The 134,696-nt window shown below is 47.7% G+C and overlaps 2 protein-coding genes, 2 non-coding genes and 2 pseudogenes across 12 annotated transcripts; 3 read left to right on the plus strand and 3 right to left on the minus strand.

Annotated features, from left to right (window-relative positions):
• Window positions 1-506: 506 nt before the first annotated feature.
• Window positions 507-45,418, minus strand: PAK4 (p21 (RAC1) activated kinase 4). Of its 6 annotated transcripts, none has more exons than XM_019751473.3 (10): window positions 45,255-45,418; window positions 11,587-11,660; window positions 10,022-10,279; window positions 6,608-7,066; window positions 5,970-6,407; window positions 4,659-4,792; window positions 4,270-4,396; window positions 3,465-3,590; window positions 2,030-2,164; window positions 507-1,491 (listed from the first exon to the last, which is right to left on the minus strand). In XM_019751473.3, the coding sequence occupies exons 3-10, from the start codon at window positions 10,223-10,225 to the stop codon at window positions 1,336-1,338; spliced, it is 1,779 nt and encodes a 592-aa protein (XP_019607032.1). In that variant the 5' UTR covers window positions 10,226-10,279; window positions 11,587-11,660; window positions 45,255-45,418; the 3' UTR covers window positions 507-1,335. The 6 variants fall into 6 exon arrangements, with proteins under 6 accessions (XP_019607032.1, XP_019607035.1, XP_074170453.1 ...); XM_019751476.3 differs by lacking the exon at window positions 45,255-45,418 and adding an exon at window positions 39,214-39,424; XM_074314352.2 differs by lacking the exon at window positions 45,255-45,418 and adding an exon at window positions 37,265-37,415.
• Window positions 45,419-48,372: 2,954 nt separating this feature from the next.
• LOC109458009 (large ribosomal subunit protein bL35m pseudogene) lies at window positions 48,373-49,111 on the plus strand (annotated as a pseudogene).
• Window positions 49,112-52,052: 2,941 nt separating this feature from the next.
• Window positions 52,053-52,159, minus strand: LOC141567760 (U6 spliceosomal RNA). Its single transcript, XR_012490590.2, has one exon. It is a non-coding gene; the product is annotated as a U6 spliceosomal RNA (small nuclear RNA).
• Window positions 52,160-54,393: 2,234 nt separating this feature from the next.
• ACP7 (acid phosphatase 7, tartrate resistant (putative)) lies at window positions 54,394-71,139 on the minus strand. 3 transcript variants are annotated; one of them, XM_074314354.2, is made up of 13 exons: window positions 70,982-71,139; window positions 69,301-69,521; window positions 64,258-64,458; window positions 63,792-63,974; window positions 62,757-62,880; window positions 62,468-62,530; window positions 62,258-62,372; window positions 62,059-62,166; window positions 61,913-61,970; window positions 61,757-61,824; window positions 61,574-61,645; window positions 58,206-58,343; window positions 54,394-56,913 (listed from the first exon to the last, which is right to left on the minus strand). In XM_074314354.2, exons 2-13 carry the CDS (start codon window positions 69,419-69,421, stop codon window positions 56,848-56,850), a joined length of 1,317 nt encoding a protein of 438 aa, XP_074170455.1. In that variant the 5' UTR covers window positions 69,422-69,521; window positions 70,982-71,139; the 3' UTR covers window positions 54,394-56,847. The 3 variants fall into 3 exon arrangements, with proteins under 3 accessions (XP_074170455.1, XP_019606869.2, XP_019606871.2); XM_019751310.3 differs by lacking the exon at window positions 70,982-71,139 and adding an exon at window positions 70,690-70,847; XM_019751312.3 differs by lacking the exon at window positions 70,982-71,139 and adding an exon at window positions 70,300-70,597.
• An 11,849-nt stretch (window positions 71,140-82,988) lies between these two features.
• LOC141567777 (small nucleolar RNA SNORA44) lies at window positions 82,989-83,095 on the plus strand. Its single transcript, XR_012490606.2, has one exon. It is a non-coding gene; the product is annotated as a small nucleolar RNA SNORA44 (small nucleolar RNA).
• A 15,872-nt stretch (window positions 83,096-98,967) lies between these two features.
• LOC109458010 (F-box only protein 27-like) lies at window positions 98,968-111,703 on the plus strand (annotated as a pseudogene). Its single transcript, XR_016022240.1, has 5 exons — window positions 98,968-99,072; window positions 99,312-99,920; window positions 100,003-100,118; window positions 109,842-109,972; window positions 110,595-111,703. The product of XR_016022240.1 is annotated as an F-box only protein 27-like (transcript).
• The last annotated feature ends 22,993 nt before the right edge of the window (window positions 111,704-134,696 follow it).

Genomic DNA, 134,696 nt, shown 5'->3' on the forward strand with positions numbered 1-134,696 from the left:
TCGTCACCTCCGTCAGCTGGATTCCTTTCTCCCCTGCTTGGGACCCAGGACTGGAGGGGACTTGACTGATGGAATCTCTCTGAAGCTGGCAGCTCCTGGTCCATCCATCCGCCTTAGCTGATCCCCCAAAAGCCCATCTGCTCATTGAACGATTTACTACCATCAACTCAGCACGGATCAGTTCCCAGCCACTGAACATGCTCAAGACAGACAACCTTTAAAACAGGTTCCCAGAAGTCAGATTTGGAAATTGGTCACCGCACATGGACTTATAAACTCACTCCTTCCAGGCCTGGGAGGGGAGACGGGGTCAATCCTGCGCACGTGCGTTGTGTGTGTGTGTGCGTGTTTAGCAGTACTGGCTGCTTTGACCTGGAACTCCCCACCCAACAGCCTCGGCCACTGCCCCAAGCTGGCCTGGAATCCTGGGGTTAGCCAGGCTGCCCTTTCCCCAAATTCGTACCCCTGGACAGCCTGAGCAGGGAAGGACCTCTACACACACCACACACAAAACAAAATGTTTTAATTGTAAAACTAAGTTGAGGGAGGGGAGGGGAGAGCTGCACCAAGGGGACAGGAACCTGATTCTTCAAGCAGTGGTTCTGTCCCCGGTGTCAACCCACAGGGCAGGGACCATCTGTCCCCAGGTGAGGGCAGGGCTAGTGTTATAAAATGACAATATAAATAGACTTCTAGAAAAGAGGCTGTCCGGGTGCAGTAGTCACTTTCTGCAGAGGCCGGGGGTGAGAGGGATGCCCTGACCCGTCTCCCTGTCCAACCACAGAAAGGGGGTGCAGGGCTAAGGGAAAAGGCCACTCTTCAGACATTCATGATCAACCCCCGCCATGGCTCAGGGGGAGAGGGGGCTGTATATTAGGCAAAGTCTCAGAGACACGCGCTCGCCGGCTGGAGGACAGGAGCTGGATCTTCCAACATGCGCGCGTACACACACACACACACACACACACACACTCACTCTCACTCACACACACCCCTCTTTTGTAGTGTTCTCTCCACCCCCAGTGGCCCCCACTGCAGATTTCCAGTGATGGGAGGGCCACCTGTCCTTCTTGGAGACAGGGCAACACAGGGAAGGCCTGTCCCGGAGGGTGGGTCGTCCTGGGAACCTCACTTGCTCCCGTAAGTCCCTGTGTTTTTAGTCACAAAATCAAAACCGGAGTTCAGTAGTAGGGTCCCACACACCGCCCCTGGCAAGGGTGGTGCCACACGGAGTGTCTCCCAGGCCGGGAGGAGCAGGGGCCAGCCCCCTACTGGCCTCCGGCAGAGCAGGAGTGACCCAAGGGGCTCTTTGGTTCAGGGACGGGGCACTGGGCCTCATCTGGTGCGATTCTGCCGCATGAGGGGCACGATGCTGGCGGGGGGGCCCGCTTTGGCCAGGAACGGGTGCTTCAGCAGCTCAGCCGCTGTGGCCCGCTGTGCAGGGTCCCGCACCAGCAGGCGGTCCAGGAAGCCCTTCAGGGACGGGGATACCTGCAGGGGAGGCAGGTGGAGGGTGAGTGGGGAAGGTGAGGGGGGAAGGTGCTGGCTTGGCTCTGAGTGCCAGCGCCACTGCTCACTTGCCATGGGGCCCCGGCCTCTTCCACATGGGCTGACATCTACTGCTCAGGGCAGGAGCAAAGAGGTGCCACATGTCTAGAACTTGGCCCCAGGGGCTCATTTTGTCCCCGTTTTTGAAGTGTGGCTAGGAGCTGGCAGCAGCTGAGCCCTGGAGGCGGCCTTTCTCACCCGACAATCCCTCCACCAGGAAGGCCCCTCTCCCGGACCTGGCTGCCGGGCACCTTCAGCCCGGCCGGCCAGCCTCAGCACAACCTCTATGGGACGGCAGGGTACAGGGGCCCCACCTTTGGGATACGTGAGGCCTGGGGATAAAAGGGGGTGAGCCCAGCACCCAGCAAGTGCCAGCCCAGGAACTAGAAATGCCCCAGTCCTGTCTGCACCCAGTGCTCTGATGGGGTGGAGGTCGGGTGGCACCCAAACTCACACCACCCGCCTGCTGGGAGGGGCCCACCTTGTGTAGGTTCTTCAGTCGGGGTGGCAGGTTGTCCCGAATCATCTTCATGGCTTTGAGGGGTGGCTCATTGAAGTAGGGGGGCTCCCCATCCACCATCTCAATCACCATCACCCCCAGTGACCAGATGTCCACCTGCAGCAGGGGAAGGGAGCTGTGAAGGACGGGCCAGGGTTCGGGGGAAGCCTGGGGAGGGACGGCCCCCAGTTCTGCCTTGGCCTCTGCTCCCCGAGTCTCCGGACCCAGAACACCCTCCCTGATGCCCTGCCTGCCAATCCCACATTCCTCACCCAGGGAGCCCTCTGAAGGCTTCTGCCCACCCAGCCTCTGCCCCCTGTTTTTTGCTAACCACCGCGCTTTCCTCTGGTGGAATTCCCCCTCTAATCTCGGTCAGGGGTGGGAAGTCTGTGACAAGGTTACCTAATCAACATAGTCGAGACACAGTAATTGGGTCAGGAATGGAGACATGACTCAAGCTGAACCAATCAGAATCAACCCGAGACTATGGCCCAAATATCCTGGAAAATGGCAATGCCCATAGGCAGGGAGATGTGTCCCAGAGTTGCTGGGGTCACCTCTGCTGCCACAAGTGGAGTGCCTGCCTGAGTGAAGACTACACTGAAAAAATCAGGGCCTGAAGGGACAGAGAATGTTGCCGGCCAAGCCTGAAGCCTGTTACCTCCCTAACTTCAGTTCTGGGAACCCACAGCTCTCATGTTTTGCTAAATCCATTTGAGCTGGGTTTGTCCCTCAGAGGCAGTCCTAACTGAGAGGGTCCCTCAGAATCTTCCAGTGTGACCCCAGTCTAGTCTGAGGTTCCCGTGATGTGCTTCCCAGGGTGCCTGTCTCATGGCCAGGCACTGGGTCAAGTCTTGCTGACTGAGGAGTCCTCAGGGCCACAGGTACCTGCTCAGAGGCCTCAGGGCCAGACAGGCGATGGCAGTGAGTAAAGTAGGGCAGTGTAGGCAATAGGGATGGGTGGGGACTATAGCCAAGACCAAGGTGCCTGCCCTTTTGAAAGCAGAGCAGCACTTCAGGGCTTCCATGTGGCCAGACCTCTTGGTTTTCTGACGGAGAATGGAAATTTGGACTTGTACATGAGACTTCCCTTTTTTAAATGCTTACAAAAGCATCTTCAGGCAACACCAGCCAGGAGCTGGCCAGTTTGTGGCCTTTGCACCAGGCTGTCAGGCAGGGTCATGACCACTTCTGCTCAGCATTCTGTTCCATTGCCAAGCACTGGGCCTGGCTCAGAACTAGTACCCAACCAGGAATGCATGCATGCATGCATGCGTGCCTACCTCTTCTCCCACCAAATCATCACTGCTGACCCATTCTCCAGAATGAGGCCCATCTCATGCCAGCACTCCAGCTGTTTCAGACTCACAACATAAACTAGTGCTGACAGCGGGACAACTGGCTGCCTCTGGCTTACCTCTGGCCCGTAGGGAAGGCGGGAGATGAGCTCCGGGGCCATCCAGTAGGGCGTGCCGACCAGTGATTTCCTCCGTGGCACCTCCTTGCTCACCTGGGCACAGAACCCGAAGTCTGACAGCTTCACCTGGGGCAGGGCGCAGGCAGCAGGGTCAGAGGTGCTGGCGGGGGGAGGGTGAGCAGAGGCGTCCACCTATTTAATTCCTTGGCCTCGGACATGCTGGGTCTCCACCATGCAGCCCAGCGGCTAGAGCCAGATCATGGGTAGCTCCGCCACCACCTGGCAGGGACTCCTCAGGCGTGTCACCGCCCCAAGATCATGGCACCTGCCTTCCTGACAAGGTCTCCCCTGGGGCTGGTTGGGAAGTAGCCTGAGTCCTGCAGGTACGAAAGCTATGTGGGGGCTGAGACCAGGGCTGTCTGCACAGCCCACACTTGGGTACTATGAGTTTCAGCCACGGACCTCAGATTTAGAACTTTAGTCCAGAAGACGGGAGATAGGGCCGGGATCCAGAGCACACCCCCGGTGCTTCACTGGGAATGCTTCTCAGTAGAGGGAGAAGCATGTGAACGAGCTGCGGCGGCCCCCAAATGTGTTCTCCCCGATCTGGGCTCAGGACAAGACTACAGTTCCCAGCATTCTGTGCTGATGCCAGAGCCCCTCACCGACCTGGACCCCTGACTCTGGAATGTTGCATGAGGACAAATAAGCTGACTGCTCAAGCCACTGAACTGGGGGTCAGAGCCTACCCTGGCAGCAGAGGGGGAGCTGGGTAGGGGTGTGGGAAGCCCACCCCAATCCTTACCCTGCCGTCATGGGTCAGCAGGATGGAGTCACTCTTGATGTCCCGGTGGATGACACCCTGGGCGTGGAGCACAGACAAGGCCTGCAGCACGGCCAGGCACACGGTGGCAATCTGCTCCTCATTCATCCTGCGGGGAGATGGCTGAGCAACTGGGGCAGACAGGCCCTGCCCTGACCCCCTCGAACCCCTGGAGATGGTCTCAGGGGGACCCAGCCCCAAACCCCTCCAGGGGCCTCTGGTGGAGATGGCCCTGCTGGCTCTGAGACACGGCTCTATCCCAAAGGACCTGGAGGGGACTCAGTCCTGGCACAGGAGAGGTTTGAGGGGACCCAGGCCCACCCAGGGGAGCCCGGGGAGACAGCTGGCTGGGTGCTGCCGCCCGCTAGTACCTGGTGTGGGTGACGATGTCGGTGAGGGCGCCTCCCTCCAGGAACTCCATCACCACCCAGAGCTCGTCCCCCACCAGGTAGCTGTTGTACATCTCCACCACGTTCTCGTGCTGGTAGTCCCGCATGATGACCACCTGGCGGGGCGGGGCCAGCGCAGTTGGGGAGGCGCCGCCACCAGCCGCCCTCCTCCCACCTCACCCCCACCCCCCAAAGCCAACAGACCTCAAAGGCAGCTTGAGGCCCGAAGCCTCCATTCTGGAGGTGCCCTCTACCCCATGCACACACATTTCTGATCCCAATCTGTGACCAGTCCTGAGCTGGTCTCTGAATGGCCCCGCTGACCGGGCTGGTATTGGTAGAGGAAGGTGGGAAGAGTGTCCAAGCACAGGGACAAGCAGGGATCGGCCGAGGTTAGAACAAAAGAAGGTGGGGTGAGTGGGGAGGATTTCAGGGTAAGAGGCCTAGCCAGGCAAAGCCTGGGGGAGGCGGGGAGCACAGTGCTTACAGGGCCATGTGCAGCAGAAGCTCAAGGTGCAGCTGGAACACTGTGATATTGGGGGGCTGAGGGATGGGTTATGGGGCACAGTTAAGTGTTGAGTGACTCCTACGTCAGAGTCTGGGGGCTACTCCTACACAGAGTCCTCAGGAAGCAGTCAGGCATTTGCCTCTGTAACAAGCTCCCCGGAGGCCACAAAGAGCCACAGTCCAAGGCTAGACAGAACCAAGGACCTAGATGGGGGCAGATCTTAAATATCTGGCAAGGCAGTCAGGGCACCAAGGATGCTGCAAGCGTCAGTGAAGAGGGGTCATGACAGGCCTGCACGGCAGGAAGAGCCTTTTGGCTGCTATGTGGGGAATGCCCAGGGGTGGCCCAAGAGGGAGGCAAGGGCAGGGCCCAGGCTTGGGGACAGGGTTGTTGAGGATACAACTGAGACAGGGAACGGGTGGAGGGGTTACTTAGGGGAGACACTTTGGGGACAGTTTGGGACTTGGCGGGAATGAGGGGCCTGGGAGACATGCAGACGAGGTGTGGGGGGGTTCAGCAGGCCCAGGGAGTCTGGAGCTGGGGCTCAGGGACAGGCCAGCAACGAACGGGACAGAGACATGGCTGTGGGTATCATGGGGACAGAGGGGACAGCCTGGGAGGTGTGAGGAGGACAGGAGAAGCCAGCCGTGGGGAAGCCTCACCTTGAGGCCCATTCTCCCGTCCCCACCCCTACAGGGTGGGAGGAGCACCGGGAGGAGGGCGAGGGCAGGGCGGGAGCAGCAGCAGGAGGAGGGTGAGGGCAGGGCGGGAGCCCGGGCACCCACCTCGTTGAAGAGTAGCTCTCGCCTCTGCTGCTTGCGCAGGTCCATCTTCTTGACAGCCACCAGCCGGCCAGAGCTCCGGACGGTGGCGATGCACACGACACCTGTGGAGCCCTCGCCAATCTTAATGAAGTTGTCCAGGTAGGAGCGGGGATCACCAGGGTCTACCACCAGCTGCAGGGCTGCCCGGAACTGCTCATGGGACACGCGCTGGGGTTCTCGCTGTGGTGAGCGGGGGCCGGGAGGCCCAGGGGCAGGGGGGCCGGCAGGGGCAGCGAGGGTGCGGGCTGGAGGGGCCAGCTGCGGCTCAGAGGCGTGGGGGCCCAGTACTCCAGGGCTGGGAGGGCCGCGGGCTCGGGCAGGAGGCCGGGAGGAAGAGGACTGGGGGACAGCCAGGCCCCCCACTGATGGCCCATTTGGGGCCATGTTGTGAGGCTCTCCCTGAAACAGAAAAGACAGGAAGCTGTCAGCAGAGGGGCCATCTGCTCCTGAGCAGGAGGGGCCCAGCTGTGGCACACACACATGGTGGTCAGGATGGAGATGGACAGTGCGCTGGGCACCGGTTGGAGTTGGTGGGTGGGGATAGGGAAAGCTTTGGGCAAGGGGACAGTGTGGGGTCCTGGGGCAGGCATATTGGTTACCTGGACGCCCCTGGATGGGTGGTCCGTATCGGCCCGCGGGTATGTGTTAAAGGGCCGGCCAGCTGCCACTTTCGCCCCACTGGCCATACCAGCAGGCTGGGGGGTGCCGACGTCAGGCCCCGAGAGGGGGCGCTTGTCCCGGGAGGACTCCTGGGGTCCCCCTGAGCCCTCCCTGGAAGATTTCGGCCTCTTCTCCGGCCCCACCCGCCGCCGGTCACCACTGCTGCCACCCCCCTCATTGCGACTGGCGACCCGGCCTTGGCCGCCCGCCTTCTCTGGGCCCCCTCTGGCCATGGTGGCCTGCTCCTCGGGCATCCCATTCTCCTGGCGGGCACGGGCAGGTGGTGGCGGGCTGTCTCTCCGCAGGGAGTTGGAGCGTGTCACCGACATGTTCTCAAACTCGTCCAGCAGCAGAGTGAGGGCCCCATCCTTGGCGCCTTTGCTGCCCCGCACGATGGTCTGGGGTCCGGGATCCAGGGCAATGGCAGGGTGGGGGCCGTGCAAGAAGGAGGGGACACAGGACGTGCATCCGATACACAAGGACAGGACAACACAACACACACAGAGACAAGACAGAGACGAATGAAGAAATGCCATGGCGTGATGATGGGGCTGGGTAGGTGGGGGCCGGACCAGAGAGGCCCTGCAGCCCCTCCCCCAGCACCAAGAAGTCAGTGGCGAGAGGGGAGCTGAAGAAGTCACCTCCCCTCGGTCAGGCTGGCACCCCCCACCCCCCCGAGGCTGGCTGCCCCACTGAGAGGCGTCCTGCTGTCCTTCTCCTGCTCTCTTGGCTGGGGGCGGGGCTTCCTGCGCTGTGAGGCAGAGGGGAAGGAGGGCAGAGGGCATGCCACCCTATAATCAGCCCTGGAGAGCTCCAAATTACAGGATGCTGGGGCCAGGGCATGGCTTGGCACTTCCTCCCCTGCAGCCTGCCAGGGCTGTCAACCCCCAAACCGCATTGTTCCTCTGAAGGCCGAGAGTGGGACACAGGGAGAGTGAGAAAGGACTGGGCCCAACGTAGGGCAAGAGTGCCCCAGGAGCGGGGGTGGCAGTGAGAATGCCCATGGAGGCCTGGCCGAGTGTAAAGTGCGTCCCGAATCCACCCAGTGCTCACCCTCCATGCCCCCACCCCAATCCAGGTCACGGCCACCTCTTCCCTTGAGTATTGAGTCACAGCTTCCAGGCTTCCTCTGCCCCCCACTTATCTCCAGGCACATGGGCCTCCTCACTGCTCCTCAAACACACAGGCAGTTGCCACCTCAGGGCCTTTGCACTGGCTGTTTGCTCTGCCTGAAACATCTTCCCCCAAGTATGCCATGGCTCCCTCCCTTCCCTCCTTCAGGTCTTTTCTGGAAGCTCGGCCTCTCAGAGGGAGGTTCTGCTGGCCAGTCATCTCAAATGCCAGCCCCTCACACTCCTTATCCCCCTTCCTCACTTTGTTTGTCTTTACAGCACTTAAAACCAGTGGACAGAAAGCATACGTAGAGCTGTCCATCGCCTGTTCCCTTAGTGCAATGTGCATTGTCAGCAGAGATTGGGTCTTCCTGTCTGTTTCTGCTCTTGCTAAATCTTAGCACCTAGAACAGTGTCTGGTATGCAGAAGGTGCTCAATAAACATTTGCTGAACCAGTGAGTTAGTGAGGGGGCCTGGGTGGAGGCTGTGGGAAGCAGAGACTATGGCCCCCACCCGTATGCTATCAATCAGGGGCACACGGGGACATGGGCCCAGAGCTGCCAGACACCCTGAAGCCAGAACTGCCTCTACTGGGCAGAAAATACTGATCCCACAAAACCCATTTACTGGCCATAGTGCCCTATGGGACCTGCCCCTGCCTCTCCTGGATCTTGGCTGCCATCTTGGAAGCCGGGCCCTACTCAGGGGTCCGGAGTAGCACCTGGTCAGACTCTGGCATTAGAAGTCCCTGGGGGTTGGGGGAGGGCCTGGGATGACTGGGCAGCAAACACAAGTGCCCACAGGGGCCCCAGGACAGTGTTCACCCATGTGGCACCTTTGTGTGAATTAAGACAAGGTATCCCTTCCTCCTGGCAGACACAGACCCAAGCAGGGCCCACGCTGGCAGGCGAAGCAGGGACTAGGTTTCAGGAGGCGCCCTAGTGAGTGTGTAACGAGCATGCAAGCTGCCACAGGACCGGGAAGGGGATGGAACTGAGGTGGCCCGGGTGGGGCCTGTGGCTTGGAGGAGCGAGTGCCCCACCTGCGGAGGCAGCTGCCACTTAGCTCCAGACAATCAGTCATGAGAAGCCAGAAAACAAATTTGGATGGGAAGTCTCTTGCTTTTTTAAGCCGTGGCAAAGAATTCAAGATATTCAGAAGCACCCTGCATGGGACACAGGAATACCTCAGTGGGCCGCCAGATCGAGACCCTGATGAGAGGTCTGCACTTGTGTCTACACCCACTTCCCTGCGCCCCAGGGCCTCCTCCCACCAGGCTGAGCTGGGCACCGGGAGAGGATGAGTCAACTGCGGGCCTGCCCCCGGGCGCCCAGCCTGCTGACCGGCACACCCACCTCCACCCTGCGGAACAACTTTGGCTGCATTCCCCTGGCCTGCGGCCCTTCCTGTTCCCACTGCCCTTAGGATAAAGTCCTCGCTCCCAGGCTGGCTTCACAGGCTGGGAGTGGCCTCACCCGCCACCAGGCCAATCTCACTGCAGGCCACGCCTGGGCACCTGGACCACCAGACTGGAAAGCGGCTACGAGCATGGGCTTTGGAAACAGACCTGGGTCCAAATCCCAGCTCCCCCTTTTGCTCAAGATGACAAAAACAAACAAACAAACAAAAAAAAACCCACCCCAAACCCAAATCCTCAAGGCTTCCCATAGGCAGCTTCTTCACTCAAAGCCCTGCCGCCTCACCATCTGCCTCAGCACCCCTCCTGCTCCGCACCTCTCCTCCTCGGCTCAGGTGTCCCCTCCCCGAAGAAGTGGGCCTGGAGCCCAGGCCTGGGTCAGGCACCTCCTCTGGGCTTCCCCAGCCCAGCCCTGAGCACTCGGGGTGGTTACCACCTGGGAGTAGGTCTATCCCCCACAGCGGCCATGGGAGCTCTGTGAAGCCCAAGGATGAGTTTGTGGCACTGGGGACAGGAGCACAGAGCGCGAGGTGTGAGGCTCCAGGAGAGCGCAACTTAGAGGCCGGCGCAGGGAGACTGCTGGAGGTTTTCAGGGACAGGAGCCAGTGTTGTGAAGCAAGGTGAGGGATCAGTGAGGGAGGGGTGAGTGAAAGGCCAGTGTTGGGGGCGACGATGAGCGTGGAGGGCTGGGGTGTGTGTTCAGAGGTCATAGGGAGGGGAGGTCAGTGAGGGGGTGTTGGCAACAGGGTCAAGTGTGGGGTGAAGGGCTGTGGTCCCTCTGTGGGGGTCGGTGTGGGTAAAGAGGTGGTGGGTGCCAGCCTACCTTGGGGGCCCCTGGCTGGATGGAGGTGATGCAGGCGGGGTCGACGAGGGGCTTGGGCCGGCGAGCTGACTCCTCGATCAGGCTCTGCCACTGCCGGGGCAGCCCTGTGAACTTCTGCTCATGCTGGTCAAAGCCCGTGTGCACGCGGTGCTCGAAGTTGGATGGTGCCGAGATCTCTACCCGCTTCTTCTTCTTCCCAAACATGGCGCCGAGGCTCTCAGCACCAGGAGGGCGCAGACGTGGGCTCCTATGGCAGGCCTGTGGGAGGGGGCCGCTCACCAGAACCCGCCTATTTCCTCCCGCTCTTCTAGCCCTGCTCTGGTCCTGTCCATCCTTGTTCCCTCCCTGGTGTCCGCCCCCATCCCCTCCACAGTCTGTCCCTCATATGTAGCCCGAGGGACCCCATGAACACCTGAGTCAGGCCATGTTCCTCCCCTGCCGAGAATCGTCCTGTGGCTCCATCTCACTCAAGGGAAGAGCCAAGTCCTCCATATGGCTCACCCCAGGACCTGCCCCCTTCACCTCTCTGCTCATCTCCCCCTCGCTCACACTGGGTTTCCAACCTCAGGGCCTTTGCACCGGCTGTTCCCTCCATGGAACATTCTTCCCCAGGATCCATTCATGGCTCTTTCCCTGCCCTCCTTCAGGTCTCAAGAGTCCTCGGTGAACCCTTTCTGGACGCCCCCAAGTAAAAGAGCCCCCATGCCTCACTATCCTTCATCCACATCATTTCATAGCACATTTAACTTCTGGAAATTCTGCTGTTCATTCTCGTGTTTACTAGGTTAGCATCTACAGCGCTCACCACTAGAATATCAATGCCACAGGCCAGGTCTCATCTGCCCGGTTTCCCTGTGTCCTATCCCGTGCCCAGCACAGGGCCTGGCACACAGTGACCGGTTACTAATGGCCTGGCCACAACCATCTGCTTTCCCAGCCCAGGCTCTGGGCCAGGAATACCACAGCCCTTTGGTTACTTGTTCAAGAAATGGTTACTGAGCCCCCATCCTACGCATGATGCCTCGGCAGCCTCACTGCGACACTCCCACTTTACAGAGGAGCAGACTGAGGCTCAGAGGAGGGGCGTTCCTCGCCAAGGTCACACAGTGGGGAAAGACCCACTTTATAATGGATACTAACAGACAAAAGCCCGTCTTTAGGGTCTGGAGTCTCCAGTCAGGGACTCTGAACAGTACCAGGCACAGCGTAAATGCTCAATGAAAGCTGGCTGAAAAATCAAAGAGGCCGAAGGGGAGACACGCTGATGGTGGCGTCCTAAAGGGAGACCCGAGAAACAATGGGAAAGGGAGCCAGACGACCAGAGTGCAGGGTGACTTTGGACAAGTGACTTAACCTCTCTGTGCTTTGGATCACCTCCCAGAGGGCTGCTGTGAGGAGTAAACGAGTTCATAGAAGCAGAGCTGAGCACAGGACTGGGCGCAGAGGGCGGGGCCTGCCTGAGTTTGCTATTCTGATGATTAGGGTTACTCCTGGCGGTGTCTGAGGGGGCGGGGGCCCAGGTCCTGCTCCCCTGTCCCACATCATGGGCTCTGATGTCCACAGACCTGGTTTGATGCTGGCTGTGCTAGAAGTACCCTTGGTCAGGTGACGTCTCCTCTTGGGGCTTCGGGTTATTCATCTGTAAAATGGGGAAAAAACAGCCTTCACCAACTCATTCATTCATTCACTCAAACTCACTCCTTTGTGTCCAGCCCTGTGCTGGCTGGTATTAGAGACACAGCGGTGACGGAGATAGCCTCTGACGGGCCCGAGTGGTGGGGGCGGGAGTCAGGGAGCACCATCCCCGACCCGGAGGATGGCAGAGTGGAAATGAGGGGAGGCTTCCCAGAAGAGGGGCCATGTGAGCTGAGCCCCAAAGGATGAGGGGCAATACCGTGGGTGGGGATCTGCCTAGTTCATGGCTGGCTTCCCAGCACCTGGCACAGTGCCCAGCACAGGGCTGGCCCCCAGCTCAGTAAGTCTTGTGACCTATGAGGATGCTCCCAGGCAGGTCTGGGATGTAGCCCCTCCAGGTCCCAGTTCTCCCCCCATGGGAGAGCTGCTCCTTTCCTGTGGGAGCAGCTCTGTGAGATGAGGCCAAATAGGATACTATCCCTTCTCAGAGGAAGAGCCATCGGTGGCCAGCCATCCAGGAGAACCGGTCTGGCAGCGGGAGCACAGTGGGAGGTGGGTGGGGACCGCACAGCCAGCCTGTCTCAACTGGTCCGCGCCTCTTGGCCAGTAGGTGGCCAGAGCCAGGTCTGGCAAGGGCTCCGAGGGGTCCCCGTCTCCCTGCAGCTCCAGGGCCCCCAGCTGCCTGGATGTGGGGTGGGACAGCCCTGGCCAGGAAGGGGGCCCCTTTGTCTCTGTTTCAGCCCCTTCTCTAACCCTAACCAAGCCAGGAGCCCCTTCCACCCCCTGAACACAGTCCATCCGTCCCTCCAAATTTCCATCGGTGTCCCTGACCCACCCTGTTCTCCCCCCACCTCTGCCACCTCTCAGCTTCTCTGCCCTCAGCTGTCTTTCTAGTTCCTGCTTCTTGCTTTGTCCCTACACCCTGCCCTCCCTCATCTTCCCTGCTGTCATCCAGCTCTTCACCCCGTGTCCTAGCACCTCTTCACTGTGTTCCCAGATGTGCCCCACTTTGGCCCAGGCAGGCCTCACTCCTCACCTTGGCCTCTCTCACCCCCTACCCGGCCCATCCTCCGCCCTCCAGCCAGAGGCCTCTGCAAGATGGGCTCATGCCCAGGACCCCAAGAGAGGGAGGAGCTCAGGATCCACGTGGGATGGGCCAGAGGCAGCCTGGAAGACGGGGTAGCCAAGCTAGAACCCCCACCCATAAACCCCCAAGCCACCTCTGTACACTGCAGCCAGCCCCACCCCCAGCCGAGTGTGACCCCACAGGGGAAGGGGGTGGAGAGGCAAACCTCCGGATATTTGCCGGGGGCCACCCCTTCCCTCTGGGCACTGCATGGAGGGCAGGACAAACAGAGGAACTCACCATGTTTATAATGATCAGGCGGGAGCCCCACCCTGGGGCAGCTCCAAGTACAGCAGTCTCCCACACCAGGCCCCCGCTTTCCGCCGAGTCCCCGAACTACTGATCTTATGGGGGCCTCAGAAGGGAAGGGAAAGGAGCTGCTATGCAAAGGCAGGGGCCTGTGCCAGGAATGGGGGAAGAGTGGGCGCTGGGGTTCCCAGGCAAGCTCGGAACTTAGGAGTCAGACAACCTATGTCCCAAACCCTGGCTCTACTACTACACACTGTGCCGTCTCACTTTCTGTACCTGTGACGTGGTCGATGAGCCAGCCCAACTTTGAGCTCACTGTGGGGCCCTGGGCCAGCAGGTCAGCTGCTCTGTGCCTCAGTTTCCTCCTCTGTTAAAATAGGGCTATGGCAGCACCAGCTTCCCAGAGTTCTTATGAGTCACAAACAGCACCGGCCCTGATGGCTGGCCCCTACGCAATCTACACAGTAAGGAAGTGTGTTACCATTAGAGCAGCAGCCAATACTTACTGAGCACCTACTGGGAGCCAGCCCCTCTCTAAGCACTCGACCCGGAGTCCCCCATTTAATCTGCACACTTGACTCACAAATAAGGGGTCATTATGAGGCCTATGCTACGGACAAAAGCAAAAACAAAAAAAACCAAGGCACAGAGAGGGCACTCTACTTGCCCAGGTCACACAGCTCGGTAGCAGCATGGACATGAGACTCCAGGCCTGTCTAGCCCAGAGCCGGGCCCCCCAGTTCTCAGTCAGCAGCAGCTGCCTCTTCGAGATTCAGGTGTGCGCCCTGCTCCGTGTTCTGGGCCTAATCCCATCCCATCCTCAAAATAACATGTGAGATAGGTACTCTCACCATCCCCAATTCACAGATGGGGACCCTGAGGCCTTGCCCAGGGCATCCAGGATGTGAACCCGGAAGCTGGGCACCAAAGTCCAGGCTCTTCCCTGCCTGCCCTCCGCTGAGGGTTGCAGCGATACTATTGTTTTTGTCAACATCATCTCTAAGGCTAGTCCTGGCCCCACCCACCCACCCACTGTCCCGACCTTGCCCTTCCTCTCCTGCCCTGAATCCTTCTGGGGGAGAGTCCCCTCTTCCTATCTGACCTGTCCCAGGCCCCCAGGATTAGCGGGAGACAGCACAAGTGGGGCTCCTGCCCCCTCTCTTCCCCTGCCCCTTGGTTCTTTATCCACCTTTCCACAGGCCTTTGGCATGACAGTCTGCAGTGGAAAAGACATGCAAAAGCCAGTCCCGGCCACCAAACGTGGCTCAATGAGACTCAACCCCAGTACTTACACTGCCACCATGAGGGGACCCCCATGAACCTGCGCAGATGCCAACGCTGAGCTCACTGACTCCCTACGACCTTGGTGGAGTGGCTGTTCTCATCCCCATTTTGCAGAAGCAGAAACTGAGGCTCACAAAGGTGAAATCCCTCTCTCAGGTCACCAAGCAGAGCTGGGCCTAGAAGACAGTCCAATCCACTCCAGAGCCTACATCCTTACACCCTGTGCTGGCCCATAACACTCCTCCCCATGGCCCACAAGGCCCATCACCTCTCCGTTCTCTCCTCCCACATAGCCCCCCTCGCTCACTCTGTCCTGGCCACACAGGCCTCCTTGATATTCTTCAAACCCTACAAATGTCCCCACCTCAGGCCTTTGCACTGGCGGCTGCCCCACCTGCTGGAACTCTCCTCACTGATTTGCTCAGGGCTCGCTCCCTCTACCCACATCTGTGCTCAAATGTCCCTGTTCCTGTCCTGTCACTCTCTATGCCCCTTTCTCTGTTTTATTTTTCTTTATTTCACTCACCACATACATTGTGTGTGTGTGTGTGTGTGTGTGTGTGTGTGTGTGTGTGTGTGTGAGATTCTTCAGTGTCTGCCTCGCCCACGAGAATATCAGCTCCACCAGAGTGGGCCTGTCATCCATCTTGTTTCCCATTGTACCCCAGTGCTTGCAACATGGCCAGGGCCACAGTTGGCACTCAAGGACATTTGGTAAATGAACTGATTCATGTGTACCTGCCATGCTACTCTCATGCTCACATGCCTCAGACTCTGCTGCCCAGGCAATCTTGTGAAACTGGCAGAGAAAGCCCTGGGACCCAGAGGCAGAGAGAGTGAACCAGTGACCCCAGAGACAGAACCAAGGCAGACAGTGTGCAGCCACCAGCCAGGACACAGGCGCCTCTGAAATCCAGTGCCTGATCCCAAGAATGCAGGCCCACTTTGCATCCTACTCTAAAATGTTTGTTTCAATTAAAAAATATATATATTTTGTATTTAGCATGTGGGACAGGCAGTTTCCGACTTGTCTTAGCAAAAGCTTCACGTTTTCCAGTCACCTTGCACTGACTCGTTCTACCCTCTGACCTTTCATGAAAAGGAAATGATACCCCCTCCACCACCAAGAAAATTAGTCCAGGAGGAAGAGCAAGAGCCACTGTGACAAAGCTGTGTGAGTGTGTGTGTATGTGTGTAAAACTCCTGCCCCCCCAAGGCCTCCCCCCAAGGCTCTAAATAAAGCTGCGCCCCTGGCAGTGGAGGGAACTGACCCAGCTAGAACGTAAGGGCCCAGGGGCAGAGCAGGGGATGTGGCTGGGGTCACGGCCATCCTTTCATATTCACCGATATGGAACCCTAAACCAGGAAGGGGACCGCAAAGCATGCACTGTCCCCAGCCTGCACTCAGGGCTTCTACTACTGGCTCCTGTTCACCCCTCTGCCATGATCGTTACCTACCAGCTCCAGGAAACCCCCCCCGCCTCAGTTTACCCTCCCTGAGCTGTGTTCTGACGATGGATGGGGAGTCCGGCTCACTTTCCTGGCCCAGCAGGCTCCTCACTGCCCCCCTTTACATCCCACGCCATTCCCAGCTCCACACCTTTGCTCAGCTCTTACTACCCACCTGCACCCCCCCCATCCAAATCCCTCTTCAGCCCTCCCGCCCTGAGCCTAGTCTCCCCAGGGAATCCTCACACATCTGGTTCCCAGACCCCGCCTCAAGCTTTGGGACTGCCATATACCCAAGACTCCTCAACAAACACCTACTCTACCCACAAATGACCCCATGACACTCAAACACCACCCAACATCCAACCATCAGTGTCTACTGAGGGCTGATCTCTGCAGGCCCGGGGCAGGGCCGACAGCAGTGGCTGGACCAGGCAGAAACACCCCTGGCCTTCTAGAGCTCAGTTCTAGGGGGAAGCAGACTGTCAATAATGAGATACACCAGCAAAATGGCTAGTTCAGTCAGGTGGTAAGTGCCGAGGAGAAAAGCAAAGCGGGGATCAGGAGGCAAAGCGGAAGCTGGAATTTTCAATGATGTGGTCAGGGAGAGCCTCGCTGAGAACGTGACACTTGAGCAGGGACCTGAGGGGTGAGGGAGCCATGTGGGTACCTGGAAGCAGAGCTCTGGGCAGCGGGAACAGCCAGGGAAAACGTCCTGAGGCAGGAACATGCTGGAAGCGGTCAAGGAGCAGACAGGAGGCCAAGAGTCTGGGGCCGGGGGAGTGGGGGCGAGAGGGGAGAGAGCAGGGCAGGCAGGTGTCGGGGGGCAGATTGCCAAGGGACTTGTGGGCTTTTACCTGCATGAGATGGAGCCACAGGAAGGTTCTGAGCGGGGAGGGATGGAGCCTGACACAGGTGTTTACAGGCTCCGTCTGGCAGGGTGGGGCATGGACGCTGGAGGTGGGACAGGACTGGGAGGAAGAGGAGCTGAGGGTCCAGGGGCAGAGAGGGCAGACGGGGCTGTACAGGTGGCAGGTGGCGGAAGGGGAAGAAGTGTGCAGGCTCCAGGCTGCTAGAAAGGTGGAGATGGCAGGGCCTGCTAAGGACGGCCACCACTGTTAGTAACAGCTGGAATGTGAGCTCCCTGGGGACGGGGGCCTGGTCTGGTCTTGCCCATCACTGCGTGTCCCAGTGCCTGGCACACTCTGGCACACGGTCCACTCCCTCTGGGTCCTTACATCACCTAACATGTTCTATGGTTACGAGTGTGTCTATTGTCTGCCAGCTAAGTCGGTGGCTCAATGCTGGCAGGACCCATGTTGCAGTGGGTTACAGCCGGATCCCGGCACCTAGAGCAGGTCACCCTTTCGTGGTAGCTGGGTGCATGGAGGGGACACACACATGCTTCTGTGCTGACTCTGGCCTGGCCTGCGCCAGGCATGCAGACCAGGCCACCCTGAACCCTCTGAATAGTGCTTGGGTGAGTAGGTGGCTGGGTGCGGAGTCCTCTTCCTTCCTGTTTTCCAAACCAGGAAACAGGCCCAGAGGGGAGAAGTCACTGCCCAGGGCGGCCCAGCACCAGGTCACAGAAGCCCCCACGCTGACCCACAGCGAAGGCCTTGTTGACGCCACCTCAGCCTCCTGCTTCAGCAGCCCTGGCTCCAGCCAAGGCCTCCACTCCAGACGACAGACCCCAGAGGTATATGAGACAAAAACCAGGACGGAGACAACTCCACTAGCAATGGCCAGAACCAGGATCACAAAGGCTGTCTCGGGTAGGAGGGAATCTGAAGACATGTTAAATGACCAAAACTCTCCAAAGGCTCCCCCTTGGCTCAAACTCCCTACTGTTACTTAATGAAACACTGCCCAGTGGGCCCTGCCAAACTCGGGATCTCCTCTCTCCCCCCGCACTTCACCCCAACCACACTTTTCACCTCCTCTTTAAGCTTGTTGCAGCCTCAGGGCCTTTGCACCTACTGTTCCCCCTGCCCAGAGCTACATGGCTTTCCCTTTCTTGATATTCATGTCTTAGTGCAGATAAAACCTCCTCAGAGAGGGCTTCCCTGACCTCCCGACAAAATTTGTACCCCCTTTTTATATTTCTCCGTGGCATTTATTACCACCTGGCATCCTATACCTGTTGACTGTGGGTCCCCCCTTCCACCCCTCCCCCGAGTAGAATTCTGGCTCCTGGAAATCAGGTGCCTTTGTCTTGTTCTTGCTGTATCCCTGGCATCCAGAGCAAGGCCTGGGCACACAGTAGGCACTCAGTAAGTACGTGTGGAACAAAGGAGTGATGCCCTTGCCGAGTGATGCGTCTGGGCCCTGAGGAGGAACAGCAGGGAAGGGTGTTGGAGGCAGAGGGCAGACAGGAGTCCCCTGGGCCCATGCCACACTGCCTACAGTCTGACCTTGATGTCTGGGAAGGAACTGGGGCCCACATCTTTACAGTGAACCTAGTTATTTAGTAATAACCAGCTGTGAGTCCCAAACACAAGAGGCACCCCATTGGGAGCCCATTCCCCAAGCCCTCCCCACCACAGGGAGACCCACCCCAGCCATGCGGCCTAGGGTGGGACTCTGAGGAAGGGGCAGCATGTCTGGGTTACAGGCAAGAGGCAAATCATAGAGTGGGGGATCCGCTGGATATCTCTGAGTCCCCCCAGTTGGTGAAATCCCATAGAAACACAGGTCCTGGTTCAGCCTGGCCTTGGGAAGCAGGGCCTGGAACTGGCATCTGGGGAGGGAGCAGTAGCCCTGCTGTCCGAGTTCTGGTTACATGCAGTGCCATCCTACCCTAGCCCACCGGGCCTTCGCACAGACTGTGCTAGTACAGGGACTCGGTAGGCAGTTGGTGGCTAAGGGCAGACTGCCCAGGCTAAGGCACCAGCTCCACCACTGCCATGCTGTGTGCCCCTGAGCAAGTGACTCAACTTCTCTGGGCCTCAGTGTCCTTGTCTGCAAACTGGGGGGAATCATAGTCCCTATCTTCCAGGAATGTCTGGACAATCGAATGAGATGACACATGCAAAGCATTTACAACAGTGCGTGGTGCCCGTGGGTCCTCACTACAGGTTAGCTGTTGTTATTATTACTGCCATTGTTGTTGCTGCTGCTGCTGAATGAATAAAAGACCAAATAAATAAAAGAGAATGCTGGGCATAGTTCTCTCCCGGCCAGAGCAAACGTGCCGGTCTTACAGTCCATGTTAAGTCTTCCTTTCTCCAGGGCTGGGACAGAGGGTGTAATGGGCTGCTACTCGCCGAGGGCAGGTCTGCTTCTCCTGCTGGGCTGGGAGCCTCCGAGAGGACAGGGCCTGGGCCACCTCAGTCACCCTGTGTTCCCAGCCCTGCCCAGCATGGGGGAGGGGGACACAGCTCAAAGTGTGGCGAAGTGAAGAGACGCTGCTGCCTTTACTCAGCTGGGCCCCGCCAGTGCTCAGAGCCCCCAGGGAGACCAGGCGGCTCCTGTGGCAGCCCCCGGCTCAGGTGTCTCCTCCCCTCCTGGCCAGGCACAACAGGGCACAGACACAAAGGGCACTGTTGGTACCCCTCACCCCCCAGAGACACCCAGGGTGGGGATGAATGCCACAACAAACCTGAGTGTGGGGGAGCCCACAGGGACTCGGGCAATCAGATTAGACTTCATTCATTCCTCCCTGAGGCAGGGCAGGAAGGAGGCAGTGGGTACAGGCAGAAAAGAGGCTCTGGAGGCCTCCCAGGTCTCCGGAACCCAAACCCTCTCCTGCCATGCAACTCCTTGCTACACACACATGCATGCACACACATGCACACACGCACATGCACATACATGCACGCGCACACGCATGCACACATACACACACACACGCATGCACGCTCCCTAGACATAGAAACACATGAAGATGCTCCACGGCGACAGGCTGTCTGCAGAGACCATGACACAGACATGCAGCGTGGACATCCAGCCACACAACCAGATACACAGGAACACACAGTGGTCGCACAGAAACTGCCTGAGCAGCCAGACAGTGGCAGCCACCCCAACCACACACCAGCAGGGTCTATACAGGAGCCTGGGTGTGGGGACATCCCACCCTGAGCCTCAGAGCCCACCTCTGGGATATGGGCCCCCAGAGCAAGCTGGAGGGAACAGGGAGGCATCAGTAGGAGAACATGGGGTAAGCAGTTTTAAAGAAGTGGCCTGGCTCAGAGGAAGCTCTTAGCATGGAAGGGCCAGGACACTGGGGCAGCCCACGGCTGGGTCCCCGAAGAAACCACAGATACAGGACCCCTCCACAAATACTGTAAAGACCCACACACACCCCAGAGATGGAGACTCTCCCAAAAGAGACCCACAGACATATACCAATGACACACACAACACAGACTTGGGCCACCACCTAGAAACATAGGCACACGCGTACACAATTCCACGGACGCTCCATAACTGCCAGACTTCCTACAAAGGTGGGCCCAGGACCCCAAACACACACCGCGGAACACTTCCCAAGACACAGACCACACAGCCTACACACCCTAGACCCACAGACAGTAGGTAAGGTAATGAGACCCCACGACAGACCCAGGCACACCCACGGCCAACTCCAGGGTCACCAGAGTGACCCAGGGAGGCACAGCCCCCAAGAACTACCCCCATGCAAACCAGACCCCAGGAATTCACTGCCATTGAGACGCTCAGGGACCTGCACTGAGACATACGATAAGCCCAGCACAGGCACCTGCCACCATGAAAATATGTTGGAAACACAGCGACCCTGCCTCTGGCCCCAAGAAAGGTGTGGCCCCTCGCACACATGCTCAAGCTGGCTCAGGTGGCAAGGTGGCAGGACTGCCCTCCCCACACCCAGTGCAGCTCTCCTGCCTGAGGCCAGGGCCAGCTCACCTCTACCATCCTCTTCCCTTGGTCCTGGGCCACCCTCAGTGAGACAGAGAGACCTTCCAGCTGGGAGAGCAGGGAGCAGGCATCAAGGGGCTCCCCTGGCCCTCGACACGGGTGCCCACTAAGGAGACTTGGCTGGGTTCTGCACCCCAACCTCCCTGGCAGCGAGTGGTGACGCAGCCCTGCCCTGGCAGGAGTTCTGGCAGAAGTTGAGCTGGCTGTGGCTCCAGCCCACGGGAGGGGGGAGGGGAAAGGGAAAGAGAGAAAGAGGCGGGGCAGAGCCTGGGTCACATGACCACAACTGCCCCAGCAGAGGGAGGGGCTAGGCAGGGCCAGAGGAACAGGGGACCCCAACCACAGCCCTTGCTTTAGCCAGTCCCCACTAGCACACACACACCCCTACCTTGCTCCTCATGCCAGGCTATGGAGCCATCAGGTTTGAAACCACCACCCAGGCTGAGGGGGAGGACAGAGGAGGGTGGCTGGAGATGGGGGGCTTGCTGTACCCCTCACTCCTCCCACTCCCAGGCTGTGAGTCTAAGAGCTTGGGGAGGCCGCAGCAAAAGGGACCTCTCCCCCTCTGGCCCCTCACTCACCCATGAGGACGAACCCGAGACTTGCAGCCTAACCAGGAGGGGAAGATCAAGATCACGGTCACCCCCCATCGCCATCTCTAGGTGTGAGACTAGGACTAGGATGGCGGGAATGGGGAGAAAGGGTGGGGAGCGCTGGGACTTCTGTGTGCCATGCTCTTCTGTCATGCCAAGATGCAACTGAGTCTTCTGACAATTAAGTGTCCTGTGTTTACAGAGAACTTACTTTGGGCCAGGCCCTTCTCTTAGTATCGACGGGCATTAAGTCATTTTACCTTATTGCTGTCCTAAATGGACAGGCACTTCATCAGGCCCATTTACAACAAAGGAAACTGAGGCTCAGAGAGGTTGAGTGACTTGTCCAAGGCCCCTGGCAGGGAGGTCAGGTGCCAACCTTCCAAGGCAGGCCATCTGTCCCAGTGCCTGTGCCCTGAACCAACTTCTCTGAGCAGCAGGCTGGCTGCTCAGAACCCCCATTCCTAAACAGGAGAAAAAGAGCTCCGAGAGGGGGGAATTGAGAAGGGGCTGTGCTAGCCCTGCCTCACACCGCCTCCCCACTTCAGATCTCACTTCCTCTGAGGGTCCTTCCCTATCCCAGGTCAGAGTTCCTGGTGTGAAGTTAGTTTCTTTCTGCCATAGAGGACTCAGTGGGCAGGGGTTAGGCTGCCTGATTCATCCCTATGCACCCTCCGGGCCCTACCTCAGGCACCTACTCCTGCAGGAAGCCTTCCCTGACACCCCAAGCTGACCCTCCAGGCTGTCACTGTCTCTGATCTGTTGCCTCCACTGGTTCACACATGTGCTGAGCTCCTAGCACACCAGGCAGGCCTGTTGGAGGTCCTGAGAACTCAGTAACAAACTAGAAAAAGTTCCCTGCCTGGGGACTGACACTGAGTGGGCCCGCTCCGCCACTGGAGGGTCCTTTGAGTGGCAGGGACTGGGTTAGCGCAGGTGGCAGTGAGCCCAGTGAGAGCAGTGATTAAGTGGCCCAGGCGGGGAGAAGGACAGACACCTGTGTCCTTCCCATTCCCCCACCTTGACTGTTCCTGCAGCAGCCAACTCCCCCAGGACTTTCCCACTCAGACCAGGAGGGCTGTACTGGCTCTGAGGGCCTGGAAACCCCTCTACACGTCTCCTGTCTCTCACCTGCCCACCAGGCCGGGGGCTTCGAGCAGGGCCTGCACTGGGCCCAGGGCCACAGCAGGGCAGGTAGGGGACGCCAGAAGTCCCAGATCCCAGGCCACCCCTCCCCCACTAGGGTGGAGCACCTGTCAGGCACCCGCCCAGAGAGCAGCCAAGTGGGGCGGGCTCCCCTAACCTCCCCAAACCGGACAGGCTGGTTTGTGCTCTGGTGGGGGAGGCGGTCAGGGATCGGGCAGTTCTGGACAGCCAAGGAAAACGAGGTCCCAAGGGAAGGAGTGGGGGAGGGGGCACCCTGCCCCCAGAAGTCTCTTTGGGAACGGGGTTCTCCTGGAGATAGGCTTCAGGGGCCGGGAGAGGTCGTCCAAGAGCCTCTCACACCGGAATAGATCTTTATTATAAAACTTTTAAACACAGCCCCAAATAGAGACTAAACCAGCGAACTCCCCTGAAATCCACCACTCAGATTCTCGACTATTAACATCCGGCCACATTTGGGCTTCCTCTCTCCCTTCTTTCCTTGCCTTCTCCCTGTCTCAGTGTGTCTCATCAGAGGGGGAAGTGTCGGGATGGCCGTTCCTGCCCTGCCCAGCTCGGCCCTGGAGGAGGACACTGTCTCCTAGAGTTTCCTTTTTTTCCTTTCCAAGAGAGCCTACCCATGCACATGTGTGTGGGTGCACACACATGCTTACGCGCGTTTTCAAAACCCCTAAATGACAGTGCACGACACAGACGACTCTGCACCTTGCTTTTCCCAAGAACATTTCTTGGCCCTCCTGTGCTGCTGGCACCCGGAGGAGTTTGGCAGCATCCAGCACAGGTAAAGACGCACACCTGGGACCTGGCAAGCACTCCCCTGGGTACCTACCGAGCAAAATGCGGCCCTTGGGCCCTGGGGACACGTGTGGGAAGGTTCATGCAGCACAGTTTGAATTGGCCAGAGACTGGAAACAAAACAAATGCTCATCGATGGGAAACGGATAATAAATTATGATCTATTGGCTCCATGGAACAATACACAACAGTGACAATGAACGACCACAGCTACCGTGTTAAACAAAAGAAGTGAAATATAACGCGTCCTAGGAGATTTTTCTGAAAAAGTTCAAAACCAGACAAACCTAAGTATGCTGTGTAGGGGTGCATACGGATGTAAAACCAGAGAGAAAAGCAAGGCAGTGACTGCTTCAAAGGCCAAGGGAGGGAGGGTCTGGAGGGGGCTTCTATGCGGCTGGCACCAGCTGATTCTTCATTGGGGGGCTGCTCCGTGGACCTTCCCTTTGTAGTAATTAGTTACGCTACACATTTACGTTTGGTGTGCTTTCCAGCATGTACACTAACAATTTATATTATTTTAAAATTTCATTACATTTATGTATTTACACATATATATTATTTATGGTCAACTATTTTATTTATATTTATTTTTATATTTATTAATAATTTCAATAAATATAATTTATAATTTATATTACAAATATAATTAATACAATTAATATAATTTTAAAGACCAATATAGACAGTATATGTCTTAGTGATCTTTCCATGCCTTGATCTCTGCAAAGTGCAGCCCTGCGTGGAAGGGCTGAGGTGCCTTGAGCCAGGCCCCAGGGGGCCAGGGTGGTGGTTTTCAGCCTCTGGCTCTGACAAGCAGCGCAGCAATCATAACCATGTGCAGACGTCATTTCACAGGTGTGCCAGCGTGCCTGTGGGCCAAATGCCTAGCAGTGGAACTGTCAGGCAAAGCTCAGCACCCCCAAGCTTCCCGGTGTGAGGGCCCACAGCCAGGGGGCTATCAAACTCTCTGACCCTTGCCAGTCCGACGGGTGAAGCCCGGCCCCTGTCGGCCTAGTTTTCCTCTGCATCGTTCTGCTTAGTAGGAGGCACATCCTTTCATCGTTGTAAAAGCCACCAGAATTCCTTTTCTGCTAAGTGTCTCTTCAGTCATAGGCTATTTTCCTGTGGGGTCAGGGAGACCATTGCAAACCCAATGTCCCTTACCTGCTCAAAGCTTACTAGGGCCTCCACAGCGAAAGCCACCTCCTCCCCAGGGCCCCCAGGCTCTTGCCACTTCTCGGCCTCATTCCCTCACACTCCCGTCCCCTAGTCCTTGGCTCCAGGAGCACGCAATTTCCTTGCCACATTCATGGATTCCATCAAAAGAAATCCAATGAGTATTCACCATGTGCCACCCAGGCTGGGGGTGAGGGTGAGGGTGAGGGTGGGTACAGCATGGTCCTTGCCCTGCGGGGCTTAGAGTGAAGGATTACACAAATGAAAAGTGAAATTCAGCCAAGACGCGCTGGCTGGAAGGAGAAGGATGTGGTGGAGCCAGGCCACAGGCAAGCGGGGCGGGTGGGGGGGTACCATGGTTCCCCCAAAATAAGACCCAGCCAGACCATCAGCTCTAACGCGTCTTTTGGAGCAAAAATTAATATAAGACCCGGTCTTATTTTACTATAAGACCCGGTCTTGTATACTATACTATACTATAAATATAATACCAGATCTTATATTAATTTTTGCTCCAAAAGACGCATTAGAGCTGATGGTCCACCTAGGTCTTATTTTCGGGGAAACAAGGTAGGTGCCAAGGACAGGTCTGCATTTGAAAAATGAAACTCTGGCTGCCTTGTCTGTGGAGGATGGGACCAAAGGGGCCTGAGTGGGTGTGGGGACAAGTGACAAGACTGCAGTACTGCTCCAGGCAACTGACGAAGGCAGCCGGAAACACTGGACATGGAGAGTGGGGGACAGACCAGAGCTATGTCTGCCAAGAAAAACAACACTTATTGATGAGTCAGATATGGGGGCTGAGGACGAGGCAGGTGCCAAAGGGTAACTTTGAAACTGGGTAAATCACAGCGCCATTTTCCACACAAGGGAGCCGGAGCGGAGCTCCAAAAACGCCAGGTCCCAGGCCCTAGAGTAGCTGAAATTTGAAAAAGATGAATAAAGTGGGAGGGCTCACTGTCTCCAACACTAAGTCCTACTAGATAACTGCAGTCGTCAGGACAGTGTGGATAAACACACCCATCAGTGACCGGAAGACAAAACCCAGAAACACACCCACACAAATATACCCAACTGGTTTCTAAAACATCGATTTTTTAAAACTAGTCATAGGGATGTCAAGTAAAGCATAGGGAATATAATCAATAATATGGGGATAACTATGTATCGTGCCAGGTGGGTACTAGACTAGTCAGGGGGATCACTAGGAAAAAAATAAACGAAATTGATTTTTTTTTCATTGTGGTAAAATATACATAATATTTATCACTCTAACCATTTGTAAAGTGTATACCTCAGTGGCATTACGTACATTCACAATGTTGTGTAACCGTCCTCGCTGTCTATATCCAAAACTTTTTCATCATCTCCAATAAAAATCCTATACCCACTGAGCAGTAGCTCCCCATTTCCCCTACCCTCAGCCCCTGGTAACTTCTAGTCCACTTTCTGTCTCCATGAATGTGTCTATCCTAGGGACCTCATATAAGTAGAATCTTACAATCCTTCTCTTGTGTTTGGCTCATTTCACTAAGCATAATGTTTTCAAGGTCCATCTGTATGGTAGCATATATCAAAATTTCCTTCCTTTTTATGGCTGAATAATATCCCAGTGTGTGTATATATCACCTTTTGTTTATCCACTTATCTTTATTAATAGACACTAGGGTTGTTTCTGCCTTTTAGCTACTGTAAATAATGCAGCTATGAACACTGGTGTACAAATAAGTGTCCAAGTTTCTGCTTTCAATCCTTTTGGATACACACCTCGGCATGGACCTGTTGGGTCGTATGGTAGGTCCATATTTAAACTTCTGAGAAACGACTACACTGTTTTCCACAGCAGTGCACCATTTTACATTCCCACCAGCAATGCACGAGGGTTCCAATCTCCCCACATCGTCACCAATTACTTATTTTCCAATTTTTGTGCTAATAGCCATCCTGGTAGGTGTGAAGTAGTATCTCATTATGGTAACTTACTTTTGACAAACAAGCATAAACAATTCAATGAAGACAGCATTTTTAACAAACGGTGCTAGAACTGGAGATCCATATGGAAAAAAAACAACCACCTTGATCCAAACTCACACTTTGTACAAACATTAACTCATTATGGATTATAGACTTAAACGTAAAATGTAAAACTATAAAACTTTTAGAAAACACATTTTCGGGATCTAGGGCTAGATCCCGAAGCACGAAGTTCTTAGAGTTGATACCAAAAACATGATCCATAAAAGGAAAGATTAATAAAGTACACCTAATCAAAAATAAAAACTTTTGTTCTGAAAAAGCCCATGTAAGGAGGATAAAAAGCTACAGACTAGGAGAAAATATTTACACACTGCATATCTGACAAGGGACTAGTATCTAGAAGAGATAAAGAACTCTCAAAACTTAACAGTAAAAAAACCAAACAATCCAATTAGAAAATGGACAGAAGACACCAAGAGACATTTCACCAAAGAGGATGCACAGATGGCAGATAAGCACCTGAAAACATGCTCAACATCATTAGCCATTAGAGGAATGCAAATTAAAGCCATAATGAGTTATCATTACACACCTAGTAGAGCAACCAAAGTAAAAAACAGTGACAATGCCAAATGCTGGTGAGGATGCCGAGAAACTAGATCACTCACATATTGCTGGTGGGAATGTAAGATGGTACAGCCACTCTGGAAAACAGTGTGACAGTTTCTTTAAACATGCAACTACTGCACTGCCCAGCAACTGCACTTCTGCGTAACTGAGAAAAACAAAAATTTATGTTCACACAAAAACCTGTGCGTGGCTGTTTATGGCCGCTTTATTTGGAGCAGCCCCAAACTGGTAACAACCCAGAAGTCCTTCAATAGGTGAAGGGTTAAACAAACCACGGTACACCCACACCATGGCATACTGCTCAGCGATAAAAAGGAATAAACTATTGATACACCCAACAAGCTTGATGACTCTCCAGAGAATATGCTGAGTGAAAAAAAGTCAATCCCAAAAGGTTACACACAGTATATTTCCATTTATATAACATTCTTGAAATAACAGAATTATAAAAATGGGGAACAGACAGATGAGTGGTTGCCAGGAGTTAGGGAAGGGGAGGGAATATGGTTATAAAAAGGCATTATGAGGGAGAGTTGTGATGGAATGTTCTGTATCTTGATTGTATCAATGTTAACTTCCTGCTTGTGGTCCTGTACTAACTATAATTTTGCGAGATGTTTCCACTGGGGAAACTGGATATAGGGTACAGGGGCTCTCTCTGAATTATTTCTTAAAACTGCATGTCAATCTGTAATTATCTCAAACATTTTAATTAAAAATAGTAATTTATTTAAAATGCCAGACCCTTTCCCACCTTTTAGCCTTTGAATATGCTGTTCGCTCTCCTTGGAACACCCTTCCACACACTAACTTCTGCTCCTTTTACAGCCCGTAGCTCAGATGTGTCTTCCTCCAGGAAGCCCTCCCTGATTTCCAAGGGTAGAGCTGGAGCCTCCCACAAACCTCTGGACTTCCAACCTCTGGACCACCATAGCCGTGACGCTCTGGCCTGTGCTTTCCCCAAGGTCACTCTGGGTTGTCACTGCCTGGTGCTGTGTCAGTCTCGTTCACTGAACTGCCAAGTTCCATGAGGGCAAGGCTTTGGGCTATCAGGTCACCAGCCTGTGCCAGGCATCAGCTAGCACAGGACTGGACTCAGAGGAGGCACACAGTGAATATCTACAAAATGAATGCGTGAATGACAATAATGCAATAATACTGACAGCTAGCACTCAGGAAGAGGTTTCTATGCGCCAGCTCTCTTTTGCACCCTAGAGGGCATCTCTACGAAAGGCTAGATGAGATCACTAAACAGGGCCCTTACGGGAAGCAGAGGGGCAGAGGGGGGCAGGGGAAAAGAAGAGACTCTCTCACCTGCAGCCCCAAATCCATTCCCACGTGGAGGGGTGTCTCGCCTCTCTCCAGGGAAGGCCCCTCCATGGTACAGACGGACCCCAGATGGTAACTCGAGCCCCTTCCCTACCTTACAGGTGCTTAGGGAAGGCCCCTTACATGTCGAGAGCCTGTAACTGAGTCCCATTTGGTGACCTGCGAGGCCAGCAGTACCCTCCATGGACAGGAAATGCCCACTTTCCTTTGAGGCAGTGGTTTCCAAACGCAGCTGGGGCAGGGGCTTCGGGCCTGGGGCAGAAGAGCCCCAGAGCACCCTCCTGAGGCACGGGCAGGGCAGGCTGTTTTCACCTGGAGGGTGGGGGCGGGGGATGCCCCGGCCCCCACTGGGAGCACCCTATGGGCATGGGACTTCATTTATCCACCTGGAGAAACCTCAAGAGCAAAATATTGAGAGCAAGCCAAGTGCTGGCAGCCTGGGACCATTTACATACAGTGTAAAAGCCTGTAGGGGAGCCAAGGAGGGACCACAGTGGGGCCCCTGGGTACCTGGGCATTTTAAACATGGCAGGAGTGTTTTCTCTGAGCTGGGCAGTGGGCCCAAGGGGGCTCATCAGGTGAGTCTCTATTCTCTTGGGCCACCTGACACCTTTTGTAATGCACAAAAAAGGGGCAATAATTAACCAAAGAAAACAGGGTTGAATTGATTTACTAATGTTAGAAAGAGCACGTGAAGGAGGTAGCTTTTGGGGTGCTGGTGATGTTTGTCTTGATCTGGTGCTTGTTAGAGGGGTGTCTGCTTTATCCTCATTGATTACACTAAACACGGAGGTCTGAAACACTTTTCTATGCACGTCATATTTCACACTCCTGTGCAGGAAACACCAGTGATAGCAATTCTGACAGCTGGAAGCTTCATCTACACATGCATGTGTTCTCGCTCTCGCTCTCTCTCTCTCTCTCTCTCTCTCTCTCTCTCACACACACACACACACACACACACACACACACACACACACACACACACACACACCCCAAGGCTGTAACGGCTACTGTAATCAGAGCAGCAGTCCTCCTTGGACCTTGTAGCTCTTGGCCTGCTTCCTGCAGGGAAGACAAAGGCCTGGACACAGCTGGCCCCAGAGCCCTCCGCCTCGGTTACAACCCAGGTCTCCCCACACCCCAGCGCTCTCAGGGCGTGCATGAATCCCATTCCCCAGGGGCCCATTTGGGCCACGGAACACACCCATCTATAGCCCCTGCCCCGGCCTGCCCTGGGGCACCACAGCTGGTTACACAGAGTGGAAGGAGTTACTTAGGATTTAGTAAAGCGTCCCCATGGCAGGGACAGCCCCTCGCTGGCTCCTGTGTACCCTGTGCTGGAGACACAGGATGGCAGTGAGGCCAGCGATGAAGCGTTGTGTGCGGGCAGCAGGCTTAGTGCAGGACAAGGCCGTGAGCAGGGGCTCTAACGCCCCCACACTGCAGAGAGGAAGGTGAGGCTCAGAGACGGGAGGTGCTGGCCCGAGGTCACGAGGGGAATCAGTGCCAGGATTCCACGGCAGGGCTAGCCCGGGACAAAGTCCACTCACTTAACCATGTTCATTCTCGCATTCATTCACACACTCGACAGTTCTTTATTATGCACTCAATGTGTGCCAGGCACCGTGTTAGACACTGGGGACATGGGAGTGAAGAAGACAGTCCCTACTTGGAGCTGACATTCCAGTGGGGGAGATAAGACGATAAACAAGTAAACAAAAAAGTACCAGTAGGAGAGGGGACAGAGAGTACAGTCAGGGAGGTCTGAGGCGGTGGCACGTGAGCAATCGCAGAGGGAAGTGAGGGAGCCATGTGGGGGATCGAGGGAAGAGCGCTGAGGGTAGAGGAAACAGCCACTGCAAAAGCCGGAGGACTGGAGCCCTCCTGGTTCATTCCAGGATACGCACAGAAGCCAGCGTGGCAGGGAGGGAAGGGGCAGGAGCACAGCTGAGGTCAGAGAGACCTACACTGAGTGCAGACCAGCCGCTCTGGAGCACACATCCCGCTCCATGCCCTGTACTGCAGGGCCGGTCGCTAAGAACTGACCACAGCCCTCCCAGGGAGGTACAGTCCTATCACGTTATGGAGGAGGAAGCCGGCAGGGGATGGGAAAGCTTCCCAGGGTGGCCCAGCTGGCCAAGGGCAGGGCCAGGGCAGGAGTCCAACTCTGGCCCTAAAGCTTAACCACCAGGCCAGGCTGAAGGGAGCAGAGTTGAAGGTGGGGGTGGGGGTGGGGTGGGGTCAGGAATGGCTCTCAGCGGGGGCCCTACAATCCTAGCAAAGCGAGGCTCACAAAGCTGTGCGTTTATGGCAATGGCTCACTGGAAGCTGGGGGCGAACGCTCAGCCCTCTGCTCCCAGTAGTTCCTGAACTTCAGTCTTTCAGGTCCCCCCTGCCCCACTCTGCTGTATCCGGGTACCAGCCCTACTCGGAGCAACTGAAGAATTGTTTTTAATCTACTCACTTTTGTTAAAACATAATTAAATGTATTTCCAAAGTCAGCCCAACACTACCGTTGACCTGGTGCTCATAGACAGCGCCACCAACAAAAGAAAGAGAACCAACAGCACTGAGCCACCAGACCTAAGCCCCAACTTCCAGGAAGTACAGGGGACAGAGGAACACATTAGACGACACCACTAGATATACCAGCCAGATCTAGACTGGAAAACTCTAGAGGACAAAACCCCGGGTCTCTGATAGAGAAACAACCCAGACCACAAACACACGGTAGACCCAAAGGAGGAAAGCTCATGGACTAGGGAAGATGTCAGGGGCCTGCAACCAAATGCGAAACGCAGACCTGACTGCACTGCACATCCAAGAGCCCAACTGGAAAACGGATGACAGGCAACTGGGGAACTGTGAGGATAGGAAGGCATTACTGTGTCTTTCTTCCTGTGACAATGGTATTACAGCTATTTGTTTTTAAAGATTCCTTCTCTCTTATAGAAGGAAAATCTGAAATATTTATAGCTAAAGTATGTGACATTTTTGAATTGCTTCAAAATAATCTGGGAGGTGGAGGTGGGGTGCAGATGAAAAAGCTTGGTCACGACAGGTAACTACTGAAGCCAGCAGTGGGAAGGCGGGGAGGGCGTTACACCATCCTTCTGAGTATATGTGAATATTTCCGTAATACAAAGGTTTTAAACATTTTGCACAAGGAAATTGTGACTTAGTCATCATAGCAAAGAATTATGGATCGGTGTCCTGCCTGAATCTTAACTACGAAATCCCAACATGTCCCCTGCCTCCAGTAACTGTGCAGTAATCAGCAACAGTCACCACAAGGACAGTCGTGGCAGCCCTCCGCTGCGCCTCACACACACAGCTGCCTCCCTCACCCACCCAGCTACCCTGGGGGGCAGCAAGACGCCTCCTACTCCAGGCGGAACCAACGCAGAGCTCTCTGGGGCTCCGGGCCTGGCCAGAGGGTCCCAGAGGAAGCTCTGCTGGAACCAGGAGGGGCCCAGGGAGAAGCTGGGGGCCCGAGCCCTTGGCTGGGCATGGGAGCACTGGGCTCTCCCTCATTCCCATCAGGTAAGACTCCTGCAATGCAATGACCACATCTTCGCATAAACCTTTGCTGAAATTAAACCATTGGCCACTCCTGAAATGGTAATGGCAACAGATGACAATACCAGATTTTTGGACCCACGGAGGGGGCGTGGGGTTCACAGGATGTGTCAGGGTCCACCCACCTGAACAGTCATCCCGCAAGGTTGCAAGGCCGGCCCCAGGACTCCTGACCTCAGTGGGACGGGGGCCCTCCCCCCACTGCAGGTGGCAGGAGCTGTGAGGGAGGCTGGTTGGCAGTGACATCAGCATCCTTCCTGTCCTTGTCCTGGGCCTGTAGAAACCATCTCCTTTCTGTGCCTTCAGCAGGATCCTGGCTCTAAACAGGGAAGTCTGGGAAGCTTTTGTGGGGGGGTGGGGAGAAGGGAAGCAGAAAAGAGGCGGGAAAGGTGGCAAGGGTGTGTATGTGGTAAAACGGGGGAGAGATGCTGCTGCCCAGAAAGGGGAAGGCAGGACAATGACAGCACGCACGCACGCGCGGCCAGGCACGGAGGCGCGCTCTCTGGGCCTCAGGTGCTCGTCTGTAACATGGGCGGAATAGTCGTATCTTCCCATAGTGTGGCTGAGGGTGACATGACTTCATCACACCATGTCAGAAGCCTTATAAAGGGCCCCAAACATCGCAAAAGCGAATACATGTTTGCTGTCCTTTCTGCAGGCCAGTGGCTCTCATCCCAGCTCAGTCACACTACAGTCACCCAGGAAGCTTTAAAACAAAACCCAATGCTCACGTCCCACAGCCAGAGATTCGGATTCAAAACGGTCTGGACTTGTGCCCCCGTATCAACATCCCACCAGATTACTTTAAGGTGCAGCCAGGGGTCAGCATGGGATTGGGGGTCGGGGGAGGCTGGACACAGTCCCAGGCCTGAGCCCCTGGAGCGGGGGTGGGTGTAAAACAAAACAGACTAATGAAGCATGCAGCCCAGGGGGAGGGGAGGGGAGGAGGGCAGGGTTAGTGCCCAGGAGGCCCCTCTCTGCCGCCCACCCTCCCCCACCTTGGGACATAGGGAGTCTGGGGCCTGTTACGGAATGCAAGGAATGAAGCCAGGCCTGGCACGGCCATCTCCGGGTCCCCTCCCCCTTCACAATCTTCCAGGCGCCCATCCTCAGTCAGGTCTAGTCCAGCCAGCCCCCTTCCCTGGGAAGAACTCGGCCACCGCACGCACCGTCCTCCCAGCCTGAACGCTTACTCCCAGCCTCACCGGGGAGCGCCAGTCCTGAACCACTTCTCTTGGTTCCCCTGCAATTCAAAAGGTGGACCACAGGGCCCAGCCCAGGCACCCCCTTCAGGATGCACTTATCAGCGGTGGAATGAGTTACCCTGACAGCGGGCAAGGGGCGGGCAGAGCTTATCACCTGCTCTGGACCTGCTCCCGCTGGGGGGGCAGCCTGAGAAGGCTTCCCAGAGGTGGTGACCTTCAGGCCAAGACCCAAAGAACAAATGAAGTGAGAGCACTAAACAAAGGCCAGCCAGACTGAAGTGCAGCCAGCAAGCAGAAAGGGGCAGGGCCTTGGGGACCCAGGGAGGGCCTGGATCCTGGCCTCCACCTGGGCAGCAGGAGCCATGGGAGGATTAGAAGCGGGAAGGGACCCGCTCTAAGCTCAACTGCACCTGCTGCCTCCAGCTCCTCTCTCACAGGCTCTGAGAAGCCCAGCTGGCCCACTGCAGGGTGCCAGGGTATCCTCAGCCCTGCCACCCCCGCGGGGTAGAGCTGGGCCCTGAATCCTTCCGCCACGCTGTGAGGAGACCCCAGCAGAGCTGTTTCCCGCATCCCTGAGCCTATTCCCCAATAATTAAACCGTAAGCTGATTAGTCAAGGAAAACCTTTAATTAGCCCTTGAAATCATTCAGGAAAATTACAACCTCCTCTGTGGGCGCCCTGCCCGCCCTCTGCCAGGGCCCAGGGGTGGTGCCAGGGGAAGCAGGGGAGGGAGAGGTGGACGCAGCTGATGCTGTGGGAGCCTTGTCTAGCGCAGCCCAACCTAGGAAGCGAGGCGCCCCCTCCCATGTCACAAAGCACCTCGGAATAAGTCCAACAAGAGGTGGGCAAGGACTGCACTGGAAAACTATGACACTTTTCTGACATCAGAAAAGACATAAATCTGAGAGACAGACTACGCTCATGGACTGGAAGACTTGATGTCATGTCTGTGTATGTGACAGATGTTTGTCTAGTATTTAAACAAAATTACAAAAAGCCAAGAATGGCCAAGATTCTCTAGAAGAAGAACAAGTGGGAGAGCTCGGTCTCCCAAGATCAAGACTTATATTATAACTATAGAAATGAGGCCAGTGCAGTATCGCTGCGGGAATCGACAAACAGCAAGGGAAAGGAAGAGAGCTTCCAGAAACAGACCCATTTACGCAGAGACGTGATTTATGATCAGGACGGCAGTGGAGAAAAGGTGATCTGTTTTTAATAAACAGGGATCCAGGTGGAAAATGTAAAGCTGGAGGCCTACCACCCCGACACACACACCCTAATTCCAGAATGCAGACAGAATAAATGTGAAAAGCAGAACCATAAAACTATAAAGGAATGAGTGACACATGTGACTACATGAAAATTAAGCACTTTTGTTGATCAAACGACAATTAAAAAAAGTAAAAAGGCAAGCTGCAGACTGGGAAAAGATAGTGTAACATCTTAGAAACAAAGGTTCTCCTCTAGAATCTAGGAGTTAACTCAAAGAAATAAAAAGAAACACGCAGACAGCCCAAGGGAAAAACAGGCCCGACGTGAGTGGACACTTCACAGAAGAGGAGCTGCAGATGCCTGAGGAGCGCGTGGAGAGCCGCTCCACCTGACTGAACACCAGGGAAATGCAAATTAGCACCAGGAAGAGATGCCACCACATCTGCTCAGCACCAGCTGGCAGGACGGGCCAGGCACACATCACTGGTGTCACCCTCACCCTCCTCCTCTGGGAACTGGGTCAGATGGTCGTAGCCACCTCCTGGGATTCCAGGAAGGATCGGGCAGAAGCATGGCAGTGCCGTGCGGGGCACTGGGCCTGGCATGCACAGACCCTCAGTTAGTTTTTCCTGTTAATCAGCCTAAGGAATAGGACTCCCCAGGCCCAAGGTTGTTTCAGGCCTTCTCCAGGACACCCAGAGTAGCCTCAGTTCTAGAGGAAGAAACTGAGCCATGGAGAGGCCGCGTGGCTGTCAAGACTCAGATCCAACCACCAGGAGAACGGGCACTGATGCCAGTCTTTCAACTCCGCCAGTGGCCCCGCCGCTCCCGCCTGGACCTCTCAAGGCAGCTCCCTCGGCCTGGGTGTCCGTACTCTCCTCCTCCCTGAGCTAACTCTGGTTCATTCTGCAAGTGCCATTTCCTCCCCGGGAAGCCTGCCCTGTACTCCTCACCCAGGGTGGATCCCCCATCCTATGTTCTGGCAATAACACTCACCACTTACTACAGCTCATTCATTCATTCATTCATTCATTCAGTCAGTCAGTCAGTCACTCAATCCACCAGTGTTTACTGAGCAACTACTACACATCACACTCCAATGACACAACGAAGGGACACAGTAAGCAACCTCCCACGAAGCTAAGTTGGGGGAAGGTGGGGACAAGTAACTAACAGACCCACAAATCATAATGTGACATAAGTAGCGATGATGAGTGCTACAAAGAAAGTCAAGCAGGGGAAGGTGGGGAGAGAGAGGGCCAGGTTACAGCGGGAGCAGCATGAACAAAGGACCTGAGGCAGGACCCAGCCTGGACTTTTCTAGGAATGGTAGGGCAAGAGAGGCAAGAAAGCGAGCAGGACAGCTGGGCCAAGATCTCATGGGGCTTTGGAGGCTTTTCCAGAGAGAGGTGAAGCCACAGGAAGGTCCCCAGCAGGAAGGGTGGTGATCTGACCCAGGCTCCCTCTGGCTTCGTGTGGGGGCCGTGCTGGAGGGGGAGTGGGAGGCCACGGCAGTAGTACAGGCTGGAGATGAGGGTGGTTTGAACTGAGGGTGATGATGAAAAGGGGTGAAAGGCACCAGGTTCTATTCTGAAGATAGAGCAACAGGCTGTCCTGACCGCGTGGAAGAGGACGAGAGGAGTCAGGATGACACCAGGTCCTTGGCTCAGTCAGGAGGATGGATGGGATGTCCACTGATGAGACAGGGTCACTGGGGGATGACGGGGGCGAAAACACCTGCCTCTGTGCCACTCTCTGGTCAAGGTCTGTGTCCCCTGCTCAGTGAGGGAGCCTGCTGTGCTCACCTCTGGGTCCTGTGGCCCCAGCACAGGGTTTATCAAGGAATAAGCACTTGACTCCTATTGGGAGGATGGATAAGAGCTGGCATGGATGGAACACGGGGAGGAGAAACTAACGCGAGGGACTCATCTCAATGGTAACCAGCACGTCCATGTGACTTTTGCAGAAGAACAGAACACCGTTAAACAGGGCAATGAAAAAGTTTGACAGACCAAGTGTTGGTGAGCAGGTGGTGCAGCTGCTGGGCGTGTACACAGGGGCAACCACTCTGGAAAGCTGCATGGTGGGGCCACTACAGGTGACGAGACCCCACCCTCTGACCCGAGGAATGCAATGCCCCCTGCACACATTCCCTGCAGAAATGCGTGCACACACGCCCAGGGGGCATGTCCAAAGAGGACGTCCACACCTGCACAGCAGGAGACAAAAGTAAGTTATGGTCTGTTCACCCCCTAGCACACTACACAGCAGTGCGGGTGAGTGAATGGCTGAGCACGCACGACATGCGGGCGGACCTCACAGACGGAGGATAAAAGAAAGCAGACGCAAACGAGGCCATCGGAGGATCCCATTTATGGGAAGCTCAAAACGGGCAAGGTGGCATTTTAAGGGCTGCACTCCTGGTAAGAACTACCAGGAAAAGCAGGGACATGGTGACCTTCAAGTTCAGGGGCGTGATCACTATTGGGGTTGTGAACAACAGGGTGATGGGGGCTTCCAGGACGCTGCGTTCTGTCTTCACCTTGGTGTAGTGACGTGTCTGTTCACCTTCTCATTGTCTGTCAAACTGATATGTGCGTTTACGTATCTCTCTCTCTCTCTATGTATGTATATATATACATATATATATATATATATATATGGTCTGACAATTAAGTTTGCAAACTTGTTGGAACGATGTTGCTAACCTTTTTTGATATCAGAGGGGTTATTTGTACCAACTGAACAGTTAACCAAGTGTACTATTTGGAAGTGCTGAAAAGGCTGCGTGAAAAAGTTAGACGACCTTAACTTTTTGCCAACAATTCATGGCTCTTGCATCACAACAATGCACCAGCTCACACGGCACTGTCTGTGAGGGAGTTTTAAGCCAGTAAACAAATAACTGTATCGGAACACCCTCCCTACTCACCTGATCTGGCCCCCAATGACTTCTTTCTTTACCCAAAGATAAAGGAAATATTGAAAGGAAGACATTTTGATGACATTCAGGACAGCAAAGGTAATACGACGACAGCTCTGATGGCCATTCCAGAAAAAGAGTTCCAAAATCGCTTTGAAGGGTGGATTAGGTGCTGGTATCATTCATAGCTTCCCAAGGGGAGTACCTGGAAGGTGACCGTAATGATATTCCGCAATGACATATGTAGTACTTTTTCTAGTATGAGGTTGCAAACCTATTAATAATTGTCCGACCTCGTGTGTGTGTGTATGTATATGTATATGTGTGTATATATGTATATATATATGTGTGTGTGTATATATATATGTATATATACATACACAGTGTATCAGAATCAAGTAACCTGGGCCAGACTGCTGTGGAAGTGTGTGGGGAAAGTGTGGGGGACAGTGTGGGGGAAGGGAGGATGGGGCTGAGGCCCCTGGGGGCAGCAGAGGAGTGGTTCCTAGGGAGAGAGGGGGCAGAGCTCCCTCGGGGGCCTCACCTTAGAGACATATACAGAAGAGCCCTGCCCTCCCACAATGTCCTACTTTCTCCCCATTCCCAGCACTGCCGCAAAGGGGAGGACAGAGGGGAGAGGAGGGTGGGGAGGAGGCCCAGGACAGCAGGCCACTTCCCGTCGTCTGGGAGTGGCTGAAACCAGACTGGGGAAGCCAGCCGAAACCTCAGCACAATGCTGCTTTATCAGGAGTTTCCAGGCTGGGGCACCTGGGGGGAAGCAGGGAGGGCACCGGAGGGAGGCCCTATGTGGTGACCCTGCCTGGTGCTCCCGTCAAGGTGTTCCCCTCCAAAGCTCCGCTGCAGCCTGCCTGCAATGAGGACATGATAGAGGGGGAGACGAGAGCAAGCCTCCTAATCCCTCTGGCTTAGTGAAGGGGGTGGCAGAGGTGGCGTGCCATAGTGCTTGGAGCCAGACCGACAGAGAGCAGCCTGGGGCCAAATCCCAGTCCTGCTGGCTCTGTGATTGCAGGCAAGTCTCCCAGGTTCTCAATTTCCTCCCCTGTGAAAAGGGGAATAATAGCAACACATCTTGGGGGTGCTGAGAACATCCAACAAGTTAATTCACAGAAAGCACTCAGAACACTGCCCGTTAATACTAATCAAACAGAGTAATACTCTAAGTACTAATACTACAGCTAACAGTCTTTGAGCACTTACTATACAATTTGCATGATTATGTTTTTATAACCTCAAGACAAGCCTATGAAGAAGTACCATTAACACCCCCATTTCACAGATGAGGATACCAAGACACAGAGAGATGAAGTGACTTGTCTGGGATCACACAGCCAGTGGCAAAGCTGGCTTCAGAGTCCGTGCCCTCCACCTCCGCTGTGTTAGACAGGATAAGAGCTCCAGATTGGAGCCAGGCAGGCCTGGGCTTCGTTCCTGGATCTTCTACTTACTTGCTGTGGGGCTGCCAACCTGTGCCTCAGTTTCCCTTTGTCAGGGAAAGTAAAAATATCACGAATGGACAGCTCCCAGAAAAGGAAGCTCAGAGAGCTTTCAACACAAACATGTTCTACTTTACTCATATTAACACGAGAGCCGGGGCCGGCCCGGTGGCGCAGGCGGTTACAGCTCCGTGCTCCTAACTCTGAAGGCTGCTGGTTCGATTCCCACATGGGCCAGTGGGCTCTCAACCACAAGGTTGCCAGTTCAGTTCCTCGAGTCCTACAAGGGACGGTGGGCTGCGCCCCCTACAACTATAAACGGCAACTGGACCAGGAGCTGAGCTGCGCCCTTCACAGCTAAGACTGAAAGGACAACAACTTGACTTGGAAAAAAGCCCTGGAAGTACACACTGTTCCCCAATAAAGTCCTGTTCCCCTCCCGCCCCCCCCCAAAAAAAAAAGAAACAGAGCCACAGTGATGACCATTTGGCACCTGGCACCTACCTGACTGGCAAAGGTGAAAGTGTCAGATGACACGTCCACACGGCCAGCATGTGAGGAAACCCTGGTGCCATCGGACAGTGGGATTGGGGGGTGTAAGTGGGCACACGTCCTCAGGCAGGCTGGAACAGCACCGGCAGAGCTACGGGGGCACATAGCTCAGACCCCCACCCACCTCCAGAGGTGAATCCACAGCTGTGCTCACAGGTGTGTGCAGCCCTGTTCTGAGGGAGAGAGCGGAAGGGCCTGCACAGTCATCTGCGAGGATGTGAGGGTGTGTGCTGCTACGGAACATGACACAGCCACAGCGAACACGAGGAAGCACTCTGTGTCCTGACACAGAACTTAAGAATGAAAAATGCAAGGGGGCAGAACAGAATACAAACATGGGAAGTCGGCTCGATTTAAAGTAAAAACAAAGGGGGGAGAACATGTGCAGGAACAAACATCACAAGAAAAAGAAGAAACTGGAAGGGGACCGCCAGCTGGAGGGGGAAAGACATGTCCTTGTCATCGTATACCCCTTTGTGCTGTGTGCAGTGACTGTTTAGGAGAATAGGTAACACATGCACACGGAGCAAAAATGGGCAAGTAAAAGGCAGGAAAAGAGAAATGAGGCTAATAGCACGTCCTCCTCAGGGTCTGTGGGAGGTGCCACCATGATGACGGCCACAAAGCACACATCAGGTGCCCGGTATGCCAGGAGCTGGGGTTAGTGCACCATCACTAGAGGCTGGAGCAGGCGAAGAGGAGGCTGTAGCCCAGAGGGGGACACTTACCACCCAGAGGGGGACACTTACCACGTAAGCACTTTACAGCCTGATCTCCTCCAATCCTCCCAAAAGCCCATTTAACAGGTGACCAACAACATTCTCTTCCCAAGGGGCCCCCAGTTGGGGTGGGGGAGTGGGGAGGCGGTTAGGCTGAGGAACGTGTGTGGCTTGTATGGCCCTGGCAGGTAAGTTGCCATTGCCCAAGGTCGGCAGCAGATCACCTCACACCCTGGCGAAGGTCAGGGCAGAACCAAAGGGCCCGCCCCAGGAGACAGGCTGTAGTGAATGGTGGTTTCGGTCACATCCGCCACAGCTGGCTCCTCTGAGACTTGGGAAAACTCCCTTTCTGACCCTCCTTCCCCCTACCCCCACCGCCAACCTTCCTGTGGGCCAAGGCAGCTAGCACACAATAAGCCCTAGCCCTACATGGGTGGCTGCGTCGGGAAGGTCCCATTTCCCTGGCTGACTTGGAAGGAGACTGCTTCCTGCTGGCAGCTTCTGTGGCCGCCCGGCTCCCGGGTCAGGTAATGGGAGAAACAGCTGCTGGGGACACCCCGAGAGGCGTCTGGCCAGGAAGTCTGCTTCACAGTGAGCCAGCAGGACAAGGAGCGGTGAGGCGGGGGACAAAAACGGGAAGGGGGTTGTGGGGGGCCTGAGGGAGGTAGGGACCCAGTGCCCAGAAACTACCCAGGTTGAACAGGCCCCCAAGGAGCTTCTATATATAGAGCGGCCTGGGTAAGAACCAACTGGACAGGAAATGGCCTTGTCTTATCAAAACCAATTCCAAATCACTGGAGGGCAACTGCAACAAACAGTGATTCTGGAGCCCAAAGCATGGTGTTCAAGTCCCGCCTCTGCCTCCTGTATGCTGTGTGACCTTAGGCAAGTCATGTACTTCTCTGGGTCTCGGTTTCCTCTTCTCTAAAATGGGGATAACAGTTACGTACCTTGTATTATAGGCTGTGAAGATCAAATGAGTTAATGTGAGTGAAGTACGCACTCGTAATCTTGGTCAGCACACAGGACCCCCATCACTGCTACCCTCGTCCTACCACCCTCTGTGGACAATCACAGCCATCTCCCCTCGGGTCCCCCTGCAGCTGCCCCTGATTTGTTCCCCACCTGGCAGCCTGAGCAATCTTTATGAAAGAAAACCAGACACTGCCTACACATAAAGTGAAATCTGCTCCTCCCCCCGCAGCCTAAAACCCTCTGCTGCATCTGCCACATCTCTCCGCTCCCTGACCTCATTTCCTACTCTGCCACACTGGCCTCCTTGATGGCACCCGACCATCCCAAACTCATTCGGCCCTCAGGGCCTTTGTACTTTCTGTACCCACTACCTGTCCCATTCTTTCTGGCTCCTTATTAGGCCTGGCTCACTCTCATCGAGCAGTTGTCTCCTTCTCCAGAAAGTCCTCACTGACTCCCCAGGGGGGACTGGCACCCTGTCTGGATTCCTACCATCCCTGTGCCTCCCCTCCCCCACCCTGATCACTCTGGGCTGTTGGTAACCCCTGGGACCAATGGTCAGACACACAAGAGGGCAACAGGCTTTGCCCATCCCTTTCTAAGCATCACCTCCTTCTTCCCCGCCTCCTCCCGGAGGAGGTTCCATCAGTAGAGTTTCCTTTTCCAACTTTCAGCCCTGGGCGAAGTCCCCCAAGGAGAGTTGAGTCAAAGTTGCAGTCACTGTCCTGGATGCCCTAGAGGGCAAAGGTGTAAGCCCTCTGGTGCTTGGCAAGGGTCAGGCCCAACTAAGCCTGTCATGTGAACCATCTTCCCAACTGTCCCCCATCAGCATGGGGGGCCATGAAACCTACCATCTCATGGCTGAGTCAATCGTTTCATTAAAGGCCACAAACTTGCCCAAAGTAGATGTGGAAAGAAAGGAACCCTCAAGCCCTGTTGGGGAGCACATTGGTACAAGTGTTTAGGAGAGCAACTTGGAAGGTCCAGTCCAAGAAAGACTGGCCATAGTATACAAGGAAACATCTTCTGGAAGGTTCACTGAAATGCTGTTTGTTACAGTCCCAATAGGAAACCACCTGAAGAGTCACCAAAAGGTAAACAGACATCTCCTGTGTGGCACAATCACAAACAAATACACACTCAATAGCAAGGAAAACGAATGACCTGCCCTAGACTGACACCCATCCACACGGAAACATATTCAAAGCCTAATGCTGAGCGGACGCAGCAGGCTGTTTACCATGATTCCAGTTACATGATCTATAAAACTGTAACACAGGGGTGGTCAAGCCGGGCCAGCATGACAACCTCGTACTGATGCTGCCCCCCCAGGCCAAGTGAATCCGAGTCAGACTCTCCCTGGTGGGCCTGGGCAACAGCGCCTGTGCCAGCTCTCCAGGTGACTGCACTGTGCAGCAACGTGCGCTGGGACTGAGCTATTGCTCTAGCGTTTGTGAACAGTCAGGGACAGCAAAAGTATGGAAGCCCGCAGAGGGACGCTGGACGCCAAATCCAGTAGAGAGGCTACCACTGGCAGGGGGGCTGGGAGGAGTGGGCCGAGGAGTGGGGCCTTTAACTGTATCCACCATGACTTCTGTCACAGGCCTGATGCTGGAGGCGTAGGTGTTTTATTACATTGAAGCTCAACTTCTTTCCCTAGTCTAAAATGTATCATAAGGAACAAGTTGGCAAGTAAGAAATCTCTTGCCCAAGGTCCCCTGGCTGGTAACTGACAGGGCAGGGACCTGAATGTGGGTCTTCAATGCCAAAGCCTCACCCTTCCTTCTCTGTGCCGAGTCCTGAGATGCTAAATGAGCTGGCACCGCAAGGGCCCGCGCCTCCCAAGGCTGCCTGGTGGGTGTGCTCACTCAGCAGCCCTGCCAGAGCCAGGGAGTGGGATGGCTGCCAGAGAAAGCCAGGAGGCAGGTGGAAAGCGGTCCCTCCACCATCTCTGAGGCCCTCCCCAGATAGCAGGAGAAGCATCAAGACTAGTGCATACACAGTATCTTCTGCGTGTCAGGCCTCGGGCCAAGCGCTTTACACTGTGTATCGTCAAAGCGATTCTATGAGGTAGCCACTATCATTATGCCCATTTTGCAGAAGAGGAAACTAAGGCCCAGAAAAGTTAAGCCACCTGCCCAGTCACACAGCCTGTGAGTGATGGAGCAGGGTGTGAACCAGGCATCCTTGCTCCAACATCTGCTCTCTGTACTACTCACAGCTCCACAGACATAGGCCAGTACTTGTCTGCCTCTGCTCCACTGCCCTGCCCAGGCCAAGCACCCTAGGGATCTCACATAGGCGACACATGGCCTACAAGCCCCCAACTCTGCACCTGTCCCCTGACGTCCACTCACACGCAGGCCTTTCCTTCTGCCTGGTGAGCCCTTTCCCATCCCTCCTACTCATCCTTTAGAGCTTGCCCACGGACACAGTTGCCAGCCCAGGTTGTGGGCCCAGGGTCTGGGCAGTCTTCTGGCTCTGAGAACATGTCCTTGCAGGCTACGTCCCCGCTGGTAGAGATGCAGCTATGTGTCACCAGTCTGGGTCCCGTATGCTCCCACCAAGGGGCCCTGAGAGCCCCCAGAGGCCAGGGGCTCTGTGTGTCTTGTCCACTGCTGCAGTCCCAGCACCCGGCGCAGTGCCCAACATACAACCCACCAGCCAGGCAGTGTGGGGACTCAGGGGGGGGAACAACATGGAGAAATTACTGCTCCAACGAGGGGCCCACATTCTCATGGGGGAAGCAGGCAACAGCAATAAAAGGACAAAGTGAGGGCTGTGGAGAAAACAACTGTGAGAGAAAGAGTGTCTGAGGGCAGGGAGAGCTGGGTGGTCCAGGCTGGGCTGTGAGTGACACTGAGTGGGAGGGGGCAGGGTGGGGAAAGGATTCCAGGCACAGTGAACAGCAAGGTCAAAGACCTGGAGGGAAGCATAAGCTTACAGAGTTGAAGAGCAGCAAAGAGGCCCGTATGGTTGGACGGAGGCAAAGGGATGAGGAGAGCAGAAGGAAATGCGGTGCGAGCTATTGAGGACCGTGATGAGAGCCTGGGGTTTTACGTCCAGAGAACACCCAACTTTGTACAGGGCACCACCCAAGGCCTCCCTCCTCAGCCAGAAGCGCAGCAGACTCACTTGGACTCATCCACACACAAACATGGGATGGCCCATGGGAACCTCTCCTCCCAGATCACACCCTTCCATGGGGGCCAAACAGACAATCTGTTCCCGGTCAGGGAGTGGCCCGGCCTTGCCCAGCCCCTGCTTCCAGAAGCAGACCTTCACACGACGAGGGCTAGGAGCTCTGGAGTTGAGATGCAGTTTGGAATCTGCCTCTGTCACTTAGCAGAAGCTCTGTGAGCCTTACTTTGTTGTCTGAAAGGGGGTCTGTGTAGTCCCCACTTCACAAGATTGTAGTATAAGAAGACACACAGGGCAATGAGCACAGTATTTGCTCTCGTTAACTGTTAACCGATTCTGTCATTATCGGAGAGGCAGTAGAGTACAGACCTCTGGGCCCAACTCCAGAGTTCGAATCCCAGCTAGACAACTCCCTCATCAGATGACCCCCAAGTCCCTTAACCTCTTAATAATGGCAGCAACCACACAAGGTTGTAGTAAAAATTCAACATGTAAAGCGTTTAGAACAGGGCATGACACAGTAGTAAGTGGTTTATCAGTGTTTGCTATTATTTTCATTATTTGTGGGAGGGGAGCGCCCCTTCCCCCACCGGGTAGCACTTTTGACCTCTCTCTTGAATGTCCTGCCCCTCCTCCCAGCAATATGTCCCAGTTGGGTTTTAACTTTTGACCCTTTGGAACATCATCTGTCCCTCCGTCAGATTCTGATCTTTGCGCCCTTTGGCCACGTCCCACCTTGGATCCCACAAGAGGCCCCCCCAACCTAAATCTCATTCATCTGCTCCGCTGGCTGCTGCCTTAACCGTCCAACCCACCACGTCCCTGATTGTGACCTCTGACCATGGGAGGTGCACCCTTCCCTCAAATTATTAATTTTGATTCCCCTTTTCGGACACTCTCTTCGACCACCCCCACCCCCGAAAGCGCCCCCACTTCAAATTTCGAACTTGGCGCTCCCCTTGGCCACGCCCCCTTTGCCAATTTGACCTCTGACCTCTAAACCTACCTTCCCCTCAGCGTTGACCCCCACCCCCGACGCGACCCTTCCCACCAAAATGAACTTTGACCTCCAGCGGCCCCGCCCCCTACTTGCGTAAACGCTTTCCCACCGCCATCGCCTGGCCCACCCCAATCCCCCGGCCAGACCGCTTATCATACCGGCTTGGCGCCGCAGTCGCTCGCGGCCTAGCTGCTTGGCCCGAAACTCTGCACCCTCACGCCGCCCTCAGTTCTCTTGCGCTGCCGCCACCGCGGCCACTGCCGCCGCCATGTTGAAACCCCAACGAACATCCGGGGCTTTCCCCCTTCGCCGCCCACCAGTCCCCATAGCAACGGGGCTGACCGGGCTGGGGGCAGGGCCCGTTCAGGGGAGGAGCTGGACGCCTGGCAGCGTCCGCTCCAGCCTCTGATTGGTGCAGATTGTCCAATCGAGTCCTTCGGGCAGAAAATGCCAAGCGGGGATTGGGAAATTTGGAAAGGTAAGGGGGAGACTGGCTCCCATCCCATTCAGGTCCTTAAAGGGGAAACAACTATTCTCCTGTAACAGTTTTTCCCACCTTCTCCCGAAAGGAATTACGGGGTGGAAGGTGGTAGTGGGCAATAATGGCCAGAAACAGTTCTTAAGCACTGTCCAAGTGTCAGACGCACGTCCAACTGCTTACTCACTATAACTCAATTGTACACCCTTTTTACAGGAAAAAAAACTGAGGCTCAGAAAGGCGAACTAGCTGGTTTGGGATCACAGCACAAATAGTGTTTTGGACGATGGTCTGTCAGCCTGTTTGAATCCGGCAACTTAACCTCGAACCAAGACACTATTTGATCGTAATCGTTTTTGTAAGATTTTTAAAAAGCAATTTGTAAAATATATATATGGGGGCGAAAAAAACCCCAACACATCGAAAACGATAAACTAAACTCGAATAACCTCTTCTATGATTTCATTCACAGGGCTCCAGCCACCTTGCTCTTCCAGATAAATATCAGGTGCTCTCCCACTTCAAGGTCTTTGCACTGACTGTTCGCTCTGTCCCCTAAGTATCTTATGGCTCCTTCCCTCCCCTCCTTTAGGATTTTACTAAAATGTCACCTTATCAGTAGGACTGTTCCTGCCCACCCTAACTAAAGCAGCAAACATCATTCTTGCATGTTACTAAACCCCTCACCTTGTCTGCTTTTCCTTATTTTCTGTTCAAATCACTCCTAACATCCTAGATAATTAGCGATTTGTAGTTACTGTTTTTTGGTTGTCTCCCCTGTTGGAATGTTAGCTCTATGACAGCATGGATTTTTGTGTTTTGTTCTTGTACATGTCCAGTCGCCCTGGCACCATTGGCATAAAGATGCTTAATTTTTTGAATGGATGGTTGGATGGGTCGCAGTTCCACCTCCTCAGAGATATTCTTATGTTTAGTGCGTTTCCTCTGCCCCAGCACAGTGCCTAGCACATAGTAGGCATTTAATTAATGTGTGCAGAAATAGTGAATGATTGCATTATGAGTCATTTTTTCTGTACATTTACCTTTTTTTTCTTTATTGGGGTTACAATTGTTAGTAAAATTACATAGATTTCGGGTGTAAAATTCTGTATTACATCATCTATAAATCCCATTGTGTGTTCACCACCCAGAGTTAGTTCTCCTTCCATCACCATATTATTTGGTACATTTACCTTTCTAAAACAGAATTGGAAACTCATTTATAAAGAAATTGGTGTATTTTAAAAACAAGATTATAAATATCACCGGTATATTTCCATGTCATTAAGTATTCTTCAAGACCATTAGTTCTAATGGCTTCATAAGATGCCATTCTGTCAATGAACTCTAATTTGTTTAACCACTCTTTCTTGTTGAACATCTAAGCTGTGATAAATATTTTGCTATTATAAATAATCTCCCCCCCCCAAAAAAAAAAGTCTAAGGAGCTAAATATTTGTGCACATCACTAATTGTTTCCTTTGACTAGATTACCACAAAAGGAACTGCTGAGTCAAAGGAAATGTACGTTTTTTAAGATTTAACAACAGTAGCAGTTCCGATGTGCCCAGCATTTCTATGCACCATGCATGGTGCTAAGCCGCGTAATTTTAACAACAGGGACTATAATTACCCCTGTTTCGCAGAGGAGGAAACTGAGGCTTAGAGAAGTTAATTTCACTGACCCAAAGTCACACACACTAAATGAGGCAGACCAGGGCTCTTCCCCACTTTGGCTCCCAGGCACTCGCTAACTGCCCTCTGCTGCCTCCCCACGGCCTGCGACACACATTGCCAAATTGTGCTACAGGCATCCAGTTCACACTCCCACTCACCAGCGTTCAGGGGGAATATGCCCTTTGAAGTATCCTTGTCAGCATTAAACATTCTTAGTTTTGCACTGTTTTGAAATCTTTACGCCTTACAGAGTCTCGGTTTTTAAAAAAAGCAAGGCTAGTAACTGACATGATGGTACTTTATTCAGGTCACAGTGAAGGGAAGCGGGCCAGGTGTAGCCTTTGCCTCTTCAATGCCCTGCACAAATTACAGGGTATTAGGCTCTAGAACCCATGTTAAAAGAAGCGCCCTTGTAACTTAGTTGGGATCTCAGTCAGAGAATAGACCCCTGAACAAGCCTGGTGACAGACCTGCTGCAACGGCTTCCTTAGGATAGGGGATCAGGCCCTCCTACTTTGGGGCCCTGGGAGACAAAAATCAGCCCCCAAAGAGCCTCCTACAAAGGGCTTCCTGGAGATGGTGGTGAGGCGATGACCCCCAAAGGATGGAAACGAGCAAGGAGGGTGAGAAGGATTGGCCTCATAAAAGTGATACATTTCAGTACATCAAAGGAAAAGATAAGTGGCAGGCTGCTGTAAGACGGAGTGGCAAGATGGCAGCAGTGGCAAGCCGGCAGCCCCTGCTTTTGCTGCTGCTTTTGCTTTGCCGCTGCTTTTGTTGGTGTGGTGAGAGCAACATCAGGTATTGCATTTTTAGAAAATATTGACCATAAATCTTTTTTCTTTAATTTTATTGGAGAATATAGGAGGACAGTGTGTTTCTCCAGGGCCCATCAGCTCCCAGTAGTTGTCCTTCAATCTAGTTGTGGAGGGTGCAGCTCAGCTCCAAGTCCAGTTGCCGTTTTCAATGTTAGTTGCAGGGGGCGCAGCCCACCATCCCATGCGGGAATTGAACTGATGACTTTGTTGTTGAGAGTTCGCACTCTAACCAGTTGAGCCACTGGCTGCCTCGGTATTGCTTTTTTTTTTTTTTTACAAATTAAAGGTTTGTGGTAATCCTGCATGGAGCAAGTCTATCAGCGCCATTTTTCCAATAAGCTCGGATTGTGGAAAATCTTACGGCCCCTGAATATTTTGGCTTCTTCAGCCTATCGAAACTGTGCCAAGAATACCTGTCTTAGTTTTCTGTACTGTAACTGTCCACTTCACATTTTAGTCATATTCAAACTTCACTTGTTTCCTCTGCTTCCAGACTTATCACACCTGTCAGAAACCTGACATGTGGTCATACTGTAACTATCAGTAGAGTGATCTCCTTGCTTCCAAATGTCCGGAAGCTACCAGTCAGAACTGTACCGTACTTCAGTTCATTCAAAGGCAAGAGAAAGACTGTGAAAGCTATCATCTGTATGTTTCTTCTGTTTCATTCTGGCCTCTGGATAAGGAGGAGGCTGGTTATAAGAAAAAAATTACGAAAAATGAAGACTGCAAGAAAAAGACACGAGGAAATTTGTGTTCTGCAATAAAACCCATAGTAAACCCTTGGATAAAATGACGTCTTTCTGGAAGAGGCAAAACTGGTATGCTGATGAGCTTTATCAGAAGTATCACGATAGAACAAACCTGAAAGTATAGATCAGAAGTTTTATGATTTCCCAGTTATTGAATATGTATCTTTGTGTATATCATGTCTGCAAAAATGAGTAAGTGTAAAACTTGATGTAAGTTGTACCAACTGATATGGAAACATACAGTACCAACATTAAACTTACCAGAGTTTTAAAATTAAAGAAAAAAAATGAACGGCAAGCAAACTTTCTGTCCACCATATGTAAAGAACATTTACAAATCAATATAAAAGAAAAATAGGCAAAGGACATGAACAAAAATTAAAAATGCAAACAATGGATAAGAAAAATGGAGTTGGTAAAAATAAATTAATGAAATAGCCATTATTTTAGAAAGAAAGAAAGAAAGAAAGAAAGAAAGAAAGAAAGAAAGAAAGAAAGAAAGAAAGAAAGACAAAATGGAGTCATTTTGCTAAGCCAAGTCACCAAACGATAACTTAATAACTAACCTAATTGCAGTTTCAGCCTCTCCCAGGAGTGGAATTTTAAACCAATCAGTCTGGAATTTCCTGATCCACACTAGTGAGGTAATTTGCCTGATAAGACCCCCCTGCCTTTCCCTAAGGAATGTGTCCTTGCCTGAAATAATCCACTCTTTCAACTTCTTAGTCCCACCCTCTTTCTACCCATAAAAATCGTCCATTGTGTACAACTCATTCGAGTGCCCTTCTGTTGCTAGATGGGATGCTGCCCAATTCATGAATTACTTAATAAAGCCAATTAGATCCTCAAATTTACTCGGTTGAATTTTGTTCTTGAACACTATTAAACAGATTTCCTTTTTTTTATTTTATCTCTTACAAAAATATTTGTTAAGCATTATAATCAGTGCTGATAAAAATACAAGATAACAGCCACTCTCATACCTCACTTGTAGAACTGTGATCTGGGGCAGGCAGGCTTTTGGCAACATCCATCGAAAGACTTAACAATGCTGTCTACCCTTTGATAAATCTACTTCTAGGAATTGTTCTTAAAGGAAGAGAAAGACATAGGCAAAGGTGTAAATGTGCAGCTATTCATCATTAGTGTTATTTTAGTAAGCATTTTTTTATCACCATTGTTTTTTAATTTTGGTGTATCACACCGTACTTAACAATTCCCCTATCCTTGCACATTTAGGTTCCTCCTCAGTTTTTTCATTGCTCTCTATGCCAGACGCTCTCTAAACAATTTACTCACATGATCTTGTCTAATCCGCATCACTCATCTATAAGATGGGCTCCTTAGCCCCATTTAACAGATGAGGAAACAGGCATGGGAGTGGGGGAAGTGGAGCAAAGTTCCACCACTTCTAAGGAGGAGGTTGCTGAACTTTTAACCAGGAAGTCTGACTTCAAAGCTGATGCTCTTAAAGACTGCTCAAATTCATTCAACAAGTATATTCATTGAATGCCATCTGTGTGCCAAGCATGGTGAATAATGATAACTACAAACATTTATTTTCTATGTAACAGTATATTCTATATAGTATAAGTATTTTCTTTTTTTTTAAAGACTGCTCCGTCATTTTTTTTTTTTTTTTAAGATTTTATTGGGGAAGGGGAACAGGACTTTATTGGGGAACACTGTGTACTTCCAGGCCTTTTTTCCAAGTTAAGTTGTTGTCCTTTCAGTCTTAGTTGTGGAGGGCGCAGCTCAGCTCCAGGTCCAGTTGCCATTGTTAGTTGCAGGGGGCACAGCCCACCATGCCTTGCGGGAGTCGAGGAATCCAACTGGCAACTTTGTGGTTGAGAGCCCACTGGCCCATGTGGGAATTGAACCGGCAGCCTTTAGAGTTAGGACTATGGAGCTCTAAACGCCAGAGCTACCGGGCCAGCCCTAGTATAAGTATTTTCTATATAGCAGGCCCTGTGATAAACACTTTCGTATTCTACCTCATTTAATCCCACAACAACCCTGTGCACTGTTATCCCTGTTCTACATATGTGTGAACTGAAGCACAGAGAGGTTAAGTAATTTCTCCAAAGTCACACAGGCACCCTGGCTTCAGGGTCTAGGCTCCTTGCCATTTTTCTTATTTTTCAGAGAACAAATGCTTGAGAGATAGATGATAAATACATGAACAAATAAATAATATGACATAAAATAAGGTGATGAGCAGAGCTCAAAATATGTCACAGAATACATCCATGAATCTACAAAAAGAATGTGAAGGCACAGGACCCAGCAATCCCACTCCTAGATATTTACTAAAGAGAAAGGAAAACATGCACACAAAGACTTGTACAGGAATGTTCATAGCAGTTGTTTTCATAATTGCCCCAAACTGGAAACAACCCCAAATGTCCATCTACTGGTGACCAGATAAACATATTGCAGTAGATCCATTCCTTGGAACAACTACCTAGAAATAAAAAGGAAGGAACTATTTATAAGCAGGACACATGGATGAATTACAAATGTATTAGGCTGGGTGAAAGCAGCCAATCCCAAAGGGCTGCATATTATCTGATTCCACTCACAGCATTCTGGAAAAGGTAAATCTGCAGTGACAGACAACAGATTGGTTATTGCCTGAGGCTGAGGGACAGAGAGAAAGATTAACTGCAAAGGGACAGGAGGGAAATTGGGAGGAATCCAGATGGAAATATTCTGAATCTTGATTGTAGTGGTGGTTTCATAGGAATACACATCTGTCAAAACTCTTCAAATTGTACACTTTCAAAGGGTGAAGTTAATTGTACTAATTATAGTTTAATGAAGTTATATTTAAACATTTTTAAATGCAGTAGAATAAAGTGTGGACTTCAGTTAATAATGATATATCAATAGTGGTTCCTTAATTATAACAAATGTAAGGTTAACATTTTAATAATAGAGGAAACTGGGTGTGGGGTTTCTGGGAACTCTGTACTATCTTCGAAATTTTTCTGTAAATCTAAAACTGTTTCAAAAATAAAGTTTATGTTTAAAAAATGAAAAAAAAATACCACCAGCATAGAGGTGACATAATGCCCATGTTAATTTATGTGGGAAAGAAAAACAATTTACAAACCTGCCCATATCATATGACAGTATTTTCTTTCCTTTTTTTTAAAATTGATATATAACATTATATTAGTTTCAGGTGTACAACATAATGATTCGATATTTGTATATATTGCCAAATGAAAAAATATGGAATGTTTCACGAATTTATGTGTCATCCTCACTCAGAGACCATGCTAATCTTCTCTGTATCACTCCAATTTTAGTACATTGGCTGCCAAAGTGAGCACGATAGTATTTACATTTTTTTTAAATCAAAGGTTATAAGGAAAAATATTAAAACGTTCAAAGGTAGACGCTGTTAGGAATGGGACAGCGGGGAAATTTCTGGTTCTACATTATTTCTTTATTTTGCATCGTTTGAATTTGTTTGTTTGCTTTAATAATGAGTTGTGTTACTTTCTCCCCTGAAGAAAAATAAGGATATTATCATTTTTAAAATTTGCTAAAAAAAAAAAAAGCAGCTAAGATCTGGAGGGATGTCTTGGAAGGGAGGAAGGGGCTGGGAAGAGGGGACACTGCCTAGGGAGTGGGGACCCCATATAATAGGGACCCCCACAAGGAGCATCCTGTCTCCTTGTGCATATGTGCAGGCTCCAGAAAGGAACTTTTTGCCTCTCCTTGTCCTCTGGCCTCTGCTCCTGCTACTTTCTCCCTTGCTCACTCCTAGGGTTGCAATAAAAATGTAGCAAGTAAAAATACAGCATGGCCAATTGAATTTCAGGCAAACCCAAATCATTTTTTAGTATAAGTATATCCCATGCAATATTTGGGACATACCTATACTAAAAATGTATTGATTGTTGATCTGAAATTCAAATTTAACTGAGCATTCCATATTTGACCTGGCAATTCTACTTACTCCATACCAGCCACCTGGGCCTCGTGGCTGTTTCTCAAACACGCAGGCTCAATCCCGCCTCAGGACCTTTGCACTTGCTGGTGCCTCCGGTTGGATCACTTTTCTAGGTCTTTGCTTTGACCAACTCGCTATCTTTTGATTCAAACGTCACTTCAGAGAGGCCTTCCCTGGACAGTATGTCTAAAAGAACTTTACTATCCCGCATCAATTCCAGTGTGTTTTCTTCACAGTGTTGATCATGCCCTGCAATGACCGTGTGATAGTTTGTATGTTTTCAGGGTTTCTTTTCTACTTTCCCCAGTTGAATTTAAGCATCACAAGGGGCAAAATATCATCTGGGCCACCACAGTATTTCCAGCACTTGCATCATAGCAGGTGCATAGGCCTTTCATGGTTCTTAGTTACAATCAACAGAAACCATTTCTGGCTGCTCAGAACAATGAAGGACTTTAATAAATAAACATTCATTAATGAATGAAACCAGAGACCCGAAGTGTCCCCCTTTTTGTCTCTGCACAGATCCCCAGCCACCCCATGTGCTCTCCCTGGGGCCCTGCTGCCCCTTCTAGGAGCACTCGCCCCCATTCTGCTAGACAGATACCTGTGTAGCCTCCAAAAGCCTTGCTAAACTTTGCTTCCCAGAAGCCTCAGGGTCTCGGGTCCTGCAACCTGTCACTTCCTGTGCATGTCACATATCATAGGTGTGGCAACCAGCTATACGTGCCTGTCTCCTGCGTACCCAGCAGTGGGAGCCCCAAGGGTTGGGCCTTTATCTGATTCACCTAAATCACCGTCATCCTTACTATTTGTTACATGCTCCCTCAGTGCCAGGTACTGTGTTAAGCATTTACACCTGTATTTCTCCTTCCTCCCTTCATTCAACCAATGTTTGTTGAGCAACTACTATGTATCAGGTACTGGGCTGAAGGTATGAACAAAACCTGCAGAAACCCATGCACCCCAGGAGCTCACATTCTGATGGAGGAAATAAAGAATAAATAATTAAACATGTGTCTATATAGTAGGTCATGAAGCCTAAATGGCCTGAAGCAAAATCAGGGAAAGGAGATGGGAGGTGAGGGTGGGTGGGGAGCTGGGGGGTGGGATGCTGTTTAAAACAGGTGGGCAGGGAAGTTCTTGTCTTTCCATGAGATTTGAGCAGAGGCATGAAGGAGGTGGGGAGGGAGCCATGTCAGTACCTGGGGACAAGTCCCAGGCCGTGGAAACAGCCAGTGCAAACCTGGAGGGTAACATGATAGATCTGAGGCCAGTGTGGCTGGAAAAAAGAGGGCCAGGGCGATGATGGGAGATGAGGGCAGCTTGTGTAGGGTGGGCCACAAGGAGGACTCTGGTTACCCTCCACCCCCGCCCCAGTGAGATGGAGCCACGAGCAGGCTCAGGCCAGGGAGGGACATGATCTGATGCAGGTGTCCACAGGTCCCTTTGGCTGCATGTGGGGAACAGACTGTAGAGGCAGGAACAGGAGCAGGGGGCGACCAGGCAGGAGCTGAGAGATAAGGTGGACAGGACCAGGACGGGGGCCTTGTGGTGGGCAAAGGGACATATTCTAGATAGATTTCAAAGACAAAACCAGCAGAATCTACTAGCTAATTGAATGCGGGACATGAAAAAAGAGGAGTCAAGGACAATACCTGGGCTTTCAACCTCATTTAATCCCAAGGTAACTCCACAAAGTATGATCACTCTTTGTTACAGATGAAGAAACAGAGCTTCAGAGAGGGCTGGTGACTCCACATCCCACAGAAGTGGTAGAGCTGACATTTGAACCCGGTTTCTGTCTGACTTTTGCCACACTTTGCTCTCTGTGGACCCCATTGCCTGGGCGTGCTCACAGTCTCACTTGGCCCAGACAGAACGGGCTAGGCCCACGTGGGTACTTGCTCGGTCTGGCTGCACCGTGCAGTGAATGGCTCCCCAGCGGGTGACTTCACAGGTTTGGGGCACCCCTCCGCTACATTCCCTCACTGCTTGTCACCCGTGTTGAGTATCTGTTTCTGTGCCTGCCTGCAAGCTCCCACAGGGTCTGACTGACACTGATTCATCGTCGTCCCCGGCATTGCCTGGAGCCTGGCATGTGATGGCCTTCATTAAGGCAACAAATATTTATTAAGCATCTATCTTGTGTTGGGCTGGGCTGGACCAAGCCCTGGACGACGCCCTTCTGGGCTGACAGTGCAGTGGTGGAGACAGACACACCCCCAGACAGTGATGGCCCAGGATGGGCAGGGCTGGAATGGGGCGGGGGGGCCAGGGTCCCAGCCCAGCCTGAGAAGGGGGTCTGGGAGGGGTTGGTGGAGGTGATAGACCCAGCAATGAACAAGACGGCCTTGGTCTCCACTCTCAGAGACACCCCCCTGCCCCCCGCCCCAGCCCATCAGAGCAGATTGACAACAAACAGTTAACAAATCAATGAGAGAACTGTAGAATGCTGAGCTAGAAATGAAGTAAACAGGACAGGACAGAGAGTGATTGCGGTTCTTTCATCTGGAGTTGTCAGGGAAGGCTGAGACCTGAGGCTGAGAAGGTGCCAGCCTGAGACGAGCTGGGGAGAGGGCACTCAGAGGACGAAGAGCCAATGCACAGGCCCTACAGTGAGAAATATCTTGGTATGCTCAAGAAACTGCCAGGAGCCGGTGTGCCTTGGGCGGGGAGGGTGGGAATCAGATGTGAGGAGGCTGATGCTGACGCTGCACAGCACGAGGGAAGAATAGATATGAGGTCAGCCTGCAGAACTGGAACTCGTGGGCTTCCCTGGGGGGAAGCCCTCAGCCTTTGCCTAGGACTCCTGGAGTCAGAGCATGTCTGTCATCACCTCAGAGCCCTCCTGTGGCTGTCTCACTCAGGATAAAGGACAAAGCCCTCCCATGGCACACAAGGCCCCCACTTAATCTGCCCCCATCACTGCCTTGCCTCCATCTCACCCTCACTATCTCTGTTCCAGCTGCACTGGCTTCTCCATTGAGCCTCTGACACGGCAGGCACATTTCTGTCTCAGGGCCTTTACACTGGCTGTTTTTCTGCCTGGAACACTGCCCACGTGGCTCCTCCCTCAGACTCCTTCAGGTCAAATGTCAGCCTCTCAGTGAGGCGTCCCTGACCATCCTTGTAAAAAGTGCAACTGCCTTCCCTCCCCTCCATCCCCCTTTGCTGCTTTTTCTGAGCACTTATCACTAAACAGTGACACCCTGTTATACATTTTACTTATTTATTGTGTTCGTTGGCTGACATGCTGGATAGAATGTCAGCTCCACAAGGGGAGAGGTCTCCGTCCTCTTCATGGCTGTCTCCCCATTACTAAGAACAGAGCCTGGCACATTGTAAGTGCTCAATAAATAATGGTTGAATAAATGAAAGGAAGAGGAGAAACAGGAAAGAGGGACATGGGAGGAAAACAGCAGGTCTGCGAGCACCTAAGTCTCATCAGCTGCTCTAGCTGAGAGGCAGGAGTGTTAACACTTCCCTTCCAGGATTAGTCAGTGGAAGGTTGGGAAACTGAGGCACAAAGGGAGATCTGTTATCACTCTTCGGGCCATTGGCACATGGAAGGACGGCCAATGAGGAGAAAGTCACCAACGCCGCCTGCTGAAGGATTGTGTCATGAAAGCCATGACCACCATGCTGACTTGGGGCTGGCGATGCCTCTTGCCCCTGCAGGCAGTAGAGGGGTGCTCCAGTGGGCATCCCCAGCAGAAGTGCAGAGTCGATGGAGCCACAGCCATAAGCCTCTTTATTCCCGAGGCCCCATGGGTGCCGCCCCCCCAGTCATTGCTGTGCAGGAGGGCAGGGCTGTGCCACCCACCTGTGTCTATGTCTGTGTCTGTGTCCACACCTGCCCTCCAACACAGCCAACCGGGACCTCCACCTCTCCTGGAAGGGAGAGCTGCCCCAGTCCTCAAGCTGCATCCAGCTACATGGGGCCTCAGGAGAACAGAGGAGTCAAGGCCCGCCCTGACTTCCCAGGTAGGCCTGGGCAGTGACTGGTCACACCAGCCAAGGCAGCAAGGCCCAGGGTTCCTGATGAAAGCTGCCCCATCCCTAGAGGTACATCATCCGGTTGAGCAGAGGTCTCACCAACCAGACATCATCCACAATCTTCCCATCCTGCAAGGAACAAAAACGAGACAGTATAAGGGCTGAAGCCCAGACTCTGGAGCCAGGTGGCCTGGGTTGAAATCCCAGCTTTGCCCTGATGGGCTGTGTGACCTTGGGCAAGTTGCTAGAGCTCTCTGAGCCTCCGTTTTCCTCATCTGCAAAGTGGGGATGATACTAATAGTACCTACCTCATAGATGTTGTGGGGATTAAATGAGATATTTGGCAAAGGCTTATGGTAAGGACCGTGTAAGTGTTATTAGATCACAAATCCTGGAGTCAAACTTTGCTTTAATTCCACTGCAGCCACTCTATGTGGCCTTAAGCACATGACCCGACTCTGATCCTAACTTCCATGTTCTATAAACTGGGGAGAACGGAATGAGATTATACACACAAACACCTGCTCCTGGTGCATGAATGGTTTCAACAAATGGTAGTTATTTGTGATAAAAAGAACATGATCTTTGGGGTCAGATCTCATCTCTGCCACCCTCCAACTGCATGACCCTGGGAAAATGATTTCCCCTCTCTCAGCCTCACTTCTCTCATCTGTAAAATGGAAAGAAAATCCTCCCCATGGGGTTGTTGTGGTGATTAAAGTGCTACTAAATACAATGCATCTAGGGCCGGCCAGTAAGCTCAGTTGGTTAGAGAGGGGTGCTCTTAACAACAACGTGTCCGGTCCATTCCCAGATGGGCCACTGTGAGCTGCACCTTCCACAACTAGATTGAAACAACTACTTGACTTGGAGCTGGAAAAACACAACTAAAAAAAAAAGAACAAGAAAAGGAAAAGCCCAGCGTCTAGAATACAATAGGTGCTCAACAAATCATACTTATTACCATTATTTTAAAACTACAATGACAAAATAAACAAAGCTGAGTCATGATTACCTGGGTCCACCTAACCTAACCTTAAGCCACAAGGACCACACGCATGTTATTGGCTTCTCTCTACCCACCTCCCACCACCTATCTTTTTCTTTCACTACTTCATGTTAACAAGTTCCTATATAATGTATGGTGTTTTAGAAGCTTTTCTAAGCATTTTATATATCATAAGTCATTCAAACCTTTTATAATCATGTGAGGTAGAAACTATTAAATGTCTCCCTTTTACAGATGGGAAAACTGTGGCTCAAAGTTAAGTAAGTTGCTTGAGGTCATCCAGCTGGCAAGTAGCAGAGGCAGGATTTGAACCTGGATTTCTGGCCCTGGGGTTTATGTTTTTAACCACTTGGCCCCAGAGCACACTGAGCCTTAGCTACTCGGGTAGTTGACTCGGGCGTCGCTCACTGACCTGGTCGTCAGACACCTGCTGGATGTGGAGGTGGGTCCCATTGAGGATGTGTAGCCGTGTGTACCCATACTCCTTCACGCGCACGGCGCTCCAAGGCCGTGGGAAGAGGGTGAAGCGAGTCAGCTTCTCCTCACAACCCTACCAGAGAGAATCAGTCATTCAGACCCTGGGCCGGGACGGGTGGGGGATCCGCAGGGGAGCAGAAACAACCTGCCAGGCCAAGACCCTGCCACCCCCAAAGAAGACAAAATCGGTTAAGACTTGACTTCAATAATGCTCACAGCTGAGTGTTTTGACCCAGCCAGGCTTCCTGTGCCCAAGTCTTCTAGAAAGTACGTGGCTGTACAAGACTGTCCACTGCAGCATTTTCTGTAGAAGCCCTGAGCTGGAAGCCACCCAAATGTCCATCAGTGGGGGTCAGTTGAATATATTATAGCACAGCTGTCACAAAGCAGGGTGATACATAAAAATGGCCAAGATGGATCGTTAAAGGGAAAATGCAATTCACAGAGTAGAAGAAACTGGTGGGTCTCAACCCTCACTGCACCGTAGAGCCTCCAAGAATGCTTTTTAAAAATCACCAATGGCTGGGGGAGACGGAGTACTCATCCTTACAGTAGAACGGCAAGTGACTAAGGGAGCTTGAAAAGTCACCGATTTGCAGCCATCATTGTAATAACTGACTGAAGCAAGAATCATCAATGGATGGTGAAACTAGTGGTGAAAGTTTGAGGGATAACAAGGTTATTTGCATAGTCTCAAAGTATCTGTTCAGGAGACACTTGTTAATTATGAAGGGGAAAAGAGTAAGTATGGTGGAGAGGCCTGGCAGCCACCACCTTAACCAAGTGATGGAGGTGAACATCATCAGCAATGAGACAGATCCACACCACATTTACACAATGGGAAACTGAGGCTTACAGGGGTTAAAGAGATCCCAGGTGCCTCCTGGTAGGATGCCCTGAGAACACACTATTACTTTTGTGGATTCTTACCAAAAAGGCGTAACATCCATCTAATCACGAGCAAACATCAGACAAACCCAAACTAATGGATATTCTACAAAATGACTTTGCTGTACTATTCAAAATTTTCAAGGTCATGAAACATGAAGAAAGAATGGGGAAATGTTTCCAATTAAAGGAAACTAAAGAGACAAGACCCCGAAATAGAGCATATGATCTTAGACTAGATCCTGAGCCACAGGAAAAAAAAATGCTTTGCTTTGATTTAAAGGACACAAGTGGGACAATCGGCTAAATGTGAATGAGATCTATAGATTAGATAATGATAGGATATTATCAGTGCTAACCACTTTAATTTGATTATTATTCTGCAGTGATAAGAGATAGGAGAATGTTCTTGTTTTTTAGGAAATACAGAAAGGTGTATTTCTGCAACTTACTCCTCACTGGATCGAAATAATAAGAAAATGTATATACATATATTTATATAGACAGACAGACAGAGACGAAGAGATTAAAACAAGTGTGGCTAAATGTTCACATTTGGGAAATCCTGGTACAGGGGATATGGAAAGTCTTCGTAAGTCTGAAATCATTTCAAAATTTAAAATTAAAGGAAAAAACTAATCTGTGCTGATAAAATCAGAATAGTGATCACCTATGGGCCTGAAGAGCCAGCTGGTGCTGAGAACATTTATTTCTTGCTCCGGGATGTGACTACCCAGGGGTGTGCAATGCCGGGGTTCCACCCTCAGAGATTCTGGTGTTTGGCCTGGGGTAGAGCCCAGGCATTGGAGTTTTAAAACCTCCCCCAGGTAATTCTAACATGTACCAAGGTTGGGAACCTCTAGAGTATGAAGCACGATCCAAGTTGTTTTTTAAGTGATTGATGCAGGGGCACCTGGTTAGTTCAGTTGGTTAGAGCGCTGTGCTCCTAACAAAAATGTTGCCAGTTTGTAAGCTGCGCCTTCCATAACTACATTGAAACAACTACTTGACTTGGAGCTGATGGGTCCAGGAAAAACACACTTAAAAAGAAAAAAGTGGATGATGCAGTAACATCTCTATCTAGATAATTATTCATTTGTACATGCACAGAACATTCTAAAATACTACCTCAGAGATAGAACAACTAAGAGTGGGAGTAAGAAGTGGTGTGGATGGTGGGGTTCACCTCGTGCCCTCTGTAGTGTTTGAATTTTTATCACAAGAAGTTCTTGCTAATTTATAAAAATCAGCTTAAAAAATAAGGCTTCTCTCCTTGCAGAAGTGACAATTTCCAAGGTGGGGGCAGGGAAAACACAAGATGATTCTGGAGCACCTTACAGTGCCAAAAAGTAAGGACATGCTCACAAAACAACGAGGTGCTCTAAGGAACAGGGCACCAACCTGAAGAGTTCCCAAAGGTCACAGCTGGAGCAACCTGAATAGCAACAGAAATAATAGTATTGGATCATAGCCCACAGAATAAAGTAAGTACCCACGAGTCAATAACTAACTAACCAAATAAATGGGGCAGAGGGGAGAGCTGTTCCTCACAGGAGGATTCTAATGAATAAATCTAGTTAGGAATGGGGAAAATAGAAGACACCAGTAGAACACCACACTATTACTCATTGCAGGAAGACTCACTGATTGAGTCAAAAACTAGTGGGTGAAAGTTTGAGGAGAAACAGGATATTTGCATGGTCTAAAAGGATCTCCCCCAAGATATTCATTCATTAAAAAGGGAGATATCATAACGTTCTGGTGGAGGAACCCAGCACACACCTCCTTAAACAGGTATTCAGAGAATCCAAGGATGAGACACATTGATGTCATGAATCCCTTGAAAGGACACAACTGCACTTCTGTGACCATCTTGCTTAAAATGCATAACCCAATTCTCAGCATGAGAAAATATCAGATAAACCCAATTCAACAGGCATTCTGCAAAACACTTGGCCAGGGGTCTGCAAATATGTGAAGGATGAAAGACAAGGAAAGACTGAGGAACTGTCACAGATTGGAGGAGACCAAGGAGACATGTTAACTAAATACATGTAGGATCCTGGACCAGAAAAAGGTCGTTAGTGACAAAGAGGGTGGAAGGTGAATAAAGCCTGCAGCTCAGTTACAATAATAATAATAAACCCTCTGTCCCTGGATCCAACCAGTAACCCAGGCAAGCCCCCAACCCCTGCCGCCTATTGAACTTTTGACTTGGTACAAGTATTTCACTGCCTGAGCCTCTGTCTTCACATCTGGACAATAGGCGCGTTACAAGGCGTACCTAAGCTCTACAGTCGAGTTAGTGATAGCGCCTGTGTGAAGCACGCAGCACCCAGGCTGGAGATACAAATTCGACCCTCAATAAATAGCAAGAGGAGAGAAGCCAGCGGCACCCTTCCCCGCCCTGCTCACGGCAGATCCTGTGATGATGTGGACAGGGCCTCGAGGGTTGTTGTAGGGCATCTCTCGGCTGCCGTTAAATACCTGGAGAAGGGGACATGGGGAAGGGGGCGCATCACACCAGGCCATGGTGGAGGGTCTGACCAGGGTCCCATTGATACCAGCGCAGTGCCCTCACCCCTCCCTGAGCCTCACCTGGTAGTTGTAAATTGGCCACAGCCGTTCGTACGAGTGTTCGTGAGCCCAGAACTCCAGGTCAACCCCTGAGACAGAGCAAGTGTGGGGTCAGGACCCTGAATCCAGGAGAGATAGGATGGGACCTGGGGCTGGGGAGCCTCCCGGGTCACTCACCGTATTTGTAGAAAAGATTCTCCAATCCAAATAACTTGCCATAGAGGCCTTTGCGGACCTGGGCAGGAGGAGCAAGGAGGTGAGGGTGAGTCGGGGAGACCCCTGCCTGGCTGTCATCACCTTGCCCCCAGGGAGCGAGTCCTCACCTTGCTCTCATGCCATGTACAGTCATCCAAGTCAGCGTTGGAACAGTACATGGGCCGGTGACCCATGGTGATGATCCACGGCCGGGCTGCCCGGTTCTCATTGGCTTTCTAGAGAGAAGGGCCAAGAGTGAGAGGTTGGGGTCGGGGCAGGGAGGAGAGGCAGGTCCAAGAGGCGGAAAGGGACCTCTACCCAGGTTACCTGCAGGTCTCTCTCCAGCCAGTGAAACTGTCTCTCTACCAGGTGGCGGCCATAATGGAGGAAGAAATACACCTCAGTGGAGAAGGAGATGATGTGTGCAGGACCCAGATCCCAGCTGAGGGTCAAACGGCAGAGGTCAGAGATGGGGTCTCCTCTGCATCTCCCATCCTTCAGGGAAGGGAGGCCAGTCCCTCAGCCCCTCCAGGTTACCTGTACCACAGGCCTTCATTGTTCCCCGGCATGCTGAAGCGAGCCTTGTAGTTGGAGAAGTTGCTGGATAAAAGGAAATAAAAGGATAGGAGGAGGGTCTGGGTGTCCTGGCCCCAACCCATCTCCCCACCATCAGGTTGAGTCCGGCTCTCAACCCATCCCTCTTCTCCTTTCCTCTCACTACCACAAATGAGCGCTGGAGCATGAGGGACGCAGGTGAGACACTAAGAAGGACACAGCTGTTCGCCCCGGCAGGGCCCACGCCCACCCTGAAGCCCCTGGCCCTCACTAGCGCTCCTCGTGATTCCCAGGACACGTCATGTAGGGCAGGCTGGCAGCCACAGGTTCAATTTGCCGCATGAACTCGTCCCCGATGCGAGCGTTGTCCTGATCCATGTCATAGGCAAAGTCTCCTGGGGGGTGGGCGGTGGGGAGAGGACAGTGAGGACACAGACCCAGCTCTGCTTCTGCCACAATGGAGAGACCTGGTTGCTCAGGTGTGAGCTGGGCAACCTCTGGCCTCTGAGCCATCCCACTTCTCTGAAACCTACCTCACACCCACCCACGTGTGCACTTGGAAGTGTTTCCTGAACCTCTGGTCCCGGAGACCCCCACAGGACCACGCTGGTCTCCTGGGCTCTGATCACAGCAGCCGCATCTCTGCCCACCATCGTGTCCTCCCCCATAAACACAACACAGACTGACATAGTCGGTACTGGTTTTGTTCCAGGCACAGTTCCAAGTGTTTTACATACTTGATCACCTGAATCTCAAAACACCCTCTGAGGTGGGTGTTATTAGTATCCCCATTTTAGGTGGAGGAACTGAGGCCCAGAGAAGTTACGTGCTCGCCCAAGGTCACAGAGGTAGTTAGTAGAGATCCAGGAATCAAACCCTGGGAGTCTGATTCCGGAGTCTATGGCTTTGAACCGTTTCAGCCCCAGTCTTCACCACTCATCTGGTTCCCGGTCCCCTCAAGTCACAACAGCAACGATAATAACTAACACGTATGGAGCACTTACAACATGCCAGGCCATATCAACTTATTTAGTCATCACAACAGTCCTGTGAATTCTAGACTCATCTTAGCTCTAATAATAATAAGACAGAGGAGAAAACCAATGCACACAGATCTAAGGGTTGAAGTTGGGATTTTAACCTGGGCAGTCTGGTAACCACAGACACCATCTCCATGGCCAGTCTCATCCCCCAGCCCTTCAGAACCACACTAGCCCCTGCCCCAATCCCCTCCGTAGTCCTGGGTTATCTCCCGCTCAAACCCCGACCCCCCATACCTCCAGGCGCACCCTTGCTGATGCCTCACCCACATGGAGAACAGCATCGTACATGCCCTGCTGGGTGTCCCTGCGCAGCCGAGGTAGGGCCTTCGGGTTGTCAGTCCCCATGTCCCCAAATACAGCCAGGCGGGGGCTCCAGTGGGGCCCATCATTTAGGGCCCTGAAGCGGAAACGACGGCTCCAGCCCTGAGAACTGCCACAGCGGTAAACTGAGGGAAAGGTCACAGTCAGGGGGCGACCCCCAGGTTGTCTCTTCCACCCCATCCCCCATCTTCAATGGGTGGGGGGAGGAGGTAGGGGGTTAAATGGGTCTGACCCATGCCCCCTCTGTCTACCTCACCCCAGGTCCCCAGTGCCTTCCATATTCATCCTGGGGTCTCAGACAATAGGCTTGCAAATAAACAAATACCACCTGCCAGTGGTAGCTTCTAGCCTATATCTCACTCCTCTTCCCATTCCCCTCACAACACCTGAACCCAGGACCCCTCTCACCATACTGGATCCCTGGCAGCAGCCCTCGCAGTGTGACTCGGTGTATATAGAGCTTCCGCCGGAGATGGCCCCCATCCACAAAGAGGCTGGCCGTGCCCTTGGCCCGGAGGGGCAGAGGCCCAGTTAACTGAACGCCGAACTGCACTTCAGAGAGTGTTGGGACCCATGTGGTCCAGGTTACAGTCATAGAGCCTGGCTCACCTGGGCAGGAAAGAACAGAAGGCACCTGGGCAGTGAGGCCTGGGCAGGGCAGGGGATGATGGGCAGAGAGAGGGAGGGGCAATAATTAACAGCTCTTGGACAGTCAGTAGTTAAGGACACAGGTTGTGGAGCTTCCTAAATTCAATCCCAGCTCTGCCATTTCCAAGCTGTATTTTCCTTGGGCAAGTTACTACCTCTCTGAGACTCACTTTCCTTATCTGTAAAATGGAATAATAATAGTATCTACTCTGTAGGGTTGCTATGAGGTTTAGATGAATAAATATAAGTAAAGCACTTGAAACAGTACCTAGTACAGTTAGGGTTATATGACTGAATGGATAATTATTATTAATATCATATTTACATTTGCAGGCCTTGTGACAAACATGTTACATATATGATATTATTTAGGAGTTATAAACTCAGATCTTTAGAGGACAGCTAGGTAATATAAACGGAGACAAGGGCCAGATGGAAGGAGGAAGGCAGTAGGGAGTGATGGGGTGTGTGGCAAACTATAGAGCCTGGCTGGTCTAAAAAGGGCAGCCATTGCACAGCTCTGGTGATAGCTGCCATGCAAGAAGCAGGCCCAATGCCACTAAATTTGTCATCTTCTAGAGTAAATCTTTGTGTGGTGGTTTTTCTGTCCCAAGGGCATAGATATATAAATGCAGACTTTTAAATGATTGCTCCAACTTCTTTAAAATTAGCAACCAAATTAAGCTTTTAAAAATACCACGAGTTACAGTGCGATGTTAAGAGCAGGTTCTTCCTCCAGCAACATGAAAATGCACGTGCACAAGGTTTCTCTTTGCGGCACCGTGTGTAATCGCAAAATATCAGAAGCAACGTGAACACCCAGAGATAGGAGAGTGACTGAATAGACTCTATAACATTCGTACAGTGGAGCACTATGCAGCTGTCAAAAAGAAAGAGGACAAGCTCTGGGAACTGATGTGGAATGATGTCCAGGACATACAGTTACAATTTTAAAAGCAAAGTACCTATAGTCAGCTACTCTTCATGGAAGAGGAGGTAAGAAAATACACAGGGATCTGCTCATCTGTACAAAAGAAATACAGGGAGGATATACCAGAAAGTAAAGAGATGGATTCCTTACATAGGGTGAACGGGAAAAGAAGGGGGAATGGGATAGTAGGACTGAGGAGAGTGGATGCCTCTCTGAGTCTATCTTTTTTGTATAATTCTGATTCCTAGAACTATAGTAATGTTTCATATTTCCTTCATATACCCCCCAAATAAACTAACAATTAAAACTACTCAGCGGCAGCCGGTTGGCTCAGTTGGTTAGAGCACAGTGCTCATAACACCAGGGTCACCGGTTCGATTCCCCCATGGGCCAGTGAGCTGCACCCTCGCTAACTAGAGTGAAAACAATGGCTTGACTTGGAGCTGATGGGTCCTGAAAAAACACACTGTTCCCCAGTAAAAAAATAAATAAATAAAAATAAAAAAACAAACTACGCAGGATGTGAGGAGAAGCCAATACGGAATATAAATACTAATAAATGGACATAACTATACTAAAACATGAATAAAGTAACTACTAAAGGGTTGGGGAAGAAAAATACCATGAGAAATAGGTCTTGGCTGGCCACTGTGAAATGACAGAGAAAAAGGACTACAAATAAGGGCCATCACCCAGTAAGTGCTCCCACAGGGACATGGGCAAACAATGCTGAAACTGCTTTATGCCTAAACTAGCACTGAACAAAGAAATGTCTTGTAGATAGTGGGAGCTAGGGTTTTCAGTGTTGGAGAAAGAAGTTACAAGGAAAGAAGAAGGAGAAAATAAACCCTTGCTGTTGGACTGAAATCAGAGGTATGAGTATGAGCTCATGGTATTTAATAAATATACAGATAGATCCAGAAATATATAATCGATACAGCTAGCTATAGATGTGTGCATATATGCATATCAACATATAGCTGTGGTGCGCAGGTCTGCTTATGAGAGGACCTAAAAGCAGTGATACTTTAGTAGCAATGAGCACACCCAGTGCTCAGATCTTGGTTTCCAGATACCCATTCTCCAATGAAAGGAACCAAGGCTCCTTGGAGAAGTGGTTGATTCCAGAGATGAGGCAGGAAATATACAGGATGAGCCTGGAATGATTTGTGAGGCCAGAAAGTAAGCAAATGCTCAAAAAATGATGGCAGGTTGTTAAAAGAACCCAGAAGTCAATCTGAAGGAATGCCAAAAGACCAAATCGGGGACAATTTGAGACACAAAATAAATAACGATAGTACTGGATTTTAATCCACAGAATAAAGTGAACACCCATGAGTCCATACAGATATAAATAAATAATTGAATAAATAAATAAATGGAGGGGGGAAGGAACAGCCTTTCCTTACAGTAAAATTTCAATTAGATCGAGAGAGGAAATTAGAAGTTTACAAAATCACAATTAGGCAAACACCACGTTAATAATTGTTGCAGACAAGATTCACCAATGGATGCTAAACTCAGTGGGTGAAAGTTTCAGGAGAAACATGATTTTTGTAGTCTTGAGAATCTCTCCAAAGATATTTATTAACAACAAAGGAAAGGATAAAAACTTTAGTCTGGAGAAACCCAGTAGGCACCCCTTGAACCAAGCAATGAGAGTTACCATCACCAGTAACAGCCATAAGCCATGCCAGCATCATGAACGCTCTGATCCCAGGCCCTAAGAAGACCACACTATCACATGTCTTTTGGTCTTGCTAGGAAAACACCTAACTTAGTTCTGATCATGACAAAATACCAGACAAACCCAAAATGAGGGCTATCCTTCACATTAACTGCTCACTCCTCCAAACTGTCAAAATCATGAAAAGTAAGGAAAGCAGAAGAAACTGGCAGATTGGAGGAGATTGAGGAGGCACAACAACTAAATACTAAATAACTAAATGGAAAAACTAGTGAAATTCAAACAATATCTGTAGTTTAGTTAGTAGTGTTGGACCAATGTAGCCGGTTTTAATAATTGTACCATGGTTAGGTAAGATGTTAACATTAGGAGAGACTGGGTGAAGGAGGTATAGAAACTCTGTAATATTTTTACTAACTTTCTGTTAAATCTAAAATTAGCACAAAACATACAGTTTTAAAATAAATACTGTGGGCTCTTGAGTTGCCTGTGTTCAAATTCCAGACTGTGTGACCTGTGGTCAGACGTTTCATCTAATGAGCCTCAGTTTACTCTTTTGTAAAATGGGAGTACATAAATCTTAAGGTCCAATATGAGGTTAATTGAGTTATCCATCTTAAGCATTCAGTCAAAAAGTATATTTGCCACTATTATTGTGTAAGCCAAAGGACAGCTGTGATCTCAGTGGATTTTCACAGCAGCCACGCGAGTTGGATTTTATTGCTGTTCCATTTTACAGAAACCTCCAGGCAAAGTGCTTTGTCAAAGTGCCAGCAAATGCCAAAGCCAGTTCATTCACATGGTTTCAGAGTCCACATTGCAACTAACTTTTAAGAAACTGTCTTCTTTAAAAATGTCAAGGACACAAAAAACAAGGAAAAATTGAGGAACTGTCACAGATAGGAGGAACTAGATACATGGCAGCTGGATGCAATGTGTGATCCTGGATTAAAATAAAGACAGACAGTGGAAAAATTGGTGAAACCCAAAAAAATAAAAAATCCGTAGTTGTTAGTAATACGATACTAATGTCAATTTCTTAGCTTTGTCAATGGTACCGTGGATACGTAAGAGATGACCATTAGGGGAAGCTGGGTGAAGGGTGTACAGGAACTCTGTACTCTCTCTGCAACTCCTCTATAAGTCTAAAACTATTTCAAAATAGAAAGCTAAAATAATTAGAAAGGAAGGGAGGGAGGAGGGAGGGAAAAAGGGAGGAAGGAAGAAAAGGAAGAAAGTGTTGAGTTTTGGTGCAGTATCAAAAAAGAATAACCTTTTAAAATCCTCTGTTTAATCACATGTCTGTGTGAGACCAAATTTTCTTCATATACGTTATTCAAAATAGCACATTGAAACAGACTGAAGCAGAAGCAGATGTGAGGAGACTCTGGCTGTCTCCAGACATTCAAGAGACTTAAAAAGATGTAAATAACATCACTCTTCTCACTAGATTACTTTGTATAGTTATTTTTCGTGAAAAAAATATCATTTACCTTAATACAGAATGCATTTATTATCATTCATTTTAAATAACAATAAGTATTTCTAAAGCTTCAGTTTTGATTTCTAGTATGGCCAATATTACGGGTATAACTCACATAAACCATAGCTCTTTGAGGTTCTCAATAATTTTTAGCTATGCAAAGAAAGGGGTCCTGAGACAAACACATGTGAAAATCACTGCTATGCACTAAGCTCCATTTTTGCCACTTCACAGGCAATATCTCATTTACTCCTCACTATGAGGTCCCACTAATATTATCCCATTGTCCAGATAAGGAGGCTGAGGCCAAAAAGGTTAAGTCACTTGCCCAAGGTTACATAGCAGATAAGCTGGGATTCAAACCCAGGGAGTCTGGGTGCAGAATGCCCAGAGACCAAGGTCTTACCACCCCAGCGCACAACCTTGATCTTGATCAAGGATCAGGAGGCAGCCTTGTGGGGACACAATGAACAGTGACACAATGAGCAAGGACAGCGGCAGCCTCCTTTGGAGAACACCAGAATCATTGTCCAGCCAGACGCACCACTGCTGCTAGTCCCCATTTAACAGAAGCGGACAACTGAGGCTCAGGAAGAGCAAGTGACAAGCTTAGGGTCCCACAGCAATCAGTGTGGGATTCTGAAAGTCTCAAACCTCTGGGCCACACTGAGAAATGTCCTCAGAGAGGTCACAGACACTTACCTGGGTAGGACAGGTGGATTTGCTCGGGTTTAGCACTGGGATCCTTGGGGACCCCCTGGACTCCCAGGGAGAAAAATAGGAGCAGACAGCAGCAGGACCAGCAGGGATGAAGGAGGCACATGGTAGAGGGGTGGGAGGGTGGAGAACAAACCGTGGTAGGGCAGTGTCTCTGGGAGAGAGGCAGGATAGTAGGGAGGATTTCGAGGATGCTTATCCAGGTGCTGGAGAGCAAGCAAAAAATAACGATCACTACTGAGCAGCCAACCCTCCCAGCCTTACTGAGCATTACTGCGTGCGAAGCACTTTGCATAGATTAACTCAGGGGAGCCTCACAACATTCCTCCGGGTGGTGGCCACTGTGATCAGCAGCCCCATATCAGAGGAGGGAAATGAGCAATCGCGTGATGCTGTTGCATAGCTCAAATGTGATGGCGTTTGGAACCCAGGAGTGCTGGCTCCAGAACCCTCACTCTTAACTGCAGTTCACTCTCAGCGCAAGAGGTTTGAGAGGGGGGTGGGGGCTCCTGTAGGAAGTTGCCTTTGGCAACCCCACTCCCAGCATTCCATCCTGCTTTTAACCCCCGTTTTTTCTACTTGATTCTCCTAGATCCCTAGCATTCCAACCTGCCCTCAGGGACCTCATCACTTCACTCCATCCTCCAGCCTTCTGTTTTGGTCTTAGTGACCTCAGTCCTCCACTCCATCCCCAGGTCCCCCAGAATTCCATCCTACCTGGAGCGGCCCCACCCTCTCTGCTTGCTCCCCAGTATCCCATCCTGCCTGCCTTTGTGACCCTCAGTCCCCCCAGCCCACCGCCTGCCACCTCCACCTGCTTCCCCAGCCCTGCACCTGTATACCCATCCCCCTTCTCCCCAGCCCTTCCCCGCCAGCTCGGGTTCGGTCTCCAGTTCCCTGAACTGCCGGGGCAGAGCCGGGAGGGGCCATTAGCCTGGAGGCCCGAGCTGGGGCGGGGGGGCGCCTTCCCGGTCCCCGGCTCACCCTCCGGGGCGCCACCTGCCCGCACGCGCGTCTCCAGCCAATAGTGCAGCTGCGGTATTTATGAGTTTGCAGGCACCGAGGCATCCCGCCGCCCACAGCCGTTCCAGCCCCGGAAGAGCCTGCCTTCTCGAAGTGACAGGATCCGCAGACAGCCGGGCCCCGGGTCCCACAGGTCGGGCCGGTCCTGGGCGCCCTACGCCCACTCGCCCACCTCCCCCCCACCCCGAGGGCGGGGCGTGAGAAGGGGGACCCAAGAAGGTTTGGTACGCCGCCACCGCCACCTCCAAGCTGGCCATCAGGTGAGTGCCGGGACAGGTAAGGCTGCTCTCGTCCCCCAGGCGCCCCACCCCGCGGCTGCGAAACCCTCAGGGTACGGACACCGATCCCCACCTCTGGTCCTGCGGCATCCCGCGGTACCCAGGTGTGCTGGCACCAGCGCCTGTGACCCGGGGGAATCCCCCTTCCCCTCTGGTCGCGCCGGCTTCATCTTCCTCTTAATTCCTTCCGCCTTCCTCCCTCTCCAAGCTAAGCCCACTGATTCCTCCCCAGGACCCCGAGCACGCTGGAAACACAAAATCAAAATCCTGGAATGAGCGCTGCTTGCGAGCTGTGCGTCTGAGCAGGATTACTCGCTGGGCCTCGGATTCTTTACCTGTAAAACGAAGACGATAATGGTACGTACCTTATGGGCTGTAGTGAGGATCAAACCAGTTGACACATGAAATTAAATGCTGAGAATACGGCCTGGCCCAGAGTAAGGGCGGGATAAGAAACAGCTGTTATTTTTATTATTATTAATGCTTGAACTCCAGAAATTGCCCTGGGGCCTAAGAGGGAGCAAGTGAATATTTGTAAACCTTTGTGAGCTGTTGGAAAGGGCTGTGAGCAGCTACCCACAAAGCATGCTTAGGGGTGTTCCTGGAGCAGCAGGAAAAGTCTGAATTACAGATATACAAATATTTTTAAAACAAATATGTGAAACAGTAATATATGTGCCTCTTTCTTAATGTATTAAATTCCAAGATCTAATGGCAGGTTCTCAAATCATGGTAATTTAGAAATTTTGATGAGTGTGTAGATGTTTGAGAGTCCTGCAATGACTGTAAAGGGATTGGACAACATCTGTGATTTCTTCTCATCACAAAGCCAAAGTTTACCAAGAGTCCTGGGGTCTGTTCCTCACACCTCCTACGCCCCAACCCCCTTCCCTCCCACTTCCCCATCCCATGACAGAATGACGTGCAAAATTTCAATTACCTCAACAGTTCTTCAACTTTTTACCTTCTTAAAAATTATTGAGGACCCCAAAGAGCTTTTGTATATGTGGGTTCTATTAATATTGACCACGTAAGAAAATAAAACTGAACTATGTTATACACCTGAAAGTAATGTAACACTGTATGTCACTATAATTTACAGTAAGTTTCAAAATAAAAAAAAATAAAACTGAGAGTTTTTAAAACACAAGAATACAAGTGTATGCATTCCATTAGCCAACAGAGTGTTGATGTCGTCACAGGTCAGGTAACCTTTGGAGAGTGAAAAGGATAAACATATCTTAGTATTATTATAAAACAGTTTTGATCGCATTAACCCCTGAAAAAGGTCTTGGGGTTCCCATACCACACTTTGAGGGCTGCAAGGTTAAAGGATAGTAAAAGCAAAGAGGTCATTGTTTTTCCCATCCAAGTTCATGCAGTCCCTGAATTCCATCTGCCAACTCAGGTTAAGAGGCCCCACTGGTCCCCGATGTGGTGGATGAAGGCTCATAGCTCACTTACGGCCCCTCCCCTACTCTCAGGACAGCCATAGAACTATTTCTAGTTTCTCTTTTTAGATACCTTTGTGTTTTGAGAAATATACTTCCACTTCCCGATTTCTTAGTCCATTCCTTAGAGAGAAGATTCTTGCGGTGGTGAACAGATTATGTACGCTGGGAACAGATGGCCTGTGTTTAGATCTAGATTCAGCATACCTCACAATACCTCAGTTTCCCCATCTGTTAAGTGCAGATAATAATAGTAACTACCTTTGTTGTGATGATTAAATAAGGCACAGAGCAAATACCACACACATTCCTTCCCATTATTTATTGTACCTAAGATATCTAGTCTGTCCAGTTTGTAAAAAAAGCTATAGTGAAACTACTTTTCTAAGTCATTTTTACATTATTTAAACCTTTTTTATTGTGAAATATCACATACATACAGACAAGTACCGGAAACATAAATGTTTCACTTAATGAATTATGAAAAAGGAACCCACTTGTGTCACCACTACCCAGGTGAAGAAACAAATCTTACTAGCTTTCCACCAGTTACCTCCTGCTTCCTGACTTTTATCTGATTTAGGTTTAAGGATGCCTCCCCAAATACAGGAGTTTCAGTTTGCCTATTTTCCACATGATGTAAGTATTCCACTGTGGGAATACACCACAATTTATTTATATACCAATGTAAATTTGTATACATTTTTTATGTAAATTTCTACTGTCGATGGAAATTTGAGTTGTTTCTATTTTTTGGCTCTTGCAAATAATATTGCTTTTAACATTCTAGTACGTATTTTCTAGTACACTCACAATGTTAATGTGAACATATATACATGTTACCATTTCTCATGGGTATGAAGCCAGGAGTAGAATGGCTGGGTCATAGGGTATATACGGTATATACATATATTTATGTTTAGTAGATACTACCAAAGAGTTTACCAAAGTAGTTGTAATAATTTCTTCTCCTCCCTCCAGCTATGTTGAGGCATTTCCATTGCTCCACATCCTCGCCAACACTTAGCCATGTCAGGTGTTTTATTTTAAGCCATTCTGGTGGACGTGTAGTGATAGCTCATAGTTGTTTTAATTTGCATTTCCCTGATGAGTAATTTCATTTGCATGTTGGCCTTTCGGATATCCTTTTTCATGATGTGCTTGTTCAAGTATCTTGCCCAATTTTCTATTGGTTTGTCTATTTTTTAAGTGGATTTGTTCTTCATTTAGTACACCAGCCATTTGCTAGTTGCATGTACTGTAAACATTGACCCTCCAGCTTTCTCTTTCACTGTCTTATGGTGTTTTTAATGCACAGAAGGTCTTTAGCATAGTCTAATTTCTCAATCTTTTTTTATGGATAGTTACTTTTACATCCTATTTAAGAAATATTTCCGTACCTCCAAAACATGCTGATATTCTCTTATGTTATTTTCCAAAAGTGTTAAATCATTTTGCATTACATTTAAGTTGGCAGTCTATCTGGAACTGATTTTTCTGTATGGTATGAGGTAGGGTTTAAAATGTTATCAATGTAATACACATGGCTAATAAAATAAAGATAAATGAGTCTACTTTCTTAAGGAAACTTGTTTTTTTAAAAGTATTTTTCCATTATGAAAATAATAATATCTTATTACTGAAAAATAAGAAAATAAAAAGAGCCAAAGAGATTTAATGGTTTGGAGAACTGACAAGTCTGGATCTGAATCCTGGTTCTACCACTACTTTTCTGGGTAACCTTAAGTGAGTCCTGCCCTTCTCTTAGCCTCAATATTCTAATCTCTAAAGTGGGTATAGCAGTGCCAACCTCACACCTGCTTGGAAAGATACAGCATGTAAAGCCTGTAATACAGGATGGGGCACAAAGAAATAGCTCAATTAGTAGTAGCTGTATTATTAAGAAAGGATTTCGTTTAATCACTCAGTGTCCATTTACCTCTAAGTTATCTCTGTAACAGTGGGTGCCCCATTTGGAGCATTTTTTTGCTTAGATGCAGGATCTGGATTGAATATACCATCATCCAATGTGATTTTTATTGGACTCTTCCAAACATTCTTCTACACTGACTGCATGATATTCCATTGTGTGGCATACTTGGTAAAAGCCAGGACTTTGGAGTCAGGTGGTAGCTATAAGTCCTTTACCTCTCTGTGCCTCAACTTCCTCATCTGTAAAATGGGGATAATATACCATAATGCATACTTGATATGTTTTAGAGTTGTTATGAGAATGAGATGAGGGGATGGATGTAATAAACTAAGAACAGTGCTAAAAATAGTGCTTAGTGTAAAATGAGTCCTCAAAAATCTTAATAAAAATATTTTAGGATTTTGAAATTCATCATAAAAAATAAAATGGGCTGATGGACGAATAGAGGAATCAACAGATATGCGGATAAAGAACAGTAAAATGTTAATGGCAGAATATAGGTGGTGGTATATATGTGTGCTCCTTGTGAAATTCTTTCAATTTTCCTGCATGTTTGAAAAATTTCATAATAAAATGTTGGGAAAGATACTTGAGGAGACCCATGCAGCTGGTCACGCTGAAAACAGAGCAGCTACTGATTCCTGAGCACTTGCTGTGTGCCAGGCACCGTGGATGTGAAATGGTTCATCTAATGGCCCTGACAATTTCTAATGCAGTCTTTTCAAAGCCCATTTTACAGATGAGGAAACTAAGGCTCAGCAAGGCTTAGCACCTCACTGTGTGGCCTTCGGGTCTCTGATTCTGTAGGGGGTAAAGGAGGAATATAGGAGCCAGGGGATGTGAGTGGGGGAGGGACAGCTCCCTTCCAGGAGGGTGACATACACCTCAGGGACAGCAACCTGGGCCAACAGGTCTTGGGATCTTTCCTAGAGAATGATCCTCATTATCACAGCTGCCTTGTAGGGAGCGCTCCCTGTGTGCCCAACCACATTCTGAGTGTTTTGCAGAATGATCCCATTGATATTGCACCCTAGTTATTAACCCCATTTTATAGATGAGGAAACTGAGGCCAAGAGAGATTGAACAACTTACCTAAAATCACACAGCTGGAATGTAGCTAAGCTGGGATGAGAACCCTGGTGTGTCTGATTTGAAAGCCTGGGACATGAACACTTTTAGGAGAGACTTTTCCCCAGTTAGGATATTATCTATCAAGAAATACTGTCAGCTCTACCTTTCAAATCTATCCAGAAGCTGCCCACTTCCCTCACTTCCCCAGCCTCCACCCATCGTCTCTCTTCTGGATGATCTCAGCAGCCCCCTTGCTAGTCTCCCTGTTACTGTCCTGTCCCGAAGTCTGTTCCCTACATGCAACTAGTGGGCCTTGTTAACACCTGAGTCAGATTACATTCTTCCCTGCCCAGAGCCCTTGGTGGCTCCATCTCACTGAGGGTAAAAGCCAGAGTCCTCCCCATGACCCACCCCACACAGCCTGCCCCTATCACCATTCTGCTCTCATCTCCCACTACTCACCCTGTTGTTCACTCTGCTCCAGGCGCAGAGACTTCCACACTGATCCTTGAACACAACAGAGACATGCCTACCTCAAGGTCTTTGCACTGGCTGTTCCCTCTACCTGGAACATTCTTTTCCTAATGTCCACATGGCTCCCTCCATCCCTCCTTCAGCCTTTACCCAAATATCACTTTCTCAGTGAGGCTGTCCTTGACTTTCTAATATAAAATCCACCTCCACATTACCCCCAATCCCCCAAGCCAGAGGTCTGCCCTTATTCTATGAAGGGCAAGATAGCAAATAGTTTAGACTTTACAGGCTATATGGTGTCTATCACAGCTGCTCAACTCTATGGTTATAACACAAAAGCAGCCATAGACAGTATGTAACCCAATGATCTTGACTGTGTTCCTATAAAACTTTATTTATGGACCCTGACATGTGAATTTCATGTAAATTTTACATGTCACAAAAATCTTTTTCTCTTAATTTCCCAACCATTAAAAAATGTAAAACCCCAAATATATGGTGATGGAAGGAGAACTGACTCTGGGTGGTGAACACACAATGGGATTTATAGATAATGTAATACAGAATTATACACCTGAAATCTATGTAATTTTACTAACAATTGTCACCCCAATAAATTTAAAAAAAAAAAAAGTAAAATCCATTCTTAGCTTGGGAACTGTACATAAACAAACGATGGCCTGAATTGACCTGTGGGCTGTACTTTGCCGACCCCTGCCCTAAGCTTACCCTGCCCAGTCTTCTTACATGGCACTCATGCCTCCTAACAGACTGTAATATTTACTTATGTGTTATGTTTATTGCCTAACTTCCCCACGAGACTGTCAGCTTCAGGAAGGCAGGGAGCTTGTCTGGTTCATGAAGGTGTTCAACAAAGATTCGTTAAATGATTGAATATATGAATGAGTACTAATGGCTACTGAAAGCACGAACCTACTCTTTACTTCCATGCCACCTTCCCAACTGGGGCTTGCATGGCCAGTACTTATACCCAAGGACCCCGCAACTTCAGAAGGAACCTGGCTAAGTGCTGGGTCCAAGAATTTGAGATGGGGAGGAAGAGGCGAGCAGAGAACTATTTCCTCTAATCCCAACTTTTGGGCTCCATGATGTCATCCTGACTGTGATGTCACACGTCAGGAGACCTGTGAGCCACTGGAGGTAAGGGGCATGCCCAGAGCACAGCTCATCTCCTGGAAGATTCCACCCTTCCTCAAATTATGGCAGGAAGGAAGGGTGATTCACCGTCTTGGATATGGACGCTTCCTGTGACAGCCCAGGGCAGCCCCCTTGAACGCTCAGTCTCCCGCCCACCTCAAGCTTCACCCTCATAATCATGAGCACGGTCTGTTGGCTACTCACTATGTGTCAGGTACCACGAATGTGATTGTGTGCATTCCATACACCTTCCCCCATACCCTCACTTTCTAAAAGAGGAAGCTGAGGCTCAGAGAAGTGAGCTCACGTACCTGAGATCACACTTAGTAAGAAGAGCTGGGATTCATCCCCAGTGCCCTCTGCCTCCAGGGCCTTAACCACTAGGCTGCACTGTTTCTAATTCACCCCTCTGCCCAGAAACATCGGCCATCACATCCTAGATTTCAGGCCTCAAGTCCAGTGGCATCTCCGAACACTGTCTAGCCGTGGGGTGGGAGTGATGGCTCCATAAGATACAGAATTGAGGTCTGGGACAGAGCAGACCCTCAACAAACATGAGCTCTCATCAATATTTGCCCCAACTATTTATTGTACCATTGGTTGGCTACATTTTCTGTGGGAGTCATGTTGAGGAGTGGAGGAGGATTTTAAGTCAATACGTAAGAGTTAAAAGCAGATGCAATTTAAAATTACCTTAAAAAAACCCTCTTCGTATGGTTGTTTGTTTTTTTAAAGGAAAAAAAGCAACATTTCTAGAGCACTCAGTGGGTGCCGGGTGACATTCTAAGTGTTTTACATATCCTCATAACAAGGCTGTGAGGTCGGGATTTTATTATACCCATTTCACAGATGAGGAAAGCCAAGCATAAAGTTCCTGTCTCTGCGTAAGGCACCACACAGATGTCTTGTTTTTCCTTGAACGTTGGAGTTGATCACTGACCAATGGTTTGGATAGAGCTTGAGTTGCGGTTAAAATCTGAGAACAAGGACAGAATGCTACTGAACATGGCTGGTTTACATTTAGGATTACATTTAGAATTATAAATACATATTACTATATCTAGGATCACAGTTACCGTGAGAAAGATGTTCATACTATGAGAAGGAACAACAAAATCATGAAACACATGCTTACTGAGAGGAATAGCCTTTAAGGAGCTGGTTTTGTTTTGGAGGGGAGGATTTTCCCCTGAGAACACAGAATTGAATGCCTGTGATGTGTGTGCTTACCGTGGTGGGGAGTGTCATTGGTGGCAGTACATTACAACTAGGCGTTGTGTAAGACATTACCCAAATAATGGATTATGTTTCCTACAACATAGAACAGAGAATAAATCCCATACGTGCAGCTTAGGAATAACGATTTAAAAACCTGTATGCTTATTACCTAAGGAACCAGATCATTATCAGTGCATTAGCACTGCCTGTGTGTCCCCTGTAACTATTACATGTAATGGTTGAGGTTTCTTTTCAATCTTTTTATTTTGGGATCATTGTAGATTTACAGAAAAGCGACAAAGATAGTATTGAAAGTTCCAATGTACCCTTTTGCCCTAATGTTAGCATCTTACAAAACCATGCTGCATTTGTCAAAACTAAGCAATTTAATAATTAATATTATTAATTAGGCAACAGACTTTATTTGGATTTTACCTGTTTTCAAAAACAAACATTTTCCTGTTTCTGTTAAGTTTTCAAAAACCAACTAGAGAGCATAGACCATCTATCTGTGTAAGAAAAGTGTCACTCTTAAGTGGAGGCCCCTGGGAGAGGATGAGCTGGACAATCTCCAGGTCATCATCTGGTGTCAGCTTCCCTGAGAGTCTACACAACCCCCTTGTGGAGAATTCAGTGGGCAAAGGCATGAGCGAATCCTAGAAAGCACGTGGCTCACCATCAATAAGGGCAGCTGTCAGGGCTGAAATCTGGGCCACGTTTTCCATGGCCAGCAGGAATGTGTTCAGCTCTGTGCTTTCCACTTCAGAGAACCCCGAAGCCTCTCACAAATGGGAGCCAAGCCGCACATTTATTGGGGGAGAAGTGAACATCCGCAGTGAATCCAGCAACCGGTCACAGAGGGAGGGAGAACACAATCTCTATCATGGTCAATACAAGTCAAGTACAGACAACAACATGGTTCACCTTCACCCAGCCATTATCTCCTCAGGTGAAAAATCAAAACCAAACAAAACAATGCACTGGCAGTTGGCGTGCTAGTGAGTACAGCCCTCAACAGGAGTATCCCTTGAGTCACACGGTCTTGTTTGGACTGATTGACCTCTAACCTTGATACCCAGCTGGCACACTGGGATCTTTATCATCTTGGGGCTTCCCCTCATTTTTCTCCTGTGACAGGGCCCCGTGTTTTGGATCCCAATTCTTCTTTGTTGGTGATACTCTTGTTTTGGTGGAGCATATCCTGTAGCTTCTTAAGGAAGGTTTCTCAGGAGGTCAATTGTTTAGAGCTTGCATGTCAGAAAATGTCTTCAACTTCTCCACTTTGATTGATAGTTTGGCTGGCTATAGAATTCAGGGACAGAAGGCAGTTTCCGTCAGAATTTTGAAGGCGTTGCTCCCTTGTCTTCTTGTTGGCAGTATTGTTCTTTAGAAGTCTAAAACCATTCTGTTTCTTGGTACTTTGTTGTTGATGATGATGATGATGATGATGATGATGATGATGGTGATGGTGATGATGTCACCTTGCCCCCACAAAGCTTTTTACATCTTTTTGTCCTCAGAGCTCTGAAATTTCACAGTGACATATCCTGGGGAGGATCTATTTTTATCAATTCTGGTAGGCACAAGGAGAGGGCAGGTGGAAGCAGGGAGATCAGTGAAGAGGCTGCTGAGATGCTCCAGGCAGGAGACGAGAGTGGACAGGACCAAGTATGGGGGGAGCAGGGAAGTGGTGAGATGTGACCATATTTTAGATGGATTTTCAAGGCTGAGTTGACAGAATTTGATGTCAGATTGGATAGAAGATGAGAGAAAAACAGAAGAATCAAACACAACCTCAAGGTTTTTGGCTTGAGCAACTGGAAGGATGAGTTGCCTTTCACTGAACTGCAGAAGAGACAAAAAATCAGGGCAAGAAAACCCGGAATCCAGTTTTCAAAGTGTTAATCTGGAGATACCCATGAGTCATTCAAATGCAGATGGCAGTTAGAGGGGCAGCCAGTTGGCTCAGTTGGGTAGAACGCAGTGCTCATAACACCAAGGTCGCCGGTTCAATTCCCACATGGGCCAGTGAGCTGCGCCCTCCACAACTAGATTGAAAACAACGACTTGATATGGAGCTGATGGGTCCTGGAAAAACACACTGTTTCCCAATATTCCCCAATTAAAAAAATAAAAGGGAGTTATTTTTTTTTTTTAAAAATAGGCAGTTGGATAAGGAGTCTGGAGTTCAGGGGAGAGACCAGGCTGGGGAGAGGACTTTGACAGCCAACAGCTAGCTTATCAGTGAGACTGGCTGTGAACAACAACGGGAAAAAGTGAGGACCAAGAGCCAAGGTTTGAGAAACTAGAAGAAACAGCCAACAGACATGCTATCCTGGAAGCCAACGGGAAAAGGAAGGATGGAGTGGATAACTAGGTCAAATGCTGCTGGTGGATCAAGGTCAATGAAAGAATTGAACTTTGGGTTTAACAATATAGAGGTCATTGGTGACGATGATGAGCTATTGATAAATTTGTCTTTCATGACTGCACATTATCCAGTGTTGGGAGTTCCATGACTTATTTTTAACCTATCACCTACCTACTGAGGGATATTTAGATTGATCCCTATCTTTTGCTATTTCTAAGAGTATTACGATGAAGAACCTCATTGACATGTCTTTTTGTACTTTATGAGTATGCTGTTCTACACGTGAATTTCAGGGTCAGAAAGTCGGTGCATTTCTAATGCCGACATGTCACAAACTGTCCACCATAGGGACTATACCAATTGACACTCCCACCTACAACGTGTGCCCTTTCCCTGGGGGTCTTGCCAATACAAAATGTCGCCAATCTTTCTGTGCTTACCAATTTGCTTTATTTAAAATGCTATCTCAGTGTTGTTTTCATTTGTGTTTATTTTACTTCAAGTCATGTCTTATATCTTCTCATGTATTTAAGAGCCACATTTATTTTCTTTTTTTAGGAACTATCTGTTCATATTCTCTGTGCATTTTTTTTCCTATGGGATTTTTCTTTTCTCTCGATTTGTGGGAAATGTGTATGCATATTGGGAAAATTAGCCACTAGTGTGTGATACGATTTGCATTTTCCCCATTTCGTTAGTGTTAATTCTGGATTGATCAAATGTAGACATTCTCTATGAACTCATTATAAAAGATGAAGATTTAGATTTCTTAGCCCACCCTCCTTTCTCTCCCTTCCTTGTGGTTTCTCTTATGAAGAACTAAAGCTACCCCATTTAATCATCTTGCAAACAAGCTTCTGACCAGCAGATTTCTTGGGTAAAGCCAGGATGATGTAATCACATTGGGTAATGTTGCTGTAAATGAATCAGAAATTATCAAGAAAGCTGCGTGACAGGCACCACCATTTGAAACCTTTTCCTGGGCGGGAATTGTGCCAAAGGAAAGTCCAGTGACTTCTATTTTACTGTGTGTTTTTCAAACTTTTTGGTCTACAATTCAGAATAAGAAATGTAGTTACATCATGACCCAGCATACACACACACACACACACACACACACACACACACACATCTGTGTACCTATTATCTAATTGGAAGTTTTATGTACCTTGTGTAGGATTCACAAAGCATCACTGTCCATGGGCAGCGCTGGCTGAGATCATCTGTTTGGTTCCTTTTCACTTTTGTTTTTAAGTGTCTGTTCAAATCCACTTCATCAATTTCAAGGCCTCAGCAGGTGCAATGCTTCCTTTCTAGAACAAACACGTATTTTTAAATTTTTCTATACAGATATTTTAAAATGTGTTTTATTCAACTTGAGTGAGGTATAATTTACATTACAATTACAATGAAATACGCCCACCTTGCATGTGCAGTTTGAAGAGTTTTGACAATTGTATACCACCCCATTCAAGGGAGAGAACATTTCTATCACTCCAGAAAGTTCCTTTGTGCCCCTCTGCAGTCAATCCTCTCACCAGCCACCCCCTTTCCCCCTGGGTGTAACTGCTGTTCTGATTTTTATCACCATAGATCAGTGTTATAAATATTTTTATATGCTCCTTTTACGACCCTGTAATAAACTTTATGGATAATACAACCTATCCACATACAAAAATTTTTTTTTAGATCAAGATAATGTTTTTATTGTAATATAAAGAAAAAATAAGAAGAAAGTAATTTGTAATACAATAATGAAAAGCTCGGGCCTAATTAAGCTGCAAGGCCTCATAATGGGGTTTAGGGTGTGTACTAGGGGCAGAATCTTTGAGAATGCTGTCTGGACTATCACAAGTGAAAACAGACCCAGACACACTGTATTTGCAAGTCAAAGAACAAAATGGTGAACAATAAACAAACCTTCCTTGTTTTACCCAGTAGTTGCTCTCCTGGAAAATTTTAAATGTTGTTTATGAGTAAAATGGAGCTCAGTGCTGAGCGTGGGTACTAGAAACAGGTTCTTTACCTCCATGAATGTCTCGTGGGACATAGTGTGGGCCTGCCTGCTTGGGGCACTATGGGACACCTCATGGGACATTTTGTACCCTGGTCCCTTGCCCAGGAAGTGCGGGTGGCACCCCCTAAACTAATCTCTGTAACAAAAACCTTCCTCCAGCTTTCAAAACATCTCCGAGGGAGCCACTCCCGGAATGAGGCTCTATTGTAATTCCAAAAGCATTGCTTTAGAAAATAGTCTCATATTTCAGGGGGTCCTGGGTTCAAATGTTGAGCTGCCTGGGCTTTGCAGTGGGGAGGTAGAGCAGAAAGGAAGAGGGTGTGAGCAGCCAGCTGAAACAGATGAAACACCTGATTTCCTCTCTCCTCCCAGCTGGCCCCACCTGTTCCTCCTGCAGGCCCTTTTCACTGCCTCAGGGTCAACAGCATCCCCAGCAAGTTCCAAGCTCAGGAAATGTGTTGACATTTCTATCCCTTTTCCCAGGTCTTCCTCCCACTTCCTTTCCTTTCCTATTGGGGCTTTGCCCCCTTTTATTCCTTTATAGGAATTTCAATGGAATCTCCAGATGTTCCAAGGATGTAGGCTGCAAGCCATTGTGCCAAATCCAACCCACAGTCATGTTTCCTCTGGCCCAGTGCGTGGGCACCAGTGGCATGGCCAATTTATAAGAGGACATTTGCAGCATGTTTCCAAGGGCTGTGGCTGATCAGCAACCTGGAGAGACTTTGACTTTGACAGCTCAGGTCAACATAATACCTGCAGCTGCCACTTGCCTTTCCTATAACCTCTCAGGAACTGAGCTGAAAGCCTGCCACCTGAGTCCAGGTGTTTCCATTAGCATCCATGTAGGTGGGTGTATTAGACCAACTTTTTGGTTTGGAGTAGAAAAAAAAAAAGAAAGAGTACGTTTGACGCCTTCACACCAAGGACTTAAGAAGTCCACCATTGATTAGCTGGGTGGCATTGGGCACGTTTTTTAATCCTTCTGGACCTCCGTTTCCTCAAAGAAAAGAATGAGGATGATGACCATACTTGTGCAGAAAAGAGTTAACTCAGCTTGAACCCTGCACGTTCCCAAAAATGTCTAGTCATGACTGGCCCTTGGCCAGTACCTGAGAATCAAGCTCTTTTTGGAATGTTCTGCTAAGAGTGTTTTGCATGCTTGGAATCTTAAACTTGGTGGTGACCAGTGTGTCTAGATAGTTTGTGCAAATGAGGTCATTTATGGTTGAACATCTGCTTTCCTTCCGTGAATCTGGAGCTTCAGTTACTGTGGCCAGTCATTTGAGCACTGTGTACCTACATGACTGACTCCCAGTAAAAACACAGACTCCTGGGCTTCTCAGGTAGACAGCACGTTGCATGTGTTGTCATACATCATTGCTGAACGATTTAAATGCATCCTGTGTGACTCCACTGGGGGAGGACTCTTGGGAACCTGCTCCTGGTTTCCTCTGGATTTCTCACCGGGAAACATTTCCCTTCGCTGATTTTGCTTCGTATCTTTTCACTGTAACGAACTGTAACTGTGAATGCTTCTAACGAATGACCAAACCCAAGGGTGGTCTTTGAAAGCCCTAACACAGTACCCAAGATGCCTTGGGATATAGCAAAAGGAAATCCAATTCCAAGAGACTCTGAAGAAAAAGACTTTTATTCTCCCTCATAACCAATAGGGTTGAGGCAGAGCCACACCTGGGTTAGTGCAGTGACTCAGTAATGGCAACAAGGGACATCTCTGTTCATTTTTCTCTACGATTGTCCTCAGTATGTTGGCATCCATCTTGGGACCAGTTGCCTCATTGTCCTAAGGATGGTCTCCAGTGCTTCCTGCATGACCGTATTCTCACTCAACGTCTGCTACAAAAAGGAAAGAAAACATTTTTTATACACACACACACACGCACACAATCTATAACATACACACTGAAAAGTACATAAATATACAGCATAAATGAATTATTATAGTGCAAACAGCCATGTAATCATCAACCCGGTAGTTACAAGAAACAGAATATTGCCTCACCCCAAAGTCCCCCTCATCATGCTCCCTCCCAATTTCAGACCCTCCCCAACTCAAGGAGATATATGTACCTCACAGTTTTCATCAAGCAGGACAAATTCTCCAAAGTCCCCTCATCATTCTTCCCACAGACCTGGACGTATCAACCTCAAATGAAACCAATTCCCTGAGAATATTGCTGTCTGGTACCTGACCAATGTTGGGGCTCTCTAAGCTAGGGAGAAGTAGCTTGGCTGTGGGTGGGCGACACGTCCTTTAGCTCAACAGGGAAGTCTACCATCTGTAGAAACTTTTACACAAGTGGGTCCCCATCTGTTCTGAACAGCCCCAGAAGTTTCCAGCCCTGCCTTTGGTCAATAGAATCCCTTGTCATAATGGGTGTTTTGTTTGCCAAAATCTTTTACTAAAAAGCTTTAAACATACAGAAAAGTGGAGAGAATAGTATAATAAACACCACCTATTACCTCCATCCAGATTTAGTAATTGTTAATAATTTGCCATGTTTGCTTTGTCCCTATTTTTTTCTGAACCACTTGAGAGTAAGTTGCAGACATGATGACTGTTCACCCTAAATAATTAAGCGTACATCTTAGAATCAGGTCATTCTCCTACTCAACCACACTGCCACTATTCCACCTAAGTCCATAATACCTTCTACTTAGTCCAGCTCAAATTTCCCTAATGGTCTAAGATCGTCTTTTTATAATGAGTTTTATTTCCACTCCCTGTCTCTCTCTCCCTACTTTCCTCCCTCCCTTCCACCCTCCCTCCCTCTTTCCCTGTTTCCCTCCCTCCGTCCCTCCGTTTGTTCCTTCCTTCCTTCCTTCCTTCCTTCCTTCCTTCCTTCCTTCCTTCCTTCTTTCCTTCCTTCCTTCTTTCCTCCCTTCCTCCCTTTCTCCTTCCTTCCTTTCTTCTCTCCTTCCTTCCCCTTCCTTTATAATACTTTCAAATTTCGGTTCAATCAAGATTCATGCATGGCACTTCGTTGTTATATGCCTTTAGTCCCTCTGAGTTTAGAACAGTTTTCCACATATACATACTTTTATTTTCTATGCTAGTGACTTTTTGAAGAAGGCCAGGATGGTTGCTCCTTACAGTGTCCCACATTCTGGATTTGTCTGATTATTTTCTCATGGGGTCACTTAACTTGTCTTTCTATCCCAAAGGATTTTAAATGTTTTATCTCACTTAGTGCTCACAGCACAGGAAGTATATTTCATTATTAGTCATTTCCATTTTACAGATGAGGAAACTGAGGTCAGAGAGATTAGGTATCTTATCCATAACACATAACTATTAGTTATAGTAACTAATAGTAAATGATGAAGTCTGGACTTGAACTCGGGTCTCTCACATTCCACAGCTTAATCCAAAACTCCACAGCCACCATCTCTGCCCCCACCCTTACATGAGCATTAAGAAACATGAATGTGGGCCTGTACCTGCATGTGCTACTTTAGAAGAGATTTTCCTAAAAGTCTCAGCTTACTTTGAATCACGTAAGTGTGACACTTCTAACAAAGAGATCTGTCTTCTTTGTGACCATCATTAACTGTCACTTTGGCCAGCTATGTGCTGGACACCCATGTATATGAAGAGAAGACCCAAGAAAGAAGGTCGAATCTCATGCCCAAGCCACACACACCGGGTCTATCACCTGGGGAAACAGTGCAGGTTTTTCCAAGGTGAGGTTTCCCAAATCTCAGTGGTTCATGTATCATTTGAGGTTTTTAGCCATATTTGAAGACTACTTCAAATATTATTTACCTACTATTTTTCTTTAAATCAATTTTAGACTTAATTTAGTTTGAAATGTAACTTCATGTCTCTACTATAAAGGGAAAACCAATGTCGCTTAACATTTTTTCAAAGAAAATATGGAGCTATTGGGGCCAGCCCGGTGGCTCAGGCGGTTAGAGTTCCATGCTCCTAATTCCAAAGGCTGCCGGTTCGATTCCCACATGGGCCAGTGGGCTCTCAACCACAAGGTTGCCAGTTCAATTCCTCAAGTCCCGCAAGGGATGGTGGGCAGCGCCCCCTGCAACTAAAATTGAACACGGCACCTTGAGCTGAGCTGCCGCTGAGCTCCAGATGGCTCAGTTGGTTGGACCGTGTCCTCTCAACCACAAGGTTGCCAGTTCAACTCCCGCAAGGGATGGTGGGCTGCGCCCCCTGCAACTAACAACAGCAACTGGACCTGGAGCTGAGCTGCGCCCTCCACAACTAAGATTGAAAGAACAACTTGACTTGGAAGAAAAGGCCTGGAAATGCACAGTGTTCCCCAATAAAGTCCTGTTCCCCTTCCCCAATAAAATCTTTAAAAAAAAAAGAATGTTGATGGCTATGGTAGGACTCATTACATTATTAAAAATATATATATGGAGCTATTTACGCAACAAAGGTTCATTTTTGTACAACCTGAAATCTCACTGGCATGTTCCACTCTTTGGAACATGCTGTTCTGGGAGGAAATTAGTGACAATTTCCAGAGAGATTGTTTTGTCGAGGGTGGGAAACTGGCCCAGCGATGTAGAAGAGAAGACAGGAATGATTGGCTGGGTGTCTGAGGGGAGGTAACAAGGTCAGAGCCCCCCAGGGTTGGAGACAGAGCATTTGCTGCTGTGTCAGTGGTGTTGGGGAGATGGGGTACAAGGCACCTCTGAGCACCTTTGAACAACAACATCCTGGTTACCTGTCAATCAGGGTGTTGGACTGAGCTTTCCTGAGATCTGCAGCATGAAGTAGGGAAAGAGGCCTGTCAGGGAGAATACCTGCTTAGGGGGCTCAGAGAGGGCAAGAAGCCAAAAAAAGCACTAGTAAAAACAGTGCTTCAGGGAGAAGCTTTACTCTCTCTCTTACTCCCTCGCTCTCTTGCTCTTGTTCTCATTCGCTCTCGCATACGCGCCATATACATACACACACGACCTCCATAGATGAGTGTTTTGGGCTGCAAATAAACATACAGAGATTTGTTGGTCTGTCAAGGTGCTCAGTGGTACCGTTGGCACCCCAGATTCCCGTTTCTCTGCTGTGTGGTCTCTGGCTTCAGCTTCATCCTCAAACTGTTGACAGGTTGCCAACACCAATACAATATGCCTCCTGTTTGAGTTCAGCAGGAGGGAGGGAGGGAGGGAGGGAGGGAGGGAGGGAGGGAGGGAGGGAGGGAGGGAGGGAGGGAGAGAGAGAACCTGTGCCTTCTTGAGGGACCCTCCCTCAAGACTGAAGAGGATACTGTTGGATATTCAAATGGAGAAATTAGTAATAACAGTGATCAACACTTATCTGGCACTTTCTGTGCTACAGGCACTGCCTTTAGCCTTTCCTCACACCTTATTTCATCAACTCTAAGATGCTCTGTGGGTAAGAGGCATCTTAGAAAAAACATGGCTAATTAAACCATGACAAATCATCTCTTTTAACACCCATCCCAATCCCTTAGACCAATGAAATACCCTATATTTAGTCTTCGCCACAACTCTATGAGGTAGGTAGCAACATGTCACCACTTTATACATGGGGAAATTGAGGTCACAGAGACTGAATAGCATGAATAGCTGGTCCCCCAGCCAGAAAGAGGTGGAGGCTGGATTTGAACCCAGGCGGTCTGGCAGCAGAGAAGTAGTTCTAATCTACCCACATCTGCCTCCCAGCTTCCCATGAGTTTGGAGCCATTTCAGAAGTAGACCCAGGAATCCAGAGAGATCAAAAGATCTGTTTGTTGGTGAGGCTTAAATGGGATTCCAGCACCGTCAAATTAAACCTACTCTCTGAAATGTAAGCTTCTTTTTGGCAGAAATAGAAGCCCAAGATTGAGCTCCAATAAACCATTTTTCCTCCTCCTGGGGGAATTGTGAAGGTAGGGACAACCTGGAGGTGTTCTCCCTCTGCTTCTCCCTCCTGGCAAGTGGAATGGAAAACATCTCCTTTATTTGGTAACATGATAAGTGTTACCTTGCAAAGTGTAGGGAAGGAAAAAAAATTTTTTTCCTCTACCCATCTGAGGTTCTTCAGCTGGGGTCCTATAAATCAGACTGGCCAAAGACAGACTAGCAAGACCAAAATGAACAAAAGTTTAATAACATGTGCATCGTACATGTACCCATGGGAGCACCCAGCAATGAAGAAGCCAAAAGAGTGGTTAGAACTCAGGCTTATATATCATCTTAGGCTAAAATGAAGGAAAAGGAATTTGGGACTTTGCGGGGAGGAAGGCAAGTTAAGGGAACTTGACCAGGAAAAGTATGTTTAGTAAGGTTTGTTATGCAGATTGAAGTCCTGCCTTTTCCATTTATGAGAGTTGTTAAGTGTCCTGTTCCAGGTAAGGAGAGGGAGAACTCTCTACAAATGAAATTTTTCTTTGGCTGAGCTAAAAAAACAAAACAGTTAGCTACTTTACCAGCAAAAATGGGTTTATTCAGGAACAGTAAAGAATTGCAATTTGGGACATGCAGCCTATGGCAAAACCATAGGCAAGTCTGGAGAACAAAGGAGAGGAATGTTCTTTTATAGAGGAAAGTGGGGATTTGGGAGAGGCTCTTACAGACAAAGAGTCCTTTGGAAGAAACTGAAGTAGCTTTTCATTGGCTGAGCTGTTGCTTGGCAAGGAGAAAATCTTCCTTCCTCCTCCTGCTGGGGTAGCAAAGTAGATAACATCTTCCTGTTGGATATGCAAGGTAAGTCTTTCCCTGTTTGGGGTAATTGACCATGAGTGGTAGGGAGTGAGAGCTCCGACTTTTGGCTTCCCAACTCCATTTTTAACAAAGTTACCCTTTATTACATTTTACACTTTATAAAAGGAAAACTTGTGCCCTGTGTTTAGAGCTTTTCCTGTGTCTGCTGGTTTTCAATGGCCTTTAGCTCAAAATATCTATATGCCGAAGAGGAATATTTGAGGTTGGCATATTCTGGTGCTCCTCAAAAGACAAGTCGCAGAAGAGATCATCTGCTGTAGTAGACAGATCTATGTGTTGTATAGATTGCCATTTAGAGAAAAAGCTATGATTTCAATCCACATGATAGATTCCTGTGTTTTCTTCATCCTGGACCAGTACTATGATCCCCTCAAGAGTGTGTGTCATCAGCACCTTTGCAGATAGCTCTAAAAAATGGCGGCTAATCTATTGCTTGATTGCCAAGTCAACAGCCCACAGTATTTCCCAACTTTGTAAAGTTTCACCAGAGCAGCTGACCCCATGACTTATGGTCCTAAAGGAAATCCATTATGGCTGTCAATCCACACCTCTCAAGGAATGGGGGTGTGGTAGTCATCCAACTTGTAGACGTCCTCCCTCATTCCTTCTTCCATGTTGTTCTAGTAAACCACAAACTCTTCCTAGATCTGTGATCCTTTTTTTCTACAACATTTTCCCGGACACCCTCCATCAAACTTCCCTTTGCAACCCATTGGCCAGAACTGGGCCAGGCGCCTATTCCTGAACCAATCACTGCCAAAGGAGATGGGGTTCACTGATTATCCTAATCAGTACTGGCCCCTGGGGGGCTCCTCAGTGGAGAAGAGATTGGAGGGGTGTGGGGAGACCTTCACAGTGCCCACCACTCTGGGGACAATGTCTGGTGTCTACAGCAGGCTTTCCCAAATTCTAGTCTGTTACACCAGGTCACAGCTGAGGTAGACATGTGGTGGGCTCCCCAGGACCCACTCCACCATCTAGCCGGTGAGAGACCAGGAGAGTGTGCTTTGTACTTAAGAGGCCCTTGTTCTTAAGAGGAGCTTCACGGAGACGATAGGAATAAGAACAAGAAAGCACAGCGCTGACTGACAACGGTCACCATTCTTGGTTAATGAGGAGATCAGTACAGACTGGAGCTCACCCTGTACATGACAGGTGACCACAGGTGACAATTTAAGGAACGTTTTTTGCCACTACATGTTGTGAGCTATCATTGCCCCTTTACCATAGCAATAAGGTTGATGACGCTTTTAAATTCAACGGATCAGAGAATCCGTTCCAGATACCCATTCCTAAGGGTCTGTTCTGCGGGCACCACTTTCAGCATCAATAGCTATCAGTCAGGGTCCAAATATATCCAGGAACCTAGGAATGTTGCCTGGGCCTCATGGCGCTGGGGCCAGCTGGGTCTCAGCAACGCGAATAAAATAGCAGGAATGAGGCCCTGGGCACGCGGGAGGCTAAGATGAGACCCCTCAGCTCCTTGATTTCCAGTGGGAGGATGGGAGGGGAAAGAGGGAGCCGCAGGAAAACCTGGCCCAGGACAGAAGGAGAGAAATGGTTCTGTGGGCTTGGATTCAAGGCTGACTGATCTCTGCCATCTCCTCATTCTGAGGCCTTGCACAAGATCTTTCTGAGCCTCTTTTATTTCCCCTAAAAAGGGATCAGAATGCCCATTGTTGGGAAGACTAACTGAGATCATTTGTTAAATGTGTGCAGCATTAGGCCCAGCGTCTCATAAATGCTTTAAAACAGTATGTCACGTGGAGCTGATGCAGGCTGTGATGCCTGGGGGTGATGAGATACAATGGATTCATATCCTTACCCTGCACCTTTGGGCTTAACTTTTCTGAGCCTCAGTTTCCCCAAAATTGAGTCCCGATTTGCCCACTCTTCCCCACCTACTTCTTCCCTATACTTCCTGGCTCAGTCAATGGCAGCGCCATCTCTTCCATTCTTGGAGTCGAGCTGGACTTTTCTGTTTTTCTAATACCCCCCAGGAGCATCCTTAACTGGCAGTACAGGCCTTGCATTCTGTAGCATCTCTAAGCCGGGGCTATCATGCTGTGTGGGCAGGTTACCCTGACTTTAGACCAGGATTTGTGTGGTTCCCATCCTGTTTCTCCCCTTTAGGGTGCTCTCCAAGGCTCTACCTCTACCCACCCCACCCCGCTTTTGCATGGGGTCTGCTGGAAGCACTGAGGCACTTTCTGACACTTGCCCTAATGGGGTCATCCCGGGGCCCTGTTTCTGAACCCCAGGTCCAGGTGAGCAGTCTGACAAGCTGATGGTTCCCACTGGCTGGCCCCCAAAACAGGGCCGGCACGCTGATTTTGGCTGCTTCTCACTGCCTCACCCAGAAACACAGGATAAGTTCAGAGCTCTGGGACATCCCCTGTCCACCACCATCCCTTGGGCCGGAGCCCAGTAGGTGGGTCCCAACCAGTTCTCACCACCATGCTATCTCCAGTCCACAGCACCCCAGGGCAGCGTGGAGGTAGCACAGGTGTCTTTTATCTACAGCTGTCTCACCACCCCTCCCCCCACTTCTATGCCAAAGGTCAGGGAGTCTGCCTTTTTCCTCCAAGAGCTTTTTTTCTTTTAACCACATAAAGGGGGATTAACTTTTATTACTTAAAACATAATAACATATAATCCATGAGATAACAGAAAATACATATATGAGGTCTGACAATTAAGTTTGCGAAGTTGCCACCATGCACTTACATTGGCAGCGCTGTACAAACAGCTTGGCAAGGTTTCATAACGTTGGTATATCAGTGTCTCACAGCTGTGTTCATGTTGATGTGTGGCGGTGTCTTGCTGAGTGGCGTTCATTATTGTTGTTGCGTGTTTTTGTGTGCTGTCGTGAGAATGCCTGAGCTTGAATTAGAGCAATGTACAAATATTAAATTTATTGTTAAACTTGGCAAGAGCAGAAGTGAAAATCAGGGACATGTTAGTCCCACTATATGGGGATAATGCCATGAAGAAAATGGTATACAAATGGTATACAAAATGGATACTGTTTTTCTGAGGGGAGAGAACATGTCACTGATGAAGAGAGGTCAGGGTGGCCAGTAACGAACAGAACTGATGAAAATATTGCAAAAATTTGTGGAATTGTGCGTCAAAATCGTCGGCTGACTGTGAAAAGCATAGCAGACCAAGTAAATAAACATCAATAGAGAAACAGTTAGGAAAATCTTAACTGAAAATCTTGGCATGAGAAAGGTGTGTGCAAAAATGGTCCCAACGGAGCTCTTGCATCACGACAATGTACCAGCTCACACGGCACTGTCCTTGAGGGAGTTTTTAGCCAGTAAACAAATAACTGTATTGGAACACCCTCCCTACTCACCTGATCTGGCCCCCGATGACTTCTTTCTTTACCTGAACATAAAGGAAATAGTGAAAGGAGGACCTTTTGATGACATTCAGGACATCAAGGATAATACGACAACAGCTCTGATGGCCATTCCAGAAAAAGAGTTCCCAAATTGCTTTCAAGGGTGGACTAGGCACTGGCGTCGGTGCACAGCTTCCCAAGGGGAGTACTTGGAAGGTGACCGTAGTGATATTCAGCAATGAGGTACGTAGCACTTTTTCCAGGATGAGTTCACGAACGTTAATTGTCAGACCTTCGTATTTGTCTCTGCCCCCTCTTTCTGGCACAGGGCTCCTGAAACCCTTGTAATTTCCTAAGTGGTGAAAAAAAAACTAGGAGCATCTCCTGTTCTAATATTTGTTATTGACCCTGTCCCTGACACAGAGCTCCTAATCCCTGGTAAATTCCTGTGTGATGAGAGCACTAGGAGCATCTTTTGTTCTAATAGGGTGACCTTAGGTGGGCACCTGGATGGTTCCTGGGTGGGGTCTGTCACCAGAAAAACCAAGCCGGATTTGGAGCTTGGAATTTTCAGCACCCCCACTCACCCTTTCTCCAGAGAGGGGAGAGGGGCTGGAATGGAAATAACTGATCATGCCTACATGAGGAAGCCTCCACAAAATCCCAACAGTGTGGGCTTCAGGGAGCTTCCAGATGGGTGAACACACCCATGTAGGGAGGATGACACACCTTAACTCTACGGGGACAGAAGCTCCTGCACTCGGGACCCTCCTAGACCTCGCCCTCTGTATCTCTTCATCTGGCTGTTCGTCTATATCCATCGACATCCTTTAATAAAGTAGTACATGTGTTTCCCTGAGTTCTGTGAGCTGCTCTAGCAAATTAATTGAACCCAAGGAGGGGGTCATGGAAACCTCTGATCTATAGCCAGTTGGTCAGAAACCCAGGTGATTACCTGAGTTTCAACAACTGGCAGCATCTGAACTGTGTGTGTTTTGGGGGTCGGTGGGAGGGGGCGAACAGTCTTGTGAGACTGAGTCCTTAACGTGTGGGATCTGACACTATTTCCAGATAGATAGTGTCAGAATTGAGTTAAATTGTAGGGCACCCAATTGGTGTCACAAAGAATTGCTTGCTATTGGGAAAACCCCCAATGCATTTGGTGACCAGAAATGTCAGAAGTGAAGTGTTTTGTATGAGAAGTAAAGGAGACTCAAAGGAGAAATACACATAACAAGGAAAAATCTGGGTTGTGCCTTCACAAGTCTAAATAAAGCATCATCAAAATTCACTATGTGCTTCCTGATCAAAATACAGATTATAAACACTCAGCATGTTCTTCTGATCTAAATGGCCTATTATCTGAGGATTATGTTTTCCCCAATTTTCAAGATGGAGGCTAATTATTTAGTAAATTTGAATCTACAACAAGGCCATGTCCTTTCAGAGAAGAGTCATCTACTTCTTGCTCTGCTGTCTGTGAAGATCCCTATATTTTGACCCCAAAACTATTATTCATGGTCTATAACTCCAGCTGCCAGGAAGAGACATCAGGCTCTTAAAGGATTAGCCAGTGTCTTCTCCATACTCGGCAAATGGTAAGACCTCCTTCCTCCCAGGACTGTCAAGACCATGACTCCACAACCTCATGGCCCTTCCAGGCAATTGGGTGACAACATGCTTCCCCAGGTCAGTCTTGAGCTGTGCTACAGGCCAGCCAGACATGAGACCACTCATTTTGCTTCCTTTACTCTCACTGGGGGCAGTACGTGGTCAAGGTTGAAAGACTCTAGGATCTTGACCTAAAGAGTGTAAGATGAAAAATACTTGGTGTGTATGTATGGGGGGCGGGATGGGGAGGAAGACTCACTTGGCCAGAAGATGTGTCTGCATTTACACTAGGAAATCCCAAACATGACCATTTACCACGACCAGAAAAATTCTCGCTCCCATTTTCCTGCATCCTCTGGTTAAGAATTGCATTTGTGGTTGTCATCACTGAAGCTCAGTAAAACCTTGGTTGTCACCAGAAGCTGGTGTTCATGATGACATGATGGATGAGACGATGCCATGAGTAATGATGTCACCAGAGCTAAATAAATGGCATTAAAGATCAGCAGAGGCAAGAAGAACAGGAGGAATAATAGCACTGCTGCCTCTTTCGCGTGATGAGTGCTATTAAATTAGCCAGAAATGACACATCTAGCAATAAAGAACATGAGGAGACAGTATGTGGACACTCTGAATGATAGGCCAATACCTATGTGCCTCTTCTCTATCCATTATTCTAAATCTTCACTGGTAAATCACTACACCTCACTTGGGTCCATGAATTTTGTTACACATTATTCAATCAAATCATTTCCATAGACAGGGACTCCCCAAAAAAGTCTTTGGGTCCCCATGCATCCTCAGTGTGGCTCTGTACCCTACCCCCAATTCTCCAGAAAATCGTACTTACAAATCTATCCCGAAGCAGCCGACTTCTTCCTGCTCCAATGCCCTTGTCCCGTCCTCCCTCCTCTGTTGACGCCTGTATCATGGCAGCATCCTGCTTCCTGTGTCCCCCATCACCTTCTATTCCCACATGCAGCAGAGGGTGTCTGTGAACTCCTGAGCCAGGCACATCCCTCCCCTGCTCAGTATTCTCCTGTGGCTCCATCTCACTCAGGGAAAAAGACGACGTCCCCACCACGGTCCACAAAGCCCCCAGAGTCTGCCCCCATCACCACTCTGAGCTCACCTCCTACCACTCTCCTATTTGCTCCCTGGGCTCCAGCCCACAGGCTTTCTTCTTACTCCTTGCTTCTGCCACAGGGACTTTGCACTTGTTATTATTTCCCCTCCAGAAGCACTCCTTCCCCAGATATTGACTTGATTTAATCCCTTATTCCCTGCAGATCTCAGCTGAAATGTCAACTTCTCGGTGAGGCCCCTGAATGTCTGAAACTGCAATCTCATCCCCCTGTGCCTTCTATCCTCTTTCCCTGCTTCATTTTTGTCCATAGTACTTACTACCCTTCTACATTCTATTTATTTACATCTTTATTTATTTATTGTCGATTTTCAGCTGCAGGAGTGTAGACATTTTGCCTGTCACATTCGCTGCTGTGTGCCCAGTGCCTAGCCCAGGGCCTGGCAAACAGTCAGAGCTCCATAAATGCTTGCAGAAGTCCCAAGTGAATTGTGGCACTTCCTCACAGGGTCACAGTTTCATTTTAACTAGATTCTGCATGGGGTTGCTGCACTGACAGTTATGGGGCATGTCAGGAAATCATTGTCCAGTTCTGGGAGTAAAGGTGACAGCCCACATTTAATTCAGGAAGAAATTGAGCTTCTGAGGGAAGACAAGTGACTTGTCCAGCTCAGGGGTGGGGTGTGGGCACATCTGGCTCCTGATCCGGTGCTTTGAACCCGGCACTGCAGGCCTCAGTGAAGGGAACTGGTGTTAGAGTGAATGCTGTCCTTGTAGGATTCGGGTGGGGATTCCATCTCTGTGATGCAAATGGGGAGGTCAAGGGCTGGCTGAATTACAGCTGGATGATGGCTGAGCTTTCGTGAGCCCTTCCACTCGGGAGTGTGGTAATAATAATAAAAACAATGGTAATATTAGTGCCCTTCCCCATCGCAGGCACTTTGCTAAAAGTCTTAGGAGCATTATATCATCAACTCCTTTCAACTCTCCCTTGATTTATATATTGCTACCATCCCACTCTACAAGAAGGGAAACTGAGTCGCACATGGAGAGGGCAGTAGCCTGCCCAAAGCCACACAGCTGAACCCGGGTCCCTGGCAGTTTCAGCCTCTTACCTGCTGTGCAGGGCACCTGGTTAGGGCAATGACTGGATGCAGGAGTCAGTCTCAGCCAGGAGCTGCTCTCAGGCTCAGATGGAGGCAGGTGCCAGAGCCCCTGACCCTTCTCCACCAAGAAACCATGGACTTGGCATAGAGCCTAGATAAATGCTTAGAGTGTGGATTCAAAGCCAAGACTGGCAGGTTTCATAGCTCTGACAAACAGAACACTCCACATCTTCCCCCTCCTTCCAATCCCACCCCTCACTCCCAACCACAGTCCTGGGAAGGATAACACTTTGGGTTTTTTGCTCCCTTTCCACTTGTCTGCCCCACAATCATTATATAGCATTGTTTTATCTGTTTTTAAGTTCTAAGTAAATGGTATATTGTGTTCACCAACCAGCAACTTCATGTTGCCCTGAGGACGTCGTTTGGGATTGGTCCATTAATTGTGGTAAAAGGTCAAATCTACCATCTCACTCATTGTTGCTTAGAATTGATTATCCGTCTGCCATGGAAGGACATCGGTCTGTTTCTGGTTTAAGCCTCTTATACTAATAAAGCTGCAGTGAACATTCTAGTGTTCTAGCATAAACAGTCCCCACCTTACAATGGCTTGACTTATGATTTTTTGACTTTATGATGGTATGAAAGCAATACATACGCATTTAGTAGAAACCAAATTTTGAGTTTTGATCTTTTCCCAAGCAGACGACATGCAGTAAGATCCTCTCTCATGATGCTGGGCAACAGGAGAGAGATGATTTTATCCAACTGTAGACTAACGTGTCTGAGCACATTTAAGGTCGGCTATGGTGTTTGGTGGGTTAGGTGTATTAAATGCATTTTCAACTTAACAAGATTTTCAATTTACGATGGATGGATGGGCTTATCAGGATGTAACTCCATCATAAGTCGAGGAGCATCTATATGCATTTTTATGTGCACACGTTTCTTATGCCCAGGAGTGCAACTGTCCATCAGAGACTAGACATTCAGCTCTAGTAGGTACCGCCAAACAACATGGTAGTGCCCTGTCTCCACTTCGCAAGTCATGTAACAGAGATCCAATCAATTGTTCCACAGCCTCACTAACACTGTTTTTGTTTTGGGTTTTTGTTTGTTTGTTTGAGTCATTCTGGTGAATGTGTAGTGTTTTCCATTTGTATTTCCTTGATTAAGGAGGTTGAGCACCTTTTCATGTGTTTATTGCAATTTGTGGTCAATCCTTTTTTAACCTATATTTCCACCCAGACCACCCCCTTCCCCCGCCCGGATTATTTTAAAGCAATCCCAGACAGGACATCATATCGCTCGGGTCCGCTCCTATTTTTTTGGAGTGTGTTATCTCTTCCAATAAACTACTCTTTCACTACTATACCTCAGTATCTCATTCAGTTCTTTGCTCGAGGTGCCAAGAACCTGGACACCGCGCCGAGGAGGGCCCACTCTCCGGTTAACATAATCATAATCCAAAAATACTTCAGTATATATCTCTACAAAATAAGGACTTTTTAAACAAAACCACAATACCATTGTCATACTTAAGGAATTATTATTTTTTAATATACGGGATTACCTTTTAATTACATTTTCTATGGGCCGTTGCCAGTCTGCGGTAGTACTGCTATTAGTAATTGTGGTACATCGGGTACTGGCAGCTCCCACTGAACTCCTGGGGGAAGTTCACTCTGTCTGTGAGTTTGAATATTACAGCTGGACAGGCCCTGGGCTGCAGACAGGATGTGTTCCTCTGGGAGGAGGCAGCCCCTCCGCCCCCTTCCAGGCCCATCTCCTCCTCCTGACCCTCCTAGTCCTCACCCTCCCTTCCCTGCAGACCCTTCTTACCCACAGCTCTCCCTCCAGACCTTTCCAGCAATCCCTCACACACACACACACACACACACACTCTCCTTGCCAGGCCCAGTTCTTTATTTTCAAAGCCTGCTAGATGTATCCCCTTCTAGGTGGGCTGCTGTTTCCAGCTTTAAAGTATCTTACTTTGTTGGTGTGTTTAACCTTGAAAACAGGCTCGAATGAAACTTTTCTGAAGGTCTTGATTATTTCTAAGTGTGGCTTCAGTAGGAGGAATTACATCTTTAAGGCAAAGAAGTAATTTTGGGTTTTGTGACGCTTTAGTTTTTTACTTGAAGTGCTGTTGACCCCCTAGAGCCTGAGGTGGATGGGGAGCTGAGCGAGTTCCACAATGGTAATTTTGTCCTCCCCCCCCCCCCCCCAACACACACACAGGAAAGATGGGCGTTCCAGCCTGAATGTCCTTGGTGAGGAAGCCTGATTACCTCCACCCAAGCCTGGTTCCAAATCCCTTCCCGCCCTCAGAAAGCACAGGTTTTGGTTATGGTTCACCTGTTCCCTCCCAACCCCCCTCTGCCTCCCTCCCTCGTTCCGTCACACAAAGGACCCATTCACAGGATCAAAACACATTCCTGGAATGAAAATATAGCCGCTCAGGCCACTCCAGTCCTATTAACAGTGGCCTCGGGCAGGAGAGTAAGGATGCCGAGTTTGTGGAGCCTCTAATGCGTTTGGAATTGTTTGTGTGGCCGGCCCACCTCCCAGTGCCTGGAGGTTCAGGAATTTTCTACAGCAAACAAGACTGGCTAGTTTCCCCTCCCCCCTCCCAACCGCACCTCCAGCAGAGAGATGCACCTGAGCACCTGTATCACCCACTCAGCCCTTTCGTAGGAGGAGGGCACTGGGCTGTAAGAGGGGAGAGGCAGGCGGAGACGGGCGAGTCAGAGGGAGGATGGGTGGGGTGGGGTGGGGTGGGCAAGCAGGCTGAGAAGCAGGGAGGGGCCGCTGTGTGAAAAGGACGGAAGAGGGGATGGGGTCACAAAAGTCGACGCGTGAGCCCAACCGTGAGGAACATTGGCAGAGATCCAGGGTGGGATTCCGGGTCGGCGAGGCTGGAAAGGGGCTGGCTCCCGGGAGCCGCGGTGCGCGAGCGGGGGCTGAGATGAGGGGCTGACAGGGACGGGTTGGGAGACTGGGGACTTGGAACTAGGAGATGGGGCTGGGGGAGGTCAAGATGGGTAGGTGGCTAACGAGGTTTGGGGGCCGGTGGTCTCGGGTTGCGGCTGGCGGGAGCGGGGCCATCAGAGGCTAACGCCTTGACCCTTCCAGTCCCGCAGTCGCAGCTGGGCCTGGCTGGGAGACCATGGAAGCCTCTGCCTCCAGAGGCTGGCCAGTCCGGGTCCCCTCTCTGGAGCCCGAACCCGAGGCGTCTCCGGACCTGAGCCAACTGCCATTCGAGCTGCTCCTGATGATGCTCAGGCACCTGTTCGAATGCTGCCGCCTGGTGTGCCCGCCTTGTCACGCCCTGGTGGACCGCCAGGCTCTGTGGCTGCTCATCCTGGCCCCGGACCACTGAGCCCTGCTGCCGCTCGCCCGCAGCTGCCTGCCCGCTGTCTGCGAGTCAGGCCCTGCCGCCTGGGCCGCTTCTGCGTGTGTAGGGCCTTTGGAGCAACCTCTTCGGCAACCACTGCGGCCAGGGTGGGATGCCCAGGAAGGGGGATCCTCCCCCTGGGAGCCAGTGGGCGGGGCCGCACAGGAGCCGGCAGGAGGCACCCACCCCGGCTGGTAGGCCAGAAGCCTGGGCGCAACGTTTATTTATTTAACAGAGGGTCATCATGAATGGATGGTGGAGAACAGTGGGAGCCGCTGGGTAGTGGTGGGAAACATGACAACCATGACTGTGGCCCCTGCAAATACCTGCTTTGAGTCTTCCTACAGGTGAATGCTCCCACGCCCCAAGTGCCAGGGCCATTGTGAGGAAACCTGCCTGTTTTCATTGATCCTTCTTCCTCTTTCTTAGCTGGTGTGGCAAGAAGCAGGTGGTGGACCTGGAGGAGGAGGGTTGGTGACCAAAACTGCTGAATGGTGGCCAAAACTGCTGAATAGTGGCCAGATTAAGATTTGTATCTCTGACAAGTAGGTGAGTGTGATGATAAAAACAGCCCTTTGCTAAGCACTGATCACATGCATGGTGACCTTTGCATGGTGGCTTCATTTAGGCCTCCTAACAACCCCCACAAATAAAGAAACTGAAGCTCAGGGAGGCGAATGACTGAAACACGATCATAATTCTAATAACTAGTGGTGTACACACTCTGAACCCCTCTTCTCACCTAGAAAGTGAAGTGAATTAGAAGATGGCCGATTGGATCCAATACAGAGGACTTGGGCCCAGCTCAGTATTGTCCTGAATGAGATACTCCTTGCCTTAGTGGGAAGCAATATAAAATAGTTGGCTGAGAGTATAGATTCTGGAGCCAGACCCCCAGGTTCAAACCCTAGCTCTGTCTCTTTGTGGCCTTGGACAAGTCACCGTATGCTTCAGTTTCCCCATCTTTATAAGATACTAGGGTTACGTATCAAGCACATAGCAGTGCTTTACAAGTATGAACTGTCTTAGTACCCTTTTTGAACCTTTATCCTTTGGGAAAGTGTATTTCAATACCTCAGATCTTTAGGGCTTCATAGGAAATTGAGAGATTCAGAAAGGGGAGGTGACTGGCCCTGGTTGCACAGGTAGGACTTGGTAGGACCTGGCATTAAGCTCAGACTCATCCGACTCCAGAGCTTGTGCTCTGTACTGATGATTCTCGAAACTGGGGTACATGAAGCCTTACCAAGGGACACATGACCTCAAATAAATTTTAGTCCATATCCTCCACAGCTGTATGTTCCCTATGCTAAAAATTAACCTGCTACAAATCCCATCTATGGTGGGATATGGGCTTGTATATCTGTTTTCTTCACCAGGTTAGGGAAGTTTTCCATCATTATTTCTTCAAACAGGTTTTCAATTCCTTGCTCCCTCACTTCTACCCCTATGATGTGAATGCAGTACAGTTGATGTTGTCCCAGAGGCCTCTTAAACTATCCTCATTTTTTTGGGTTCTTTTTTCTTTTTGCTGTTCTGTTTGGGTGTTTTCTGCTGCGTTATCTTTTAATTGCTGATTGTATCCTCTGCCTTATCCAATCTACTGCTGATTCCCTATAATGTATATTCTTCACTTCAGCCATTGTATTCTTTATTTCTCATTGGTTCATTTTTATGTTTTCTATCTCCATTTTTATGTTTCTTATCTCTTGAAGTTCTCCCCAAGATCATTGAGCATCCTTATAACCAGTGTTTGGAACTCTGCACCTAGTAGATTGCTTTTCTCCATTTTGTTTCGTTCTTTTTCCAGAGCTTTGTTCTTTTATTTGGAACATGTTTCTTTGTCTCCCCATTTTGGCTGCCTCCCTGTGTTTGTTTCTGTATATTACGTAGGGCTGCTATTATATCTCCTGGTCTTAGTAGAGTGGCCTTCTGTAGTAGGTGTCCTGTGGGGCCCAGTGGCACAGTCTCCCTGGTCACCAGAGCTAGTTCAGTCCAAAGCTGCCCACTGGGTGTGCCAGCCATGGGGTCTCCTGGGACCACCTGACATGAGCCACAAAGCAACCTGCTGCAGATGGCCACCACCCACACTGGGCTTGGAGATGCTTCAAGAGGCTGAGCCATAAACCGAGACCAGCTGTCACTAGTGTCAGGCTTGGGGTTGCTCAGCCAGACATGTACAGGACATGCTGAAACCAGATGCAGCTTATTTGGGTTTTGTGAACTTTTGAGAGATTTTAGGAAAGTCAGCAGCAGAAGCCAAGACAGGCTGTTTGTATAGAAAAGCCACTGGAAGCGGCTTGGTTGTGCCTGAAAGTTGGGTGGGGCAGGGTCTCAGGGAATTATCAGAGCAGGTGGACAAACAATGTTAGCTAAGTTGATGGAAACTCAGATATGGCTGCTGCCTGCATCTGCACAAAGGGCTGGGGGAGGGCTCAACAAAGAAACAATGGCTTCCACCAGCTGCTCTGTCCAGGAGAAAGCTGCCCCTCAAGTCCTAGCCCTGAAGCCAGACAATTTAATTCCTCTCTGATGTCCCTGGTGCGTTTTGAGCTGTTGCTCCAGCACTGGAGCTCAGAATGAGTGAGTTTGTCAGTAAGTCTGTGCACAAGCCCTTTAAGAGGATCACCTGCGACTACAGCTGCCCTCATCTCATTCAGCCACAATCGCCTCTGGTTTTCACAGCCAGAAGTTATGAGGACTTCCCTGCTTAGCACTGGAACCCTGGGCTGGGGAACCTGATGTGGAGCTGGGACCCCTCGCTCCTCCAGGGGGACCTCCACAGCTGAGGTATACCTCCTGATATTTGATGGTCACATGCAGGTAGGTGTAGCACCAGCCTCTTTCACATCTCTGCCCCTCCTGCCAGTCTTGAGGTGGCTTCTCCTGTATGTCCTTAGTTATAGTGGTTCAGTTCAGCTAGACTTCAGGTGATTCTCAATGATGGTTGTTCTGTAATTTAGTTGTAATTTGATGTGTATGTGAGAGGAGGTAAGCAGAGCATTTATCTACTTTGCCATCTTGACTGGAAATCTTAGTGGAGTCTTTAGGATTTTCTATATATGGTATGTCATCTGTAAATAATGGGTTTTACTTTTTCCTTTCTATTTTGGATGACTTTTATTTTTGTCTGATTTGGTTAGCAGTTCCAATACCATATTGAATAGAAGTGGTGGTGGAGGGCATCCTTGTCTTGTTACTGATTTTAGAGGAAAAGCTTTCAGCTTTTCACTATTCAGTATGATATTAGCTGTGGGTTTGTCTTATATGGCCTTTATTATGTTGAACTATGTTCCTTCTATACCCACTTTGTTGCAAGTTTTTATCATTAAAGCATGTTGGATGTTGTTACGCTTTTTCTCCATCTTTTGAGATGATCATGTGGTTTATGCTTTGTTTTGTTAATATGATGCATCATGTTGATTTATGGATGTTGAATCATCTTTGCATTCCTGGGATGAATCCTACATAGTCATCATGGTGTATAATCCTTTCAATATATTTTTGAATCAAGTTTACTAATGTTTTGTTGAGAATTTTTGCATCCAGGGTATTGGCCGGTAAAACTCTTTTTTTTTTTTTTTTTTGTAATGTCTTTGTCTGGTTTTGGTATTAGAGTAATGCTGGCCTCATATAATCAATTTGGAAGCTTTCCTTTCTCTTCAATTTTTTTGGAGCAGTTTGAGAAGGATAGGTATTAATTCATTAAATGTTTTGTAGAATTCACCTGTGAAGCTTTCTGGTCCTTCACTTTTGTTTGCTGGGAGTTTTTTATTACTGCTTCAAATTCTCTATTTCTTCCTAGTTTAGTCTGGGAAGGTTGTATGTTTCTAGAAATTTACATATTTCTTCTAGATTGTCCAATTTGTTGGCATATCATTGTATACAGTATTCTTTATCTTTTGTATTTCTGTGGTATCAGTTGTAATCTGTCCTTTTTCATATTTCTGCTCTGATCTTTATTATTTCTTTCCTTCTACTTTGGGTTTTGTTTGTTCTTTTGTTGTTCCTTTAGGTGTAGAGTTAGATTATTTATTTGGGATTTTTCTTGTTTCTTGAGGTAGGCTTGTATAGCTATGAACTTCCCTCTTAGAACTGCTTTTGCTGCATCTCATAAATTTTAAAATGTTGTGTTTTCATTTTCATTTCTTTCAAGATCATTTTTTTTCCTGTTTGATTTCCTCTTTGATTGTTTAGTAGCATGTTGTTTAGTCTCCATGTATTTGTGTTTTTTACAGTTTTGTTCTTATAGTTGATTTCTAGTTTTATGCCATTGTGGTTGAAAAATATGCTTGATATGATTTTTTTTTTGTAATATTATTTTTCCTTCTTTTTTTTTAATTTATTGGGGTGACAATTGTTAGTAAAATTACATAGATTTCAGGTGTACAATTCTGTATTACATCATTTATAAATCCCATTGTGTGTTCACCACCCAGAGTCAGTTTTCCTTTCATCACCATATATTTGATCCTCCTTACCCTCATCTCCCACCCGCTTGATATGATTTTGATCTCCTTGAATTTACTGAGGCTTGTTTTTGGCCTAATACGTGATCTATCCTGGAGAATGTTCCATGTGCATTCAAAAAAAAAAAAAAAAAAAGTGTGTATTCTGCTCTTTGGGGATGAACTGTTTTATTAAGTCTATCTAGTCTAATGTGACATTTAAGGCCATGATTTTCTTATTAATTTTCTGCCTGGATGACCTATCCATTGATGTTAGTGGATTATTAAAATCCCCTACTATTGTTGTATAAATGAATTTTTCCCTTTATGTCCATTAATATTTGCATTATAAATTAAGTGCTCCTGTTATGTGTGTAGATATTTCTGATTGTCATAGTCTTTTTGGATTGACCTCTTTATAATTATATAATATCCTTATTTTTCTTTTTCTAAAAATGTTTTGTTTTAAAGTCTATTTTGTCTGAGTATTGCTACCTCATCTTTCTTTTCATTTCTATTTGTATGGAATATATTTTTCCATTCCTTCACTTTAATCTGTATGTGTCTTTCAATTTGAAGCTAGTTTCTTGTAGTCAACATATAAATGGGTCATGTTTTTAAATCCATTCAGCTACCCTATGTCTTTTTATTGGAACATTTAATCCATTTACACTTAAGGTAGTTATTATGTACTTATTGCCATTTTGTTAATTGTTTTTGTAGTTCTCCTCTGTTCCTTCTCTTGATTTCTTCTCTTGTAGTTTGCTGGTTTTCTTTAGTGTTTTATTTGGGTTCCTTTCTCTTTATTTTTTGTGTATCTTTTGCAGGTTTTTGGTTTGTGATTACCATGAGGTTTATGGATATCATTCTATATCTATAACAGTCTGTTTTAAGCTGACAGATGATTAAGTTAAAATATATTCTAAAAGAACTGCATTTTTGTCTTCCCTCTATGCTTAATGATGTCGATGTCATATTTTAGATATTTTGTTTTTTGTATCTTCTAACTAGTTATTGTAGTTTGAGTTGAGTGTGGTACTTTTGTTTTGGACCTTAATTGTAGCTTTTTAAATGTATGGCTTACTGTATTTATTAAATATATGGCTTTACCTATGAGATTTTTTTTTCCTTTCTCATATTTACTTATTTCTGGTTATGGCCTTTCTTTTTCTGCTTAAAAAATAACCTTTAACATTTCTTATTATGCTTGATTAATAGCGATGAACTCCTTTAGTTTTTGCTTGTCCACGAAACGCTTCATTTCTCTCTCAATTCTGAATGATAACCTTGCTGGGTAAATTATTCTAGGTTGTAGGTTCTTTTCTTTCAGCATTTTAAAGATCGATGTCTTGCCACTCTCTTCTGGCCCGTGAAATTGCTGCTGAGAAATGAGCTAAAACCTTTATGAGGTTTTCTTTACACGTAACAGTTATTTTCCTCTTGCTGCCTTCAAAATTGTCTCTTTATTTTTCACTTTTGCCTTTTTTTTTTTTTTTTTAGATTTTATTGGGGAAGAGGAACAGGACTTTATTGGGGAACAGTGTGTACTTCCCGGCCTTTTTCCCAAGTCAAGTTGTTGTCCTTTCAGTCTTAGTTGTGAAGGGCACAGCTCAGCTCCATTAGTCTGATCTTCCAGGTCGCTGATCTATTCTTCTGTATTAGCTAATCTGTCATTGATTCCTCTAATGTATTTTTCATTTCAGTTGTTGCATTGTTCAGGTCTGTTTGGTTTTTATTACACTTTTTAACTAAGTTATCTAAGTTCTTCTATTCCACTCTCAAGTTTGATGAGCATCCTTGTCACTATTTCTTTGAATTCTTTAGCAGCCAAATTACTAATCTCTGTTTCCTTAGGGGTTTGTTTTCTATAGCTTTTTCTTGTTCCTTCATTTGAGAGACATTCTTCTGTCTTTTTGTTTGACTTTCTTTTCTTTTCTTTTTTTTTAAAGATTTTATTGGGGAAGGAGAACAGGACTTTATTGGGGAACAGTGTGTACTTCCAGGGCTTTTTCCAAGTCATGTTGTTGTCCTTTCAATCTTAGTTGTGGAGGGCGCAGCTCAGCTCCAGGTCCAGTTGCCGTTGTTAGTTGCAGGGGGCGCAGCCCACCATCCCTTGTGGGAGTCGATCCGGCAACCTTGTGGTTGAGAGGACGCGCTCCAACCAACTGAGCCATCTGGGAGCTCAGTGGCAACTCAGCTCAAGGTGCCATGTTCAATCTTAGTTGCAGAGGGCAGAGCCCACTATCCCTTGCAGGAGTCGAGGAATCGAACCGGCAACCTCGTGGTTGAGAGCCCACTGTCCCATGTGGGAATCAAACTGGCAGCCTTTGGCATTAGGAGCCCGGAGCTCCAACCTCCTGTACCACCGGGCCGGCCCTTTGTTTGACTTTCTATGTTTGTTTATATTAATTAGATAAATAGCTATCTCTCCCAGTCTTGAAGAAATGGCCTGCTGTGGAAGTGGCCTCTGTGTAAGCTGTGTGCCTTGTGCTCAGACTGGTAGGAGCTGAGCAGTTGCCTAAGGTATCCAGGACACTGGCCCACCGTGTCAGAGCAACTCCAGATGTGGAGGCCAAGTGCATGTAGTAATGCCCTGTTGATCCTGCTCATTCCCTTTGGAGCAATACGCTCTGAGCAGTGTAGCTGGGAACCTGCTGTAGTGATCTTGCACGAAGGCCAAAGCACTGGGCTAGGGCTCCTGCCTGCCCTTTTGAAGTGGAGGGAGATGTAAACAATGGTGCTCACAGGTTCTGCAGGCCCAGCGAGTTCCCTCAGCTCCCAGAGGGCTCCTGCAGCTTCCCAGCCTTCTCTGTTTGTTTGGTCTCTTTATCTTCTTTGTTGTTCAGAAGCTGTTCATTCAGCCCTCAGTTGTCTCACAGGAGTAATTGTTCTCTATATACATATGTACTTGAGTTTGCTCATGGGAGAGAATGAGTTCAGTGTTCTCTTGTAACACAGCCATCTTGGACTTCCCACCAAATTCTCTTTTAATCAAGGTTCAATAACCTCCCTTCCCCCACCTCATTAAGAGATGTTCACAGTAAAATGTTATTTTTAATTTAGTCATTGTTGATCAAGCTATTGTCACATTTGTGTTGTTTTGTGCACCGTTTGATTATAATAAGCAATGGTCTCCAAATTTTGCTGAATATTACCCATGAACTTTTAAAAGTCCAGATGCCCAGGTCACACTCCATACCGATTAAACCAGAACGTATGAGGATAAGAACCTAGTTAAAGAGCACAATCCCCATGACCGTCCTTACTTATGACACCAACTGTAAGTTTGGGGGATACCCAAAACCAGTCTTAATTCAGTGATTCATAGAAGGACTCACATAACTAACTCATTGAAAACTGTTTTCTGATTGCAGATTATTACAGGGAAAAGATACAGATTAAAATTAGCCAAGGAAGAAGAGCATAGGACAGCATCCTGGGGAAACACCAAATATGGAACTTCCGTTGCCCTATCCCCACCAAGTTCAGGACACATTACCATCCTGGCATCCCTGTATGACAATATGCATGGAATATTGACAACCAGGGATGTCACCTGAGCTTCTGTGTCCAGAGTTTTCATTGGGGCTTTATCACATGGTTAATCTCAGCCTCTAGGTCAGCTAATACTGCGTGACTTAGAGCCCCCACCTTCAGTCACATTGTTAGGCTTTCTTGGTGGCCAGCCCCCACCAAATCACATTGGTAGACTATCCAGTACGACCCAAGGTCCCCAGGCAAACAAAGATATTCCTATCAGGCATAACATTCCAAGGGCCCACAGATTACCTCCCAGAAGCTGAAGGCAAAGGCCAGACCTTTGGCCCAGGCTAAATACTTTTCTACACATATCTTTTAAACATTCTCAGATGATTCCAATATGCAGCAAAGTTTGGGGACCACTAGTGGATAATAATTCAACCCACTAGAGAAAAATGTTAACACTTAGAGGTTTATGGTCACAGGAAAAATTTAAATTTTTATTTATATTCTTTATTTTTGTGGTTGGCTCAGCAATATGAAAGGGTAATCGATAAAAGTCTTCTGAACATAAAAATCTATTAATATTACATTAGGACAATTCTGTAGGAGAATGGACATCTAATTCTAAGAAGTGGAATGATGTGAAGTCTCTGTAAAAGATTATAGTTTTTGGTGTATTTTTATAGTCCATTATTTTTTTATTTTTTTAAAGATTTTATTGGGGAAGGGGAACAGGACTTTATTGGGGAACAATGGTCAAATTGTTGTCCTTTCAATCTTAGTTGTGGAGGGTTCTGTTCAGCTTCAAGTTGTTCTTTCAGTCTTAGTTGTGGAGGGTGCAGCTCAGCTCCAGGTCCAGTTGCCGTTGCTAGTTGCAGGGGGCACAGCCCACCATCCCTTATGGGAGTCAAACCGGCAACCTTGTGGTTGAGAGGACGCGCTCCAACCAACTGAGCCATCCCGGAGCTCAGCCGCAGCTCAGCTCAAGGTGCCGTGTTCAATTTTAGTTGCAGGGGGCGCTGCCCACCATCCCTTACGGGATTCAAGGAATTGAACTGGCAACCTTGTGGTTGAGAGCCCGCGCTCCAACCAACAACTGAGCCATCGGGGAGGCAGCTCAGCTCAAGGTGCCATGTTCAATCTTAGTTGCAGGGCACAGAGCCCACCATCCCTTGCGGAACTCGAGGAATTGAACTGGCAACCTTGGGGTTGAGAGCCCACTGGCCCATGTGGGAATCGAACCGGCAGCCTTCAGAGTTAGGAGCACAGAGCTCTAACCGCCTGAGCCACCAGGCCAGCCCAAGTCCATTATTCTTAAGTTTCTAAATTTTAACTTCTAACATCAAAAGTACACATGTAAGGGGTGGCCGGTTAGCTCAGTAGGCTAGAGTGTGATGCTTATAGAACTGGGGTTGCTGGTTTGATCCCAGCATGGACCAGTGTAAGCTGCACCCTCCACAACTAGATTGAAACAACTGCTTGACTTGGAGCTGATGGGTCCTAGAAAAACACACTTAAAAACAAATAAATAAAAGATTTTTAAAAAGTACACGTAATTATCATAAAGTGAACACATTCGTGTTACCAGCTCCTAAGTCAGGAACAAAATATTGCCTGCAAACCCCACCCCCAGCATCCCTCATGCCCCTTTCCCATCACTATCTGCCCAAGAACTAGTCACCATCCTGAATTCTGTTACTATGGATGAGTTTTGTGCATTTTTGTACTTTATATATAAACATACGTATTGCATATATATTGTCTCTGGCTTCCTTCACTCAATAACATGTTTGTAGAGTCATCCATAATTGTATGTAACTACACCTAGTTTCATTGCTGTGTAGTATTCAATTATGGGAGCATACCATAATTTATCCATTTATCATTGATGGACATTGGACTTTTTTTTAATGTTGCTGGGTATCCTGTCACCTGAGTTCATTTAAATTCCCCTGAGTCCTTTTAAATGACTGAAAATTGTGTTTTAAAATGCCAACATTACACACATTGGAAATTACATCTTTTGCAACCATTTAAACAGATGAGAAATTTTAATTGTCACCTTAGCAATGTGGGAGGAGGTACCTTGAAGAGCACTGCTCTAGGTCATTACTTCTAAAATGAATATGCATGCAGACCAGCTGGGGAGCTTGTTTAATGCAGATTCTGATTTATTGGGTATGCAGTGGGGCCAAGCTTCCAGGCGATGCTGATGGTGCCTGTCCGAGGACCGCATTTTGGATTTGCACATGTGGCAAATTCATTCAGATAGGACAGGCAAATACCCTAAAAGAAGGGGTGGCAACTCCAGCCTTCAAGGTCTCCGTTCTCTGACAGGTGGGGAACCCAACACAGCAGTAACTGTATATATCGAATCACTGTCTAACTTCTGAATGCTGACCAGACTGTCCTGGATGAATTCTCTGAAATATCCCACCTGGCGATGGAACTACAGGGTCTGCCTTCAGGTGAGTCTCTGACAGGGAATGGGGCCTGCAATGGGTATTTATCTATTGCTGCATAAAAAATCACCCCAAAACTTCATGTCTTAACATCAACAGCAGTCATTTTATTTATTACCTCATGGTTTCTATGAGTAGGGCTCTGCTGGGTGCTTCTGGCTCCAGTGGCTCTTGTAGTTGCATTTAGACAATGGTTGGAGCTGAAGGACGGGGTGTGTGTGTGTGTGTGTGTAGCAGCTGGTGGCTGGCCAAGCGTCTCTCTTCATTTAGTCTCAGAGCTTCACCGTGGCTTCTCTCTGCTTGGGCTAGTTTGGGCTTTCTTACAGCTTGGCAGCTCAACCTGCTTGCTGATGGCTCAGGGTTCCACCATGAGGGTTCTAGAGAAACCAGCAGAAGCTGGTTTGCCTTTTCTGACCTAGCCTTGGAAATCACTTGGTGAAAGTCACTTGGCCTCACTGCTGCGACATTCTTGGTTAGAAGCAAACCCACCCAGATTCAAGGACGAGAATTAGATCCACCTCTTGATGAGCGCCATGATTCTAGAACATCTTGTATAACTGGATGCGTTGTTGCAACCATCTATGGAAAATGCCATCAGCCAGCCCCAACCTCAGCTTTTGAGGGCAAGGCCAAGGCACAGCGGGGCTGATCTCTTCCTATCTGCAGGTCACCCATGTGTTCTGCAGCATCAAGATGGGCATCCCTTTTGTGTCATTCGAACACGTGGGCCAGTTGTGGTGAGGCCTCTATGGAGCCCGTGTAACCGCCTCCAGTGTGATTGTGCATGTCCGTCTATCCTAGTCAAGGACTATCCTTGCACAACAACCCAACTGTGCTTTCCAGGAGCTGGGGACATTGGCCAGTTCTTTTCATTAACCAAAGACTTGTACCTCCCTGGTATCCTGAGAACTCCTGGGTCCAGGCAAGGGTCCTGCTAGGCCCCGTCTTCAAATTCCAGAAACTACTAGAAGAAAGTTCCTCCATCAGATCTACCTACTGCTACTGCTCTAGGGTAGCCCCTGTGCTACTGAGGGGAGACTCACAGGGGAGTCCGTGTCCTGGAGAGGGCTCCTCGTCACCCCCAGGCCCTGTTGTTCAGCCCCAGTCCCCTCTGCCCATCTCCTATTTCTGCTTCAGGGCTTTCTTGTTCCCTTGAGGGAAGCCCTCTCCTCATCGTTGAACTTGAATCTCATTCTTATGGTTGGGAAAATTCCAGCCACCTTGGGTGGCGAATTTAACCTCCTGAGGCTGCAAGGCTGGGACTGGGTCTCAATGCTGAAAGCTAACTACCTCAAAAAAATGTATGTTCTGCCCACTGACTTCTCTGAAAAACAAGGTGGTCCCCTTAGCCCAGCCCTGATCCTCAGGGGCCCCTGAAATTGTGCAGTGTATATTTTGTGCAGTGTATAAAATTATTTTATTTTGCAAGTTTTTTCAAACCTTGAGAGAATAATATATCAGCAACATCTATCTGCTAATCATATGTAATAAATTTATTATTTTGCCCAAAGTGTCTTGAATCTTTTTAATAGAAATAATGTTGGGGGCAGCCAGATGGCTCAGTTGGTTAGAGCCCAAGCTCTCAACAGCAAGGTTGCTGGTTCAATTCCCACATGGGATGGTGGGCTGCGCCCCCTGCAACTAAGATTGAAAACAGCAACTGGACTTGGAGCTGAGCTGCGCCCTCCACAACTAAATTGAAAGACACCGATTTGGAGCTGATGGGGCCTAGAAAAACACTGTTCCCCAATATTCCCCAATAAAAAAACTATATATATATAATATATTTTAGTATATTTAATAAAATATATATTATATATATATATATTTATATATTTATATATATGTGGAAAAAATAGTGTTATTGTCTTAGTTACTAGTTGGTTTGGTTCAGAGTAACAAGTTGTCCCGTTGAGGATGGAAAACTCTAAAGAAGGCAGCAGTAGAAGGTATTTTACAGTAGGAAGGATGGAAAAGTTAGCACAGTATTTCCCAAGCCCGAAGGAAATCATAGATTCAGACAAAGTTATTTAGAGTTAAAAGCATTAGGCAGATGGCAGACGTGGGTATAGCGTCACAGTGACAAAACACTTGTAACTTTCTAATCACGAGGATGGGGTGGCACCATGCGATGGCACGATCAGGCTGTCCTCACCCCAATCCAGGGCACATGGCTGGCCTCACCGCTGGTAGATCAATGAGCTGTTCTAGGTGTCCTGATGTGATGCCAGTGAAGTCTGCCATTGCTGTTGATATATGCCACTCCCCCAAATGTGTCGGGCCTTCAGCCCCACCCTGCAGTATATGGGAAAGAGGGAGAACAGGCCCAACTCCAGCAAAGCAGCAGCCAGACACACCCCGAGGGGGCGTGTTTTGCCAGTGTCATAAAAGGGATTGTGACAGGTTGAAACATACTGAAGAATCATGACCAGGTGTAGTGCATCGTCCTGCAATACATCCCGATTTGGACAACCCAGCTCTAGAGGATATTTCCGGATCAACTGGGAGAATTTGGATATGAGGAATATGAGATAAACATTTACAGGAAGGGAAAGGTAGAGACGATTGCCTGGGGAGGAAAAGCAGTCTATATTTTTTGGCATATATATACTCGTACATGTTATTGTATGTATACGTGTGTGTGTCCTTGTGTTTATGTCCTGGATTACTTTCTGGATACATGTACATATATATTCAGAAGAATAAGAACATGTACTAAACAGCAATGGTAACCTCTGAATGGTGGTGATTCTGCTTATCTGTATTTCATTTGCTACGAATGTACTTGTATATAAACGTACAAAAATACAATGTTATAGACAAATATAAAGCATCCTCCAATGCAATTTCTCTCCCATTCCAGAGATAACCACATTTAGAAGGCATCTTTTGCTGACAGTGTTTTTGTTTGATTTTGTTATGGAGAATTCTAAACATAACAAAAGCAAAGAGCAGAGTGTTATAACCTCTGTATCTGTTACTCAGCAACAGTTACCAACTTAGCGCCAGTCGTCAATCCACACCCCTCATATTATTGATTGATTCTCCCCTCTTACATTATTTTAATATATTTTCCTTTTGAAGCAATCTCAAACTTAGAAGTAGTAGGTACGGCACAAAGAGCTTTTTTCCCCCTGAAACATTTAGTACATTTCCAACTTGATGTGCAATTAACATTGAAAAATTCTTCAGTATTTCCTACATGTAAGGACATATTCCTACATAACTACACTACAACCATCAAAATCAGGACGGCCACATTGATTTAATTACTGCCTATGTTACCAGAGTGGGCCCTCCTTGGCGCAGTGTCCAGGTTTTTGGTGTCTTGAGCAAAGAATTGAATGAGACACAGAAATAAAGTGGTGAAAGAGTAGTTTATTAGGAGAGATAGTACACTTCAAAGAAATAGAAGCGGACCCGAGCAGTAGAGAATGGCTCAAGGGCCCAAGGTGGCATTATTAGGAGGAAAAGTACACTCCAAAGGGTTTGGAGCGGGCCGAGCAAAAGAGGCTGAAAAGGCAAAAAGGGCCCTGGTTCAAAAAGGACCTGACTGGTGAGGACTTGGGGTTTTTATCTTTTTCTCTCAAATGGGCTGTTCCTTTCCGGGCGTTGTACCACTTGATTGACACCTGTGATTGACAAGAGGATATTACCTCATCTTTTTAGACTGCAGGTGTGAGTGACCGGTTTGATGTAGTTGGGTATCATGTACCCATTTGTATACAATGGAAAGGGGAAGTTTTGACAGAGAGGAGAGGTCTTTTGGTCGGTAATGCAGAAACCCAATGTCTATCTCTAACTGCCGGCCTTGTTTTCCCCTTGAGAGAGGTGATCCACATAAAAATCTCTATGGGAAGTTGAGGAACAAAAGGTCTGTTTTTCTGTATCTACTTCCTGCTGGGCAGAGGTGTAGAGCTGTCCCTACCTATGGGGGGATTCACAGAACTTTCACCCTGTCTGATCTCAGATGAGAGGAAGGGGTCCCGAGATCCTCCTGGAAGACCGCATTGGCTTCTTTGGTTGCAACTGGCAATCTTGCTGGGGTGTCCTGTGTATCTCCAAGGCCCCTGAATGAGAAAAAATAGATTTTAATTAATAAATCGTTAGCTCTCTAGAGCCTGTGGCCATTCAACCAGTCATTTAAGTGGTGTCAATTGTCCTGGAGCTGGGCCCAGAATGGGTTGGAAAGAACTTAGGCTTCAATGATTACAATCAACAAGTACACTGGCCTGGGGGTCCGGAATGGCCTGGGGGAGTTGGGAAGTCACAGGCTTTTAAGTAGTTATCTGAGTGACAATCGGTGATGCAGGCGAGGAGCAATCTTTAGTGTAGGATTCAGAAACTGATAAGAAGAGTAATCAAAGCCAGGGGCTAAGGAGCTAAGAAACTAGGGAAAAGGAAATGGAGACTTTAAAATTTCTATAGTGAAGGAGCTTCCATATCACCTATGCAAGAAAGGATTAACACAGCTGGCCTCCCCCTAGAAAGGCAAGTTTATGAGGTTGGCCCTTGGCTGCCCGGGAACTTAAATTTTGGGAGCCTTCCCACCATTTCCTTAGTGATAAGCAGGGCTCTCATTGTGCTTAGACTATGCAAACAACATGGGTTCTGCTGCACACCTGCTTTCATTCTGTGAGTCTGCAATGTTGGGATGTGCCAGGCAGAGGATGCCTCCATGACCAACCCCCAGTGAATCCTGAGTTTAATGAGCTTCCCCTCAGGGAAGGGACAGGACATAAGCAACCTGCACATGGATTCTTCCATGGATTCTTCCAGTCTCCGTCTGTGTCTTTACCTTGGGTTCAACTGTGCATCCCTCCTACACGGCGTAGTAAAATTTAGGAGTGAGTACTCCTTTATGCTGAGTCCCAGGAGTCCTGGCAAATATCCAAACACGGGTGGTCTTGGGATCACACACAGCCACACACAGTGGTGGCAGTAATGGGACTGCTAAGTAAAATATGGCTACAATATTTTAGGGGGAAAGAGAGAGGCATGGGGGAGGATGAGACCCTGGTGTCTCGTGGCCATGAAGTTACCGTGGGAGGAAACAGCAGCTGAGCTGCTGTCTGTTATGAGCTGAAAGTTACCTGTGGAATTAAAACCCAAAGTCCAACCCCTGGGGAGCTGGTTCACCTTATCACCTGGCTGACTTTGGTGCTGCTGGCTGAAATTAAATTAACGTGGCCTGGTGATGCCTTTGGTATTTTCCATTTTCCTCCAAGCAGGACAGAAGGCCTAAAATAGCCCCACAAGTGAAGTTGAAGTGAATCAAAAGACAATACATATTAATTTGTTCCCTATTATAGGTGGAAGAAGAAAGGGGCAAATTTCCCAAAGATGGGCTTTAGGGGAACAAAAAGTTTATAAGTTTGCTCTTTTCTCCACGTGGGAAAAAAAGAGGTTAAATCCATTCCCAGGGCAGGATCAAAGCTTTAGATAAGCCAGAGGGAAAAAGCAAAAAAACATCCTGGCTCTTCAACGGCAGGCTGCAACTGCAGGCTGCAACGCCCCACCTAGTCTAGCTGGGATCTCCCAGCAGCTGTGGTGTTAACCCTGTAAATGCCGAATTTACTTCCAGGGATTTGAGTAAACTTGCAACGAGGAAAAGAAACAGGGAGATTTATAATGCAATGTGGTCTGTCGATTATGTCTTAAAGAAAATGGGAAATTTGAAAACCAGCTTTGTATTTTGTGGCCATATTATCCAGATCTGTGATTTAAAAAACTCAACGATCAATGTATGTATTATATTTACACACATATATATATACAGGCTTAATTTCTGTATATTATGACTTCTTGATCACTTAAAAGTCCTTTCTGGCTGGGGAGAGACTGCCGCTCCCAGGGCTAACCAATTCTTAGAACCCAGCCTAAGTGTGCTTTTGATATACAAACAAACCAATTCAGAGCCAGACCTCCTCTCTCTGGCCCCTGCACCGCAGAAGATAATATTCCTCTGACTAAATCATCCAAGGTCCAGGTGCCAGACAACTAAGGACCACCCCTGTGGTCAAAAGCCCCCAAAACTATTCAGACTGGCCAGTCCTAAACGGTTCACTCTACCCTGCCTTTCCCAAGGAAACTCAAGGCCATGGCCTAAGCCTCCCCCTTGGTCGTGCCCCCTGCCCCCAACCACCCCATGGTTTTCCCATGTGGCCCTAGGTGGCACACTTGTCTCTAGGACCCAAAAATAGGAGGAACTTGGTTATCCTGAACCTCTCCTCTGTCTCTTCTTGTGGCTGCAACTTACTGACCATGAAAGAATGAAAGAATATAAAACAATAAAATGTATGCTAATAATACACACTAGAGAGATTATCTGGGTCAGGGAAAACTGCAGAAACAATTTGTGTGTGTGTGTGTGTGTGTGTGACACTCCCTTGTCTCTGCCACCAATGGAAGGATTGGAATTTAAACTCTGAGTTCTGGAAACAGAACAAGTACAAGTCTACTTGGTGATTTTTGCTGCAATTTTGGCCTATTGGAACCTTTTAGGGGAAAGGAGACAACGTGAAAAGAGAAGCAAACTCTAAATACACTTTTGGAGTTTGAGACAGTTTTGAGTTTGCTAATGAGGCCTTGTTAAAACCAAATGCCTGACCCTCAGAGGCAAAAGTGAGCAGAAAGTACCAGTCCAGTATGCTCCCTCCCCACACACATCTCCCACCAGAGAGGGACATTTATTACAATCCCTGAACCTACATCCCTGCATCATTATGACCCAGAATCCATGGTTTTACATCAGAGTTCACTTGGTGACATACAGTCTATGTGTTTGGACAAATGTGTAACGACGTGTACCCACCATTATGGTATCATACGGAGTCGTTTCATTGCCCTTTCCATGTGTTCTGCCTGCTCACCCCCCGCCTCCCAAAACCTGGCAACCACTGATCTTTAGTTTTTCCATAGTTTTGCTTTTTCCAGAATGTTATATCGCTGGAATCATGGACTAGGTAGCCTTTGCAGATTGGTTTCTTTCTTAGAAAATGCATTTAAGGTTTTTCCATGTCTTTTCATGGCTTGATAGCTCATTTCTTTTTAGTCCTGAATAATATTCCATTGTCCAGATAGACCAATGTTTATTTCTCTCTTCACCTACTGAAGGACGTCTTGGTTGCTTCCAAGTTTTGGCAGTTACAGATAAAGCTGCTGCTAACACCCATGTGCAGATTTTTGTGTGGACATAAGTTTTCCACTCATTTGTGTAAATACCATGGAGCACAATTGCTAGATCATGTGGTAAGAGTGTGTTTAATTTGGTAAGAAACTGCTAAACTGCCTTCCAGAGTGGCTGCACCACCAGGAGTGAGTGAGAGTCCCTGTTCCACATCCTCGCCAGCATTTGGTGTTGTCAGTTTCTGGACGTTGGCCATTCTAATAGGTGTGTGGTGGCATCTCATTGTTTTTAATTTACATTTTCCTAATGACATATCATGTTAAACATCTACGTTTATTTGACATCTGTATATCTTCTTTAGTGAGGTATCCAGGTCTTTTGTCTATTTTAAAATCAGATTGTTCATTTTCTTATTATTGAGTTGTAAGAATTCTTAGTATAGTTCAGATAACAGTCTTTTATCGGGTGTGTCTATTGCAAATATTTTCTCCTAGTGGTGGCTTGTTTTCTCATTCTCTTCAGGAAGCATATATTTTTAAGTGGGTCAATTTGGGCTTTAAGACTGACAAGGTAAAAAGGGTTTAGGAAAGCTTTTCTTATCATTTGGACTTGGAACAGGGCTTATGGCCCTGCGGAGTCTGGACTTGCTGCTGCTGCTGAGGAAAAGCCTCTGGCTTTTCTGAATTCCTGAATTGACAGATCCTAATTGCCTGGACCTGATTCTAAGCTGAAACCTGATACCGTCTGCTATGAGCTGTTTCACTCTCTGCATGCACTGTGCTCAGTTGAAAGCAAGCATATGCTCAATGACCAGGACTTCAAATGTGGGACATCAGCAGATTTAGGATGCTCCCTAAACTGTGAAAACATCATGGATACTGGCTGGACCATCTGGATCACATAAAAATGCCCACAGGAAAATGCTTCTTCTTTGATGGGACTGTCTAAAATCAAGCCATTTCTCAGCTCTCTGTTTCTGATGCAGATACTAACTTCTGATGTGTTTCCAACTTGTGAGTCCTGCCAAAAGTGCAAGTTACGGGGGGGCACATCACAGGGACTGTGACCCCTGTGGGCACTCCTAACAGATTGGACTCCAGACCCCTGGGGAGGAGGAGATGTCTCACTGCTGCTGACTCGTGTTCTGCTTTCTCAATTAGTTGCGGTTTTGCAACAGTGGTCCGATAGCCTGACTCTGGGCCCCTCACCTTTCTCCTGGTGCATGCACCTTAGAAAGCAGCGTGATTACTAGATGCAGCTGTTCTCAGAAAGGGATTGATGTTTTCTGGCTGCTCACTGGATAAATGATCAGGACAAAACAAGTAGGGGTTGTATAAATTGATTCTGAAAATTGGTGAAAATTCAGGATTTCATCCTGACCAATATCTGGATATGGTGTGTCTTTCTAGTTGTATAAAAATATTTTTCTGTGAAAATGCTTTTGTCTCTTATTGCATCTAGTCCTACTGGATGAAGAGTTTGAATAAGAATTTTAAAGAATTTGGAATTCTAAAGTATCCACACACAAAGAAATGATTAGAGCTAAAAGAAAAAAATAAACTGAAAACAAAGAAAAACAAAAACAGAAAAGTTATTAGAACTAATAAATTCAGGTTAAATTCAGGAAAGTTGCAGGATACAACATATGAAAATCACTTGAATTTGATCGACATATGAAAATCACATGAATTTTTATACACTAGCAATGACAATCTGAAAATGAAGTTAAGAAAACAAATCCATTTACAATAGCATCAAATGAATAAAAAGTTAGGAATAAATTTAACCAAGGAGGTGAAAGATCTGTACACTGATAACTGCAAAACATTGTTGAAAGAAATTAAAGAAGACCTAAAACAATGGAAAGATACCCATGTTCATTGATTGGAAGATGTAGTATTGTTAATATGGCAATACTCTCCAAATTGATTTGCAGATTCAGTATCCCTATCAAAATTCCAACTATCTTAAAATTCATATGGAATTGTGAGTGGTCCCAAATTGCCAAAACAATCTTGGAAAAGAACAAAATTGGAGAACTCCCACTTTTGGATTTAAAAACTTACTACAAAGCTACAGTAATCAAAACAGTGTGGGACTGGCATAAGGACAGGCATATAGATCAATGGAATAGAATCTAGAGTACAAAAATAAATTCATACATTTACGGACATTCAACTTTCAACAAGGGTGTCAAGACCATTCAATGGGGAAAGAATAGTTTTTACAACAAACCAAATGGGACAACTGGATAACCACATGGGAAAGAATGAAGTCAGATCCTTTCATCATACCATATAGAAAAATTAACACAAAATAAATCAAAGACTTAAATGTAAGAGCCAAAACTTTAAGTGTTTTAGAAGAAAACATATGGGATCTGACAATTAAGTTTGCGAACTTGTTGCAATGATGTTGCCAACCTTTTTTTATATCTGAGGGTTTATTCATTATGAATTTGTACCAACTGGACAAACAGTTAACCAAATTTACTATTTGGAAGTGCTGAAAAGGCTGCATGAAAAAGTTAGACAACCTGAACTTTTTGCCAACAATTCATGGCTCTTGCATCACGACAATGCACCAGTTCACACGGCACTGTCTGTGAAGGACTTTTTAGCCAGTAAACAAATAACTGCATTGGAACACCCTCGCTACTCACCTAATCTGGCCCCCAATGATTTCTTTCTTTACTCAAAGATAAAGGAAATATTGAAAGGAAGACATTTTGATAATATTCAGGACATCAAGGGTAATACGACGACAGCTCTGACGGCCATTCCAGAAAAAAAGAGTTCCAAAATTGCTTTAAAGGGTCGACTAGGAGCTGGTGTTTGTGCATAGCTTCCCAAGGGGTGTAGTGATATTCAGCAATGAGATATGTAACACTTTTTCTAGGATGAGTTCACAAACTTAATTGTCAGACCTCAGAAATAAATCTTCATGACCTTGGATTTGGCAATTGATTCCTTTTTTCTTTTTTTTAATTTTTATTTATTTATTTATTTTTTTAATTAGTTTCAGGTGCACAAGACAAAGCAAAACTTAGACATTTATCATTTATATCCCTCACACTGTGTGAACCCCCCTCCCCCCATCCACTATCCCTCTGTACGTTTCCAAAACCTCTCACCTTCCCCTTATCCCCACCCCCCCGCCCCTCTAGCAACCCTCTGTTTTTCCTCCATGTTTCCAAAACTGTTTCTGATTAGTTCATTCACTTATTCTTTTCTTTAGATTCCACATATAAGTGAGATCATATGGTATTTGTCTTTCTCTTTCTGACTTATTTCACTTAACATAATGTTCTCTAGGTCCATCCATGTTGTTGCAAATGGTAAGATTTCTTTCTTCTTTATGGCTGCGTAATACTCCAGGCAATTGATTCTTATATGTGACATAAAAAGCATAAGTAACAAAAGAAAAAAATAGATAAGTTAGACTTTATCAGTTAAAAACATTTGTGCATCAAAGGACACTATCAAGATAGTGAAGAGACAGCCTACAGAATGGGTAAAAATATTTGCAAATTGTATACCTGATAAGAGCCTAGCATCTAGAATATATAAAGAACTCTTACAAACTCCACAACAAAAACATAAACAACCCAATTTTTAAATGGGCAAAGAACTTGAGTAGGCATTTCTCCAAAGAAGATATACAAATGGCTAATATTGAGGAAACTTATGAAGTTAGTCTCTGTCATGCACGGTGTGGAATTAACTACTCAGTATCCTCCCATGTCCATTCTCCCCATAATAACTCTGGTCACAAGACTTCCTAAAATAAAAGCTACATTTCCCAGCTTCCTTTGCAGCCAAGTGTGGCCATGTGAATAAATTTCAGCTAGTGAAAGTAAGGGAAAGTGATATGTGTAGCTTCTGAGATGTGACTTTAAGGTGGGAGGGAGCGTTCCTTTTCTATTCCCTGTCCAACATCCCTGCTTTTTGGAAGGTGGATGTGATGGCCAGAGCTTCATCGTTGGCCCTGAGGATAAAAGCCACATCCTAGGGATGGCAGAATGAGAAGCCAGAAGCATCCTAGTTCCTAGACAACGGCAGAGTTCACCATGCCCAACCTGAACAGCCTACATTTGAATTTTACCTAAGAGAGAAATAAACTTATATTGTGTTTAAGTGCCTATCATTTTGAGTGTCTGTTTCACAGCAAAATCCTAATTAACACAGAGAATGTCATACTTCATTTACTTTTTGCAATTTGCCTTTTTCGTTCAACATTACAGTTTTTACATGTATTCATATTGATTTATATATACCTAATTCTTTTTGTTTCTTCATAGTTCCTTCAGGGGTAATTACCTTGAGACGTTTTATTTTACTGTGGTAAAATAAATATAATGTAAAATTTACCATTTGCCCACTTTTAAGCAAACAATTCAGTGGTGGTATTAAGTACATTCACAATATTGTACAACCACCACGATCCATTGGGAGAACTTTTTCATCATCCCAAAGAGAAACTTTGTTCCCATTAAACAATAGCTCCCTATTCCCCCAATGCCCAGCCCCTGGGAATCTCTATTCTGTTTTCTGTCTCTATACATTTACCTATTCTAGGTCCCTCATGTAAGTGGAATCTTACAATATTTGTCCTTTTTGTGTGTGATGTAATGCATTCATTTTAGTTACTATATGATATAGTATCTGTCTCCTTCTTAGGTCAACTTTGTCATCCTTTAATAAAGTCTCATAATTTACCCCAAAATGAACTTGTTCATCTTTTTTTTGGCACTTGGGCTATACACCTTACTTTTTTGCTATATAAGAGAATGGAATCTAGTTTTAAGAATTATATTTTCTAATTAGTCATTGCTGCCATTATAAAAGTGCTATTGATTTTTTTTTTTTTTTTTTTTTTTTTTGTATGCTGACCTTATAACCAGCAGACTTGCTAAAATTTCTTCTTAGTTCATTACAGGGAATTTTTCTAATTAACTTGGGTATTTGTTACAGGTTTCCGGTTGGCTCCTTATAGCCAGTTGATGCTTCCCTTTTCATCTAGTTGATCACAAAAGTTTTATTATAAATCAATGTTGAATTCCATCCAGTGTTTTTTCTCCTTTAATTTGTTAATATGGTGTATTATATTAGTAGATTTTCTTTTAAATTTTGTTGTGAAATTGCCATAGGTAGGAAAGTGGAATGGATGCTGTAATGTGCCCCCCAGATGCCCTCTTCAGGACGAGGCATTCCTTCCACCAGCTGCCCGGGGTGCTGGCAGTTGATAGCTTACAGCTGAGCCGCTGGGCAATGCCCTCAGCTGAAGAGAATCATCTCACTTATGTCCCTTTCTGAGGGGCAGCCCACATTCTCTTTCTGGTCAACAGAGAGACAAAAGCGTGGGTCCATGCCTCAATTTGGGACGACACAGAAGGGTCATCCCAGCTCCAAGTTCCCTGTAGGATGGATTGAGGCCTTTGCTGTAACCGCAGCAACTTCTCCTAGTGCCCATCCTGCCTCCTCTCTTCCTTACAAATGTTGCCCCAGAGAACACTCCCCAGAAACCATCTGCTTGTGCTGCAAACCTCCAACTCAGAGCCGGTTTCCTGGGAAACCCTACATGTCAAAAACTGGGTGTATGTATGCGTGTTTATTTTTAAACAAAAGTAAAATAAATACTTATGTGTCCACCAAGTAAGTCCTGGAATAGATCATTACCAGTACCTTAGAAGCCTGCTGTGGCCTCTTCCGCATCCTTCTCCTTCTGTCTTACTCAGAGATTATCAATATCCTGAAGTTTGTTGTAATCTCTTGGAGGTTTTTTAGTGTTTTTACCTATGTATGTATTTTTTCCTTTATATGTATATATATATAGCCATATATATATATATATATATATATATATATATAGCCATATTATATATATATATATATATATATATATATGGCTTTGTTTGCTTTTGAACTTTATATAAATGGAAACATACAACATATATTCTTCTGTGACCTGCTTCCTTCATTCAACATTGATGTGAGATTCATGCATTTTGACAGACAGCTATTGTTTGTTAATTTTGTTCATTATGTGAATAAACTACAATATATATATCTGTTCCACTCTTGGGGGTCATGGGTACTGTCTCCAGTTTGGGGACTATTACTCACTGCTGCTATGAATGTTCTCATACCTGCCTCTGGGGTCATGGGCACAAGTGTCTCTAGGGCACACAGCACTATTGACATTTTGACCTGGACAATCTTTGGCTGTGAGAGACTGTCCTGGGGATTGTAGGAGGCTTAGCAGCATCCCTGGCCTCTATCCACTAGATGCCAGTAGCTTCCCCTCCCCCCAGTTGTAACAACCAAGAATGTTTCCAGATACTTCCAAATGTCTCCTGAGGGACAAAAATCTCCTCAGTTGAGAACCACTGCCCTAGGCAAGCCACTTAATTTCTAAGCTTCCTCCTCTGCATAATGGTGCCAATTAGAGAATTTACTGGTTATATGTCTATACTACGTACTGTTAAAAAGAGAAAACAGGCCCAAAATGGAGTCACTTGTGCTAAGCCTACATCACCAAACCAGGACTTGATACCTAACCTAACAGCAATTTCAGACTCTCCCAGGAATGTAATCTTAACCAATCTGTCTGGAATTACCTGGTCAGCACCTGTGAGGTAATCTACCTGATAGACACTTTCTGTCCCCAAAGGAAGGTGATCTTGCCACAAACAATCCACTTTTTGCTAGAAACTTCCTTGTCTCACCTCCTTCTAAAAAGGAGGTAAAAGTCTTCCATTTTGTACAGCTCCTCGGAGCTCCTTACTATCTGCTAAATGGGATGCTGCCCAATTCATAAATTGTAAAACTCAATTAGATCTTTAATCTTATTCAGTTTTGTTTTTTAACAGTACTATATCTACTGTAGGGGTGAAATTGGAGAATCAATAACACAGTTAGACTTAGCTAGTTTGCACTTTGACTCACCACATAGCTTGCTATCTAGCTACCTCTAATTAGACTTTGTGGTTTGGTCCATATTCAGCTGTTTTCTCTTTGTTTCTCCCTTCACTGATTAACTTAAGAACTCTGTTCTGTTCCCTTTCTCAAGGCTACCCCTACCTCATTAATACATTTAATTAAGAGAATCCTAACCCGAAAAGGACAATTTTTTAATCCTCAGGCACCTGGACACGGGAATCCAATTTGCAACTAACTCCCTTGCAGTTTTTACTGGTGATGCATAAAGCCCCAGGCCTTGGTGGCCAAGTCTGAGTCCAGAGTCAGGAGACAACATTATCTTAAACCAGACCCCAGGAAGTTATGTCAGCCCTCAGACCTGCCTGACCGACTCCCCCTTTCCTATAGAAGAAAAAGCTAACTTGAAGTTAGGTGCCGCTGCCCCTATCAGACTCTGCCCTGGCAAACTCCTGTCTGCCAGTATTTCTCTTTCAAACAGGAACCCAGAGCAGCCATCTTCTTTACACACTACCATGGACATTCTCTCTCTGCCCAACCTCCAACAAAACTTCCTTTGCTTTCCTACTTTTCTGAATCTTGTGAATTCTTTCACCTCCTGCGAACAACCAGGGGTTAATTCTACATCAGAACATCTACCTATATAACAGGATGTACCTGCATATTAAGCTGTGTGTTCGACGTGTAATGTGCTTAAGTCTTGGTACTGAGCAAACCTGTTAGATTATTGTTGTTATTATAAAGGCACATGCTTAGTGCTAAGAAGCTACCATATCTTCTCTCAGGCACCTTGAATTAGTTCCCTTCTCTGAGCCTTACCCTCATGTGTAAAATGATGATGTTCTGCTTTCCTGAGCATCCCAAGGGGATCTCAAATCAAACATGGGGGCCTGGGCTCTTGCCTGACTTCATGGGGTTCTGGAGTACGGCTGCTCTGTCAGCCAAGCAAGTTCTTTAAATGTTAAAATACTCCATTCAGATTGGTAAATATCCACTGCCCAGTGCCCTCCTCTCCTGCGCTCCACCTCAGGACTTCCTCATCTCCCCATAATCAAAGGGGCACACAGGGTACTTCTGGAACCCAGCCTGTGGCAGTGATGACCGGACCCTGCCATATCATGCTATTATTAAAGACTGCGGTGTCACCCCTAGTCCTACTGTGACAGATCTGGTTCTTGTTGATCATTCCCCCTTCCTGGCTAACAGAGCCCTGAGATGTTTTTCAGTGCAGCCTCCAATGGGCCAGCCTCCAAGACAAAGTAGGAGTCCACCAGCCACGGCAGACTTGTTCCCTTTGCTGGATGCTTGCTTTCACAGCCTCCTTTGCAGGAAAGGCGGCCATGTGACCCTGTTCTGGGCAGGGTAGGTCTGCCAGGTGGCCTTCCCTTCCTGTGGTTATAGATCTTACAGCTCAGAATTCCATCCTGGAGGAGAGAAGCCACCCTGCTGAGGCTGGGGCGGGGTGTGGGGGAGAGAAACAGCCAGGCTCCTCCACCATACAATTGATCTGCTAAACCCATACTGGGGCTGAGGGGGGCACAGGGCAAGCCCTCAATCATAGCAAGTTACAGAGCAGGTCCTGGATGTTGTGGTGTCTGCTCTCCCCCTTGTATCATTTCCTTCATGTCATAGATCTAGGCCAGGGGTGTCCAAACTTTTTTCAATGTTTTTTACCAAGGGCCATATATGGTAAGATACACAGACAGCCAGGCCACTTATTCGAGGTTAAGTACGTATTGCCTCACCTGGTTTATTTAAGTAAACTACATATATTTTTGGAATTTGCTGCGGGCCAATAAAAAATGGATTGTGGGCCGCAGTTGGCCCACGGGCCGCAGTTTGGACACCCTTGATCTAGGCAGTCCTCTGTAGGAGTAGGGCTAAGAGACTTTCCATCCCCTGGCAACTCTGCCATCTACTCACCTCACACATTCTCGCTGCCCAGCAGGGCCTGTCCCTGCCACTTTCCCACACTGGCTCAGCGGCCTTGTTCTCACACTCTTCCCTCACGAGGGACCCTCAGGGGTCTTAGTTCCCCCCTCCCAGCTCCACATGGCATCTCCAGCCATCACCATCTCCCTCCTCCAGCCACCTGAGCCACCTGAGCCGTCCCTGAATGTCTGTGGTCAGCCCAAGCTCCCTGACTCTCCAGGGTGGTAATAAGCCCCAGCTAAGTCTTTAGGAGGTAGGGCCTAGAGCAGGACAGTGGCTTTTCAATTTTCAGGCTGTGACTCACTGATAAGTCACAATTAACACTTTTAAAAATGAAATACAATAAAAAACTGATTTATCAGAGCACACTGCACATACTACAGGTAAATATGGCTGCAAGAAATTTTGTTTGCTGTCCCGTACATGTGTGCTGATTGTTATGGGAAAGGTATTTCTTACTCAGATCATGGCTACAACATTTAGAAAGACATTGTGCCTTGAAGTTCCTAGCACATGCCCCAAAGGAATTGATATCACGCCCCTCTGAACCTCTTCCTCACGCCATCTTCAGGAAAAGATCCCTTTGTCTAACCAGTCACTCAGATCCAAGACCCTGGCCTCATCCTGGACTCCTCTCTCTCATACCACAGCAAACCCTGTTTCTTTCCTTCCAAATATGTGTAGAATCCACCCCACTTCTGCTGGACCCCGGCTCTGGTCCCTGGCAGGATCACCCCTCATCTTGCCTATGACTCGCCCAGCTCCGTGACAGCAGGATCCAGGAAGAGTGCCCAGCTGTAGTACGTGCTTCCCGCAGTAGGGCTGACTCTCTGTGAGCTGAATAAACCCTCTCTGGGCTTTCCTCTGTGAGGGTAGAAGGGGCAGGGCTGGGCTTTGAAGCTTTGAAGTTTCCTGCTGCCGCCTCCAGCCTCCTGCCTCCAGCCCCCTCAGAGCCTGTTACATGATCTCTTCCACGTGGGCCCCTTGCCTCTCCTTCTCCAGGCCACAGGGTCTGTGGGGTTTTTAAGAAGTTGAGCCCGGCAGCCCCACACCCTGCCTTCCCAGGCTGTTTCAATTTCAGGCTGGTTTCCCCCTCCCTACACTCCACTGACACAATTATGACAACTGATCCATCCCAGACCCCACATGCTCAAGAGAGAGACCCTCTGAGACCTCCCTGTTCATCTCTGGGTCACAACCCTGACTTCAGCTTGACCAGGAGCAGAGAGCAAGGCAAAGGAATTATGCAGTGTCATCAACACACTAGACTTCATTTAACTATCTCCAGGGGTTGTGGGCAGGAAAGAATGCAGAACAGAGCTGGGCAGTAGACAGACTAGCTGACGCCAGGCCAGCTGTGAGTCAACCGGGCAGACCTGAAGGCTTCCTCTGATTTCACTGGCTGTGAAATGGTACACATGTGAGGTAATGGTTCACCCAACCTGGGATGCAGGCCAGACAACCAAAACTTTGTAGTCCATGAAGCCCCTTTGCCATAGTAACTATTTTAAAAGAGCTCAGTGTTTTTTTGTTTTATTTTGTTTTGTTTCAAAACTAGAAAGTCAGAGTTCCCTTCCAGTCCCAAATCTCTGGCCAAGAATTAATCTTACCTCACCAGTAAAATTTTCCTTAAATGTATTTTTTAATGCCTGATTGTAAGGAAGGTTTACTATTAAATAGAGAGAGAAAGTCAATTAAACCCACAGAATACTTTTGTGTTAAGTTTAATACATCTGGGATATTGGTATTGAAAGTATTTGTAAAGTTTAAGAGAATTTGGCATAGGAGAAAATGTGACAAATTTCTCCTGTAAATGTAAGTCTTCCAACATAAAGTGTATAATTGAGTCATTCATTATTTTAGACTCGTAATTTTTCACGGAAATGTGAAAGAGAATTTTTCTAAATGACTAAATGGTCCTGGAATGTTTAAAAGATCTTGGTACTCTTGTAATTTATTATAAGAGTTAAGTACTTGGGAAGGTTTCACTCTTTAGAATCTTCTGTTGGGTTTCTAAAGAAAATAAAACAGTTTAAATTTGTAAAAGCAGAACATTTAAGGGAATTTAATTAACTAACATTCTAAATGGGAAGTGAAGCTGTTGAACCTGCAGTTTGGTTGAACATTAATCAAAACCCTTCCTGAAAATGACTTTAAATTTACTAGATTTATAAATAGAATAATATTTGGAAGGAGAACTTTGAAGCTTAAGGAAGACAGTGTTTTTAATTGGTAGCTTTAAGACATTGAAGATTAATTTAAAACATGGGGTAATCAGTCTTCTCTGCACAAATGTCTCCCTCAATGACACCAGAATGCTTGCTCAGACACTGTCCTTTCTTGGTGTCTAGAAGCCATCACCTTCATCAGTGTAAGTTACTGACTTTCCCTTAGAGAAACGGTGCTACACACAGCTAATTGTCCCCAAATCCATCTCCCCTTAGTTCACAGTTGTGGGAGGCAGCCTCGAGATGGCCCCAATGACCACTGCCTCCTTGTATTCATGCCACCCACAATCCCCTCCTCTGGAGTGTGGGCTGGACCCAGTGACTCACTTCCAACAAATAGAAAATAGCAAAAGTAATGGGATGTCACTTCTGAAATGAGGCTACAAAAGGACTGTGACTTCTGTCTTGCCCTCTCTCATTTGCTCTCTTGCTCAAAGGAAAGTCACACTGGGAGCTGCCCTCTGGTGAGGCCCACGTGGCAAAGGACTGCTGATATCTGACTAACAGCCAGCGAGGATCTGAGCTGCCAACGAGCATGCTGGCAAGCTTGGAAAAGGATCCTCCCCCACTTGATTGAGGTGACCACAGCTCTGACCATCGCATTACTTGTAATTTTGAGAGTGACCCTGAGCCAGAGACACCAGATTCCCGACCACAGAAAATGTAAGATTAATAAATGTTTCTTGTTTTAAGTCACTATGAGTTGTTGTTTGTTTGTTTGTTTGTTTGTTTGTTTGTTTTTTGAAGGGGGATAATTTGTTACACAGCAGTAGCTAACTAATAAAATAGTAATATAATCTTATTGGGCATAACCTCCGTGCCCCAGAAAGAAAACCTACATTTCCCACACTCCCTTGCAGCCAGGGCTGGTCATGTGGGGATGTGGTAGTGGTGACAAGCCATCTGACCACACAGGCAAGACCAACACCTGGAAAAGACCAAGCTGACTTCGTGGAACAGAGCTATTTTATCAGCCTGGAGAGAAATAGGGAAAGTAAAATAAACTTTGAACTTGGATCTCTGTTAGAACAGCTAAATCTCAGCCTTTCCCAAACTCCCACATAATCTTTTAATCATTCTTAATCAACATCCTCTTTTTTTTTAATTAGCCTCATTCTTATCAATGATAACCAAGATCTTACAGTTTGGTGGGCTTGGTACATTTTCAGGTTTTTTTTCCCTAAAGACATATTGCAATGTTAATAAATACATATTGTTTCCTGTAGGTCGCAGGGCAGACGACCACTAGCACACAAGCCATCGGTCATGGAAACACTCTTTGCACCTGATAGGATGGCAATAATAATAATAATAATAATAATAATAATAATAGGAAAATAAGTGTTGGCAAAGATGTGGGGAAATTAGAACCCTTGTATGTTGTTGTTGGGAATATAAAATGGTGCAGCCTCTGTGGAAGACAGTTTGGTTGGTCCTCAAAAAGTTAAACATGGGATTACCATAACCATATGACCCAGCCATGTGTGTATATATATATATATATATCCAGAAGAATTGAAAACAGGGACCAAAGCAGATCCTTGTAGGTGAATATTTGCAGCAGCTTTATCCATAGTAACCAAAACATGGACAAAAACCAAACAATTATCAATTGATGAATGGATAAATAAATACAATACATCCATTCAATGGAATATTATTCATCCATTAAAGGAATGAAGTACTGACACACGCTACCACGTGGATGAACATTGAAAACATTATGCTAAGTGAAATAAACCAGACACAAAAGAACAAATGCTGTAAGATTCCACTTATATCTAGACTAGGCAAATTCATAGAGACAGAAAGTAGATTTGCGATTACCAAGGGTATGGGGAGGAAGGAATGGGGAATTATTGCTTAATGGGTACAGAGTTTCTGTTTGGAGTGATACAAAAAATTGGGGAAATAGAGAATGATGATGGTTGCAAAACATTATGAATGCAGCTACTAATACCACTACTAAATTGACAAATGTTGTGTTATGTATATTTTACGACAATAAAGAAAAGCCGGGGTTTTATCAAGCCACATTGATCAAAGACTTTGAATTTAACTGGATAGAAACAGGTCCTGCTCAGAACCAAGCGTGCAGAGTGGGCAGGCCAGCGGGCACTATGTGAGAAGATGCTTAGGACATGGGTGAGTCTGAGAGTAAGGCATGATTGGCGCCATCAACAAAACCCATCTACTGGCTCAGAGCCAATCTCGAGGACAGTGTCTGAGTAATGGTCATGTTAGTGCTACTCAGTCTGGTTATTGGTCCTGAATCATTGGCCATCTTGAAACTGGCTCCACCTATACCTAAAACCTCAGCACCTCTGAAGCGGTAACCCTGACTCTTTCTTTACGCTGGGAAAGTCAAATCATGCTCCCAACAGGAAAGAAGAATACAAATTGGAAGAGCAATAATAAAGACGCAAATTCAAATCCATGGTGTCAGCACATTTGTGACATGTGTCAGCACAAGTAATTAGTTTTATCATCATTATAATACCACACAACTGCTTTGTGCATTGGTTAAGGTAGTTACAATGTTTGTAAGCATCTGCTATCAGATTTGTGAAGGGTTTAAGGGATTGCCTTTGGAAGGAGTGTTTAAATGGTAAGGACCATCTGATTTAAAAGAATCATAGCATAACAATTTTATCGAAGAACAAAGATGAGTTAGTATTCCTGTCCATGTACAAGTCCCATGGCCATTAGAGAGTCTAGCAGCATGAAAAATGGCTGCTCGCGTACATTTCTGGTGAATAATGGGTCATTTTGCAGTACCTAACAAAATTTTATGCATATACCTTTTTTAAAGTATCTTTTTTATTGAGGTATAATTCACATAAAAATTTAATCAATTTATTGTGTATGACTCAGCGGTTTCTAGTATATTTACACTTTTGTGCAATCATCACCATTATCTAATTCCAGAACATTCTCATTACCCCATTCTTTGTAAATCCCCCAGCCCACAGCAACTACTAATCTACTTTCTATCTCTATGAATTTGCCTATTCTAGTCGTTCCATATAAATGGAACCTTTACAAAATGTGGCCTTTTGTGTCTGGCTCATTTAATTTACAATGTTTTCAAGGTTCATCTATGTTGTAGCATGGATCTGTACTTCCTTTCTATGGCCGAATAACTTCATTATATGAATAGATCACATTATGTTTATCCATTTATTAGTTTATGGGCATTTTGATTATTTCCATCTTTTGGCTATTGTGAATAATCCTGCTATGAACCTTTGTGTTAGCAGTTTTTGTGTGGACATGTTTTCATTTCTCTTCAGAATATACCAGAGGTGCCAAAAAATGTATACAAGTGGACACTTTGGTCAACGTTGCTCAAACAGTAGTTTGCCATAATCAGAAGTGCCTGGACGCAGATGGGAACCACTTTGAGCACCTCTTGTAATTGCAGACGTCAAATTTGACTTGTGTTCATCTTTTGTTATCGGTATATATTGAGTATTACAATTTTAATAATTTTTTTCCTTTCTTAAAAATTGTATACACTTTGTTGGCACCCTCTGTATATATGGAATTGCGGGTCAGGTAATAACTCTAAGTTCAATCATTTGAGGAACTGCCAGACTGTTTTTTAAAGCAGTTGCACCATTTTACGTTCCCACGAGCAGTATGTGAGGGTTCCAATTTCTTCACATCCTCAGCTACGCTTGTTATTGTTCCTTTTTAAAAATTATAACCATGCACATAACTTTTGATCCAGCAATTCCACTTGTAGAAATGTCTACTATGATGACACACATTGTATATGGCAGCACTATTTGTAATAACAAAATATTGGACATACCCTATAGTATTTCCATCAGTAACGGACAAGCAAAAAATACCAGGGCATCCATACAATAGAAAAATAAGGAAGCTCTATGTAGTAATATGGAAAGAACACCAAAATATGATCAAAGCAAAGTGTCAAACAGGGAGTATATGGTATGTTATTGTTTGTTTTGTGTGTGTGTGTGTGTGTGTGTGTGTGTAAAAGTCCTTGTGTATGTATAGAAAATCTTTGCAAAAACATGTCAGAATGGAGAAAAAAAAGCTATGGTAGCTGAGGGCAGTGGTAGAAGAGAGATTAGCCCTGGAAATCATTTTCATAGTTTAAAATTTTTATACAATGTAAATATATTCTCTGATTCAAAATAAATGCAAGGAGAAAATTTAAACACTGAAAACTAAACAGAACATATCTGTGATATAATTTGGAGGCTGCCAGCCCCTGACTTCTTCATTGTCTAATTTGACCCTCATTCTGTAAGGAAACTGACAACATAGCGAGATAACAAAGTCTTGGGTCACTCAATAATCAGAGGTGTCACTAAGAGGTAAGTCTGACCCCAGAGCCCACAGTCTTAGTACCTTAGAATATACAAGGTGTGATCAAACAATACTGTGAACATTTAAATAAAAAAAAAAATTATTACAGTAAAAGACAAACTGTCATTAATTCCCCTCAAAATAACCCCCCTCACTTCAAACACACTTATCCCATCGTTCTTGCCACTTTCTGAAGCAGTTCTGGAAGTCCTCTTTTGTGAGTGTCTTCAGTTGTGCTGTTGTGGCTGCCTCGATGTCCTGAATCATTTTGACTTTGGGGAAGAGCCAGAAGTCGCATGATGCCAGATCAGTGAATAAGGTGGATGAGATGAGTACACACTGTAATGTTTTTATTTTACAGAAATTGCCATATATCAGAAGCTATGTGTGACACGGAGTGTTGTCATGATGGAGGATGATTTACAGCACACTTTAAAACAGACCTTCTTTTAACCATTGCTCACACCCTACTGACTGCACCAGACAAGTTAAAACTTGTCACACACTGTTACTAAGGTTCAAAGCACTACTACTTCCCATATTGAAGACCCCTGTCTGTCTGTTGGATGGCACCAGCATTCACCATGTGTTTTGATCGTAACGGAAAGGCTCCATGTCACACATTGCTGCTGGCAATTTCTGTCAAATAAAAACATTACGGTATATCCTCATCCACCTTACACCAGATCTGACATCGTGAAACTTCCGGCTCTTCCCTAAAGTCAAAATGACCATGAAAAAAAACATTTTGAATTGATTCAGGACATTGAGGCAGCCATGACAGCACAACTAAAGACAGTCACAAAAGAGGATTTCCAGAACTGCTTCAGAAAGTGGCAAGAACAATAGGATAAGTGTGTTTGAAGTGAGGGGAAGTGTTTTGAGGAGGATTTATGGCAATGTTTCTTTTACTGTAATACATTTTTTAAATTTAAACATTCACCATATTCTTTTTTTTTTTTTTTTTTAAGATTTTATTGGGGAAGGGGAACAGGACTTCATTGAGGAACAGTGTATACTTCCAGGACTTTTTTCCAAGTCAAGTTGTTATCCTTTCAATCTTAGTTGTGGAGGGTGTCGTTCAGCTTCAAGTTGTTGTCCTTTCAGTCTTAGTTGTGGAGAGCACAGCTCAGCTCCAGGTCCAGTTCCCGTTGCTAGTTGCAGGGGGCACAGCCCACCATCCCTTGCGGCAGTTGAGGAATCAAACTGGTAACCTTGTGGTTGACAGCCCGTGCTCCAACCACCTGAGCCATCCGGGAGGCGGCTCAGCTTAAGGTGCCGTGTTCAATCTTAGTTGCACGGGGCACAGCCCACCATCCCTTGTGGGACTCGAGGAGTTGAACCGGCAACCTTGTGGTTGAGCGCCCATTGGACCATGTGGGAATCGAACCGGCAGCCTTAGGAGTTAGGAGCATGGAACTCTAACCGCCTGAGCCACCGGGCCGGCCCCACCGTATTCTTTTTTTTTTAATCACACCTCGTACTTATAAACTCTCATTTGCATAAGTAATGGAATGAAAAAACGGAATCGTGGGCTGGCCCGGTGCCTCAGGCAGTTGGAGCTGCGTGTTCCAAACTCCCAAGGCTGCCTGTTCGATTGCCACATGGGCCAGTGGGCTCTTAACCACAAGGTTGCCAGTTCAATTCCTCAACTCCCACAAGGGATGGTGGGCTGTACCCCCTGCAACTAGCAATGGCAACTGGACCTGGAGCTGAGCTGTGCCCTCCACAACTAAGATTGAAAGGACAACAACTTGACTTGGAAAAAAAGTCCTGGAAGTACACACTGTTCCCCAATAAAGTCCTGTTCCCCTTCCCCAATAGAATCTTTTAAAAATAAATAAATAAAATACAAAGGGAATCGTTGACAATGACAAAGGGATTGGGAAGGAGACTATCTTAGTTTCCTCAGTGTGCTACTACAACAAATTACCATAAATGTAATGGCTTAAAACAACAAATTTTATTCTTTTACTGTCCAAAATCAGTTTCACTGGGCTAAAGCCAAAATGCTGGCTGGGTTGGTTTCTTCTGCAGCTGCTGAGTGAAGAATCTGTATCCTGGCTTCTTTCAGCTTCTAGTGGCTTCCTGTATTCCTGGACTTGTGGCCTCTTCCTCCATCTTCCAAGCACATCATTCCAATCTCTGCTTCTGTCATCACA

Source organism: Rhinolophus sinicus, chromosome 8, assembly GCF_057876585.1.
Source record: "Rhinolophus sinicus isolate RSI-liver-muscle chromosome 8, RSI-T2T, whole genome shotgun sequence".
Classification (NCBI taxonomy): Eukaryota; Metazoa; Chordata; class Mammalia; order Chiroptera; family Rhinolophidae; genus Rhinolophus; species Rhinolophus sinicus.

Excerpts from the sequence above, each read along its gene's own strand:
- PAK4 (XM_019751473.3), bottom strand. The coding sequence starts at position 10,225 with ATGTTTGGGAAGAAGAAGAAGCGGGTAGAGATCTCGGCACCATCCAAC. Across the intron at positions 7,067-10,021 it reads TCCAGCCAGGGGCCCCCAAG|ACCATCGTGCGGGGCAGCAA; the intron begins GTAGGCTGGCAC and ends CCCGGACCCCAG. Across the intron at positions 6,408-6,607 it reads ACCCATCCAGGGGCGTCCAG|GGAGAGCCTCACAACATGGC; the intron begins GTAACCAATATG and ends TTTCTGTTTCAG.
- ACP7 (XM_019751312.3), bottom strand. The coding sequence starts at position 70,595 with ATGGCCAGCTTGGAGGTGGCGGTGGCGGCGTACCAAACCTTCTTGGGT. Across the intron at positions 61,971-62,058 it reads GTACATGGCATGAGAGCAAG|GTCCGCAAAGGCCTCTATGG; the intron begins GTGAGGACTCGC and ends CCTCCTGCCCAG. Across the intron at positions 58,344-61,573 it reads ACATCATCACAGGATCTGCC|GGTTGTGAGGAGAAGCTGAC; the intron begins GTGAGCAGGGCG and ends TCTCTCTGGTAG.